Here is a 144179-nt window from a genome sequence, read left to right on the forward strand (position 1 = left end):
CAGCACATCCCCCCTTCTGTCCCCCACACAGCCGTAACTCTTTCAGAAGAACATCCACCCTGTTTTTATGAACTTCAGCAATATCTATATAAGCCTGGGTGTTTACCAGTGGCCAGTGTTAAGGCCAGAGCGCATTCAGAATAGAAACAGTTCTATGAGTAATACAAAGACCTTTAACTGGAGGCTGTGTGACTCCCTTGTTTCAGTACGTTGCTGTGTTCAAAAGGAGAGACAGAGCATATGCAAAGGGGTTTTATAGGCACCAATATCAGGCAGTTCACACCCCCTAATTAGTCAGTGGTTATTCAGAGCTGTCTCAGGGTGCTGAGGCAAGGTCTCAGGTGGAATTACCTAATAGCAAAGCTTGTTAGAGGTTTGCACGAGTAGGCATAAAGTTGGACTCCAGGAACTACTGTATTTCTTACAAAACACAGTATTCTAATATCAAAATAAAATTAAAAGTAGCAAATAAGGTAGCAGGCCGTGCAAAATGTTTTGGTCCAAACAATATATTGACAGTGATGTCTAATTTAAGTACATTAACAAACTGACCAAATTACCACTGAAAGCATTGAAATAAATAACAAAGAAGTAAGACTATAATTTTACTTTTTAGATAATTTGAGTACTAAATAATAAAATCATTGTTTAATAAATAAATAGTGAAATGTGTACTCTTTCATGTGTTTTTGTTCAACCTAGGTTGTATTTACTGCACACACACACACACACACACAAGAGGCAGAAAGAGGCAAAGTCCCCCGATTCCTTGTAATCTCTTTGTACCCACCATAGTGTGGCCCCTACTCAGCTTCAACATTCCTGTCACTCTGCAGCATAAAAGCTCATGAATAGCCCCACAAAGGAGGGCCTCTGACCTAACAAATTGGTTGGCTTTTTTGAGATTTTCTGAGTGTGTGTGTGTGAGGGTGGGTGTGGGTGTTTATAAGGGCTGATTTATGGTCTGGTTGAACAACTTCTGACTATGTTAGAGACACAGTGGAGGGCTGAGTGAAAATGCAGTTGTCATTGTTTTGGTATCGTTTAAATAAACAGGGTAATAAGGCCTTTTTGCACATCTTTTCTGAGGAGTTCTTATGTACAGTTAGCAAATCATGACATGAAGTGGGTTTAAACATTGGATTGCATGTCTTGAAAAACAGTCACACAGAGCCCCCCATAATCTGATGTAAGCAGGGTATTTGGAGGGAGATTCTGAAGGTATTTCAAAGTCTGAATAATTATTTATTAGCTGCTTTCACTCACAGAGAAATCAGTATAATTACTGTCATCTGTAGTTATAAAAAGGTAATCAGACTTAAATATGCAAAACTAAAGAAGTCAGTTGCTTCACCAGTTTGAGGTTAATATCACACATTTAGCATCATCCCTCATCTAGCAAACCTTACTGTGAAATAAAAGGATTTTATAATGGCCAGTTACCAGAAACTTCTTAAAGTCAAAGCTGTGAAGAAAGCGAAGTGCTATGTCTAACCATATCAATAACACTGGTTTATAGTGATGCAAGCCATCAGACAGGTCACTAGGTTAGGCATTATTAGGTATATTATTTCACTTATCACATCACTTAGTGATTCTGTTGCAATACACATTTAACTGAAAATGTTTAGATGCCTCGGAGTCATCATCTAGTCAGTCCAATTCATTTTTATTTATACAGCACCTTGATCTTTCTGAGTGAACTTTCTTAAAACATCAGCATATCTATTGGATCCCACTCCTACAAGGCTGCTTAAAGAGGTCTTAACATTAATCACTGGTCCAGACTTAAATATGATCTATGTTTATGATATGATCTATGATCTATGTTTATTTCAACATAGTCCTTCAAGATGGCAGCAATTAAACATCACTTACAAGCTAGAGCTTTTAAGCAATGCCATGCTAGAGCATGCTATAGGTATTAAAACTACTATGCTGCAGTGGTTTGTATCATATCTATCTAATAGACTCCAATTTGTGCATGTAAATGGAGAGTCCTCTTCACACACTGAGGTTAATTATGGAGTTCCACAGGGTTCAGTGCTAGGACCAATTCTGTTTACATTATACATGCTTCCCTTAGGCAGCATCATTAGAAGACATAGCATACATTTACACTGCTATGCAGATGACACCCAGCTCTATTTATCCTAACATATCCTTCAATGTGCATATTAAATAAATATGTAGGATTTGCGCAATCTCTCTGAAGTTAGAAAGAAACTGTCTCAAAAAAAACCCAAAAAAAACTAGTTTGCGCATTTAGTACATCTCGGCTGTAATTCATCATTATCAAGATGTCCTAAAAACTCCCTGAACAGCCTTCAGGCAAAATGCTGTCGTGAGAGTACTAACATGGACTAGCCAGCGAGAGCATATTTCTCCTATACTATATCCTATATATCTGAATCGAATTTAAAATCCTTCTCATTGCATACAAGGTCTTAAATGAAATGGTGGTGCGTACAGACATATGCAACCCTTTTATGCAGCACCCAACTCCTGTGCACCTTTTTGTGTTTTTAATGCGTTTTTGTTGCATCTTCCTGCAACACATGCCTGCAATGTCAGTCGTCAATCCTTTTTCTTATTTTGTATATATTTCGCTTGTTGTGTGTGTATCCATTTGGACTCTATATATTTCTGCTGTTTGCTATATGTTCCTGCTGGGCAGTATTTATATTTTATTCAAGCACAGTTGGTGTGGAGCACCTACAACTTAATTGTACATGTACAATGATAATAAGGGGCTATCCTATTCTATTCTATAATCAGGCCAAATCTTATTATTATTATAAAGTACCACAAGGGTACTTTTTTGCTGGGACCAATTCTCTTTCCATTATACGTGCTCCATCAGGCAGTATAATTAGAAGGTCTAAAGTGTCTAACCACATGATTACCCTGAATAGCATTATCTTGGCCTCCAATAACACTGAGATATCCTGAAGTCAGTCAGTCCTACATGTTTCAGAACTGTCAAAAATATCTCTGAAATTAGGATTATCCTGTCAGGGTGATGCTGAAAGACTAGTTCATGCATTAATTACTTCTAGCCTCAGCTACTGTAATTCAGTATTACCAGGTTGTCATAAAACTAACTGAAAAGTCTTCCGTTGATCCAAAATGCCGGCATAGCATTTTGGATTTGGCAATACTGAAAGGAACTAGAAAGAAAGCATATTTCTCCAATACTGGCTTCTCTTCATTGGCTCCTTGTTAAATCCTGAATCAAATTTAAAATCCTGCTCCTCACATACATGAATAGTCAAGCCCCATCTTATCTTAAAGGCCTCATAGTACCGTATTACCCCAATAAAGCACTTCTCAGACTGCTAGCTTACTAGCGTGGAGTGGAACCTTCTCCTTTCAGGCCCTCTGGAACACACTCCCAGTTTGGATTAGGGAGGCTGACACCCTCTTTACTTTTAAGATTACAGCGGTCCCTCGTTTATTGCAGGAGTTACGTTCTAAAACTAACCCGCGATAGGTGAAATCCGCGAAGTAGCCAATTGTATTTTTTACAATCATTACAGATGTTTTAAGGCTGTAAAACCCGTCACTACACACTTTATACACTTTTCTCAGACAGGCACGAACATTTTCACACTTTTCTCTCTTGTTTAAACTCTCAAAGTTCAAACCTTCATAGAAAAATAAGAATGAAACCAAAGATCAAACCCTGTTTTCAGGTCCAGAACATGGGAATTAATGAATCAATGGTATGAAAGTGGAGGAAGCAAGAAGAATGAGTTGAGTAACGTTTGACTTATCTGACTCTTTTGTTTCGCTTGATGCGCCTTATGGTCTGAAAAATACAGTAACTTCTACCTTCCTTTAGCATGTCCAGAAGTCCAAGTTTTCCATCTTCCTCTGCCTTTTGGGTGCTATTGCAGGTGCCTTTGATGGTGCAAAACGTTTCATCAACATTGTTGTGTTTTATGGGGAGAAAACTTACAAACATTCAGTACAGCACTTCAGAATCACACTGCTAGGATCGAAGATTTATGTAAATCCGTCAAGCAGAACGCGTTGTGTACTGTACAGGAGACGGAGATTGATTGACAATGGTCTACAGCCTGCATCCTGACAATGGTCAGGATGCAGAATACAATGCGCTGTAAAAAAAAAAAAAAAAAAAAAAAAAAAATGCAAAATTGCAAAAAAATCGGAACAGCGAGGCTGCGAAAAGTGAACTGCGTTATAGCGAGGGACCACTGTAAACCTAAAGCTTTATAGTTTCATAGTTAGGGCTGGTGATCAGATGACCCCGAATCTCGCTTGTTTTATAGTGTAATTTCTTTACGTTGTTGCATTAATGCAAGTTATCATATTGCTGATGACAGCAATGTAATAATCTTCAATGCAAAAAATTTCATTAAACAGCTGAGTAGGTAGTTGGGGAAGGTTTCGGGGGTTTAGAGGTGTACTGCAAATCCTGCTGGTGGCAGTGCCCCCCACTGCCAAGCACCATCTGAAGACTGGGGTGTGAACATGCATGAGGTTTGCGTGTAGCAGTGGCAAGAGCTGGTGTCAAATGGGGGCAGGAGGTTGCTCTATCGCCCATCTTTTGCTCAAAGAGGGATGGACCAATTTTATACATGTGTATGAGGCAGTGTGCTTGTGTGTGTGTTTAGTGTTGTACAGGGTGTGCATGTTGCCCAAGTGTAGGTAGAGCTTCATCAGAATGTTGTGAGGTGACAAAACACACACAAATGCACTAACACAGTCAAGGCTGTCGAGCAAATCGGGGCCCATGATTCAGATGGAACTCGTTAGAATGTCACAGATTTTGATCCCTGTGGGGTTATGGCATTATGTATGCAGAGCCATATTACGCTTATTTTGGCTGTCTGCAAGAGCTAGCCCCCTGCTGATCCCCATGCAGCCTAAAAAAGAGAGCTTGGGAGAATTTGGTTTTTTTTCTCATGATTTTCTTTTGTTATCTCCAGACATAAAGCGAGAGGGGCCAACACTGTTCATTTGACAACCTTAGTCAAAGTGATTTTCAAGTTTGTGGATGCCACAATTTGTTCACCCTGTCCTGAAAAAGTCAGATCTCTTCCTGGATGGTTTGACAGTAAAGTGGCTTTGAAATATTTGTAGCTCAGATAGCTGCGTATTAGAGAAAGTGAAGAGATTTCTCCACAAATTTGAAATGGGCCCATAGAGCCCAAATTATAAACAGAAGTTGTTGTTAATTAACAGGAAAAGTATGTTTACTTATGCATTTATGTATCTTTTCAATAATTATGGGTGGTATGGTGGTGCAGTGGTTGGCACTACTGTTCCACAAGGTGCCTGCCTGGCACCTGTGCCTGTATGGGTTCCCTCCAGGTCTCCCTATGGGAGCTCAGATAGTCTCCAGCCCTTCACAGTAGCATCACAGAACTTTTCCCCACACCAGTACTTTTTTCTGCATTTTTCAGAGTTAATTGGACAATCTAATGTAACAGAAGGATTATATTTAATACTTAAATGAAAATTATTGGCAAACAGACTATCAGACTGAAGTCTAGTATGGTTGCTGGTGTCTGCCAGCTGTACAGGCATTCATGTCCAGTGTACACTGAGTTCTCAGACACCTAGCACTTTGTGGACAAAGCTGTTTTCACCTTGTCTGAAATGTTCCTATGATCCAATTTTTTTCACACAATACACAGCATGTTTTACTTTGAATGCTGTCAATTATAGCACTGAATTTGTTTAGATTTTATTACACTTTTGGATTTATCACACTTGTTGAAAACAAGTTTTAAAATTTGGGGGGATTTTAAAACCCACCCTCCTTTGTTCTAAATAAGCTCTATTCACCAGCTGGGCCCACGTCCTCATTTTAGGTTTGACAGCATTTTAGTAGGTAAAGGTGAACGCTTGGACATGAATTGAGCTGCGGTTTGGGGAAGGCCTCGAAGGGGACTGGCGACGGCAGCCTGGCAGATCCCCATGCACTAATTAGGAGTGAAGAAGTTAAAGAATTGAGAACAAGGAGGGAGGGAGGGTGGGGCATGTAAATGAGAATGAACAGTTTGCAGAACTGGGGAGAGATAGATGACAACCGGAAGGAGCGTGTTTGGAAGCGTGGTCCCGCTCCTGAAATTCCGATACATAATCTCCAATAAATACTGAACATCTTCTTACTAACCATGTCTTATAAAAGAGCCTCACCATTTTTACAGAGTGTTATAGAAAATTTCTAAAGACAAAATAGATGCTAACTGGACTGGTACTTATGTAGCACTTTTCTTCTCCGTTTGAACAATTCACCCATTCACACATTGATATAAGTGCCTTTTTTAACCTAACATTCAAACAATCTTGGGGTTCAGTAGCCTACACAAGGGTATTATAGTCCTTTTCCACTAGTACTTACTTGGCATGGCTCTACTTGGTTTTTAGGGTTTTTCATTACATCGTAGTACCTGGTACCAGGTACTTTTTCAGTGCCTACTCGGCATATGTTAGGTGGTACTCCATTGTAATGAAATCACATTCAATTGCCTCGAGCTGCATTGAGTCAAGCCGAATAGGAGGAAAAGGCCTGTTAGATTGGTGGTGGACCTGCTGTAGCACCTGAGACACAAATGGCTTTACAACTGATGCAACATACGACTTTAACACAGTTAAATGTTTGTTTGGGTGTTTCTTTCTTTCTCTATGCAACTTATAACTACTTACTGTTGGTCTGCACTATAAAATTGGTATTAAATTCAAACTGGCATTAAAAAAGATTTTAAATCTGATGAAACTCACAGGCATTATGTGTACACCAGATGTCCCTGACAGGCTTCCAAAATGCTAGTCATGGCAGCAAGAAGTCTTGTGACGTAACTGTCAAGTCCTTTTTTTATATAACATTAAGAAAACTAAAACAGAGCAAGCACAAAATGGCTGCTGCAAAAATGGCTGCAGATGGGACCTGTGCAAAGTCTCTTCAAAGGGAGAAGTGAAGGAGGGGCGGGTGATGGCAAGAGCAGCCAGTCAGTGGATCAGTCACTCCAGGCCTGGCCTCTCGGTGGGGGGTTGTGCTTGGGGCGAGATCACAGGCCTGCTGCCTCCCTGATGCCTTCACAGGCACACAGCAACAGATAGGAAGCTGTTGGCACCAGGTTGCCTCACTTATTCACCCCAGCACTGCTTCAGCACAATCATCTTTTCTGTAACCCATGTCCTCATTTACTGAGCTTGACCTACATGTAGACCTGGTGTCTTCATCGTGTCAGCCAGTCTGAAAACCAAAGCAGGTTATGGTCTGGTTTGTTCTGTCCAAAAATGGATACATACGGAGTAGTTTTTGTGCTACTCATCGAGGTCATCGTTGATAGATAAAATAATATCTTAGCTTACTGTCACATCTACATTTTCTATAATTATGTGTATTGTGGCTCTGCGGGTCACGCTCAACAGTGGCACATAATAACTGGGGAAATGGGAGAAAACATGGTAATGTGGTATATCCTATGGTTCCAAATATACTTTTACATTAAGCTTTAAGCTTTTATATGAATTTATTTCATTGGTGACTAACCCAGTCACCAATTGCAGGGCAATGTAAAAAAGGCATCTTAAAAAATGAAAATCGTCAAAAAGTTCTTCAATCATTCATAATTTAATTCCAAAGGGCAATCTTTTGTATATTCTATAGGCAACCCTTTTTGTTTTAATTTCTTCAGTACTGCTTATGGATCATGAAAATCAGAAATTCAGTATCTCAATATGTTGATTTTAAGTAAATTAATAATTAATGTATTTTGTAGGAAAATATGTACAGCAGCATGGAGAAAGAAACGTTTGAGGCTAGTGTCAGATCAAGAGCCACTATGCCAAGATCCAAGAGTCTGGAACAAGAAATCCAAGTTGTTTTAAGTCCAGTATGAAGTTTCTAGAGTCTGTGATGATTTGTGGTGCTATGTCCTCTGCTGATTCTGGTGCTGGTTGGTCCACAGTGTTCTAATAAGTCAAACAGCAATGCAGCTGTCTATTTGGAGATCTTAGAATACTTATTTCGTAGAAAGGGAAATTGTTGGTAAACTGGTGCCAGGGTACAAAGAAGGGCCTCAACGCCTGTGATGAAATCACAGGAGCTCTGCTAGAGAAGACTGTGGCAGTTAGTGAAGATATTGTAATGATGAGTCGGGGATTAATCTGATTTTGTATTATGTGTTATAGCAGGCAGAGCGTGGACAAGGGACAGAGTGGGCAGGTTGTGAATAGGTAAGGGGGAGCTCTCGCTGCAGCAGCGGTGAGCAGTTTCAGAGGATAGCACTGTCAGATTGAGGGTGGCACATATAAACATTTGAGGGGGTCAAAGCTGGGGTCAGGGTTCGTGGATTCTACTTGGACCTTCTATTTACTCGGCAAGTCCAGCTATCACACAAGAGAGTAACATTATGGTGTCAGAATATGGAGTGCTGTCATCAGAGAACTGACGGGATAAGGTATAAGGCTTTACATTACAGGACTCGGAAAGGTAGGTGATAATGAAAGTGTGGGAAGTTTCCACACACAGAGTTAGCCCAGCAATTTCATCTGAAAAATTACTCATAGGGAAAAAAGTTAGGAAGAGAAGAAAAACAAAATCCAACCCAAACCTGTCCTGCTGAAACCAGCAGCACATCTCATGTGTGCTGAGTCAATTTTATGGTAAGATAACCACAAAAGACAACGAGTGACTATTTCTAAATGGTTAATACTAGAATTTGACAATACTGTAAAATGAAGCATTTAGAATCATTTTAACAGGACACTCTTTTCCCCTAATGTGGAATGACATAAGAAAAACGCTAATTGAATTCAACTTTCCTGCTAGATTAAGCAAATATGGGTTGTGGTAGCACTGTCTATTACAGCTCAGTAATAAAGTGGTAATAGTAGGGTAATAGGGCAGAAACAGCACATAATAAGTTATTACCATTCAAAGATCCAGCATGCAGCACGTAGCACCAAGCCACCTGCTTACATACTGAACATTAAAGCAACCACGACGATCTATGGTAGTTCTCTGAGCAACAATTTCACAGATACAGATTGTCCTTTGTACCATTATAATTTTTGTATAAAGTAAAATAATTAGTCCATCCAAAATAACATATACATTGGGATATTCAATGTCTATCATTAGAAATAAACAAATACAAAATTAATTGGGGGTGCGGGAGCTATACTCTTAGTACACCACACATCCAACCCCCTCACATAAACTGTTATAACTAGAGTGCTTATATATAACAGATACAGACAGACACACTCACATTCACACCCACGGGCAATTTAGAGTTACCAATTAACCTATCCCCACTAACTGCATGTCTTTGGACTGTGGGAGGAAGCCGGAGTACCCGGAGAGAACCCACACAAACACAGGAGAACATGCAAACTCCACTGTGCTGCCCTGCCAGAGTGAAAGCTATGGGAGATTTTAGACATGTTAGATTGTGTGAGTGGCGTGATGGTGTAGTGGTTAGTACTATTGGCTGAAATCAAGACGGTTTATGGTTTGAACCCTGGCTGGGTTTTCGTAGTCATTTTAATATATCATTACATTCCAAATAGTTTCTTTATGCTTCTTTCAAATCAAGTAATTTATCATATTGAATAGACATTTCCTCCCTCTAAACATGCATATACCCCCTCCCCCTTCATTTTCATTCCCTTTTTTCTCCAGACTCCCATTCATTCTGCTGTGACCCTGACTGTGGAAAGTGAGTCGGCTTGTATTAGTATCACCCTACACTCATCACTGTCCATCAATTAGGCTGACACCAGCAAGGGCCCAAAGAGAAACATCTGCAGCTGCTGTGCTCGGAGCTCACTGTGCCTCACAGAGCTTACTGTTTGTCTAAGCCAAGGAGTCAATGCTAGTTTGAAAATGGAAATACTGATGTAATTGGTCAATGGATGGTACCTTGATACTACATGAGGTGGAATGCTATGGCTAAAGTAACAAATACTACAACCAGTGGTTTTCTTAGTCTTGATTGGGATAGCATCTAGGTGTGCTATTTTTAAAATCATTACTAACATAGTAAATGACATCACAGAACAAACCAAGACTAATTTAATTACATGAAAGCAAAGAAATGTAAATGGAAGCCAGACAGTATTCCCCCAGAAAAGTTACTGCAGGTTAGGTATTAAAGTACATTAAAATTACTTTAGAAGGCTTTATCAGAAATGACTAATACGTGCTAATCATTATGCTAACTTATGCTTCCTGTCGGAAGTAAGGAGACATTAGCATAAAACAAAGCACCATTCTCCACACCATTAGACAACCACAAAGGCACTGCTACAAGGCAGGTAGCCATGGTTTTTGACAAAAACCTAACCCTACCAAGCATCCAACAGGAACTGGTATTCATCAGAGCAGGCAATATTTTTCTACATCATTCCTGATTTACTATCCATCCATCCTTTCTTCCTTTCTCTCTCGCTCATTTCCTTTGTTTGTCAGTATTCCGTCCATCTGCTCAACACATTCTATTCATTCATTAATACACTTTCACCTCTATCCTTAATCACCCAAACCTGCTCTTCATTCTTTCCAGCCTAAGCTCTTGGTCTAGCCAGTTGTGTGCTGTAACTTTTACAGGAAGGCAAGTAGAACCAATTGCTAAGACGACTGCCAAGCCTGTTCAACTTGCCTGTTTTATGGCCATGGTTAGAGCTCCTGTCCCCTCTCCATCGTGGTTTCTTGCTGTTGTATTAAAGGAATAATTAAGAACTTTTTCAAAGACCATCCTCTCTACGTCCCACATGATTCGGGGGGGGAAACTTTTCCGTTACGAAGCTAAATCACTGTAATTCATTTACCCTCTAATGCTAGCTGCATTTCTATACGAAGTGCAGGTCTAACTGATCTCAGAACAGTAACAGCTGAGCCAGTGGCAGCTTGCCTCGCATGCTGCTCTCCCATCAGTTTACAGTCACAATTCACATGTACAAACTACTAGAAACAAGCTGCTGGGCTCTCAGGAAATTGATAAACTGATTTAGTTTAAGAAATCAGTCACATTGGTCTTTGCAGTAGCCCTTTTTCACCAATCATAATGGAGGGCTCAGCAGTCCTGAGAGGTGGATTTGACTAAATGGTTTCATTAAATCCAGTTCAAGTTAACTTATATAGCATTTATACCCAAGTGGCCTCACGACCGCCTCTCTGTTTTGGTGGATAATGTAGCTCTTTTTAAGATATCAGTCTCCAGCTTGCACTGGGGCTGTTTGAAACAGAGTGTGAAGCAGTGGGAATGACAAATAGCATTTCCAAGTCTGAGGCCATGATTCTCAGCCAGAAAAGGGTGGCTGGAGCACTCCGGGAAGGGGATAAGTTGCTACCACAAGTCGAGGAACATTGTTCCTTTGGCCTCTTCCTCATCAAACCCAGAATTATCCATCGGATTGCAAAACAGAGAAGCATGATTTGTCACTACAGAGAACACATCTTCACTGCGCTAGAATCCAGTGGTGCCATGCTTTACACCACTGCATCCAGTGCTTTGCATTGCACTTGGTGATGTAAGGCTTAAATGCAGCTTTTTGGCAATGGAAACTCATTCCATGAAACCCTCTATGCACTGTTCTTGAGCTGATCTGAAGGCTGGAGCTCTAAAGCAATTGACTGTGCAGAAAGTTGGCAACCTGTGTGCATTATGCACCTCAGCATCTGCTCACACTGTGCTGTGGACATAGAAGTGATTGGAACACCAGAATTAAATTATTTGGATGGGTGAGTGTATACCTTTGGCTATGTAGTGATGTCCTTCAGCAAACACAGTAAACAAATATGTAAGGCAGCCTTTATTAATTTGCTCATGTATTAAAAAATGTCCTGTCTCAGAGCAACGCTGAAAAACTAGTTCATGCATTTATTACTTCCAGGCTGGACGACTGTAATTCATTATTATCAGGAAGTCCTAAAAACTCCCTGAAAAGCCTTCAGCTAATCCAAAATGCTGCAGCAAGAGTCCTGACAGGGACTAGAAAGAGAGCAGATTCCTCCTGTTTTGGCTTCCCTTCATTGGCTTCCTGTTAAATCCAGAATTGAATTCAAAATCCTGCTCCTCACATACAAGGTCTTAAATAATCAGGCCCATTGAACAAAATCACCTCATACCCATATGGAAAAGAAATAGAAAAAACTTATAAAAGACTTGCATCAGATGTGGCCTACTTCATATAGTGAACCATATAAGACGTATATGATTTACTCATGAAAGTGGCCGCTTTCATATATTGTTTTAGTAAGTATCCAAAACATACAAGTTTCAATGGATCTTATATCTGTTTTCACTCTTGTATGCTTTTTATACAAGTTTCACACAAGACAGATACAAACTTTATAAGATTTATATATATCTTTTCCATATGGGGAAGTCGACATTAAGTATGATGAGCTGGTTCTGATGTTTTATTAATAAGAAAAGTAAGAAACTGAGATTCTGCATCCAAGAAGAAGGCAGCAGCAGGGAGAATTTCACTGTTTCATCCAGGAGCTGAAGCTGCCGCTTTCATACGTATTTCAGGAGGGCAGTTTGGACTTTAGTTAGCAGAGGTGGGACCTCATCTAAAGAGGCAAAGAAATCATTTCAGAGAGCCGACTGGTCTGGAGTAGAGTAGCTGTGTGTCTGAGTTGAAATAGGATTATTTACCACTGCACCTGTTGAAAATGCAGTGACCTGATTCGTCAGATCTGTGTATTTGGATTCCAGCAATCAAAAATAAAGGGCAGGAAATTTGTTCAGTGAAATTACGCAGCTGAGTCAACAGCTGCATTAATAATAGGTAAGTCCAACACACAAAATATTTGAATAGATTTTACACGTCTAGTGTGTAAATGCCTTTTCAATGGTACACAGCAAGGATGAAATGATCCTTTTTTTTTCAGCCAAAAGCACCATCGCAATAATCTCTACAGAGGTGAAGTTATTGTTTAGAGCTAAAATTGTGCATTTCACAGAGAATCACTTGATACTACAGTGGTGTATGTTTGTGTGTATTTTACAGCAATGGTACACGAGCACAATGACCCTTATAGGAACATGGCTGACTGACCGTGTGGACCTGCAGCTCCATGTTTATCAGTTGAAGGTTCTCATTAGAATTGTCAAGGTGAGAATTACTTGCTATTATAAACTCAGCAAAAAAAGTAAGGAAATTTGTGTTTGGCTAATTTTTCCTTCATTGTAACACTGATTCAATAGATCTTATACTCTTAGCCTGTTTATTTTCCCTTAAATATTGCAACAGTGATAAGGAAAATGTATTTGTGGGTTAACGACAGAATTGAGCCTGTTGGTTGTGCCCATGAAAAAACTTCGACCCTGCTGCAGTGTTCGCTTGGTGTCTGATTCAAGCGTGCCCCATTTGACTTATCTGAATAGGGTACCTGCCATAGGGCATGGGTATCAAACTCCAGTCCTCCAGGGCTGGCGTCCTGAAACTTTTCCATGTGTCCCTGCTGCAACACACCTGAATAAAATTAGTAGGTCGTTAGCAAGACTCTATAGAACTTGATTGCATGCTGAGGTGGCAACCCCCAACCCCATTCAAGTAAATAAAAGTGAAGTAGCATGTTTGAAAAAACATACTTCTAAACGTATTTTTAGTTCACCATGTTCATTCATTCATGAGCTGCTGTAACATGAATCAAATGGCTGAATTGCCACCTCAGCGTGAAGTCAAGTTCTATAGAGTATCAATTAAGGGAGAATAAAAGAATATATATACATACATACACACACACGCACACACATACACACACACACACACACACACACACACATATATATATATATATATATATATATATATATATATATATTGTCAAGAAGCATTGTAACAACAAAGAAATAAAACAAATTTCTTGACTTTTTACGCTAAATATTTTGATGAAAGTAAAATGTTAAATATTTCTATTTCGATCTATTTTATCAGTTGTGTGCAAACATTAAAAATGCAAAATGCATTATTCTAACTAATTAAGTCTAAGGGTAAGTGGTTGCTTTTACAGTGGCTAAGGGGTAGAGAAGGTTATCTGTTAGTTAGTATAGGAATTGGTGATTTGAGCCCTCCAGTCTGCATTTCAAAGTGGGTGAACAATCAGTGTCTTGATATCATGTTCACATTTTTGCACCAGTTGTTATTTGTGTATAGGCAAACACTGCCTCCTCGTGATTTACCAATAAGAGCTCCTATCTGCCTGGAATGCTGTTGACCCCACTATGCTAACAGTTTTTTCAGAAACAGAGATTCAGCCAAGTTGCTGTAAATATTTTAGCACAGTCCCTCATGCCATGTTGTGTAGTTAAGTCCAGCGTTAGATAGTCCGGTTTATTCTCCAAGGAGCAAACGTTAAAAAAATGTTAAAAAACAAGATGGACAGCGTTTTACACAGGTTAGCCTTTAGCTTAGCAGTTAGCCCCGCTCTATGTCTCCTCCACTGTCGGGTGTTACTGGTGCGAAGCTCAGTTGCTTCCTGGAAGTAGCCGGCGTAGTATACCGAGCCTATGTAGAAGATCCAGAGTGGTCGCATCTACTACATCTATTGTTTAAGCAGACTTTAACGGTGCTATCATCAGCCAGTGCAGCTGCAGCTTAACAGGGCACCACTATCATCATCATATTAATAAGATGTACTGATGTTCACCTAAACTTTTGTTTACCTAATTTGAAGACCGACTCAAGACCAGATGATTTCATTAACACCTTAAGAGGCTAAGTGGATGAGTCAGGGACTCACCAACCCAATCTGCTGACATGCTTTTTTTATATTTCCTGTGAAGCCAGGAATATCTCTGCTAATCATTTTTCATTTTTCTGTTTGAGATAGAAAAAGTACCGTGACTTCCGCCTTCAAGGGGTACTGGACTCTACGCTAAACACTAAGATGTACGAAACTGTAAGAAACCGACTAACCTTGGAAGAAGCCACGGCATCGGTGAAAGAAGGAGGGATGCAAGGCATTTCAATGAAGGACAGCGATGAAGAAGATAACGATAACTAGATCAAAAGAGTTGAAATAATAATAATAATTTCAGTGTTTTTCAAAGGGTCAGGTATATTGCCTGACAGTCCACACCAGTCCTTCTATAGAATCAAAATAATTTGGCCTGTTCCCTCCATTGCTTGGTTTTAGTTTTTCTATTGCCAATACTTCCACAATTCTGTTAAATTTATGACATTTATTATTATGTTTATACTATTATGTATCTTTAAACACCTTCAAGTGTGTCAATAATCATCACTTAAAATCTTCAAAGCTAAATTTCCAAATAATTAAGGCTAGTACCTAAATTATCTTTTGCCTTAATTATTTAGTCTTTGTATTCTGTTCTTGTTTATACTTTGAGAAATACACAGTGTTGTCTCTGCACTTCTGCTGGAAAAACTCTCAAGTGATTTAGGCCATTATACTGTGATTTCAAGAAAAACAGTAAAACTAATACATGTGTCTGTCTATTCCAAAGTCTGCCTGCAAATGCAGGATGAACTTTGCACTGTCAAATTCACATTGTGTCTGATGGAAGTGTCGCAAGAAAATATGGATATTTATTTGTTGGTATTCACCTGGCCCAAAACAGCTAAATTAAAGCATTTAGAAGTTTTTTTTAATGTTTTCCACCAATATGGATGACAGTTTTCTTTCCATATGATATGACTTTGTTATACTGAAAAAGTAATTATCTTGTTTTGCTGCACCAGATGTGAAAGTGATTTAAATTGTCTTCCTTTGTAATGGTTCAGCATCATTTCTCAGCTAAAAAATCAAATTAACGTTTTTTTACATTATGTGATGTTATAGGATGTGACAGTGACGGTTTGTCTTTTGCAGGCTCTAAAACATGCTTTGTAATTGCCAACAGCAAATGTGAGACAAAAAAGAAATTCAGCACATTATCAACAGTAAGACTGGTGGTCACATAGAATCATTTTACACCAACAAAAAATATACATTTGAATACATCTTTAGAAACCCTATCGCTAGTGTCATGTGATAGGATCTGTGTCAAATTTTCAGGGTGTAACAAGTGTTAGAGGTTCAACATTACAAGTGTTTGGTTCAGTGTATGAATCAAATGATTCCTGTCTAGTAATCTAAATCTAAATGTCATGTGGTGTATGGAAGGGGAGAATGTGAATTCGGAGGACAGGGTTCAAAAATGGACCTTTATTTAAAGCTGACAGATGAAAAACAAAGTCAAAAAATAATAGTGGCAAGTGGCAGTAAACAATGTCTACAATGTCTAACACATAGAGAACAAACCCTACAAAAACACAAAAATGGGGGTTCAAATATACACAGAGGTAAATGGAGAAATAGAAAACAGCAGGGAACACAGATGGAACTAATCAGGGAAAACAAGACGAAAGAAGTAGGAAAACCCAAATAATTCAAACTAAGAAGGCCCGAGAATATAAACACAAACAGAAAACCTAACAAGATTTCAAGAACAAAGCAGTAAACGCTGAATGGAGACTGGAAGGTGTTCTCCAACTACAGGGGTGGAATCACACTCCTTACTTTCCCTGGGAGTGTGGACTGGAGAGAAGAGTTTGTCTGTTAGTCGAATTTTGGATACAAGAGGATCAGTGCGGTGTTTGTGGTTTTCATGGAACACTGAACCAGCTCTTTATTCTCTCAAGGACAATTGAGGGTGGGTGGGAATTTGCCCAACTAGCCTACATGAGATTTGTGGACCTAGAGAAGTAATTTGTCCACATCCCTCGGCGTATCCTGGAGTATGTGGTGTCTGGTCCATTGCTATGACCTGTTTTATCCCTCTATAATCATTGCACAAGCTTTGTTTGCATTGCCGGCAATAAGTCGGACTCATTCCTGGTGCGTATTGGACTCCACCAGGGCTACCCTTTGTCACTGACTCACTTTGTAGTTTTTATGGACAGGTTTTCTAGGCATAGCCATGTGGCAGAAAGCTTCCACTTTTGTGGCCTGAGACTCTCATCTCACCTTTTTGCAGATGATGTGGTTCTTGTTGGCTTCATCAGCCAAGTGTGAGTCATTGGGAATGAGAATCAGGACCTCCAACTCTAAGGCCATGGTCTCAGCTGGAAAAGGGTGGGGTCCCTACTCAAATTCAGGGACGAGTTACAACCCTAAATGGAGGAGTTTAAGTATCTTGGGGTCTTGTTGACATGTGACTGAAGAAGGGAGCTTGACAGACAGATAGTAGGCCGGAGCTGCAGTAATGCAGACGCTGCAGTAATGCAGACGCTGCATCAGACCGTTGTGGTGAAGAGAGAGCTGACCTCTTGATTTATCAGTCAATCTGCGTCGCATGCTATCTACGTGCTCAGACTGGTGAACCAAAATTGAGGAGCTCATTTATGTTAATGTACTTATACTCCTAAACTAAAAGTTATTATGGATTTGGCTTTCCACCAATTGACAGAGCTAGCTACTTTCTGTTTTCTTTTATTGCTAAACTTGGTGCCTAAATAACAGTGAAATAAAAAAAAAAATTGCATGTAGCAAAATATCAAGATGTCAAATTTAAGCAATATGCTATTATTATGTTATTATGTATTTGCCCTGCACAAAAATGGCTTATACGTCACAGATGCAGCAAACAGAGAGCTGGTAGAGAGCTTGTACTGTTAGAGTATAATTGTACTTTTTGGTTTTGTTTATTTATTTTTGGGGGTAAATCGATAAAATAAAAAAAAAGTATGGGGTTATGGATGGTCCCTGAACATTAACAAGAAAGTACATGAAACAAAATATGGAGTGCATAATCAGTTCAACATATGTAGTTGGACTTAAATGAGGCACACCTAAATGTTATCAATCTGTCAGTGCACCCAGATTTTTTGCATGACTTGAAATTGTGGCCACAAAATAATGTGAAGGAATAATGTGTTAAATATCTGTATGTATGTGTTTTGTGCAGTAGAACTGGAAGACAACCCTTTGTGAGTTCCAGGGTCATCACAATACACACAATCACTTTTTTTCCCTTTACAAAGTAAATGATGCACTGCCAGTAATTTAAGTATTTGGTTAAACAGCCTACAGATAAATATGTGAGCAGCACAAGCTGTGTGCATTAGTTTGAACATCAACCTTGCATCTCTGGCTTTTCCTAACTTTGTTTGGTTTATGCATATAGTACAGCAATACACTTGTAGTTTGATTTTTAATTACACTTCTAGAGCAATTTTTTTCAACATTTTTCACATTTTAAATTTTAGAGCAAATCTTTTTTTAGTCGACTATATGTTTAAATAATACCGTTTATTTGCCATTTGTTGTTTGTTCTTGATAAACCAAGTTTCCTATATGTCCCCAAGGCTCTATTGCAGGATCTATGAGGGAATTAATCGTCATTTTTATAATGGACGACAAGAAATGGAGTTTCCTACAACTTTGCTTTTCTCAGTTGTGTTCTTTACCTTGAGTTATGTGTCATACTGTATGTAAGAATTGCATGGACCTGGTATTTATTTCCCAAAGTGTTTTTGCTCCATGTGTGATGTTACTGGGGGGTTCACCTTCTGCCTTCTTGAAAAATCCACTGAGGCCAAGAAGATTTAAATAAAAGTCATTGGAAAGTGTAGGAAGAAGTTTACAGCTCATTTATTTTTGTCTTCAATGTGAATTCACATTGTGAACTGTAAGAATGTGACCCAGGAGGGGGGGAAAGAAGAAACAAAGTGAAAGAAATAACAACAACAAAATACATATTTGTTAATCTGTGCCCATGACCTCCTGACTTGCTCCACAGCAGCATTTTCTTAAGACACAGAGTCTTAGATTAATTCTGTGGATTAAAGTCATCTTGAGCGTTTATAGTACCACCCTGAAGGAGATTTAGCTGCATTGACCAAAATCAAATCCAGAGCTGAAGATGAACGCTATGACTGAATTCGAGGAGATTAGATATAATATCATTCCAAATTAAAAGAGGACAGGATATCTCTTAATTAATCTATAGACGGGAAGGGACTGGGGGGGGGGGGTGATGTGGGGGTGAAATCCTTCTTAGAATATGAGGAAAACAAGGTTTTTGGTAAGAACAAGGTCCATCTAATCCCTGGGTGATCCAAATGCTCACTGTGATGACTTCATCACTAGTCTGTCTATATTCAGTTTGTTTAAAGGATTTGGACGAGTGCAGAAATAAATAACTTCATAATATTAGCACTTACAGGATCATGTGATAACTATATGGAAATTAAATGTATTTCTGCCCAAATAAATTAAAATTTATTTGGGCAATCCATTAACCTCCTAGGACCTGGTGTCCACATATGCGGACATCACATTTTGGGTTATTTAAACCAAAATAATAAATTTTGCTCTACAAGGGCCTGATATCCACTTACGAGGACATTATACTGCTACTGTTCTATTGAAATTTTAAACGAATATCCTCATACGTGGCTCTCATTTTTCTTAGAAACAAAAATCAGGTAAAAAACCCCCAAAAAAATCTGGTAATTCTTTGTTTTTACATTCATCAGGTCCCAATATGCCAAAATATCAAAGAGAAATTAAAAATGCATGCCGTGGAAGAGTTCGGGTCTTAGGAGGTTAAATCAAATTAGTTTATTATTTTTTAAAGTAACACTTTACAACAATTGTTATCGCGTGGGGCTTTATTTTGTAAATTAAAGACCAAAGTTATTATAGTTACCTAAAACTAAACTAAAACAGGACGTAAAAAAGTACAAATGCACAAAATGTAAATAAAAGTTAGAATTTTGAAAGACTGAAATGATTTTGTGAACTTGGAAAGGAAAACAATTTAAAATAAATTAATATAGGAAATAGCTTTAGTTGTAGTTTTTGTTAGTTTGGTAAATGCATTTCAAAAAGTTGTGTTAGTGCATTTTTTTAAAAAATATTGTCTCATATATGATCCATACAATAATAATCAAAAGACTAAACAAAAGCTACATATTTTTAAACAACTGACACTGAAACGAAACTGAATTAAGAACAAAGAGTCAAAGCTTAATGTAACTTTGTTTACATTAGCTTATCTCTGATTTTTGCTGTTATATGTAGAATATGTAAAAGTGCTTTGAGTGGCCAAACTAGTCCCGTCCATTCCAGAAATTTCTTGGAGACAAATGTTAAATAATTTCAATATAAATATATCTTTTGCATATGAACAGACAGTGTATGAAATAAGCCGTGTGCTTAAACATCTAAAATCTGTGTGATTGAAATGTGTTTTTTTTAATATCAACTGAAACTAATTCTGACTCTGTGAAGTCTGGACTGGGTTTTATGTGGAACTTTCACTATAAGAACACGAAAATATCTGTTGGGTATGTGTATGCCACCTCACATCAGAGGAACTTCAATTAATGAATCAATGCCTACACTTTAGACTGAAGACATTTCCATTGGTGAGGGCAGATTCAATGGTGTAATGTTAAACAATGCTAGCATTTTCATACATTCTGAGTAACAAAGGGATTTTTAGTTATATTCTTCATTATAGTGTGTGTCCAAGAAAGCTTTCTATTCCTTAAAATATCAAACACGGAATATACTCCAGCGGTCGTTGTTTTGGTAAATACTATTTTAAAGGCTATCATCGCAATAAAAATGAAAAGGAACTATTTGAGTGGAGGAAATGCATGCTCTTTACCTCCACAAAGACTATTCCCTCACATCCTATATAGTAAAAGTAATCAAGAGCAAAGACACAAAGCAGCCTACCTATTTTAACATCCCATCTGCAGTGTGGGTGAGTTGCCTTAGAATCATTCATTTAATTTCCCCATGAATATCTAGACACGATTGGACAGTTCTGTGTGAGAAATGACACCAGGACAGATTAATGGGCCTGGAGATTTATGCTGGCACGATCTGAGCTGCTTTGGCTTTTAAGCTCCAATCAAGTGTGGAAATGGAAAATGATAAGTGTATCAAAATAAAAAGAACCTCCAACTGACCATCACAGTGAGAACTAGCCCCGAATCTTAGTGCTGACAGGCTGCCGCTGTGCTGTGGGGAGTTCTGCAGTAATATGGATGTGAGACCAAGGCATTGCAACACACTGAGCCCATCAAGCCATCGCTGACATGATATATGTGGATAATGACAACAGGAAAATGAAAAACGAAGACAGAAAGCAGCCCACGTGTAGACATTCAAGCTGCCAAATAAATTAGTTTGTGATTTGTTGTGAAGAGGCCTTTCATTTACAAAGCTTTTCATATCGTCCTTAAAGGTAAACAATATCCAAACAGAGTAAGCCTGCTGCCCGGGAGACAAGGTTATTTTTGTATGACTGCTTTGCGTGCCAGAAGTGTCAAAATTGCCTGCCATTTGCGAGGGCAGGTAGATGTCAGATCCTTTTAATAAAAGCAGCCCCTAAAGCCTCTTATGTTTCCCTCCCCATGCACCAAAACCTTCTTATCATGGCCTTAAGAGGGTACAACAGCCCACTGATTAATTTTAGATCTTTTCTGTGAAAAGAGTAGCTTACAGTTTAAAGTAATCTCACACAATGTTCAGACAAGACATCAGAGCAGATTTTGTTATTCTTTGGCAGTGAATAATACGCAGGACTGTTTGTCCTGTTTCACCATCAAATACAGTAAAGCCCATATGCAGATCAACAGTATTACATTATTACAGAGGGGAATCTGTCTATCGAACATTTTGTACCCCTACCAACTTCCTCTGAAGACAGAAAATAGTTGCATTAAAAAGAAACAAGAATGAAATTTGGGTTGTTTTGTTTTTGTTTACGTCTTCTTACCTGGATTAACTGGGCTTGCCACAGCGCATCTCTGAATGCTGTGGCCAAGAAGGACTCCTTTCCAACAAATCGCATTTTACATATGTTGTTGATAGAGACACAAGTTGTAGGTGTTCGTGTGCAGTGGAGGGACATTTAAATTTGTGTCTGCACCCTCAGACTCAAGAGATGAAGGTTTATACCTTCTTTGGTTCTCCTCACTAACGAAGCAAAAGTGCAAAAACAGGAAACGCCACTGGCATCTTAATAAAATCAAAATAAAACCTCTAGCCTCATTTCCTGAATGAGGGCTCTAATGCTCAAAAACAAGCTTAAAAAAGCCTATTTATTCATAGATTCAGGGTCACCTGGTCCAGCCCTAACTATATGCTTTAGCAAAAAGGAAAGTTTGAAGCCTAATCTTAAAAGTAGAGATAGTTTCTGTCTTCTGAATCCAAACTGGAAGCTGGTTCCACAGAAGAGGGGCCTGAAAACTGAAGGCTCTGCCTCCCATTCTACTTTTAAATACTCTAGGAACAACAAGTAGGCCTGCAGAGCGAGAGCGAAGTGCTCTAATAGGGTGATATGGTACTACAAGGTCATTAAGATAAGATGGGGCCTGATTATTTAAGACCTTGTATGTGAGGAGCAGGATTTTGAGGGGAAGCCAAAACAGGAGAAATCTGCTCTCTCTTTCTAGTCCCTGTCAGGACTCTTGCTGCAGCATTTTGGATTAACTGAAGGCTTTTCATGGAGTTTTTAGTTTTGAGACAGGATATTAAATTTTTATTGATATTTTATAAATCCAATGAGTCCTACATATTTTCTTGTTTTGCACATTGAAAAACATATCCTGTTCAAAAATGATTCCCAACACTGTTACTGGAGGCCAAGGTAATGACATCAAATGTAAGTAAATGGTTGTTTCTAAGATTTTAGGGCTGAATACAATAGCCTCATTTTTACCTGAAGCATGACACCCTGTGGAATGTGTGTGTGCTCCCCATTTTCATTAACAAATTACAGTCTGCTAGATAGAGAAGATTCAAACCACGCAAATGCAGGACCTTTAATACTGACAGCATGCTCTAATCTCTGTAATAGAATAGAATAGAATAGCCCTTTATTGTCACTGTATGGTCAACAGTATCAAACACTGCACTGAGGCCATGCAGGACTTCTTATGTCCAGGGCCATAACTAAGGTAATTTGTCACTAATGTTGTTTCATGAACTGAAATCAGGCCCCATCTTATCCTAATGACCTTGTAGTACCATATCATCGCACTTCGCTCTCGCTCTGCAGGCCTACTTGTTGTTCCTAGAGTATTTAAAAGTAGAATGGGAGGCAGAGCCTTCAGTTTTCAGGCCCCTCTTCTGTGGAACCAGCTTCCAGTTTGGATTCAGGAGACAGAAACTATCTCTACTTTTAAGATTAGGCTTAAAACTTTCCTTTTTGCTAAAGCATATAGTTAGGGCTGGACCAGGTGACCCTGAATCCTCCCTTAGTTATGCTGCAATAGACGTAGGCTGCCGGGGATTCCCATGATGCACTGAGTTTTTCCTTTCCAGTCACCTTTCTCACTCACTATGTATTAATAGACCTCTCTGCACTGAATCATATCTGTTATTAACCTCTGTCTCTCTTCCACAGCATGTCTTTTATCCTGTCTTCCTTCTCTCACATCAACCAATCACAGCAGATGGCCCCGCCCCTCCCTGAGCCTGGTTCTGCCGGAGGTTTCTTCCTGTTAAAAGGGAGTTTTTCCTTCCCACTGTCGCCAAAGTGCTTGCTCATAGGGGGTCATATGATTGTTGGGTTTTTCTCTGTATCTATGAAGCGCCTTGAGGCGACTTTTGTTGTGATTTGTCGCTATATAAATAAAATTGAATTGAATTGAATTGAAACCTGACTACGCCAATGTGGTATTTTATCTCTTTGTCTAAATCTTAACGATAACGAGTTTCATTCACTATTGTTTATAAAGCTGTGAATCCTCCTGTTTGACAATCTTGAAACAGCATTCTCTCATACATTCTACATCATGTATTGAATGACAATCTATTCTGCCAATAGTAATCTGTGACAGTCACATAGCATAGAATAAAGTGCTGTATGACTGTATGTTTCAATCTGGCTTGTGGTCTAAATTGTTTTGAATAGTCATAAGACTAAAAACATCAAAATGCACATTTACATCAAATATTCGACAATTTCATTACAGCTATTGCACTTCTGGGACTCTAAAACTGCCTAGGTCATTCTTGCCAGCAAGCTTTGAAGTAATGACAGATTTGAATGACCCTGGACAAGCATGTGTCATCTACATATTCTCTGCCATATTTTATTAGGCACTGATTCTTTAACCAGTCATTTCTTTGTGGCCACTGGAACAAACTTCTGTAGAATTCATTTCAGAGTTCAAAACCTCCAACTGCTGGTTTTCTTCTACATCCCTCATGACTGCCCAATGAGACCTAAGTGCAAGATGCCAAATACTGTACACTAACACAAACATCCATTAGGATTGTATAATATGCAGCAAAATAAATGATGAAGAACCACTTCGATTCCTCATTGTTGCACAATAAATTAGTCACAATCATAAACATTGAACTCAATGCCCTGTGGCAGGGAAATTATCAAATGACCAAACACTCCCTTTTTTATTCAGTGGCAATGTTTGTAAGTGTGTGTGCGAGAGAGAGAGAGAGAGAGAGAGAGGAACATTTTATGAATGTCATATTTCTACAATATCATTTTTATGACCGGTAAATTGTAAAAGTAGAGGTTCAATCACTGTTCATTTTGTCAAGCACCTGTTTTACTATATAATTGTAAGATTAAAGTGAAAAAAAGAAAGAAAGCATTTACGTATACACATGTGAATGTGTGCATGGTGACAAAGACAAGGCAGTGTGACAGGCCACAGGGCAGCTAGGGGCTGAGGGGGTGGTGTTCAGGAGCCTCGGTAAAGATTTGACAGGCTGGAAAAAACCCTCCGCAGCACATCAGGATGGAAACTCATGCTGACAAAAAAGACTTGCGCAGGAATCAAGCCAAACAGTCAGTTCTGCTATTCCCAGCACAAACATGCCACATTGCCTTGACACACTAGGCTTTCCTCTTTGTTGGCATCTGCTGCTAAAAACTTTTTTCCTTCTTTTAGAACAGAGGGAGGAAGGAAGCAAACACAGAGTACTGGACATAAAGTCAGCACACATAGCAGCAATAAGTTTAATACCCAAAAGTGTGATTTGATACCAGCTTTGTGTGTTTCTGAGAAGCCTGATTGAGCCATTGTTCTCATTTGATTGAATGTTAGTCTCAGTAATGCTAACAAAATCACCCCAAACCAATCCCTGTACTGGAGAGTCTATTTACAAATGATGTGTGATATTTTACTGTTACATAATTTATCATTTATCAAATTAGTCATAGTCTTACATGTCATGGCACCAGTCTGTTGCAACAATGCAAGTGGACAGCTGCGCTGTTGACACACATGAACAATTAATGGTGCTGAGTACACCGCTGATACTATTTGGAAGGAGACCTGTGATCACCGAGGAGCTACAACGACGGGTGCAGCACAGAGCTTAAAGGAGGAAATATAACCATCTGTCCTGCTGTCATCATGGGCAATACGAGTTTCTTTGGCAATAAGACGGAAAGGTTTGGTCCCAGTGGGAATACCATATCATGTGTTTCACTTGTTGAACTAATATTTCCACCACAGTGTAACAGTACCAGAAGCTGTTCAACTCAATTCAAATTTATTTATTTAGCACCAAATCACAACTGGAGTTACCTCAATGAGCTTTGATGTTGTAAGGTAAAGCCAAAAGTTGTTCCCAGTGGCAATAACAAAGTTGGAGGAATCGCACTATTTGTAAGCAAAAGTGGTGGACATGTTACTTTAAAGTAGATATTGAAGTAGAATTAGAAATAGAATTTTATTCCCGTTATTGTCACTGAAACAGCACTTCTTCAATGAAATTAGGAGTGCTGCTCCACCATCTGGTGGATACAAGAGACACAATCACACACAACATTCACACAAATGTAAACTGATATAATATATAATAAGTAACATGAAAAAATGAGCATCTCTTAAAATGGATACTGTACAGTGTACGATAGTGTTGAGATGGATAAAAGTGGCTCAAAACTCTAAGTCTGGATGAATGACCTGCCTGATGGTGGCAACTGGAAGGGATTATGGCCGGGGTGTGATGAGTCCTTTATAATGTTTGTGTCTCTGTGAGGTGGGCAACATTATCCAATTTGAGCAGTGAGTAGCCAAATTACATTTCAGCAGAACACATGACAATGTCAGGGAGCACTGTGTGTGAGTTGTGGACTCAGGGAACAGACCGATGGACAGGAGAGGGGGAGGGAGTGAGGGACAAGAGAGGATGAGAGACACATGCACTGAGACACACCCACAAAGACGTGACTGGGAAAACAGGCAACTAAAACTGGAGACAAGAGACTTCACAGGAGATGCTGGGGAGGACAGACAGAGGCAAGACCCAGACAACCAGGACACGAAAGGAAAAAGACTAAATGAACAAGTACCTAAGAACTAGAAACACAAACCATGAAACAAAGAGCCACAAGAAAATTAAACTACAGCGGTCCCTCGGTATAAAGCGGTGCACCTTTCATGGCCTCGCTGTTTCGCAAATTTCTTTTGTGTGCAATTTTGCAATTTTCATTCGATAATACTGGACTTTCTACGAAGGTTTGAACTTTTAGAGAGTTTAAACCATAGAGAAAAGTGCGGAAATGTTCGAGCCTGTCGGAGAAAAGTCTATAAAGTGTGTAGTTAGAGGTTTTGCAGCCATAAAACATCTATAATAATAGTAAAAAAAAAAAAAAAGTTGGCTACTTTGCGGATTTCACCTATCGCGGGTTATTTTTAGAATGTAACTACCGCCATAAACGAGGGACCGCTGTGTACCAAACCGAGACAATAAAACAGATCACCACAAAGTCCATAAACCAAAACACTGGGTCACAGGTACGCTAACAGAGAAGATGTAGTGTCTTTTTTTCTACCTCTGTTTATCATGCATACCACACGATCTGGGATTACATTTTGATGCTCTAGATTTATGAGCAGTAAAAGGCTATTAGCATCTTAGAAGGGTGTCTCTTTTTGGCAGTGAACACAGTTGCTGCTGGGTCTTTTGTGATGGCAGTGGTGTTGAGGTATTGAGTCCAGGAAAAATTTGAAAACCAATTGAAATGTGAACTCAGGAACTCCACACAAACACATAAGTTCAGGATTCAGGTTCCACCGGAAACCTTATTTTGTCTGATCATTTCCTAATAATGTTCAAATTTACAGTAATGGATTACACAGCAGTGGGGAATACATCTCACTGCAGTAGTCTTTCAGAAAGTGCTGTAACTAAACTTGTGCCAACACAGTACAGAGCACTTACCTAAAGTATATTAACGAGATGATCAAATTCTGTGGTAGTAGAGTTACATCCTCACTGCATTTGACTCTGAATACTGTGGCTCCTCTGAAAAAGAAAGAATCAAATCAGAAATACTTGACTCCCTGGCATGACATTAAGATAACCAGTAAGCTGGAGAAGAAATGGCATCTCACTAATTAAAATCTAATATTAATTTAGCCTGGAAAAATAGTTTTTTGCTCTATTAAAAAGCCCCCCATAAAGCTAGAACAGCTTACTATTTATCACTAATTGAAGAAAATAAAAACAACACTCTTAGTTTCTCTTAGAGCTCTGTTTAGCCAAGCATTCCTTTAACCTTAACCAGTAATGATTTCATGATTTTCTTCACAAATAAGATTTTAACCATTAGAGAAAGAAATTATTCATAACCATCTCTTAGATACAACAATAAGTTCAGCCAGTTTGAATACCATTGAAATTTTAAGGCCTTTAAGACCATATTCCTTTAAGACTGCTCAAAAAGTCCTCCCATTAATTAATGCTTCAACCTTGGATATGATCAACCTGTCTCTATTATTGGGCTACGTCAGTAGTATGGGCCATCAAGGGGCTACGATGTTCATAGAGTTGCCAAGTATTAGTACAACATCAACATACAACAGCATATACTCATTCAAAGTGCTATTTCCTTTTTATTTCTTTGTGTACATGCAGCTTATACTTGCCTGTGAGTCCTGAACATGTTTACGGGGCAACTGGTTTCTTCTTTTCATGTCTGTGTTCTATATAATTGTTTAAAATATTAAATATCTCTACAAAAAAAGATAACAAATCAGACATTTCATACATACACCTAAATAATTTCTGACCTGATGAAAGGAGGCTGGAGGTGCCCTGCTCTTGACCAGCTTCTGGTCACCCATCTTCTGCTGTTCTCTCCCTGATCTCTCCCTGCTCATTTTCAACAGCTGGCAGACTTACACTTTTGGGCAAAAACTGCTGAATTCCTGCTTGAGACTGACCCTTTCTTTTTAGGTTCATGTTCTCAATACCAATAATTTAGTAAATATTAACATACAAAATGCAAATTACAAAACAAGTGCATGAATCAGCATTAAATTTATTATCAAAATGCTAAGGTTCTTTCCTAAAAACAAGTCAGGCCTTAATTAACTGTTTAACTAATGTTTGCTTTGCTTTTTAAACCAGTTAAGCACCAAGGGGCTTTCTGAGCTTCTTCAAAAATGACATAAAATGAATGGAGTATTTCTCTGAAATTACAAACTCTGTATACCAAGATTGCTTATAAATCTTGCTATCAAAATAAAGCTAACACTTTTGAGATTTCATCAGAGGTGATTTTAATTTTATTTGTTTTTTTTGGATACCACTTTGAAAATATTGTAGCAGGTTAAGGGGAGGAGCCACTATCCCAAGAACTCATGGAACTTTTCATCTGACATTCACGTGTTAAGTTAGTGTTGTAACAGCTATTCCAGTTATCTTGTGTTAATCTATCATTGTTATTGTTAATGTACAGCATTATTGCAGCTGTTTGTTCTGTATCGAGTGTGGCCAGAAACAGCCACCATGACTGAGACTGCTGTACCAGTTAATGACCTCTGACCACTGCTGTGTTTGGAGGTGGTGTTAATAAAAGTTTCAATACCTGTAGTTGAGCAGTGTATGGAACCCAGGAACTGCAGGTCAAAATAGAGATCTCTGTCTCGTTCTTTGCTTAAGCTCGCCACATTGGTGTCAGAAGTAGGATGGAGTGTCCTGCCACATCTTGAGTCACATACTGGAGAAAGAGATTCAAGAACAGGAACAAGTGATTGAATAGAATATTCGTTGTCTGGACAACTTGAGACTGGAACAAAGGAAAGTAAGGGTTAGCAAGGGTTAGCAAGGGTTAGCCGTTAACCCAGCTACGGTGGCTGCAGTCCAGGACTGGCCGACACCTTTGAACGTCAAAGAGCTTCGGAGCTTCCTAGCCTAGCATTATACTACCGCCAGTTCATCAAAGGGTTTGCCACCATTGCCAGCCCCCTCCACTCCCTGACCAATAAGGGCCAGCCCTTCAACTGGATGACTAAAGGAGGCTTTCACAAAAGCCCCAGTTCTGGCCTACCCTGATACTCTGGAGTGCCATTGTTGCCACGGATACCAACAATGTCGGGGTTGGGGCTGTCCTGTGTCATTCAGGGTGGAGATGGAGAACGTGTCGTGGCTTATTTCACTGGGTCAAGCTAAGAAAATCCACTGAGTTACTCAGCGCAAGTTGCTTGCTGTAGTACTAGCAGTACAGCGTTTCCACCCATATTTGCATGTCTGCCACTTCCTCCTCCGGGACCATGCATCCCTAACCTGGCTTTTAAACTTCAAGTACCCAGGAGGCCAGGTGGCCTGCTGGTTGGAAGTACACCAAGGATATAATTTTGAGATCCAGCTTCGAGGAGCATTCAGCATTGCTAAGCTGCCAGCTCTCCACATGTCCCTGTGAAGCAGTTGAGTGTCGCTTATGCTGACAACAGGAGGAACGAGGCCAAGCAGCACCAAGTGTAGCTGCTGTTCAGACTATCTCCAGTGAAGAAGGGTGGTTCCCTCTTCACGCAGCAGCCTGAGCCTGAGTTTGCTGGTGGGCAAGATGTGGACTACCTCAGGAGGCTCAGCAAGTGTCTACAAGTGGTCCACGATTACACTCACCAGGCCCAGGACTATGCAGGATTATGGCAGAAAGTCATAGGCCCACCTTCTTGCGGTCACCTTATCCCCTGGCACAGAGGCCAGGGGATAAGGTGACCGCAAGAAGGGTGTGTCCCCCAAGCTTTGCAGTCACTGTCAAGAGCCTGGGGAAGTCATGACACAGTTATCTGAGGTAAATGGTAAATGGCCTGTATTTATATAGCGCTTTACTAGTCCCTAAGGACCCCAAAGCGCTTTACATGTCCAGTCATCCACCCATTCACACACTGGTGATGGCAGCTACATTGTAGCCACAGCCACCCTGGGGCGAACTGACAGAGGCGAGGCTGCCGGACACTGGCGCCACCAGGCCCTCTGACCACCACCAGTAGGCAACGGGTGAAGTGTCTTGCCCAAGGACACAACGACCGAGACTGTCCAAGCCGGGGCTCGAACCGGCAACCTTCCGATTACAAGGCGAACGCCCAACTCTTGAGCCACGATCGCCCACAGGTGGTGTACTGGGTAAGCATGCTCGGCCGGGGGTGCATGGTAGTGTTGCATCACGACAGACTCGCACCATATCACCCACTCGCGTCACCTGCTGTTGGAGAAGGGGGTGCCAGCTGTACTCCATGTCCTAATCAGAATGACTCTCCCCTTGCTGGCCTCAATCGACCTGCTCGCCTAAGGTGGACTCCTGGACATTTGAAAGACTTTCTGTGGGTGATAGGGTTGTCGGGGACTGACAAACCCCTTCAGGTGGGGTCTAGGTAGCGGGCTAAGGGGAGGAGCCACTAGCCCAAAGACTCATGGGAGTGTTCATTCATCTGACATTCACGTGTTAAGTTACAGATTATTGTCCATAATGGCTTTTTTTCCTCCACCCACTGAACAGCTAACAATAATGCTAACGTTTCCGCTGTGTACACTGAGAGTCCATTATTGAGCCTGTTTCCTGCTTTTATCTGAAAATCTGGAACAGTGGATGCCACACCCACTTGATTGACTATCTAAATATCTATATAGATATAGATTTATATGAAATCATAAAAATCATTAATATAATCCTGTACTGTATGAGAACTTTAAATAAATCCCTTACCTTTATTTATCCTGTGTAAAAACACATGGTCTACTTTTGCAGTGGGACTACTTGCTATTAATTTGACCTATTTGGTTTTCTATTGCTTTCCAGTTTCGTGTCCATCCAAAAGTCTTTGACTCCATTTTTTCTTTCTGCCAACAAGGTTTAATTGTTTCCTGTGTGGGGTGATCCTGTCCCTCCCTTGCAATTTCACCCAGTATTTAATGTGAGTTGTTCTCTTCTGATATCAAGAGGGATTTCTCCCATTTCCACCTGAAGAGAATCTGTTGGGGTTGATTTTGTTACACCTGTACAGAGTCTTAAAGCTTGGTTCTGAATGCAGTCTGATTTTTTTGCACTTGTCTCTGCTACTGTATTATATACTATGCTTTCATAATCTAACAGTGATCTAATTAAACCAGTATACATAGCTCTCAGTGACAACCTATCTGCTCCCCAGTCTGTTCCTACAAAACATCTCATTATATTTTAAACCTTTTTACATTTAGTTATTATATTTTGAATGTATACTGCCCAAGCATCTCTCTCATCAAACCACACACCAAGAAATCTGAACTGCTGAACTCTTTCTAATTCTTGACCATACACCTTTAGTGTCACTTCAGCACCAGTTCTGTTGCTTGTAGCAGTCATACTTAGTCTTATCCACACAGAACTTAAATCCCCATCTATGAGACCATTCTTCAACTTTTATTATAGCTCCCTGCAATTTTTTAACAATAAATTTTAAATTCCTTCCTCTAGTCCACATTGCACATCATCTGCAAAAAGTGAGTACCCTGTTCCACCTTCTATATTTTTATACACATCTTTAACCATAAGTGAAAATAATAAGGGCTCACTATACTCCCCTGTGGTGTTCCATTTTCAACCGTATAACTCCATAGAATGTCTATTTAAAAGAAAATCCTTCAGCCATCTGAAAATCCAACAATGTGCGTTTTTTCAACTGAATTAATCCTTTCACGCATAGTGGTCACTACAGTGGACAGCTATTAAAAGGCTGTTGTCTTGTAATTGTGTCAGTGTTGATGGTATACTTGCACATAAGCCACTACACTGGACAGTGATGTGTCACTCCACACCCAAGTCAAAACGTATGTTGTCAACCTAAGTGGACATGTAAAAAACTATTTGAAAATTACATGTTTAAAAAAATGAAGTTCAAAAATCTTTTTCCATGCCTAAAGATGAATAAAAATACTTAGAAAAAAATCCTGTTTGAGGTTGTCATAATTCATGCATGAAAGGGTTAATAAACCATCTCTCCACGTAAAGTCATATGCATTTTCAATATCAACAAATACTACTACTATGTTTTCTTTATTTCCTGTGGTTTTCTAATTTCATTTTCTAAAAATAAAACTGGATCCATGGTACTTCTTCCTCTCCTAAACCCACTTTGATACCATGATATGCATCCTTTACTTTCTATGTAGTACATCAATCTATCATGAATCATTTTATCCGTTATTTTGCATATGTTAGAAGTCAATGCTGTTGGTCTATAATTACCAATAGCATTCACATCCCCCACTCATCCTCCACAATGACAACATTTATCTTGTACATTGTCCCCACATTCCTCATACCTATGTTTATCCCCCACACCTAGGACTGCAGCTTTTTGCCCATATCTCTGACATTTGTAGCATCTAAGAAGGGGAGGGTTATAGTTTAACTTTTTCTGGAAGAGTAGGATCTTGAAAATCCAACATCACTGACAAGCCATCAACTCTTTCCCCATTGATTGTTCTTAATAGTTTTTAACTCGATTCACTTCCAAATCTTGAATAGTCTGTTTTAGTTTTTCAAGTTATTGTTATTACTCGTCTTGTTTTTTATTTTCTCCCACAAACCTCCTTTCTACCACAGCCTTTTTCAATGTGCATTACTTTGTTTTCCTTACTCCTTCGTCTTAGGGGATATCCAACAAGCAAGAATCCTAAGAGATGGGAACACTATATGTTCTCATCCTCCTTCCTAAACTTCAATATTATTTTGAATTCGTCTCTGACAATCCTCTTCCGAACTACCGAAGTCCCTTCTTCTGAACTGATTTCTTTTGTTGCCTTTTTGCATTTTGGTGTCCAGCCAAACTTTCATCGTCTCCCCACTTCCTACCTCACCCTCATCCGTCAAGTCCTCTATAGCCACATCATTCTCATCTTCTACCTGAGTCGCAGTTCCAATCCAGTCACAATCCAGCTTATGCCAATTGGTCAGAAGGTTCCACTGAAAAATCTCTACTCTAAACAGTTGTTGGTTGAGTCAAATTTAACCTGGGGCCAGTGCCCCTGTGGCCCCACCCCTAGAACCGCCACTGGGCTACATGACACAGGAATTTAATCTGGCAGTAATTAAACCACTACTTAAAAAGCCATCAGCTATCCATCCATCCATCCATCTTCATCCGCTTTATCCGAGGCCGGGTCGCGGGGGCAGCAGCCTAAGCAAAGAGGCCCGGACCTCCCTCTCCCCAGCCACCTCCTCCAGCTTATCCGGGGAACACCAAGGCGTTCCCAGGCCTGCCGAGAGATATAATCTCTCCAGCGTGTCCTGGGTCTGCCCCGGGGCCTCCTCCCGGTGGGGCATGCCTGGAACACCTCACCCAGGAGGCGCCCAGGGGGCATCCTTGTCAGATGCCCGAACCACCTCAGCTGGCTCCTTTCGATGTGGAGCAGCAGCGGCTCTACTCTGAGCCCCTCCCGGATGGCCGAACTTCTCACCCTATCTCTAAGGGAGAGGCCAGCCACCCTCCGGAGGAAGCTCATTTCCGCCGCTTGTATCCGTGATCTCGTTCTTTCTGTCACTACCCACAGCTCGTGGCCATAGGTGAGGGTAGGGACGTAGATCGACCGGTAAATTGAGAGCTTCGCTTTTACACTCAGCTCCCTCTTCACCACGACAGACCGGTGCAGCGTCTGCATTACTGCAGCTGCAGCCCCAATCCGTCTGTCGATCTCCGGCTCCCTTCTCCCATCACTCGCGAACAAGACCCCGAGATACTTGAACTCCTCCACTTGGGGCAGGAACTCATCCCCGACCCGGAGTGGGCACTCCACCCTTTTCCGGCAGAGAACCATGGCCTCAGATTTGGAGGTGCTGATCCTCATTCCCGCTGCTTCACACTCGGCTGCGAACCGTTCCAGTGCGAGCTGGAGGCCCTCACCCGATGAAGCCAACAGAACCACATCATCCGCAAAAAGCAGAGATGAGATTCTGAGGCCACCGAAGTGAAAGCCCTCCGCCACTTGGCTGCGCCTAGAAATCCTGTCCATAAAAATTATGAACAGAACCGGTGACAAAGGGCAGCCCTGGCGGAGCCCATCACCCACCGGGAACGAGTCTGACTTATTGCCGGCAATGCGAACCAAGCTCTTGCAACGGTTGTATAGGGATCGAATGGCCCGTAGCGATGGGCCAGACACCCCATACTCCCGCAACACCTCCCACAGGACACCCCGAGGGACACGGTCTAATGCCTTCTCCAAGTCCACAAAACACATGTAGACTGGTTGGGCAAACTCCCATGCACCCTCAAGTATCCTCGAGAGGATAAAGAGCTGGTCCAGTGTTCCGCGACCAGGACGAAAACCGCATTGTTCCTCCTGTATCCGAGGTTCGACTAGCGGACAAACTCTCCTTTCCAGCACCCTGGCATAGACTTTCCCAGGGAGGCTGAGGAGTGTGATCCCCCTGTAGTTGGAACACACCCTCCGGTCCCCCTTCTTAAAGATGGGGACCACCACCATCAGCTATTTTAGCTAATTATAGGCCAAGCTCCAATATTCCTTTTATCTCAAAAATTGTTGAAAGAGTAGTTAAGTAGTTAAAACAGCTAACTGTTCAGCTGCAGAGGAATGGCTTATTTGAAGCATTTGAGTCAAGTTTCAGAGCTCATCAAAGTACACAAAAAGCATTAATGAAGGTTACAAAGGATCGCCTCTCACAGTGGACTCATCTCTGTGCTTGTTCTGCAAGAATTCAGTGCAGCGTTCGATACTGTCGACCATTAGATTTTATTACAGCATTTACAGCATGTTGTAGGTATTAAAGATAGCCCTGCAGTGGTTTAAATCTTATCTAGCAGACTCCAATTTGTTCATGTAAATGGAGAGGAGTCTTCACACAGTGAGGATAATTATGGAGTTCCACAGGGTTCAGTGCTAGGACCAATTCTGTTTACATTTTACATGCTTCTCCTAGGCAGTATCATCAGAAGACATAGCATACATTTTCACTGCTATGCTGATGACACCCAGCTCTATCTGTCCATGAAGCCAGATAACACACACCAATTAGTTAAACTGCAGGAATGTCTTAAAGACATAAAGACCTGGATGGCCTCTAATTTTCTTCCTCTAAAAAAAAAAAAAGCCCCAAAAATCATAGAAATATGGTATCTGTGGTATCTGGCTCTTTTCCACAGTGTGTCATTTGCTCTGTTTTCCTCCCCTCAAGCCCAACAGGTTGCAGCAGAACTGGTTGCCCCTCCCTGAGCCTGGTTTCTTTCTGTTAAAAGGGAGATTTTTCTTCACACTGTTGCCAAGTGCTTGCTCATAGGGGATTGTCTGACTGTTTAAGCAGCTGAAATCTTTACCATACTATATAAAGCACCTTGAGGCAGCTGTTGTTGTGAACTGGTACTATATAATAGTGATGTGTGATACCACTGATTTCCTTTCCGATCCGATACCAAGTAATATTCAGGGTGGTATCGACGATACTGATCCGATACCGATACTTTGTACAAAAGCTTATTTTATTTATTGTATCTCAAATTATAGCGTCATAATGATTACAAGACATCAGATTACTTGTTCTTATCACTTAATAATGCAGAGTTCATCATACAGAAATAAAAAAACTGAAGTTGTGCTATTTGAACACCTTGCCTGCCTGCAGCACTAAAGGACTCCGTGAGAGACGTCTGTCTCGCCCTAGCAGCACCTGTCCCTGTCCTCCTCTTCAGTTCGCCTCAACATACGCTCGTCATATTCTGTGATATGATTTACTCTGAGGTGTTTGACAAGGTTAGTGATGTTGCCACAACCATACATGCCAACCCTCCCGATTTTTCCGGGAAAATCCCGAATTTCAGTGCCCCTCCCGAAAATCTCCCGGAGCCACCATTCTCCCGAATTTCTCCCGATTGTCCACCCGGACAACAAAATTGAAAAACCATATCGCAGAATTCATAGCACGGCCCAGCCAATTCCAGTTTCCAACAATGGTGGCAGCGACTTAGTTTTAATATTACTCTTATTTCTCTTTCTGGGTCGCAAAAAGACTTTTAACATATTTTCAGGCGAGAATGTAGCTGTGTAAACTTCAAATATCTGAGCCGACCGACACATCGTCTTCAAACCCCCGCGGTCTTTCGCTACTCGGGTTAAACATGAGATATAAGTCTCTTTGATAACTTAAAAATGTTCTTGTTTGGCTTTTTCAGTGTTTTATTTGTTCGTGAGTAAATCAGTTTGGCTGAGATTAAATGTATTAGATTAAATTAAATTAAATGTAACTTTATTAATCCCTCGGGAGGGTTCCTCCGGGGTTTTCACACAGCTGAATAAACGTCAAACAGAAAACTGATTAAACAGAAGTGTGAGACGGCCGAGAGCTTAAGTCAGCGCCCGGTTATATTTTAGATAGCAAGGAGCAGACGGCAGTTTCACTCCACCGAGGGAGCTCCCTAATTCTGAGGTCTCAAGGTTGGCATGTATGGCCACAACATCTCACTTTTTTTGCCATATGTATCGCAAACCATGTCTCAGCTGTTTGTGGAAGTAAAATACGTCCGCACAATTACGCTCAGCCATTGTTGTGAGTGCGCACGCCAAGGGGCTGTGAGACATTTATACAGCCGTATTTCGCACATGACTATGAAAGGCGGAAGAGGAAGTAGTTCCTTTGAATGTAGAAAATCCAAATGTTATAGTTTCTTTCCACTGTGTTCCTGTTAATGATAAACTACAAATTTACCCTAAACTACTAAAATATCGATATTTTAAAGTGAGAATCGATTCTATAACATAAGTGATTGGTATCGGAGGAATCGATATTTCAGGATCGATCCGCACATCACTACTATATAAAATAAAAATTAATTGAATTGAACCGGTCAAGACAATAGGTCACTTTTCCCTTAGTCTGATGATGTTGGAGATTTATTCCTGTAAAAAAGGTTAGGATGGATTTTTAATTTCACTGTGCCATGTGGTCAGATGAAATTCAATTCTATATAAACAAAACTGAATTACATAGGATGCTTTTTTCCAATTGTATCTTCAAGTAATTTTATTTTAACATTGTTCCCTATTTGAAGCTAACTCAAAAGGTTAAATATTTAATTGAAATCATCTGTAACACTGAAATGAGCACTCTCTGTGGGTGAATTACATTTCTAGTCTCACGTTCTCATTTTATTTCCTCAGCTTTAACGTCATTGAAAGTTGTCACCGTGGGTGAAAGTGTGAGGACAACTGTCTGTGATTTCCTGCACAGAGATGTGTGAGGCTGCAGTTGGGTAGATTATCAGTGTGTTATGTCTTCAGGAGTTGATTGCAATGGAAGCCTGTTGTACTTGCCAAGGAGCATATGCACTGTATTGTGTTTAATTAAAAATATTAAGTAGGCAGAACTCAGTTTTTATCAATTTGTTATTAGAACTCAATTTAAGTAACTTACCAGTACTTTTTATGCAAAAATGCTGATCAACTCAATTTATTTGAGTTTTTTTTACTTAGAAAGGCTAAGTAAGCTGGAAATGTTGCTTCTCAGTGCGGAAGGATGAAACGATGTGTTTTGAAAATGCCCCGTCACTACCGTCCTCCTCCCTCCTACGGATCAGTCCGCATGTTCATGGTGCATATGTTATGGAATATGTTGAGCAAACCTGGAAAAGCGTCAGCTCAAGATATTATTGTTGTCATTGCTGTGGATCTTTACCTGATACACTGACTTGGTGAGTAAATGTTTACTCTTATTCAAACTGATTTTGTGGCTTCTCTTAGTTTAGCACCAGGTTTATAATCTTGCTAGCTAGTTAGTGTTAGCCTAGCGTTGCTGCTGCCGCTGGGCTCATGTTACTTAAAAATTAACACCACAGTACGGTGGCCCCTAGAGACAAAGCACGTACAAACTCCAAAACACTTGCAAACTCCAAAACACATGCAAACTCCAAAACACTTGCAAAATCCAAAATACATGCAAATTCCAAAACACTTGCAAAATCCAAAACACTTGCAAAATCCAAAACACTTGCAAACTCCAAAACACATGCAAATTCCAAAACACTTGCAAAATCCAAAACACTTGCAAAATCCAAAACACTTGCAAACTCCAAAACACATGCAAATTCCAAAACACTTGCAAACTCCAAAACACTTGCAAACTCCAAAACACTTGCAAAATCCAAAACACTTGCAAACTCCAAAACACATGCAAATTCCAAAACACTTGCAAACTCCAAAACACTTGCAAACTCCAAAACACATGCAAAATCCAAAACACTTGCAAACTCCAAAACACTTGCAAAATCCAAAACACTTGCAAACTCCAAAACACTTGCAAAATCCAAAATACATGCAAATTCCAAAACACAACGGAAGTGCTCCAGGACGCTAGGGGCAGTGTTGAGCTCGATTTGCAAAATAAACGGCAAGTTTGTCTGTATGGGACGGTCTAGTCTCCGTCTCGCTTCCCAGGTTGCCTAGCAACCATGATACTAACCGCTGGAAACGTGTCATACAACTTTGTTTGACAGAAATGAAGGAGAACATATTTTGTTAATTTGTTTGTTTGTTTCTACAAGAGCTTTGTGTGATTTGATAAGTATCTGAGGCTGAGACCACAGGACAGTAAAACATGATTTTTGGGCTTCATTTCTGTACTGAACAGTCATTTAAGTTAGTTAGTAAATAACAATTAGCTAATGTTGTTCATGAGACTAAAGTCATATCACTTTGGTAATGTAAATATAATATGGCCAATATTATAGTTATTATATTAATCATTATTAGCTATTACAGCAGTGAACATGAACTCTGTGTCAAATACTGAGCCTCAGTACAGATTCAAGTTGCAGTTATTTATATGTCTTATCACCTTAAATCTTCACTCAAAGACAAGTGTCTTTGACAGTGTATATATAGGTGTATCATATATAAGAGACAAATGTTGTTCCTTCAGTATGTTAGCATTACTAAATTTGGCTCATTGCTTACATATATTTATAAAAAGAAAATGTACAAGCTGTGATAACTGTTTCTGATAAAATGAAGAGTAGGCTGATATATTGAATATTCCTTTATTGGGGGAGAAAATCAGACCATGTCATAACTGCTTTAAGTCACACAGAATAGATATCAGAGCCTTAAACAGGCTGACTTCTGCTAAATGGGTCAAACTGGGCAGAAAGTCTACAAACACATAACATCGTTATAAAATATGATGTAACACTATAGATCAACTTAGCTCAGAATATATAAAGCATATAAACAATTACAGCAATATGATGCAACAAACACAGCAGCTACTGATCCAAAATACTCAAAGCTTCATAGAACTGAAACAAACATTTATTTTTAGCTCCATTCTGCTGCTGATACATACTTTAGGTTTCTGAACATTAACCTTGTTGCTGCCTTTCATAGTGTGTAACTTGAAGGCCCTGAGTACTTTCTCCCACACTGAAAACACTGGATGATAACATTATTTGAACATTACCTAATAAGACTGATTCAGGACAGACAGTGATGTTAAACTTTCCTAGCAGTCCTTCACAAACAGGGAACAGTCTGTCTATTCTCTCCATCTGTCAGCTGCTGCTGGCTCTTCCTCCTCCTCTCCCTCACACACTGCTGAGTTTGTCCTGGTGGATCATCAGGGCTGCAAAGCCTCACAGATGATGTGCAGCAGTGGCTCCCTCAGTCTGTCCTCACTCTGGACACTTGCAGTCGTCACACATGGAAATCAAATGTGTGAGAAGCTGCAGGATTCAAACACAAGTGTAACTTATAAACACATGTTCATACTTTTATTCCACAATCAGAGAGAAAGAAACAGAGAGAGAGTGCAGGACAGACAGACAGGTGACAGTCTCAGGTGTATACACTGCTACACAACAGCACAAAAGAAGGAGGATTTAGTGTTTGTGTTATTACGAAACAAAAAGAGTTCCCAGATGGTCCAGTGGACACATGTGTGACTGCTGTGATTAAAGCATCTTTCTTTCAGCTTAACGAGTGAACCGTCAGCTCGTTCAAACACACGTTAAAGTCCGTTTGGCTCGACACCACCGAGCAGAGGCAGCAATATAACATAGCTAACATTAACAGTGCAGTGAATCCTGCTTGTGCCGTGATATTCAGGACTGCAAACCGAGCAGCATCACTGACTTTCAGCTTGTTGTGTTTGTGGATATATGACTGACTTTAATTATCCACAAAATCATCACATTCTCTGTAAGATTAAAGTCAACTATTGAACGGCGTATATTTTGAAGTAAAGGCTTTAAAACCAAGTTAGTACAAACATCACTAATGTCACATAACTTTCCCGACATGTGGCCAACAGTAAAGTTTTAATGTTCTTCATTATAAAAACATTTGCGCATAAATAAATGACATAATATTCAGTACTTACTTCTGAAAGTTTACTCTTCGGCGGCTCCGCTTCCGCCGTTTTTTTCGGCAAAATTATCCACACCACCGCCGCGCTATGAAATCTGGGATATGTTGGGCCCATCCTTAAAATTCAGGGAAATTAAGGACGCATTTGAGGGCCGCATTTCGAGCAGCCTTTTAATCGGGACAGCCTTCAGCGCGCCACTGTGACGTAATCGGCCTTAAAATGCGGCCTTTAAGGCTGCAGACCCTGAATTGGGATACAGCCCAAATCCGGTCATTGGTACTTCCTGGCTTGTGTAGTTACTAGGTAACAAAAGCTCAACACTGCCCCTAGCGTCCTGGAGCACTTCCGTTGTGTTTTGGAATTTGCAAGTGTTTTGGGGTTGGCAAGTGTTTTGTATTTTGCAAGTGTTTTGCAAGTGTTTTGGATTTTGCAAGTGTTTTGGATTTTGCAGGTGTTTTGGAGTTTGCAAGTGTTTTGGAGTTTGTACGTGCTTTGTCTCTATAGGGGCCACCGTACCACAGCCTTAAAAACCTTACATAAAACTATGTCGGTGAAACTTTCTGTTGATTGTTTGAAATAAAAAAGTGAGATAAGAGCCCAGACAAAATTTTTCGGGAGGTGCAGCCGTTAGGGGTGGGGTGGGGTGTGGCGGGTATTTTCAATCCATAGCCATAACTAACTAACTAACTCACTAATTATATATATCATCTCTAACCTTAGTAGCAAAAGACCGCAGGAGGGTTGAAAACGATATGCCAGGAGTTAGCTGTGCTCGCCCGCTCTATTGAGCCTTGTCCTCCCGGTCAGCTATTGCGCTGGTGGATAACAGAGCTCTCCGAAAACGTCGAATCACTTTTGCAAATATGTGATGTCTTGATAAATCGAGCAGATACTTGAACTTTACACAGCTACATTCTCGCCTGAAAATATCTTAAAAGTTTATTTGGTGACCCAGAAAGGGTAGTCTGGGGAAAAGGAGGATCGCATTTGTCGGCTGCGGTTGTCGGAGCCTGTGCGGCAATGGCGGAGGAACGCAGCTAAAAAACCTTTAAATATTACATTTTCTGGGTCACAAAATAAACTTTTAAGATATTTTCAGGCGAGAATGTAGCTGTGTAAAGTTCAAGTATCTGCTCGATTTATCAAGACATCACATATTTGCAAAAATGCTCCGACGTTTTTGAAGACGTCTATTTTTTTCATGCTTTGTGGCAGCTTTTGAACACCTGTGGCATCTATTAATGTCAAATCTAGCATTTCTTTAACAACATAAGCAAACTGCTTTTATATTTAACCACTTTTCTGTTTAATTACAATTTAAATAATAATATTAACAATAGTATTTTTTTTGTTAAAACGTGTTTAAAAACAAGTTTTGTTGTGAAAGCTATAATCCAGATTAGTAGCCTGTTAAATGGTTAAAGTCTAGGTTGGCCTTATACTTGAGAATAAAGTAATACAGCTTGTCCTTCTAAAGAATTAAGTTATATTCCACAGTTGAATCATAAGAAACATTATGTTACATATAAACACTGCCATATGTTAGATCTGGTCATTTTGCTTATAAGAAACTTTATATATTGGAAGTTAACTTTTAACAAGCATGTAATGATTATATTTAAATTAGGTGGTCTTTTTTAAACACATGTCTCTTTAGGCCTAAACTGACAGTGCCAATACCACACATTCAGACACAGTAGTAGATGGTGTTTTTAATACTATATGTGTTAGTCTAATTTGGTTGTATGGGGTCTACATGGACCTTCTGTGTTGTAAGTTACAATGATTGCACAGCCATTAAGGATCAAATCAGTTTCAGTTTTTTCTGTTTTTTCTCCCTCTGCTTGCTTCTTACTGTCTTTGAGGCTCGGGACCAGCACTCCTGTTGTTGGACAGAAAGACATCAACTCAGTGGTAAGTATTTTGGTTTTCCAATATATTAGCAATTTTCAGTGACATTTATATTAATCAGGCTGAACTTTCATCATACTTTAGATCAGCCTGTTTTACTTGTTGTTTTATTTGTGCTTTGGTTTGGGGAAGTTGTTTCTTTACTGATCTTTTCCTGTCTTCTGTTATTAGACTTGAGATATGACTGCACGATGCTGTTGCTGGTGACTCCAGTTAATTCTACAAGACATGCTGTGTAAGTAAACAAACAACAGTTTGTCTGCATTTCTTGAAAGATCACATCCCCCAAACTTAGTTTAGAGGGTCTACACTGTAAATAGTGAAGTCTGCAAGTTTTCTAACAGCAAAATTTGTTTTGTGCCCAAATCATTTTGCACATCATTAGAATGAAAGTTATTGGCCATGTTTGCATAGCCCTTTTTAAAATGATGCTTTCATGACATTATTGTGGGACATTGAATGTCACCTCTCCGGTGGGGAGGGAGCCTGAGATTGTCTAAATTGGAGTCTGTTTTATACCAAATGCAGAAAATTTTTTTAAGAAAGCAATTAAGTTCATGTTCCAAAAAAATATGATTGTTTGCTTGCAGGACACCAGGAGAGATGAGTCCTCTGTCACAGATGGTGTGGTCAGTGAAGGTCACCTGCAGGTTCAAGCTTATTGCATCTGCAACCCACATCCACTGCCACTGTACTTCAGGGAAGTTAAAGACTTTCTTCTGCACTTACATTTGTATCACCTAAATCCATGACAGTCATTCAGGCAGTAATGCCTGGACTGGAAACAAGCCATCCTTAAAATATTACAACATTCCAGCTCATGTGTTGGAATGCAAAACAAATGTGTTGTTTAAATCAGAGACTGCACTTGTGACAGAACAACAAATATTTTATTTTGATTATATAAGTAAGTACAAAACAAACTTGTGGTCGGCCTAAACTTATTTTCAGAATAATTAGATCTGAGACTTTGTTTCATTGTAAGATTATAACAGTGATGCAATATAATTGTTTGTTGTTCAGCAGAACAGTGTCCAGTATGTTGGCTGTTATACTTTGTTGTGTTTGAAAATAAAAGTTGGGCTCATTTTAACATCATTACAAAAAGTGTTGTTAATTATTTTTAATCATATTCAGGTTACCACAAATTGTTTTTTCATTTAGTTGACCTTGAAATGTTTGTCAGTAGGTAAACAATTAGTACTGTACAGTCAGAAATATCAAGTTATTCTTAATACTGCAGACTTGCAATGAATAAGTTGTCCTAACAGTCATCTTAAGTAAGCTTTACTTAGTTTTTTTGAGGCAACGAGTTTACATAGTTTTTTTTAGTTCTGTGAACTAATTAGATTTTACAGTGTGGAGAGATTTAATGTTTTGAGGTAATTGAGACAGTAATGTCCCTCCGTCCCTCTGATGTACTGCTGTGCATTCTGAATGTCTACATACAGACCCTGTGATGGTCAACTGAGTATTGAAGGCAAAAAAAGGACTATCATTAGCAGATCATTTTGGACATGAATGAAGAAAAATACAGATTTTTCTTTTTTCTTTTTTTTTTTTTAAAGGCAAAAATAAAATTGTAAAAATGAACTCAGACTGAGGCACTTACTATTTTTTTATGGACAGGAGCCTCAATTTATTGAAGTGTTTCATCTATTGTCCAAGATGATTTTTATAAGTTAATGGTGGAAAAACAATAAGGGTACATTGATATTATCTCAAACTGCTGAAAATGAACATTTACACTTTTGACAAACATCTATCCCCTCAACACCACAGTTACATATTCCCAACCTTAAAAAGATTATTTTAGATGTCCAAATGAGCAGGATCTTGGTTAGGATTCCCTGGGTCCAAACCACAGAAAAGCCAATAGTGGTTTGGATGACTGATGAGAAATGAAAAAAAAATAATGAAATCAAAATCACTCAAACTTTAGTGTTTCATCTGAATTTCTTTAGCCCTGACCAGAAAGTGAAAACAGAAAGCATCCAGACTAAAGCTCTGTCATTGCAAGGTGTTGTTTCTGAGTGGGCTGGGATTGCTCAGGGCTGATATCAAAACAATGCTTGTTTCAGTACATGTAATTTGTGATCTATAAAAATAAAATAGTTAGAGCTACACTGTAAAAAAAGTCAGTAAAATATACAGCAAAACACCGTCAAATTCCAACGGTAATGGAGCGTAAAACCAAAAACTTCCTTTTACTGTATTAAATAGATTGAATAACCGTTAATTGTGAGACTGGATAAAACTTTGTTTTTTACTGTAATAAAATGTTGAAATTATAAATATTTTCTGTGAAAACAAATAAATATGCATACATTTTACAATTACATATTGTAATGTTGAAAATGTCTGAAAAACTTAGATTTTACGGTATTATTTGAGTAAAACTACATCTTTTGGGGTTGTGCACATTGGAATTCACAGTATAAAGCTGTAGATTTTTAAGCAAACAAAAACATTCATTTTTACAGAAGCAAGATGTTAAAAAATAGGGTCCACCGTAATAATACAACCAGTAAATACCATTAAAAAAAAAAGCAAATATCAGCAGTGAAAGACAATAAAACAGATAGTATTTTTTTATTTTAGAATTCAGATACTGATATACAGATTAAAAGTTAGGCCTGCAGTATATCATTGTTAACCTTCTGATAAAAAAATCAACAGCAAAAGAAGATGTTAAAAATAAAGTTCATGGTTGTGAATAAAATTGATTTCAATAATCTTTTTTAATTATTATTTTAAAACAACTTTATGTTGTTGTGTTTCACGCCATATTATCAGACCACCTTAAGTGGGTCCGCCTTAAATTTTGAGTTTGTGTGATCGCTGTTGATTGGTAGCTAAACTGCTGGTAAACTGTGTACAGACGTTTTACGTTCGAATTGCAGAGAAAAAAAAATCTGGTAGCAACATTGTGCAGTATGAGCGAACCATTTCACCAAAAAAAGGGGAAGCAAGGCAAGATGTGGCTGCAGCGGTCTGCAGACGTGACTTCTGATCAAATTCGAACCTCCTCCTAAAGAAACAAAGAGCGACGTTACATTGCGGGATGACGTCACCTGAAAATGACCAATAGCGCCGCGCGCTGCTGAGCTGTGTGCCAGCCGCTCTTTTTTTCATGCAGGAGACTCAAGTTGGCTTCGCTAACGGACACAGTTTTGAACTCGTATATTAGCGCCATTTATTGCTGCTTGGACCACAGCATCTTCGGAATTTGTAGACATCCTGGCAGCTTACAATTAGTTCGAGGTGAGGTGAGTACATGCAACTTCAAGTTATCTCTGTTATAAAAATCCACCAGCCCAGCGTTTATAGATAATTTTAGCAGTTCGTTTTTTATGAGTGAGGTTGTGAATTTAGTTAGCATTTGTGAGTTGAGTTAGCATTACTGTCTTGAGGGAAGCATTGCTCTGGATTAGTTTCTGTGTTTGGCGTGCTTAATTCGCTAGGGAGGAATTACCAAAGTACATGGAGTTATGTTAACCTGTAATTTCTGTGGTAAGGTAGTTCAGTCATCAGGGGGCTACGTGCTTCATTGTAAACTGCATCGGAATGAGCCACGTTGTTTCTTTTGGTGTATTGAAGCAGGCTGCAAGCAGACATACACCAGGTATGGCGCGTTTAAGGCTCATTTTTACCGAAGACACTCTGCCCCCACCCATGTCACTGGTGTGGCGGTGGTTTCTTCGTTTACATGTGCAATGGCGATGTGTGAACGTCAGTGTCAGAACTCTAAAGAGTTAATAGCTCATCTGAAGAGCCATATTGTGAAAGGACACGTGGTCACTTGTCCAGTAAGAGGATGCACAAATACCTTTAGAGTTAAATCATCTTTTACTGCTCACATGTCACGTAAACACAGAGTTTTCAGACAGCAGCATTGGTGATTTATATAGAGAGTCTGCATGTCAATCATCATCTGTTCCAACCACATCAGATGACTTTGTACCCTTGATTTCCGAGCCTGCTGCACAGTCTATTACAGATGAAGATAACATGGAAATGCCCCCTGAATTCTGTGATCTTTTTCTGAGAAACGTTTCACTATTCTACTTAAAATTGCAGGGTCAGTTTCTACTGCCTGCTTCAACCATACAGAACATTGTGGAGGAAATGCAGAACATACATGAGTTGGGACAGACATACAGTTTGGGTAAACTTGCATCACTGTTCAAAGATGACACATCATTATCAGAGGAGGACATCAACAAAGTCTGCGAGTCTGTCAAAAGCTATGATCTTTTTTCTGCATGTCATACCGGGCCATTGAGGACAGTGCACTCCAGAGCTCAGACCTTTAAAAAAGCCTTCAACTATGTGGAACCAAAGAAAATATTTTTAGGGAGAGATGAAAACAGAAAAGATAGGTTTGCCTATTATGTGCCTTTAAGAGAGACTTTGAGATGTCTGCTAGAGTCTGATCTGTGGCAGAAATCAGAAGAGCCCTCTACTGAGCCTCCTGCTGATGTTCTGTGTGGCATAAGTGATAGTAAGCTGTTTAAATCAAATGGTTTTTTTTGGTCAAAACCCATCATGTCTCAAGCTAGTACTCTACCAGGATGCCTTTGAAGTCGTTAACCCTTTAGGCTCTGCAAGGACAAAACACAAGGTATTAGCTGTATATGCATCAGTGGCAAACTTGCCACTTCATGTACGCTCAGACACAGATCGCATGTCTCTTGTCTTACTGTGCAGGGAGAAAGATTTTAAAGAGTTTGGTCATGCTAATGTGTTCTCTGAATTACTGGCAGACTTGAAAGAATTGGAGGACAGTGGGATTGTTGCATCAGATGAAACTAGAGTCAAAGGAACTTTGTTTTGCATTGCTGGTGATAATCTGGGTTCTCACTGTATTGGTGGCTTCACTGAAAACTTTAGTTCTTCAAAGTACTTCTGCAGGTACTGCCTGATAACGAAATCTGAATTTCAGGGTGCTGACCCAAATCTGTGTGGACCAGAACGTACCAAAGAGAACTACAACTCTGCTGTTGATCGCCTCCAGATTGACAATACACCAGACGTCGAAGGAGTGAAGTTCAGGTCAGTGTTCAATTCACTGAAATACTTCAACGTTTGTATGCCAGGCTTGCCACCATGTCTAGGTCATGATATCTTTGAGGGAGTTTTGGCTTATGATGTGGCACTGTATCTGAAATACTTCATAAAGAAAAAAGCATGGTTCACTTACTCCACTGTGAACCGACGCATCAAACAGTTTAGTTATCATGCCTCTGATGCTTCTACAAAGCCATCTGAGGTCAGTCCTCAAGCAGCTAAACTCTCAGGACAGGCTGTACAGAACTGGAACTCCCTCCGATTGCTGCCTCTCATAGTTGGTGACATAGTGACAGACCCCACAGATGATGTGTGGAACTTAACTCTGCAGCTGAAAGATATTGTAGACATGGTGTGTGCTCAGAAAATTTCAGTGGCTCAGGTAGCATATCTTGATATTCTTATTCAAGGATATTTAGAGTCAAGAAAAGCTCTGTTCCCAGAATGCAACCTGAGACCAAAACACCATTTTCTACGCCATTACCCAGCACTGATTCTGAAATTTGGCCCACTGATAAGATTATGGACAATGCACTTTGAAAGTAAGCACAGTTATTTCAAGAGGTGTGCCAGAAATCTGAAAAATTTCAAAAACCTCTGCCATACACTCTCTGAAAGACATCAGATGTTTCAAGCCTATCTTGCAGCAGGGTCATTGTGTCAATCTGTCTTGAAAGTCAAAGATGGTTCTCCATTTTACTCACTGCTGTACAGTAAAGCCATTCAAGAAGCAGTTCAAATGTTTGACTTTACTGAAACCAATACAAAGGTCACAGTAGAAATGATGTACAAGGGAACACAGTACAAGAAAGGACACTTCCTTGTCACAGTTTGGTGAAGTAGTTCTCATTTTGATTAAGAATGACAGTGTTTATTTTCTGGTGTCGGTGCACGTGACAGAATACCATTCTCAGTATCATCTGCACTCAGTGAGAAAGGAAAAAGAAAAGATGCAGTGTGTGAACATCATTGACTTAATTGATTTCTATCCATTAACATCTTACATGAAGTATGGGTACCAAATGTTTCCATTGAAACACTGTGTGCTGCCACAATAATGGTGCTGTTAGTTTGGTACTTACGAAACACTGTATAAAAGTGTAGTATCAAGCAAGATCAGCTTCATATTTTAAGACCAAAGGTACCACTTGGTGTAAATTGACCTTTATTTACATTCTTTTATCAGACATCTCGGAAATGGGGGACAGCATAAGGAGTTCCATTACTAAGGTGCTGCCGGACCTGTCTGCCTCAATCCTTGAAATTGTACTGGAGGCACTACAATCATTAGGAGTGGAGACATCTGAGGACTTGCAGTTCATCAGTGAGACTGATCTGAACTCTGTCCTGAGACCAGTTCAGGCAAGAAAACTGCTGGCTGCCTGGAAACAAACCAGTAAGTATTATGATTTCATTGCACAATAGCCATGAAGGGCTTTCTGTTTTTTCTATTATGCTTTGGCCAAGGTCCAAAAAGTACAATTAATCTATTGTTTGTGATATTGTTTTACAGCACCAAATATGGAAATTTCAAGCCAGGCCAGCATATCGTCTCTATCTTCTTGCTCCTCATTTTCTGCCTCCCCCTCACCCAGTCCAATATATTCTCTAGACTGGGTAGATAACTTTAGAATTCCAAGTGAAGATTTTCCAGAAGACTTGATCCAGTGTCTTCAGAGAGAGAAAAGACCAAAGCCTCGATTGCGGAGGGAGATGATCCGCATCATTGTGAAGGAGATGATGAAAGCCTGTGCCTCTCCAAGTAGAAGAGCCTCGACTGAAATTGCAAAAAAACTGGTTGCGATGTATCCCAAGTCACTGCAGGATGTCATAGAGGGGGATGTGGTAGGACAGGGGTACCACTCTTTGGTAAAACAGATTCAGGTACGAATTGAAAATGTGAAGAGGTCTACTTCACCAGTGTTACAGAAGCGCAAACAGGGAGGATCAGATGACACCGATGAAGTGACACCTGAAAAGCGAGCATCTGTTCAAGACACATATGGCTGCATAAAGTGGGACATGAAGTTTTTGCCAGTCAGTGAGACACTGGAAACCCAGCAGGAGAAGAAGGAACGTATGAAGATTCTCAGTGAACAGACAAGCTTCAGTCATGAAGAAGTAAAAACTCTGATGAAATGCACCTACTCTCAGCGCAAAGCAATAAACAGCGGAGCAGACATGCAAACCCTCAAAGAAGAGTAGCCTTTTTTGTTTCAGGCGATTGGAATGACAGTCCATTTTGAAGAACTTACTGGGGTACCGCTGAAAGAGACTTTCCTCACCAGTCTGGAAAAGAAGGGAAAACGGCTTCTGGACTTTCTGAAAACCACTTGTGCAGACAAGAGCAAGCGTGTCTTGGAGGCTGTCATAAAGCTTCGAATGCAGAGGGGACAGCTGAAGGGCTGCTCAGAAGACGTGAAAGATATGATGCTCCTCCTCCTCTCCTATTTCGATGAAAAAGAGGAGACCCTCTTCCACTATGTTGATGAAACATGTCTGGCAAAAGAAGTCCAAGTGGAAAGCCTGCCTGTGACACCATGTATCATTGTTTGTGGTGAGTTGAAAATCAGTACAGTGTGCACAGAAGTGCACAGAACCTAAGCTAATGCAAGGATACGCTATATTAAATGTCTGCACTTTCACTATTTTAAGACACATTTGAATGGTAAAGGGGGTTTTACAGTTAATTCTTTTACACTTGTATTTTATTCCAAGGATCCTCCTGCTTTGCATCGAGACTGTTCATGCTCAGCATTGACCACAAAGTTGTAAATGACCAAATAACTGACTTCATCTCTGCAATCTGTCTGATGCTTGGTAGCTACTACTGCCTGAACATCCACTATTCCCTGGAACTTGGCTCCACACTTAAATTTCTTCAGAGGTAATTCTTTTACTTTTTTCCCTTGCCTTTCCCTTTCTTTTTCTTTTTTTTTCTTTTTTCTTCATTGTATAGTGTTTTATTATGGATTATTGTGTTTATCAAGGTGTTTCTTCAACATTAACCCAGAGAAGGGAACAAAAGTTGAAAAAACTAAGAAGAAGACACTGCATGTGAACCCAAGAGTACTCACCCTCATCGCCGATCTCTGATCACGAGTGGCGAGAGACCGTTTAAAGACATTTTGAACAGATCGGTACAGTCAGCTTAACTGTACCTTGACTGGGAACTACTGTGTTGTTTATGTTTTCAGTTATCCCAGCTGATATTGAGGACTGTGCTCTTACCTGATTTCTGTTATCACAGGCATGCTTTTCAGATGTTTTGACCATATATCTTTAAACAATCCCTCTAACTAGGGATTGTTACTGAGAACTGTACTTTTGAGGTTTCAGAGATGTTCTATATTCTATACAACAGAGTTTAAACTATTTGAATTTTGTATTGCCCTAATTAGCAAACAAGTTAAGTGTTGCACTGAACTGTTAACATTGAAATTTAAACAGCACTGTCTGTTACAAACATTACTTGACTTTAACTGTTATTATAGCATTTTGTAGCTGTACGTTTCTGCAAAAGTGATGTCACAAGCTTATGTGCTTGTTCAAATTCATGTTTTCCTGACAATGGTTAATATACATTTGTTAGTTGACTTTAAGTGTAGAGCTTAAGCAGTTTTGGCTTTCTTCTTTTCATAATGCCAGGAGAAGCTTTAGATGCTTGTTTTGCCTTTATTTGTTTAAAGCAATATATTTGACTAGCAGCAAGTGTGTGGAGGTCAAAATATGTTCAAGACAATAAAAATGTCAGTGAAGGACATCTGAAATTTTGTTGCAGTGGTTTTCTGATGCATGTGTTTTAAGGTTTAAGGGTGGTGGCACAGCTAAGACCCAAGAGTCTCTTTCAAGGTTAGTAAAGTAAACAGATTCAAGAAGATATTTTACACATTTCTTTGTTGTCTGTCTCTAAATCTTATTTTGTCTTTATTATGATTAAAAAGGTTTGTTTTGTTCCTGCCCTTTTCAGACACTGAATTTGAGCAGAAACCATAAGGATACTCAAAGGACCTGTGACTCTCAGGAAATGGTGAGATTTCAGGTCCTAATCTTTTTTTTCCATTAAATTCATTTTCCTTTTTCCCTTTACAATATTGCTGTTTTGTTTTTGTAAACAGCATCAAATGAGAGGGACAGATGAAACAGTTTCAAGACAATGGCAGCAAAAACATGCTGAAGATTGAAACAAACCTTGGCTGGAAATATTTGGTATGTGTTTTACCGTAAATCAAATTGTTGAAAAACATTCAGCTACACTGCAACACAGGGAAACTTGATTTGCACTTATTTTGTTACTTTAATTTCTTGTCTCATTATTTTTGTCAGTTATTATTGTTTATGGTGTATGCCCTTCTTGTTTTCTTTCTGAATGCAGAAGGTATCTAGCCAGTCCACAATGAAAGCTTCGTTGCACCCCATGAGTCTTCTGGCAGAAATGATGGCGCCTGTATTCTTTGGTTTCCCTAAACATCACACCCTGCCTGTTTATACGAGGCTCTTCAATTAAGTCTGCACCCAAAGATTCAATGAGAGGTAAGCAGTGGTATTATTCAAGTTTTGCTAAAGAAAGATGGACAGGAGACACTAATCTTAATCAGCCGAGCTCAGGTTCATGTCCAGGTGAGCAGTTTCATACGCTATAAAATGTAGATTGAATGATAGGTCTCATCACCATGCATTCAGCCATTAACTTCAAGTTCTATGATAAATCAATAGGAAACTTAAATACGTTTTCCAACAAATTATGATTGTGATTAGGGCTGCGTTGTCTATGTATCACTTTTACATAAGTAGATTTAAAGGATAACTATTGCCAAAACGCAACCTGGGCTGTTTTTTTTTTTTTTTTGTTTGTTTTTTACTGTATCAATTTTGATGCGCTCAAATTTATGCCCCGGCCCGCTAGTATTCCCATTCACTGGCTATTGACCACAAAACAAAATCACGGTCAATCTCAAAAACGGCTCGTTTGTCATAATTATGCTTTTAGATATGTTTGTCTCGTTTACAGTTTAAAAAAAAAAAAAAAAAACAGCCCAGGTTGCATTTTGACAATAGCTATCCTTTAAGAACTGTATATTTTACACTTAAGAAATCATTTATCATTAGATCTGTTTTTGGCAGCACGTTTTGTTCATTTCTGTGCATTTTGCTCAAGCACTGATCAAACTTTGTCCATTTTTTTGCTGCAGAGGGGATCCTGCCAGTACAAAGTGAACTCCTGATGGACATTGAAGTACTCCTGCAGAGCTTGTATCTTCGACACCACGCGCATTAGAAACTCCACTGAGTCCTTTCCTTCACCAAGGCAGGACCCAGTGACTCATTACTGTTGATAGGTCAGGGGCAGGTAATATTTTGTTTCATGTTTATTCATTCCTCCATGGATTACCAGCCATATATATGGACACATGCTGTATTCTCAAGATCTATGCTGTTTTGTAGGAATAGAGAAAATGATATGTTTAGTCTGTTTTCAAATGGTATGTCAAATTTTCTCATTGTTTATCAGTAATATTCTCTACCTTGGTTGTATATGAGCATCTTTAGATTTTTCTATATTTAGCGGTTGCAAATGTAAAATGTACGGTAAACCATTTATGTTCCTCATATTGTACTGTATTTTTAGCGGTAAAAAACCGGCAGCTGTGGTTGCCAGGAATTTACCGTAAAATGTATCTGGTCAAAATAAAATGCTGTAATTTGTTATACAATTTCACTGTGTTTTTTACTGTCAAAGGTTTTAATAAGGTTTAACATATTTCTGTTATTTTTACAGTTATTTACAATAATAGGGTCTATCCTATTACTGTTAAATTAACAACAAATTACTGTAAATATTATTATATTATAACTTTTTTTTTTTACTGCAAATATCCGTAAAAAGCTATGGAAAGTTGCATTTTTTTTTACATTAAATTGCTGTATAATTGACAAATATATTTGTTTTTTTTATCATGATTTTGGTAAAACAATACGTTGTCTACCTTAAAAATTAGGGTTACAAAACCAGTATACCGTATTGTCTTTTACAGATTCCACATTTTTTACACGGTATATTCCTGGCAACCACAGCTGCCGGTATTTTACCGTAAATTTGACAGTTTTTTTTTTACAGTGTAGATCAGGTGACCCTGAATCATCCCTTAGTGCATCATGGGACAATCCCAGCAGTCTAGACCACAGCATAACTGAGTATTTCTTTTTCACCCACCTTTTTTACTCACCATCTGTTTATACGTTAACCATTAGTTATAAATCTTTGGCTCTCTTCCACAGTACGCCTTCATCTTGTCTTCCTCCCCTGACCTCCCCTGACAACTGGCCACTAGCTGAGCCTGGTTCTGCCAGAGGTTTTTTCCTTCCCACTGTTGCCAAAGAGCTCAAATGGGGTCATATGATTTTGGCGGTTTTCTCTGTTTTGATTGTGTTATTTTAGGGTTTTTACCTTACAAAATAAAACACCTTGAGGGAATTGTTGTTTTGATTTGACACTATATAAATAAAATTGAATTGAATTCATATTCAGCATTCTTTGACAATATATCCACAATCCACCTCCTCTGCACATGTCCAAACCATCTCGACTTTGCTTTTGTCTTTTTCTCCAAAATGCTCAACCTGATCTGTCCCTCCGATGTAGTTATGTCTATCTTGCTAAATGGTATATGCACTGGTTCTTATACAGCGCCTTTCAGTGCCTTATTCGACCAGCCACTTTTTATAATGTCACTGCTTTCTATCAGTCTATCTTAATGAAATGTTGTAAGTTCTACAATCTAATACTACTAATCAGTCGAAAAATATTTTTTTAATTTGTACAATTTAGTCAAGTAATAAACAGACCATGCCGGAGTTTTATCATTCAACTGCTAATATTAGCAATACTGACTGATGGTACTATAAATATGTGTTCATGTGTGGATTTGCACATGCACCTTTAAGACAGCTGCTATTCTAGCTTTGAATCAGAGGGTTTGAGACATTGGTGAAACGGCTCTGGATTATTTTGTTTGCAAAGCAAAGGAATGTCTTTCTGATTTGTATTAATACACGACAGCTCTATTGTTGCTTAGTGCATTATTCATTACTGGGTTTTTTGTTTTGTTTTGTCATTTTACAACTTTAAGTTGTAATAACTTCGCTAACATAATGATGAAGTTATAACCGTAAGCTAGCTAAGGTTTTAGTCAAAAGCAAGGCAATACTTCTCATTGCTGTTCCTGGTGAAAAATGCATATGTCAAGTTCAGACACTTTTTTTCTTCTGCTTCTTTCTCCAGTTCAAGCCCTAACATTAATGATTTTCGTCAGTTCTAAAGTGGTGGTTTGCTTTCTAAAAAAATGTTCCTATATTTTCTTTTTTAAGCCACAAATACCTCCTTTAGGCAACAGATCATCCTGGTTAGGCTTAGAAATGATGTGTTTTGGGCTAAAATACACCTTTAAAAAATACAGTGCTTTCACAGAAAGTGTGCAGAGCATACCTTTTCTCATCCCCTATTCTGGCTGTAATGCCATGGGATTTAAAAACTTGTGACGTTTTTTAGGTGACACCAAGAATTCTCTGTCACTGCTTTTACAAAATAAAGTCTTTTCATTTGTTTATTTGTCTAGCTCAGGGGTAGGGGTACACTGTAAAAGAAGTTGTAGAATTTACGGTGAATTACTGGCAGCTGTGGTTGCCAGAATTTCACCGGGAAAAATAAACTGTAAATGTAGAACACAAAACGGTATACTATTTTGGTAACCATAAATTTCACAGTAAATAATAATTATTTTATTTACAGTAAATGACTATGAATTAAAAAATAAATTGTAAAATTGTTTATGGGTAATTCATGTGAAAACAACAGACATTCTGTTAACCTGATTACAGTCTTACTTCATTAAATATAGTGAAACTGTATAAAATAATACGGTATCATAGTAAAAAGTTGAATATTACGGTAAATTACTGGCAGCTGTGATTGCCAGAATTTCACCGTGGAAAATATAGTGATAATATAGAATACATAACGGTATGCTACGTTGATAAATGTAAAATTCACAATAAAGAATCATAAACCTGTTCATGGTAACTCATGTAAAAACAACAGACGTTCCTTTAAGCTGATTACAGTTTTGCATTGTTAAATATAGTGAAACTGTATAAAATAAATATTAAAAAGTTCAATATTACGGTAAAATACTTGCAGCTGTGGTTGCCAGAATTTCACCGTGAAAATATAGTGATAATGCAGAATACATAACGGTATACTTTGTTGAGAAATATAAACACAGTGAACTTTGGTTTTTGCACAATAATTACATTGAAATAAAAAAACTAATATAATGTAAACCTGTTAAAATACAATTTTAATAAGCTTGTTTACCGTCTCCTATTGACAAAGCACAGAAGAGCTGTATAATACAAAACATGTTTTTTTTATTCAAAAGTTCATATTTACAGTAAATTATTGGCAGCTGTTGCAGCCAGAATGTCGTCTAAAAAATTAAGCTCCAACAAATGAGGCAATAAACATAATAGGGCTAACTGGCATAAAATTTACATTCTATGACTTTTTGTTATAATTTGCTAAAAACATTAATAAAAACCAGTAGAGACAATGATTAAATTAAACAGTTAATATTAAATAATCAAATTAATGACTAAAAAGGTGTCACGGTCCTGGGTCGGTGACCCAGTGTTTTGAGTTTCTTGTGTCTGAGTTTTTGCATTATGATCTTAGTTCTCTTTGTTGCCCCAGTTTATTCTTTAGTCTAGTGTCTTAGTTTGGCTTTCTTGTATTCTCTTTAGTTTTCTGAGTATTTAGTTAGACGCCCTCTGTGTCTCCCTGTTATTGTTCTATGTTTCTTAGTTGCTCTGTCTCCGCTAGTCAAGTCTGCATCTATGTTACATTTCCTGTTTTACTTTGAAGGTCTGTGTCCTACGTGAATGTATTGAGTTTCGCTTCCCTTGGGTCTCGTTATGTCTGATTTCTCCCAGCTGTGCTCCCCTTCTGTGTCTCATTCCCCTCGTTATTTCCCAGTATATTTAAGCCCTGTGTTTCTCTGTGTCAGTGTCGTGATCTCCCTCATGCTGTGTGTGATTCTCCGTGTGTTTCCTGGTGAGCTTTATATTTAGTTTTTCCCGGTTTAGTTTTCTGTAACTTGTGATCTGTTTTTCCAGCAATAAAGCTGTGCTTTTGGAGTTTATCCCCGTGTCCCCGTGAGTTTGCGTTTGGGTCCAATTCCTGCCTGCCGCACAGCCGAATCATGACAAAAGGCACTGATGTAATTAATATCAAACTCAATACAACCAAAAACAAATAAGTACATAATAAACAGTCAAAATTTAAAACACTTGATATTTGCAGTGGATGACAAAGTTTCTTTTTATCCAGACTTGATAGTAGAGGGCTTTCAGAACAGTCTCTGATGGTGTCTGAGGAACTGGAACAGGTTTTGGATCCAATGTGTTTGAGGACTTGCATGTTGTTTTTCAGATGCTCGGTGTAGACTAGCGTTCTTTCCTTGCAGTCTGAAAGCAAATACAAAGCACAATAAAGCAAACTGCCCATTTCAAAAGCAAATATACAATCTTACATTTAATAGAGCTGACACAATTAATCGTATAATGATTTACAATTGTGATGCATTGCAATGCCGAGATAAAGCATTCTTAATCCATTCAGAAGAAACTAATCGATTATTAAATACAGTCAGGATCAAAAGTTTAAGACCACTTGAAAAATGGCAAAAAATTATCTTTTGCATGGTTGGATCTTAACAAGGTTCCAACAACATGCAACAAGCAGAAATGGGAGGTAGACAACATTTAACTTACATTTAACAAACTTAAACTGGGGCAGGCTGTTTTATAGCTGATCTAAAGTTTAGGACCACATGCCTTTAAAAGGCCAAATCTGTGCAAATATGTGGATTCATTGTCATTTTCTGTCAGGTAGTCGCACTGTCATGATGTTCTGATGGCAAAAGCAAAAAAACTTTCCTTTTTGAACGTGGTCGAACTGCATAAGCACGGTCTCTCACAGCGTGAGAATTTGGAATTTCTTAAATGATCCTGGGGGTTATGGAACAAAAAAGTCAAGTGGAAGACCCAAAAAAATCCTCAACCCAAATTAAGGCCATTAGTGGTGCCGACTGCAGCAAACGGCATCTGCGACTGAAGGGCTTCAAAAACAAATTCGCTGATGAGAAAAAAATGTAAACTTGATGATCCTGATGGTTTCCAACGTTACTGGCAGGACTAGCAGATCCCACCTGAGATGCTGTCTACGCGTCACATTGGAGAGAGCGCCATAATGGTCCGGTGCTTTTTCTTTCAGTGGAACAATGGAGCTTCAGGAGGTGCAGGGGCGTCAAACGGCTGCTGGCTATGTCCAGATGATGCAGAGAGCATCCCTCATGACTGAGGGCCCTCGTCTGTGTGGTAACGACTGGGTTTTTCAACAGGACAACGCTACAGTACACAATGCTGCAGGACAAAGGACTTCTTCCAGGAGAATAACATCACTCTTTTGGACCATCCTGCGTTTTTCCCTGATCTAAATCCAACTGAGAAAGGACAACAGTTCCCGACAGTAGACGCCCTTCGTGTGGCCAGCTTCACCACTTGGAGAAATGTTCCCACTCACCTCATGGAAACGCTTGCATGAAGTGATCAACAATAACAGCGAACCTATTCATTACTGAGTTCAAGTTTGGAACTTTGATTTCTGTTTTGGGGTTTACCCATGTTTTTTGGAGGTGTGGTCCTAAAATGTTGATCAGCTGTAAAACAGCCTGTTTCAGTTTAAGCTTTTTTTTTTAATAAATTACATGCCGTACTCCGATTTCTTCTCTTTGCCTGTTGAAGCTCTACTTGGAACCTTGTTAAGATGATTTTTTTTGCCATTTTTTAAATGGTCTTAAACTTTTGATCAGGACTGTACAACTTAAAAATAACAGCAATTTGTTTTCTTCAGCCACATACATCACAGTGGACCAACAATGCAGTCTGTGTTCAGACAGGTTTTGAGCAATAAAAAAAGTAGCTTATATGTAACCTGCTTTATTTGTTGATGAAAACAAACAAACTGAAATGAATTTAGCGTGATGCATTGGGATATTGTATTGTATTGTTGACATGAAAATTGCAATTGAATTGAAATGCAAGTAGGGCTGGGTACCAAAACACGATACCCGATATATATAACACGATATAGTACTGACTGAAAACATTCACAAGGCAGTGGCGTGTCTAGAAAATTTTTGTTGGGGGGGCCAGGTAGGGGCACAGATTTGGAGAAGGGTGGCAGATGTAATGTTAAAAAAAAATTCTACCAACCGTTAACCATAATTCAATAACCCTATAAACATAATAACCGAATGCGCTTTTAACTCTTATTAGAATGAGATTTTAACCACTACGGTGCAAAGTTTTTAGATACTGCGTTGATAAAGTACAAGAGATACAATCAGTGCTTTGTCAGTGTTTACTCAGCACTCAAGGAGAGCAGTATTTTTACTGACATGTAGTGCACATATGTTTTGGACAAAAACATTTTTGAATATTAAAATACGAACATTTTTAACATACAATTGGCAAATTAGCCAATGCAAAACTTTATCTGCCTATTAAAAAAAGAAGATAATCTTCTCACAAACTGGTGTTTGATTTTGAAACAGGAAAAAAGTGGGGAAACAAATGAAAAGATTAACATTTGAATGAAACCTGAAAGCAAGTAAATACTTTCTATGCTGCGTTATGATAAACTTTGGTAATACTGATGTATAAAGAACAACACTGGCTGATGATGAAATACAGTCAGCTGGCATGGTGACACTGCCAGTATTAACCCTTTCAGGCTCAAATTAAACTTTTTGTTGCTAATGCACAACCAAGTCCTGCAGTGGTACTTCTGAGTAAAACAAACTCATAAAATATGTATGTAGAGTAATCGGGTTGTTAGTTTTTAACTGTTGCAAATCAGCAACGCCTGCCTTGAGAGGGTTAACCTGCAGGGCTGGACTGGGACAAAAAAAATCGGCCCGGGCATTTTGACTAGAGACCGGCCCACCAAGTATTAAAGCCATAAAGCCTTTGAATGAAAACAGACGCTGTTGTGACAGTGATGTACAGTCTTGTTGGTATATGTATGATTTCTATACATTTTACGTCAGATAAAAACTTTGTTCGCAAGATTCAGATAATTATTTAATTAAAGCTAGATATTTTAAATGAGAATAAGAAAGACAAGTATTTCTTTGTGCCCCCCTCTCCCTGTTAATGCCCTACCTGGCCCCCTGGCAAAACTTTGCTAGACCCGCCCCTGCACAGCTATCAGCTGTCAGCTACATAGAAAAGGATCTGGTTTCAATCCAGTTTCATGATTGAAGTAGCAACAGGAGAAGGAGGGGGAGAGAATGACAGAAGAAGAGGCAGCTGTGCAGTGTAAACACACAGAATAAATCCAGCTTTGTGTCTTTTTCCATTCTGGCTAAAGTACGGGACAAACTGCGTCCCTACTCCGCTCAATACGAAACGTGTAATATTTTCTGTGAATGAGGGACCATTCCATTTTTTAAGGAGCGGTTGGCAACTCTACTAACTAACCTTATGAATAAAATAAAGTTCACTATCAGTAACATCATAGCACCCGCCCAGCTGTATATAAACTCCGTCATGCTAGCTAGTACGCAGTACGAGTTATTGTAACTAATGGTAAAAAGTCAGCACAGCGAAAATAAACTACACCTAAACCTAAACTTGGTTTATATCTGACCCAGACAGACTGCAGGTCATAACTTCTTACCTGAAGTTCAGTTCACCTGACACTCGGACTGGCGGCCACCTCGGGTCTCTCCTCCTCCTGCCTCCCCTTCCCTCATCCACCTGCTGACCTCTGTGGAAGCTTCGCCATAGCCACCACCAAACAACTGAGTTATTCTTCAGGCATCTTTTTCACTGTGAGGGCCTTGCGATGGATACACCAGTGAGTCCATTGTATTTCCAGTGCGAACTGGTGAATTGACACAACTATTCCGGCGACCTGTCATGGCTTTAGCACCATCCATGTAGACCCCAACACACCTTTTCCAATCCAGCCCATTGTCTTGAACAAATGCTTTCAAGAGCTGGAAAATGTGTTCAGCTGTAGTTCTGGTCTGACGTGACTCACAGAACAAAAAGTGCTCTTGAGCTGTACACAGTAAAAAACAGAGTGTCAATTTTACACTTAGAGAGTTGATTTTAACTCTGTTTCAGATAACACTTGGTCCCACTCAAAATGAGAGTAAAATTTACTCTATGGCCAGTGTTAACCTTTTAGTGTTAATTCTACTCAGTTTAGTGTCAAAAATAACAAAATGTGTAAAAATATTTAACACTGAGGGTTATTCACACTGTTTAGAGTAATATGATTTCACTTTATAGAGTTATTTTTTAGTCAAAATTAACTCTAATGTGTAAAAATATTTCATTTTTATTATTTTTTCATATTTATCATATGATGCTATATATCTAAATGGCTGTGATCTATCCTATATTATGAAAATAACTACAAACATACAGGTTACAGTAACAGCATTTATTATGCATCTCATTTCAGTGTAATTTAACGTAACAAAATCTTACAAATGACAGTAGCATACGGTACTATGATGCTCACCAGAGAAAGCAATATGGGACCACAAAGAGAGCGTAGTCATTCACTCCATATGACAATTGTATGTCAAAAGGCCTGGGATAATGCAGGTTGTCAACATGAAAGACAACTAAATCTTGCTTTGTCCTACTTTGTTGATGTTTATATCTAATGTAAACAAGCAAACTGGAAATATTTGAAACATCTGTATCTCATCGAGCTGAAGCGAAAAATAGCAACTACTTTTAATGCACTCGATCGGTGTGTTTTTAACATCATCTGCCATGGCTCCTATTCACCATAATTTAGAATAGAATAGAATCAATTCAACTTCTTTGTCATTGCACATGTCACAAGTACAAGGCATCGAAATGCAGACACTGTGTTGTTGGAAGGTCAGCTTTGTCATGATGCATGTTAACTGTTTGTCTAATAGTAGATAGCTGTTTGCCGACACAATTCAATTCAATTTTGTTTATATAGCGCCAAATCACAACAGCAGTCGCCTCAAGGCGCTTTATATTGTACAGTAGATCGTACAATAATACATACAGAGAAAAACCCAACAATCATATGATGTGGGGTTATGAAGCTTCTTGTGCTTTGACTATGGGTGTAGCACAAAACTAAATTGCTGACATCGACTCCTTTAGTTCCTTTCATTGTCTCAGAAAAAAGTCAACTGGTTTGTCTTTCAGCACTGTGTGCTTGGTTGGAAGATACTGTCTGACATGTGATGGTTTCATACAGTGATTACTGAGAACATCAACCCATATTACACACTGAAACCCGGGCTCATCCTCGCTCCCCCTCCAAAAGAACCCAAAGTTGATGTAACTCATTGTTTTGCATCGTTTGCTGCGGTCAGGTGCCATAGAAGTTTCACTGCTACTGCTAAAGTCGCTGCTAGCACTTGTGCTGAGTTCGCTTTAGTTGGCTTCAGTTTCTGCTGTGCTGGTCAAAATATTCACTGTGCTTCTCATTCTGATTCTTCCCGTTTGGAGCCAGGATTGCATCGCTTTTTAACCATCATTTTCATTTCTCTGCTTGCCATCAGTCATCATCAGTTTGTCAACCCTTCTAGGTAACAGTTGGCTGGCGTGGAAAGCTTGTAGTCTATTGACTATAGCTGAGAGGTGGGGTATCATGTCAGACCCAGGATTGTCATGGTCCTGGGTTTTGTACCCAGTGTTTTTGGTTTTGGTTGATTTAACAGTCTGAGGTTGAGGTGGCCCCATGTATAGTCTTGTGTCTCTCTCCATGTTTATTCGCCTGTCCCCCAGTCATGTCTCTGTGTGTTTCTCTTGCTCCCTGTTGCCTGTATTTAGTCAGTCTGCGTCTCAGTCTGTGTTTCGCATACTTCCTGTTATACTTCTATACTTGTGTGCAGCGTGTTCAGTTTTGTTAGATTACGTTCAGCTGTGTTCCCACCTGTGGATCGTTGCTTAATTTGCCCTTGTGTGTGTTTATGTGTCATCTCCCCTCTGTTTGTTGTTGTGATCTCCCTCAGTGCTGTGTATTGCCTCCCACTTGCCTCACACTGCTGTTTGACATGGATGTGGTTGCCAGTGGAGTGTAATATAATATAATGTAAGAAAAAGTGATTCCACTCCAGAGCTGAAACATTAATCTTAGTGAAGCAAAAAGAAATGGAAGTATGTGTTTATAGTCTGGTTCTTTTTTTCAGTACATAATGAAATAAAAATATGGCTTAATATTTTAGCTCGTTGTTCTGAGGAGCATTCCCCACCAGAACAAGACAGCAACACCTGCTCAATACTGCAGCAGCATTGGCTAGTCATGCCCAGAGCCACAGAGTTAAAAGGTATTGCACAATTACTCAAAGGCTGAGTCATTTCATGTCACAACAGGATACCCACCTGATGTACTACATGATTTACTTAAGGAGACTGTACCTGTGTTTAGATGCTGAGTTTAGATCTTGATACAGAAAGTCTTTCTCTCTAAACAGAATCATCAAACATTCCCCATAAAAGACAGGATAAATAAACTATACTGCTAGCCTTTCCGCTGTTGCTGAGATGTTGTTACAGTTGTCTCACCTACCCACACAGATGAGAGCATTGGTCACTTAGACAGTCTGATTGCTGAGCACACACATAGATTTACCAGTGTTTTTCCAGAAGGGAGGTTGATTCCAAAACACTTTTTTTGGTTTATTTTAAGGAGCATTATCGTCTGCTCACCGAAGCATTTGGTCCACTTGTGTCTTTATGGGCAATGAGGTTTGAAGCTAAGCACCATTTCTTTAAGAAGATGGTAAGACAGACTAGCTGCTTCCATGACATTTTAAAGTCTTTGGCAAAAAAAGACTCTCCATGGTTTAAATTTCAAAAAACCTGCTGCTGCTATCTCTTCATTGAAGATGTCAAGAGTACCACGAGAGGTTGTAAATTAAAACGGACAAGCATTTCTATCACAGAAATTTCCTGAAGAGTAACATAGTTCAACTGACAAACAAGGCTGAATTTCAGGGCATCAGTTACAGTTTCAGCATGCTCTTGGTATATGGCTCTACTGATGGCTTGCCTGACTTTGCAGAAATACTGCAAATCATCGTTTGTTTAGACCAGGGGTCGGCAACCTGCGGCTCCGGAGCCGCATGCGGCTCTTTAGTCTTTACACTGCGGCTCCGTGGTTTGAGAAAATAAATTGTAAAAGTATTTAGCTGAAGTGTATTTTATTTGTGTTAGTTCTTTTTTAACTTGTACTTCTAAATTGGAAGATTATCATGATCTTGAAATATAAAAATAAAATGATATTTTATTATTTTTTGTCGCTCAAAATAAGAGCCACACTCGCGGAAGCTGGTATACCCGCCGAAACGCTGTGCATTTATTGAGACAGCAACCACAGGTAGGCCAAGTATGGAGAAATGTAAGAAAAGAAAAATATCTGAAGAAAATACAACATTTAATGATGCCTGGGCAGATTTATTTGCGTTTACTTCTGACGAGAGCGGCCTACCAGTATGCCTAATTTGTGGATTGTCGATCTTTGGATCCACATACGTATTTGAGCAGCTATTTCCCACCATGAACTATGTTAAAAACAAACACCGCTCACGCCTCACAGATGACAGCTTACAGTCCTGCATAAAGATGAAAGTGACTTCGTACAGCCCCGGTCTGCAGACGCTGTGTGCAGAGGTTCAGGAGCAAAAGTCCAATTGTAAAACATATCACGGCAGACCCGACGGTGTTTGCATGAACATGGTTTTCAGCTTCTCTTTATTGACCACTTTTCACACACGGTTGCTGTACACATGCAGCTGGCTTTAGCTTTCCAGCACAGAGCCTGACACATAACACAACAGCAGAGAGAGCACAGACTTTAAGGTGGCGAGGCGTGATTGCGGATGACGCTCAGGTGCATCCACCTCTTCTGCAGAGGCACTGCAGGCCAATACGGATGACGGCTCAGTTTTTGTTTGCTACATGGAGAATTTAAGTTCAGCTTTTTAATTCATTTAAAAGAGACCTTCAACTGGATGTCTTTCTTTTTTGTAATTTTTTAAGATTTCAAAATGTGTTCATTACATTAATAAAATTTCATTTTCTTTGTAGCACTTCATGGATTTAATAAGCAACACTTTATAGTTGTTTATACAAAGCATAAAGGTAAAAAACAATATATACAGTGTTATGTTCATTTTAGATGTCAAAAAGTATTTGCGGCTCCCAGTGTTTTCTTTTCCATGGAAACCGGGTCCAAACGGCTCTTTGGGTCTTAAAGGTTGCTGACCCCTGGTTTAGACAGTTTATTGTTTGCCAGACGGAATCCCCAACAATGTAGAGGAACTTTTAGCAGCTGCACAGATGACCAATTCTTCACATTCATTTCAACAGATGAGGTTAAGGACGAAGGCACAATCGAACCATTTGAAACAGAACCTTTTATTACTGTCACGCTGACACCTGTGAACAAAGATATTGTTATACTGTGTCCTCTTCTCCATTGCCACTAGATCTCTTTCCAGCATGCAAAGGCTGTGTATCTCAAGCACATGCAAATTCCAGCTTTCCTTATATGGTTGTCACTCTTTGTGCTCAAAAACATGGTTCCTTAGACACATAGTCTCTTGTTTTTATTTGACCGCTAAGTGCACAAAAGATGCTTTAGTGTTGAAATAAAATTATTCTTTTCAGAGCACCAAAGCACTGAGATGAGATGTGAAACTTAACTGCAGTCTAAGAAATGTGAGGAACTACTTGAAGGTTGCCATGATTTTAATTTAATGACACTGTTTAAAATGCTTTAAAATGCAGGTTACCCAATAGAGGAATGCATTTATAGAGTAGTGATATTAATTTCCCAATAACTCAAATGGTATATTGGGGGAACAAAAAAATGGGGGGGGGGGGGTCAAGCTTTCTAAATAAGTAAAACAAAAAAACAACAACAAAGAATTCTCATTCTATCTTTTAAATTAAATGGAGGACAACTGCAGTGATCACTGGGTGGTTTCTATGGTTGCTCTAGTGTAGTGCCATTTCTGTTCAATTCCACCTACTCAGTTCTCCATGCAAATGACTGATTTCCAGCAAGAATACTGGGTTCACTGAACCCTTTTCTCACACACAGCAGCTTGCCTTTAAATGAAGTCCCACTGCCCAAACAAAGAGATTTTCAGAATTTTCAGACACTAAAAACTATTTTTTACTAGTGATGTTAACATACCTTTCACACAAACTAACTTCATTTCATCTATTATTAGTTTTGGGAAGTTGTCATTCTAAAACATATTTGAGTATGTTAACTAAGGCACCTGGTCTGTAACTAAGGTTTCATTATCTTATAAAGGGTATGTTAGAACATTTTCCTCTTAAATCTGACAATATGACACTGAAAGTTCCTTTGTACAGAGTGCTGGGTTTGAATGCTCCCCTGTTTTGTTTTGTTTTTTTATTTTTTTGTTTTTTTTGTTTTTATTTTTTGTTTGGTTTTTTTTGGAGGGGGGCAGATTGGAATGACAACAGTTATTGGTGGTTGGGGGGGTTGCCTGCTATAACTGTGAAATGTCAAAATAAACAGCTCTATGGCACATTGAATGCTGTGTGATTTAAGTAACATTTACATAGTTTACATATGTTACATATAAATTATATTACTGTCTATAGTCAAGTAGACTAAAATGGTAAAAATATATTTAACAGTACAGAATAAGTTTTAAGTCATATTTTAATGGAAACAATATTTCTGTCTATGAATAAAATAAAATGAATGTAATTTGAAACATAAATTATAATCAAAAGACAACTAAATAAAATGTCTTTAATATTTTTTCATAATTGTTAAGTGTAGGGGTAAGTACCTGAAATTCTAAAACTAAAATCTTGTTTTTATCATTATTTAACTACCAAAGATGGTGGAAAGTCTCAACTGGCATCGCTCCAAAGAGTCCACCCACCACTTTTATCTCACTCTGATCTTGTTCTTAGGTCTGGCATAGTAACTAAAAATTTAATAATATTCCCTGAAAACCTTTTGTCTGGTAATTTTTAAGCAACATTTAAATTTACAACAATGGATTATACAGCAGTGGGGAATATGTTTCCGCACAGTAAAAGTCTTTGTGAAAGTTCTGTAACTAAATTAAATGATACAAGTCCTCTACAGTTATCTTCTTCAACGCCATGTGCCAACACAGTGCAGAGCTGGCACCTAAATTCTACTATCACAGATATTAATCATGCATATGACTCTGGATGCTGTGGGTCCTCTGCAAAAGAAAGCCTCAAGTCAAAAGTACATGACTCCCTGTTATAACTTATAATATTCTAGGAATCCTAAGCCAGGTACAAAGCGGTGCTCTGCCTGTATTGTGACTTTGACTGAGAACATTGCCGGGCGGCGGAAAGGAATACTTCAAGAACCTCCTTAATCCCACATCTTCCAAGGAGGAAGCAGAGTCTGGGGACGAGGGGGACCAATCACCTATCTCTGGGGGAGATGTCACTGAGGCAGTTATTCTGTGGAGTGTTATGGTGGCAGAGCCCCTGGGTGGATGAGGTCCTCCCTGAGTTCTTGAAGGCTCTGAATGTTGTAGGACTGTCTTGGTTGTCACAGCTCAGGTGACAGATCGGGGGCGGTACCTTGGATTGGTGGTTCCCATCTTTAAGAAGGGGAACCGGAGGGTGTGTTCCAACTAGAGGGGATCACAAGTCTATGTCAGGATGCTGGAATGGAGAGTCCATCCGTTAGTCCAATCTCGGTACAGGAGATGTGGGGGTTTTTTCCTAGCCGTGGAACACTGGACCAGCTCTTTATCCTCTCAAGGATACTTGAGGGTGCATTTGGAGTTTGAACAATCAGTTTACATGTGTTTTGTGGACTTGGAGAGGTCATTCGTCCGTGTCCTTTGGCGTGTCCTGTAGGAGGTTCTTCGGGAGTATGGGGTGTAAGGCCCATTGCTATGGGCCGTTCGATCCTTATACAACCGATGCAAGAGCTTGGTCCGCATAGCTGGCAATAAATGGGACTCTGATGAACTCTGCCAAGGCTGCCCTTTATCACAGATTCTCCTTTCACTTCAGTGGTCTCAGAATTTCATCTCTGCTTTTTGCAAATGATGAGGTTCTGTTGGCTTCATAAGGAGATGGCCTCCAGCTAGCAGTGGAACAGTTTGCAGTGTGAAGCAGTAGGAATGAGAATTAACATCTCCAAGTCTGAGGCTGTGGTCCTCAGCCCGGACAAGTTCCTGACCCAAGTGGAGGGGTTTAAGTATCTCTGGGTCTTGTTCACAAGTGATGGGAGAAGGGTGCGGGAGATCAACAGACAGATTGGTGCTGCATCTGCAGTGATGCGGACGCTGTACCAGTCCGTCGTGGTAAAGAGACAGCTAGGTGTAAAAGCGAAGTGTCTGGGTGCCTCCTGGTGTTCTGGACATGTCCTACTGGGAGGAGGCTCAAGGCCGACCCAAGACATGCTGGAGAGATTCTGTCTTTCGGCTGGCCTGGGAACACCTTGATGTTCCCCCTGACAAGCTGGGGGAGACCAGGGAGAGGGAGGTCTGGACTACTTTGCTTAGGCTCCTACCCCTGCGACTCGGCCCCAGATAAGTGGAAGAGGATGGATGGATGGATGGATGGATGGATGGATGGACCGACATGTTCTGATCTATCCATACATCCGTCCATCCAGATTCCGTTCTGATCTCTGTAATAAAATATGAGTTGACAGTACTGAATGCTGCACTGGTATCTGGCAATGCGATAAGTGTTTACTAATATACCATCTACATATACTGTTACACGGTGTGTTGAAAACTGACCTTTATTTTGTAGCTATTTGTTTACATTAAAGTCATAATTACACAATCACAATAATTAATTCAATTCAGTTTTATTAATATAGCACAAAACACAACAACAGTTGCTTCAAGGAGGCTTTATACTGTAAGGTAGAGACCCTAGAATAGTACAGAAAAGACCCCCTTTGAGCAAGCACTTGGTGACAGTGGGAAGGAAAAACTACCTTTTAACAGGAAGAAACCTCCAGCTGAACCAGTCTCAGGGAGGGGCGGGGCCATCTGCTGTGGCCGGTTGGGGGTGAATGATGGAAGACAGGATAAAAGACACACTGTGGAAGCAAGCCTGATGTTAATAACTAATAATTATATGTTTATTCCTGAACCCTTTTTAAGATCAATTATGACAGAATATACACTGAAAATGTCAGCACTTGTGTTACTTCAACACTGCAAATCAGCGTACTAGTAAAGAAATTCATGTGCATATAATTGTACTGAAATCGATCAATCATAAGAGCATCAGTCACTGAAGAATTTGTGCAGCATGATTTATGGTCCTGCACATTTGCAGGACCATAAATCATGCTGCACATACACACACAGACATACACATTTGTATGTCTGCATTTACACTGAAAAATAATGTGCATAAATATAGATGGTTACAATTACCCCAGGAATTGTGGAGGGATGAAGACAGGAAAAACAGTTAAAAATCCCAACACTGTGATGTTAAGCTTTGCCACATCCAGCCCTTGCATACCTTCCGGCAAGAAGCAAGAGTCCCTTAAATCAATGCCTGAGCTCACTGTGGTTAGAAGTGAATGGGTGAGGTTGGTTACAGCAATAGGATCAGTGTATCAGTGAACCAGAAATGGTACCTCAATTTAGAGTATTCTACCTTATGAGTAGCATAGAAACAACAAGTAATAATCCTTCCATGTGAGGTGGACTTGTAAAATTAAACAGAATAATACAAATGTTCCTATCCTAACAATAGCTTCCCTGTTAACAACCTTAAAAAGCATCCCTACCATATGCCTTACAGCATTAAGTTCCTTGAGGTTGGGACTTAGCACTATATAAATAAAACTGGACTGAATTGAATTGAATGTCCTGGGGTAAATATAGCATGAAGTGTGTGGTGACTGAGGTAAATTATTATCTTCTACACCCAATTATCATTTATCATCAACCTTAATTATCATTGATTAAAAAGAAATACACAAAACACAAAACCTAAATTTAATTAGCAAAATTACAATTTTATCATTGTCTTTTATAAAACTTTCATTAAACAACTACTACAAAATAAAGCAGCCCTCCCTGAGTATTTAGTGTTCTAAAGAAATAGAGACATATTTCAGATAAAAACTTAGCGCAACATTTTATCACACATATTTCAGCATAGCGACTAGAAATGTTTTGCAATAAGCACATGGGTTTTTGGCATTCAGACTTTCTATAATGGGTTATAAAAAGTGGTCAACATCAGCCACTAATATCTTATGGAAGCCATTAACATAAAACAAATTCTGTTAAATGTTATTTATATCACAACAACAATTGCCTCAAGGTGCTTCATATTCTAAGGTACAGACACGACAATAATAAAAATACGTGAGTATTGATGTTGTGACTCTGTTTGAAGGTTTAAAAGCCTCAGTGAAAACACAAAACAGCAGATTCTTTAGAAGATGGCAAATACAAAATACATTTCAACCTAATGATACTGTGTTTTCTGTACAACATAAATGCTCTCTTAATTCAAAATTAACTGTATCGTCCAGTGTAAAAGTCTTGATTTAAGTGTCCGGATCAGTTTTTGCAATTCTTTAAACGAAGGCCTGCTCACACTTACAAACAGAGGACAAATCCTATAAGTTGTGCTTCGTTTAGAGATGCAAGATTTGATGATGCTGTAATGAGTCGATGTCAGTTTGATGAATAAAAATAGCTTTCTGTTTTTATGAGAATGAAAGCGTCTGAAATGAAGCTAAACTGATCGAGTATCAGTTCATGCTTGAAAAAAAGTGCCACTGGTTTGTTAATAATAAGCAATGCAAATTTGCTAACATTAGTTAAGTATTACTTTAGAATTTGCACTGTTATTATAGTTACCAGAGGCTGTATGCTGCCTGAGGATGTCACCATAAAAACATGGAATTTCGATATATCACATCCATGTGTTTAACGTTCCTGAACAGCGCTTCGTGATGCGACTTCATTACCTAAAACTACTTTTTGACTCAAATGTCAGGAGACTAGAACAAGAATACCAAGTGACACAAAATTACATTATAGAGTAAATATATTTGTAAGTGTTGCACAGAATAAATGCAGAATAAATTCTAGCCTAAATAGGGTTTTTTTGGCGCTCTCAAAGACGCACGCCAGTTACCAAAAGGTGTGTTGTAACTTTTCGAAGAAGTTATATACAAATTATACTCTACTACTTTTCTAAATACCTTGAGGGTATTAAGTGTTACCGGTGATTTCCCATTCATATGACAATCATGTCACATTTTAGGCTCGGAAATAACATTATTATCTTAAACGTTTCACTTTCTTCTTCTTGTGTAAGTTTAAAGGTTCTGCCAAGTTAAATAAATACATTATAGCATCGTCATCATACGCACTGAGCAAACGCTGTGATAAATAAAAGACTATTCATTTCGTCCATATTGCACACTCTTTTGATCCTCCGCGTGTTTTATGAACTCCCCTCTCTCCCACTCAGTTGTTGGGAGTCCCTCAGGTAAATTGGCCTGCAAACACATAAATTCAACACAGCCCTTGTAGCGGATAGATGAGACTCTGCTGCCCATTGTAACTCCCACACAACACCGTGGATTCCAGCAAACTTCTTGTACGCCTCTTTAGAGAAAAGGCCTCTCTTTTCATTTGTCCGTGTATACCCCTGACCAAGCTAAGTCTTTTCTTTTTCCTCTCTCCGTCTTTAATCCGTCCCTCTATTTCAGGAAGAAAAAAACACAAAACCAGTTCACGCAGTGCTTTAGTAGCTAAAAGTAAAAGAGCTTGTGTTCTCCCCACCACCCCCCCACGCAGCGCTGAGCCCTGAATCGCTCTGGAAAATTGCTTCTTTTGAATAGGGGGAAGGAGGAACAACGTTTAATAGGATCCAAAGGGAGTCTGTGCTCTTAAACAGGTGGAAATTGGACGTCCTCGAATTTATACAAATAGTAAGTTTATAAGCCGGCGAGGAAAAAGACGGATCCCATCTCCGAGGATTAGCAGCTCTCTCCGAGAAAAAAAAAGATTACTGTGTTGTTAACCAAATGAAAGCAGGAGACTCACTCAGCTCCTCCAAAGCGCGATTAATGATGAAAACACAATTGTGCAGCAGTTTTACTGATGGAATGGTTTCATATTTACGTGCCATCCCCTCTATAGATTTGTCTCCCTGTCACCCAGTTAGGTGCTTGGGTGCCCGATTATGTCAAGAGACAGTGATCTGCACTGATGAGGGGCGGGCGCTGCCAAGGTCTGACAGAGAGCAGTCGGCTGGTTTCTCCACTCCCATCTGAACAATAAGAAGGTAAAGTACAACACAGACGTAACTTTGGCTTAACTCGGTGTCCAGGAGCTCCGGCTACAACATTTCTTGCCCTCTGTTTCCTCCTCCTCTTCTTCTTCTTCTCCTTAACGAGCCCTGTAATGTCTGTTAATTTTGTGTGTGCTAGTTAATGAGCATTAATCCATCACCCCTGGATGCTATTGTTGCGAGGCGGGGGCCATTTGAATGCAAATGCGTGACACTGTGACAGCAAGGTGCTTATTAAACTGATGTGTCCGCCTGTCTTTTCTGCTGGGAGCTCAGGGGAGTGAAAAGACGCGGGGCAGCTGGACTATACACGGAGTTGCTCACACCAAGTTCTGTTCGGCTGCAAAGCGAAACTACTACAGCGGCAACAATATGGCAAGTTCAGCCTCTTTAGACACGGTGGTGTCCTGCGGGAGGACTGCGCCGTCCGCGGCTCCCAAAACGCTGGCTTTCTCCATCGACTGGATCATGTCCAAGAGCTCGGAGCCGAAAGGGAACGCGGAGGAACGTTCAGAGGGGAAAAAACTGCTAGGGCTCTGCTCCCCAATCCCCTGCATGATCCCGCTACAGCCCTTCAGCTACGACCTCCAAGCCAAGGCGCTGATGAGCTATTCGGAGCTGTGGAGAGCCAGTTTTAGGGGAACTTTGTGCGGCTCGCCAGCTGCTCCGTGCAAAGGAAACTGCGGGTTGTGCGGCAAAGCGGATCCGAGCCTGAAGCAGCAGCTGCTGACGTCAGGGAGCAGGGTGGTAAAACCTCAGGTCCTGAACCAGGCCGTGCCCAGCAGTGGCTCGCTCTACTATTTCAATTACCTGGACTCTGCGTACCAGCAGTCGGAGCTGCTGGCCGGCCACTGGCTCTCCAGCCCGCAGGCCCAGGCCTCTCTGTCGGCGCACCACAGACTTTTGTTGCTGGAGAATGCCAAACTGACCGGTGTGGGCACCGACAAGCTGCCCACACCTCAATACCCACACAAGGAACATCTGCCAGGGCAGCTGGACCAGATAGTGAAGGAGAGCCACGGCCTGACAGCTGAGAAAAGCGGCATAAAGACACACAGCAAACTCAGCGGCAGTGGCAGTGCGGACGGAAAACCCAAAAATTTCACCTGCGAAGTGTGTGGAAAGGTACAGTTTTAATGCATTTTTGTACATTGTTATTATATTATATATTGTATATTCTATATTTTATATAAAACATGAACAAATGCGCCAACATCTACACGCCTATATAAACTATATGAACTTTTGAGGCCGATGTTAGTTTTTTTTCTTCCTTTTTTCTGACGCTTGTTTTAAAAATGCTGGCGTTGTCTTTTTAGAATAATGTTTACTCATATTTTGTATGCCTTTGTGTCGTCTGCAGGTTTTTAATGCGCATTACAATCTTACCAGACACATGCCGGTGCACACGGGGGCCCGGCCCTTCGTATGTAAGGTGTGCGGTAAAGGATTCCGGCAGGCCAGCACGCTGTGCAGACACAAGATCATCCACACGCAGGTGAGACACTGTTTCACTGTGACCTTTCCAGCTTTTTGACTTGACTTTGTTTGAATTATTTTCTCTCATTTTGACCTGTAAGGAAAAGCCTCACAAATGCAACCAGTGTGGAAAAGCGTTCAACAGAAGTTCGACGCTCAACACTCACGTCCGGATCCACGCAGGGTATAAACCATTTGTGTGCGAGTTCTGCGGGAAAGGCTTCCACCAGAAAGGTAAATACTGGGCGCTGGTGTCCTCTTTAATCAGCTGTATTATATTACTGACTGGAAATTGTATCCTGATGTGATGTTTCCTATTTTCAACACTGCGGTGATTCAGAGTGTTTATGTGCAAACGAACAAAAAGCTTTCTCTTCAGCTCGTGTTATTATTCCACGAATTTATTTCATGAAATCTGCTGCCGTGCAGCCTAGTCATTATTTTGCTGGGTTGAGCAGTCAGCTTTTAGAAATCCACAACTCGGTGGAGAACTTCCTCAATAAGAGGAGACGTGATTGAAATACTTGCTACACTGGCTGATGGACTCTGTGCTTTAATTGTGCTGGATGCTGTTTAACATCTCGCGCACATTGTTTAGGATCGAATAAAATAATCATTTATTGTCATATACAACGAAATTGTGGGTTCTCAACTTGACCACTGATAAAAATATAAATACGAAAAAATGCCATTTTATTTTATTTTATTGTTTTCGTTAAGCTTGAGATTTGGAGCATAAATGCACTAATAATTTTATAGCATTATGCACGAAGATTCCGATTATTTTGCCCGCTCAATATTGCGGAAGTTCGCAGCCGAGCAGAGCTCTTTATGCAGACTCGCTGGAGTTAGTGTGGCGAAATCGGCGCTCATCCTCAACATTTGGCATCTGCGCTGCCGAAATAAATAACAGCTGCGGTAAAAGCAGAAAAAGCTTATATTTGAAGTAGTCAAAGGGGAAATAACTGTGGGCTCACCGATGAGCACGAATCGGTGGGTGGAAATGAGACTTGTCACTTTACACGGACTAATTCTACCTTCGAGACTGTCGCATTTTCCCCGGGTCATTAGTCAGACCCCGGCAAAGTTGGAAACCGGCCTCCTTTAGTTGCGGCTGCGCTTGATTTTGACAAAGTTTGACAACTTTTTGACTTCGGCACACAAAAAGCCGATTAATGAAGGCTGTGGGGTGGAGAAGGCTCCAGCTGAACTGCTGGTGGAAAAAGAAAAATCGCAGTTGTAAAACACGTTCCCTCTCTGCTTTGCTTTTTTTTTTTTTTTTTTTTTTTAAATGTGTAGATGTTTCGCAGAAAATTACATTCAAATTTTGTTCAAGCGGTTTTATTTTTCAGATTCTCCTGATTAAATTATTTTCTTTGGCCAGATTGGAGTGAAATGTTTAGCTGTGTAATTTCAGGATAAATTCAATTAACTCAGACCAGGCGGATTTTTTAAAATTAATCCAAGTTCCCCTGAAGCTGACTCTCCTCAGCTCCGAAGGGCTCATCAGCGCATCAGCTCTCTGATATTAGAAGCCGTGAAATCTACAATATTTCTGAGGTATTGAGTGCATTTTTATCCCCTTTTTCTATTTCCTAATACTGGTTTTAGGCCGTTTTATACTAGAGGAAGGAAAGCTGGTTATGGTCAGACGACTGGTTTTCACACAGACAGATGCACTTTTTTCGTTTGACCTGGAGTTGTTTCTATTGACACTCACACATCAGCGAGACATGAAAGTTTGATTTCGTGCTGCGAAAAGGCCACGGGTTAAATAAGCAGATGTTAAAAGGGTGGCAAAAATTCTAATGTCACACCTTTCCCCCTTTGAATCCTTTTTTTAACTCCTTCTCAGAAGAATTGTGAAGACAAAGTGAGAAGACTGTGATAAAAATGACATTGTGTTTTAATTCATATACTCTTATTTCGCAGGAAACTACAAGAACCACAAGCTGACGCACAGCGGGGAGAAACAGTACAAGTGCTCCATCTGCAATAAGGCCTTCCACCAGATCTACAATCTGACCTTCCACATGCACACACACAACGACAAGAAGCCCTTCACCTGCGCCACTTGTGGCAAAGGCTTCTGCCGCAACTTCGACCTGAAGAAGCACATCAGGAAGCTGCATGACAATGGCTTCTCGGCGGCTTCAGAAGCCTCCAGAGAGCTGCAGAGCTGAGCCATTGCTCTTTCCTGCTATGACTTTTTAGCGGGCAGTTTTTAAGGTCTGACAAGGAAGTGAGGGAGTTCAAAAAACTGGACCCGAATCTTTGAAAAGAAATGAGGTAATCGGCTCCCGTCAGTGTCTCAGCAGGAATGCTGCAGCGAACAAAAAACAGACAACATCCGCCCAACACTGTCGGGATGTTTTGGGTCCACATAGAATTTCTTTCTGCATTTCCACAGACTGAAAGAGAAATCCCCTGTCTCCACGATGGAACTGTAAATAACGATAATAATAATCATAATAATAATAACGTGAATCATCTGGGGAATGCATTGCCATGTTGTTTATTTCATTGAAAAACTGTTCCTGTGAATAAATAAGTTAAATTATATTGAAACTGAATGTCTGAGCCATGTTTGCATTTTGAAGGTATTTGAAAATAAAACAATTATATGATCAAAGTTTATTCTGAAACACTTTGTAAGGTGCAAATATCACATTTAGACAACACACACGTGCCCGCAAGAAAAAGCACGCAAATGAAAACAGAGAAGGCCGCGAGACATAAACAACCAAAGTGTGTGATATTCAAAGACGAAGTAACTAAAACAAACGGCATTTGGAAATATAGTGGAAAAACTGCACAACCTAAAAAATAAAAACAGCGAAAAAGTCTGTTTTTTTTAAACTCATTTGCTTTTTATCTTTCATTAATTCTATTTGTTACATTTTCCAGCAAATGCAAACTGGGAGGCACGCGTGCACGAGCGCAGACGGTACTGGTATTTTGGAGCGCGGGTACTGTGTGCTCTGCGGCCACTTTTATTCAACATTTACTGACACACACGATCTTAATAATACTGCATTTACACTTGACTCTGGCTTAATGGCACAAATGATCAGATATAACACGAGGCTCTTGAAAGCGAATTACATTAAGCAGCTAAACAGCCTCGGGAGAAGGAGCGGTGGGGGTGGGGGCCACGCCGTCATCCGGAGCCGCTCATCAGAACAGGAGATAATGGAGCACTCGGGCCGCAGCTCCTTATCTGGGCCTCCGCGTTAATAGAGCTCAAGTTATTCTCCGCACGGCTTCTGGAACAATATTATCCCTGCACACATTCTGTCAAGAGGCCGATCCGTGCTCCCAAATGGCGCTCATTTCATTAACAGCCAATTAGCGCTCACCCGGGTCGGCCAGGCCCTCAGAAGCTTGGCAGGGCTAATATTAGCAGATGAATGCCCCGCTCACCTTTTTCATCAGTGTGCACCAGACATCTGCAGGAAAATCAAGCCAGTCCGCTCAAACAGACTGTATAAAGGGCTCTGTGCTGATGTGTGCGGCTCCGATAACACAAACACGTAAACCAGATGATCTTTTAGTTATTATAGGAATTATTAGGAAATAACTAAATATCTCCACAATTTTGAGGTCTTCAGTCGATGCACGTGAACAGAACGACGCCACGCTGTTGCTGAATTTTCCATCAAATCGCGAATACTTATCCTGTCAGAGGAATAAAGTCGATGTTTTTGTAATCATGTGGCATTTGTGCGTCACGCGCCACCTCTCAAACAAAGGGAACACTGCTCAAATAATAACTTGTCACTTTATTTCCTGTTTCACGAGTGGGAGAAAGGTGTTTTGTGTCCCACTCGCAGATCCAATACTTGAAAGATGACCTCGGTGCGCGCCTTCTCCATGCGTGCACGAGCATCCGGCAAACGGAATACTGTTACATCAGGCAGAGTGATAGGATCTGTGTGAGAGGCAGGTTGTGTCTTTTACCAACGCAATGCGTGTGGTCACACACGCGCGCGCACTGACACACACCGGGTCTACAGGCTGTAGGACTGAACAACGTCTGCTCAGTAAATAACCTAAAGGCAGGTTGGCCTTTTCTCCGCACTTTTTCTTTTTTCTCCAGCATCTGAGCAACCGCCTCAACATCCACAAACACGTTAACTGACTGGTGCGCGGGAGCTTTAATTAAGGCGCGCCCACGCGCAGCAGATTAAAGGGTTTTTTTTCCTTTCTGGGGTGGAGCGCTAATCAGTTGTCAACAACATGAGGACATTTTTCTTTTTGCTCTCTCCACCACCGGGGGATCGCTGGGGGATTCAGGCAATTTACGGACTACAAAGGAGCTCGTCTGAGACAGGAAGAGAAGAAAAGCAAGAGGCGGACTTTTTGTCTGTCCCAGTGAACTGATTGTAAATGGGAGATTAGCGGGGAAGCTTCGCCAGTCCAGCAAGTGCCCGATCGAGGAGGAAGGAGAGAAAAAGACCAATTAAGTCTACCAAATGTTAACTTACACCAGTTTCCCCCCAGTTTAGCCCACATGAAATTCCAATTAAAGCGTCCCGGTAGCAGCTTTTTTCTTTCAAAGAAGGCGGAGGGGTTAGAGTGCTTGTGTCACTCTAGCCAGGGGACAACGTTCCCACAATATCTGAGACAGGAGCTTGTTAAAGTAATACAAGGGCAATATGCAATGTTATCCCCAGTACAAGGTTGTGATTCCTTGGAGAAGCAAAACCGCTAAATACCACGACTAACACCACCACAACAACTAACGGATGATGGTGATGGAAATGAAAACACAGTCAAACAAGATTTAATCTAACAGCTGACTGTGTGTGTGTACTCTTCATTCAGCATTTGAATGAATAACGTTTTAATCAACTTGTTTTTATCATGCCTATGTAACCTAAGTCAGCTAGATTTATAGTTTTATATATTGTGAGCATTAAATTGAATTCACAAAGGAGAGTGCAGAAAACACATTTTCACAGCCAGTCAAAACCACCCTACAGTGCATGTTTGTTGTGCCAGATATTCAGTAAGACTAACAGTAAAGGAAATAAACAAGAAAAACAAGATAACTATAAAAGGAGATTAGACATCAAAATGCTATATCAGAAGTAGTTATGCCCTGTTATGGCCATCTCTCCCTTAGCCTGCTTCTGCTGGGCTGTTCTTCCTGTTAAATGGGAGTTTTTCTTTCCCACTGTTGCCAAGTGCTTGCTCGTTGCATTTGATTTATACTATAAGCATCTTCACCTTAAAATATAAAGCACAGTGAAGCGGCTGTTGTGATTTGGTGCTATATAAACGTTGCATTTGCTTTTCCACAAGCACATTCAAAGTTTATACTAAGTTTGTGCTTAGAAAGGCTGGGACCGCTTTGTGGCGTTGTTAAGATGCCTTGCCACCCCACCCCTCGTTAGTGAACCACTAGCCCTTTGAGACCATGAGCCTCCATTGTAAAGTACTGAGGGTTAATGAGCACTGGTTTCTCTTCAGTCTGTAGCTGTGCAATCAAAGGAAACAGAGATACTGAAATGAGATGTTTAAAAACAACATTATTGTACATTTCTCATAAAGGAGCTAGTCTAACATTATGTTTTCGGAAGAAAATGCTCTGATTTGGTTAAAAAAAATACCAGAAATGCCGAACTTGCTTGTCCAAAGACCAAAAAGTACAAGATGATGGATAGAAATGAGCCACTCAAGATGCAGTGAACAGGCACAGCATTCACTCACACCTCATTTAGATTCTTTTACAAAGTCATCCCAGAACCTTCCTCCACCAAAACCTCATCAGAATGTCTTAAGGACAGTAGTGAGGAGCCTGTCCCTTGGATATGCCTGCTCATCTGCTTTGGCCTGTCAAGGGCATGGCAGGCTGAGAGGATGTGTTTTGTGGCTGGGAGGGAATCGTGGGCTGCTGGGAACTGAGCAGTGAGGGAGCTCTCATCACTGATTTGTTGTCAGACTCCATTCTCTGACCTCCATCCGTCTGTCCATCCATGCAGCTATCTAGTCTGCAGCTCAGAAGCTGCGGGGGGAACCTGTAGTGGACGAGGGTGGTGAAGCTTCAGGTTTCTCTTAGTCAGTGACTGAATTTAGTTATTTTTATTGTTTGACCAATTTTAGGACAAAACACACACACAACATCAAGTATTCACTGCTTTAATGCCACATTTGTTTCTTCAAAGTATAAAATCAAGGCAATTGCTTACAGGGCATAACTTTTAGATTGTGCTGCGTACTTTTGTTATGTTGTGTTTAATCAAACCACTTTCATTTTCTCAAAACATGACGAACAGTAAGAATTAGCTTGTTTTGTAATCCATTAACAATGAATTATTATGTTTTTAAACATTCCGATTTCAAAGTCTGAATGATTTGGCGCTATATAAATAAAACATATTACTAAATAGATGTGACTAAAACATTATGAAAAAGCAACCTTGGCATGAACAAAAGATAACTTTTCAACTACTTTGGTAAAGATATTTCCAAATCACTGTGATTAGTTTGAGTTTAGTGTTGAACGTTCCCAGATTAATTCACTACTTCCCGCTAAAGTGAGTGAGCTGCAGAATTGTGATGCATTTTTTTTCACCCACACACAGCAGCTGGACGTGGGTCTTTTTCCTATTCATGAATTTGTATGTTAGGTCATGTTCAAACAGCTGGCTATGATAGCCAAAGTGAAACAACACAGTAACCTTAAATGGCCAAGTAAGGCTAGTTTCAAAAGTGAACAAGTCTCCAGCTTTACAGCAGAACTGAACATAGAGCCCACATTTTTTGGATTTTGACTACTTTTCTTTTTCACCGTCACTGCAACGTGGTGATTTTTTAAAATATAATTTACCAGATTAAACTGTATTAAGCCTAAATTCTGCATTTTTAAGTGTAATTGCAGTGTTATCATGTTCTGTGTTTGATTGGACATAAAGATGTCTCATTCAGACTTTTTTACTACACTCGAGTACTTTCTATCTAGCATTCACACTAAATGACCTGACACACAGAACACGGATCAAACCAGCAACCTTCTGATTACTGGGTTTCCTACAGACACCCCACCCGTGTTCCAATTCAAAAGATCACGTTTGTTTGTAGGATTTTTTGTAGAATGGGAGCTTGATTTATGAATGTCATGTGAGTGCATGATGTCATCATGGATCACAATATCTGAGGACGGTTTCCACCACCTGTTTGACTCAATGCCACGAAGAATTGAAGTATGCAAAAGGAGCTCCTATATTGTTCTAGCAAAGCTTACCTATTAAGACAATCAGGGAGTGTTTATTACAATAAAAAGTACAAACATGACAGCTTCTATTTAGCATGAAAAAAATGGCTGGGGCAGACATTCTGGTATTTGGGTGCTGTAGAGAGTTCACTACAGCAGAGAGATAGATATTGGACTCTGCAACAAAGTCAAACACTGATACTATGTTACTGTAAAAAAAACTAAAACTAAAGATGTCTATAAAATAGTGAAGACAAGATAACAAAAAAAACCTGCACTCTTTGTCCAGCGAATTATGAGCCAATTAATTGAATGAGTCATTTTCTCCATCATGCACTGGTGTTACTGAGCAGTGTGCCATCGTTGGGAAAGATCAGTTGATTTAGGGATGTCCGGTGTCTCAGCTAATCCTTTTGAGCTGACCTACTTGCTGACCTGCTAGAAAATGTCCAGTCCTCCTTTATTTCAGGCTACCATGTTAATGATGAACTACTCTTCTAGCAACATTTAACGATCCCGTGAAATGAATTAAACAGTTCATGTTCATACAGACGCACAAACTCACATCTAGTCTAGAGCAGTTGCAGTCTTGCTTCGTTCTTGTGGAGTGTCCTAGAAGAAAAACGATATTTCTTGTGTTTGCTTACTGTTTAGCATTTTGCTACACAAAGCCTCTCTTCTAAATTAGCAAATGCTCATTGAAGTCAATCTATTTATCAAGGATTACTGACCTTACTGGGCCACACTTCTTAATCTCTGAGTTCAGGTGTTTTTACTTCCATTGCCACAGCTGAAAAGTATAAAACCTTGCAATTACTCAAACATTTGTTAAAAAAGGGACATTTTAAAGAGCTATCTGATTTTGAGAGTGGTTCCATAATGTATAAGTGACCAGACTATGATTCAACTACACTATTTATGTATTCAATCAGTAATTTGAAAAGTAAACTATATTACTTCACTACAGCTAAAATTCAGTGAGCTCTTTTAAATGACCTATTCGTTCACAAATGCTTGTCAAGGCAGACTGCATGGCTAGATGCTTGATTTTATACAACAACTCAAAAACTATGAGGTGTCACCCAACAGAAGGGTACTTGTTATTTTCATATTTCCATTCTAAAACCACACGAGTTGCACTGCGGTGACCCTTCCCTCGAAAGGGTACAGGTAAAGTCATCCCAGCAAAACATCACCACTGAATCTATCACTGTCAATAATTCAGGGATGCAACATTATTATTTATAAAGTCCAGTTTCTCTCATGAAGGTTCTTACATGGAGTTTTCCATACGTACAGGAACACACTAGTTCCTGCACTGATTAAAAATGAGAACATCAGAGGAGGAGCTCAGGTTGAGCAGTTTGGAAACAAAGTTAAAAAGTCAAGACTGAGATGATCTGAACATGTGCAGAGGACGGTTAGTGGGTACACTGGACACAGGATGCTGAATATAGAGCTGCCAGGCAGGAGGAAAAGAATATTCATGGATAAAGTAAAGAAGACGTGATGGGTTGCAGCACCTGGTACCACGATCACATGCCTGAAAAAACATAAAGACAAAGATGACACTGGAGATGTGGCGTGCTCTGACTGAATCCTCGCAGCTAAGAGGGAGACCAGTGGGAGACAGGAAAACCACAACCCCACAGGGCCTCCTACTGGTATGAACGTGGCAACTGCAAACGCTGCATCCAGCTTTGCACAGTTGGTGTGGAGCACCCACAATTTAGTTCTACATGTAACATGACTATAAAGGACTATTCTATTCTATTTACAGGACATTTTATTCACAAAAATAAAAAAAAATTGAAATGAAAAATAATCAAGATTATTCACTAAAAATATTATTATTAAACTAACACACATTAGTGGGCTTCACAGAGTACATACAGAAGGTTGCTGTGACGAGGAGGGTGCCAGGGATGGGTGAGGTGGAGGCGTCCACTAAAGGGAACAAAGAAGATATCTAAAACACAGAGTGATTACCCACGTAGCCTTTCTTAAGCAAGAACTCAGTAGTGTGGGGTTTTTATTTTACTAGCATGTGCCAAAAGAATCCTTCACTTTGTTCTTTGACTTTTTTCTTAAAGTCTAAATGTGCACACATGTATACGACACACTTATACCTTCTATAAAATGCCTTGTGTAGATGAGTTGTTCAGCTGTGTTATCGTATCTTGTGATACAACATATAGCCTCTTTTTTTCTTTTAACCAGCTGCAGCTTTCTGCACCATGTTTTCAGCCACACAGCACACTGTGTTTATGTGCTAAAAGAAAAATCGTGCCTCCTACACCATCCTTATTGACATTTCAGCTTTTTTCTCAAAGTGGTACTTCAACTTTAATCTTGAAATTTCAACTTTAATCTAAAAAAGATCAATAATATATTTTTCCTTAATGTGGCACTAATAGTAGATTAGCCTGTAATAAAGGACTTTGTTAAGAATCAAACTTGACACATTGGTGCTGTGTGCCAAGACTGAATCAATATCAACAAAAAGTCCACGTAAACAAATGCAAAATTCATACGTGTTCTTTCGACAGTCTGTTTAATCCGTAAATCAAAATGAATAGCACTGTAGATTCTGACTTTACCCGGCGACAGCGAAAGACACCTGTGAAAAAACAATCAATACAGTGACTGAAGTGGAATTCAGCAAGCACAGCCCCCCTACTGTACTCCTCAAAGAGCAATAATGCAGCTCTAGTATATTCAAGTCTAGCAGGGGAAGAATTTTCACATTAGCTCCTGAAGGCTAGTTCTGTTCCAGTGCATAAGATTTGGAAAGTAAAAATAGCTTTTACTTTTGGAAGGGGCTAAGAGACTTAAGACATGTTTGAAATGAGGGGCTCTCAAAGAAGACATTCTACACTTGAGCCCACAGAGACAATAGGGAGGAACCATAAAGGCTTTATTTAATGTAAAGCAACATAACAAAAGCCAAGGCCTTTATGAAAGACAACATGCCTGAGCTTTTAACTGTTCTGATACAAGGAGGACTTACAAACTCAGGCACGGTGCAGCAGCCACACTGAAATGTGAACTCTCAATTCAGAAACTGAGTGTCGAATGAAACAAAAATCAACTGTCTGACAATAAATTTTCAAATTGTCATTTGCAATTTAAATTGCATCAACAGTTGATACAAATTAGTAAACTGTGCAGGCTTGAGATCCAAACAAATGTAACCAACCAAGGTGTGAAATAACAGTCTGCAAAAAACACAACACGCCAAAATATTTTCCCTGCTCCATTCTTTTCCTCTGCTTCACTTGCCCCTGCTAAATTCCCAGCATATTGCCGAATGCAATGCACCCTGCAATTACCCATTATCCAATCAAATGGAGTCAACACTTAACCATTTCCACAGCTCTGGGTCCAGCCACTTATCTGTCAGGGTTCTCAGTAGGCTTCAATAGCTGAACAGCATTGCATAATCTTATGGCTTCAAATTCATGCTACCCCAGCAGGGACAGAGGAGAGTTGGCTTTCTGTCTGAGGGGTCGTTGTTGTCAGTCACTGGCGGGGTGATTTCAGTTCTGGTCAGTAACAGCAACAGCCCAGCACGCCAAGTACCTTGTCCATTACAATACACAACGCAGGGCTAATCATCTGAAAGCCCTCCAGATAGTGCTTTTTAAGCCCCTCTTAGATACACATCGTCTCTTTTGTTACGCTGTGAAGCTGTCATTTATGATTGTAGACACAACACTAAAACCTCCCCTTTTGTTCTTAAATTCTGTCCTTGGCCTCTCTCCACCCTGTCCTGCTCCTTCATTAAACTGACACAATACTACCCATCCCAACCCCAACCAACTCATACAGTAGGAGATTTTACCAGTGCAAGACTTTATTTTGCAGATCAGCACAGAAATACGCACAAATGTTTTTAAAAAAAGCTAAACTTAAAAAGCTACAATATTTAATATCTCTTTTTTAAGAAATCATAGGATTAAGATGATCAGTCAAACTGACTGACAGGCTGACTGCTGAAAGACCGCTGAGAGTTTTTCATGCCTGTGATCTTTCACAGCTTTGATACTGGCTCCCTCTAGTGGTTTCAAGACACCACCGCAAGAAAAGAATGCAAAATAGGATATTTTATCTCCACAACACTGGAGTCTGGCAAAATGTTTATTCTCTTTAAAATCCTATGTCGAAACATTTGTTGAACAGCCATGAAGACAAATAGCAACAACAATAATAAAACAATGTAATGTGTAATGAACACAGACTGCGGAACATTTATTGGTTTCTCTCCCACCATTTCAGTGGGGTCTTTTCTTCTTTGAACATAAATGTTCACTTCAGCCTTTACTGCTTCTCTTAACTGTACATGGGATCAAACATAACCAAGACTGAAGCTGCTGTCATTGGAAGTGTGCTGCTCTCCAAAGTTTTCTCCTTGGCTTTGGTTGGAGGTGGCGTTCTTCCATATTCTTTCTCCACTCCTGCACTACTCAGTGAACAACAACAAAAGTCCTTTCACATTGGTCAGGTCACTGTCCCTTTCTCTTCAGACAGTACAGAGGTCATCAGATGATGCAGTTCAGGCTTCATACAAATGAACAAAGTTTACTGCAGCGAGGCTTTCTTTGTTTTATATGGCTCAACAAAACCTAAAACCCCAACTGGAGAAAATGGTTTTAACGACAGTGGTTATCAACTTCCTCTGTTAAGCCGGGGTTTGTGCTTCAGGCTCTGTACGTACTCACATAAACATGAGTATTTTGTGGGTTATGTGCGTCCTCTTCCACATGACTGGTATGGTTGTGGACTACTCCAGTCAGACACATTGTCAGCTGATGATAAAAAAAAGTGTGCACAATAAACATTTTTATTCTGGTGATTTTTTCAGTGCTGCTGTTAAGGTGACTGTTGCACATTAGAGATCTCAAACTTTAAACAGGATCAATTTAAACATTAAATGTTACTGTGCCACTGCCCAATGTAGGAGGTGTGGAAATCGCTTTAGTTAGCAGAGTTAGCAAAGTAGTTAGCAAACTAAAATTAATTTTACTGATTAAAGTTTTCTAGTAGCTTAGATTCCAGCAGTTTAAAGATTATTTAGCAACAGATTAGAATCATGTACAACATTTATACATTTTCTTCATCATGAAATTAGTACATGCATATTTAAAACATGCTGAAAATAAAAGAATCAGTAAAAACCAATTCCCTTGTTTATTCCCTTATATTTACATTTTCTGTTCTCGGTTTCATTCTGGTTTGTGTTATTCCATGATTCCCTGTTTATTCCTGCCTCCTCTTTGTTTCCTTGTCTGACTTAAGGCCCCAGTGTACCTGCTGCAATGGCTGCTTTGCTTGCTGCTGCAACCTTGTTTCACAGTCACTTGTATTTTTACACAAATCACAGGAAGCTGCTGCAGTATTCTCCTGAATAATAAGTGTTGCCACAAAAACAGTACCACACTTTTGCAAATTTCAAACAGTTCCACCGTCTCCCTCTGTACATCTGCATGTCTCTGAGTTTCTATACTGAAATATCATTAAAATTGCGATTCAAAACTGCCACAATCGAACACTTGTGTTTTGAACCCAGCTTCAGCTGGCCATGGCACAACACGCCAGGTTACAAAAAGAATCAAGAGTTACACGATCTGTTGAAGCACCACAAGACTGTTGTGCGTCAAAGAACAACCTGACTGTTCTTTCTAGTATAGTGCGTTTCCCAAATGCAATTTTAGTCTGAGTACCTTTAAGGGCTTTTGCTATCACTGCTATGCAGTTGATATTTTAAGCTGCTGATCCTGAATATGAAGTTGGTTGGCTGCCAATTTAAAGAAGATAAAACACAAGTTCTTGTCTATGCCCTGACTACGGAAGAGGATTAGGGCCACTGGAAGAAAAAAAAAGAAAGAATTCTGACTTTAATCTCAGAATTCTGACTTTTTTCTCAGAATTCTGACTTTAATCTCAGAATTCTGACTTTTTCTCAGAATTCTGACTTTAATCTCAGAATTCTGACTTTTTCTCAGAATTCTGACTTTTTTCTCAGAATTCTGACTTTAATCTCAGAATTCTGACTTTTTCTCAGAATTCTGACTTTTTTCTCAGAATTCTGACTTTAATCTAAGAATTCTGACTTTAATCTCAGAATTCTGACTTTATTCTCAGAATTCTGACTTTAATCTCAGAATTCTGACTTTTTTCTCAGAATTCTGACTTTAATCTCAGAATTCTGACTTTAATCTCAGAATTTTGAGGTGGGCACCTGCAGGCTTCCAGCTTCAGTGACAGTGATGTGTCCAGTTTGGCAGGTGGAGAACTAATTCACTAAATATGGTGGATATAAGTGATTTTTTTGCGTGGCCGAGGGGTCCCCGAAGATGCTATTTTATTAATGGAAGAGCAGAAGGTGAGTAACAAAAAGAGAAATAGTTTGGTGTGTCCTATTTTTTACAGGAAAACAGTTACGGTAGTTACGGTTAGCGGTTAGCATGCTTGTTAGCTTATAATGTTATATAGGAATGAACGTGTTTCACGATGTTACAGTATACTAGGTGAATTGACGTTTTAACTGTTGTTGATTGCAGGATCATCCCAGATGGGTTCGTTGCATTTTATTTTATTGTTCTACTATTTCAGAGTTTTTCAAGGCAGTTAAGCGGAGCTGTGTTACAGATGCTAGCCGCCTGCCAATATCACTGATATATTTGATGTGTACAAGTAAGTTACACTTAGTACAGCGGAGGGGAGAAACTGTAATGAATGTTTATGCGGATATTTCACTCAGAAAAATGGGTGGCGTTCATACACAGCCACCGACACAGCCCCGGTTGTTGTTCTGACGGTGGCCGACTGACGATCCCCTCACAACATGTTAGCTAACACAAACTAATGTAGTGCATGTAACTGTGTGTATACGTTAGTGGTACAGTGTCGGAAGAAATGAGCAAACTGTTAACTGTTTATAATGTCAGAATGACATCATCATCACACAGTGTAATGTATGTCAGCTCAAGAAGGAAATCATATCTTATACTCTGAGCTGCCCAGTGCACTTAACGCCTACGTGTGGAAATGGTAGGCTACACTACAGTTCACTACCGGTAAAAAAAAATAAACTTAATACAATATTTGATTTTTTTTTTTATAGAACAATAAAATAAAAAGTGCTGGCTGAGGAGCGCTGCCGCGTTGAACTTTGACCTCGGAGTGACGTGACGTTTGTTCGCACAACCAATAGAAGTGCAGAAAGTCGCAAACCAGGCATATTGTTCGCATAAACACAAAAATAAATAACGAAATAATCCCGATATTGTGCCAAAGACTGATTTATAATGTTACTTTGTGTTCTATGTGTAATACCTTTGCTTAAATGACTAAATGGACTGTGTATTTATGACTCTGCGTTATAGTCCTGCATACATAAGTAACATTCATATGTACAGATAAAAATGTACAGAGATATGTACACAAGCGTGTACACAAAAGTCTACTGCTGATCGAGCTGCTCAGTGGTCGTACAGTCTCATGCAGAGAGCGTGGAGGTGTTGTCCGTTGCCATTCCACCACTCCAGCAGACCACAACATAAAAGACAGCAGACGCCACCACAGTGTCGTAGAACATCCTTAGAAGACGTACTACCTAAATGTTGCAGAAAATGACTGTCTTTTCTTTCTTCTTGTGTGCAGATTGACTGTGACGTCATAGCACTGATGGATGACGCAACTTTGGCAAACTACATTCCCTCGTACGGAGACCGAATTGCCCTCTTCAATTTCTGCAAAAGCAAGCAACCACTGTCAAAAAGAAAACTAGGACTTCTGCAAAAAGTTCACCTCTCAAAGTGAGAGGTGTCACAGTGGCTGACATGTCAGATTTGGATGACTTAATAAGACTGTATTTCAGACTTTCTTTCAGTAACAAAGCACATAGTCATCAGACAATTATAAGTGTTCGAACTCTAAAGAGAATTTGTAAAAGACTTGGGCTTTTTAGAAGGAAGAATCAATCAAACTTGGAGGAAGTGCTAGCCTTTGTCCAACAAGAGATCATGACAAATGGACAGATGCAAGGTTGGCTACATCTTCGTGCAATTCAACATGGATTTGTGGTGTCACAAGATACTGTAAGATGCATAATCAAATTGGTTGACCCTCAAGGTGTGGAACTGAGACGAGCTCGACGGTTGAGAAGACGACAGTACAGCTGCAGAGGGCCAAATGCTCTCTGGCACATGGATGGCTATGACAAGTTGAAACCATATGGTATTGCTATCAGTGGCTGCATAGATGGTCGCTATGTTTTATGGATGGAGGCTTATACCACAAACAATGACCCTAAATTGATTGCAAGTTATTTTCTGAAAACAGTTTCATGCATCAGTGGATGTCCAGAGAGGTTACGTGCTGACCGAGGTACAGAAAATGGTTGTGTCGAACAAATGCAGATGTTTTTACGGAGAAACCACACAGACAGTTTTGCAGGTGAGAAAAGTGTCCTTTACGGAAGAAGTACGGCTAAAGTGTCAGTATGACGTATGGTGATTCAAAACAACAATACAAATGTACTGTGTACAGTAACATTTTATTGGAAAAAGTTTACAAGAAACCTGTTCTTGCCAATGCCAATAACATGGCTAAAACTCATAACCATATAAGCTGCCCTGTAACAAGAAAGACTCAACTTTTAAAACAAACTTATAGATCTCATACAGTCTTGTTATGCATCAGTATACATCAGTGACTTACTGTAAAGATCATGAACACTGGCTATTGTGGTACCACATATTCCTTCAGTGTCATCTATGGCAGCGGTCCCCAACCCCCGGGCCTCGGACCGGTACCGGTCCGTGAGTCGTTTGGTACCGGGCCGCGAGAGTTGAGGCTCAGGTGTGAAATGTATAGTTTTCAGGGTTTTTATCGGTTTTCAGCGTTATTTTGTTATCGTTTTTATCGTTTACTCGGTTTTCCTGGGTCTTTTCACGTGTGTTATGAATAAATTTTCTTTTTTCCGGTACCGGTACTAGTTTTATTTTGTTGTATTTATCCCCGACACCTTAAAGGCCGGTCCGTGAAAATATTGTCGGGCATAAACCAGTCCGTGGCGCAAAAAAGGTTGGAGACCGCTGATCTATGGTATAGAAATAAAAACAAGTGTGAATGGTTGAGAACATACATGCATACAAATAAAAATGCATAATTTCTGGCAGTAACAAGACATTTTTTCAGGTGTTAAGATTAATACTATATCTGAGAACATGACAATTTGGCATTACAAAAGGATGCCAGAATAATCACGGCACTTGACCACTGCACTGAACTGTACAGTGTTTATTTATGATCTCAGTAATCAATAACCGTCTTCAAAACAGACTGAATCCTTTAAGCAGCTTGAATCAATTTGATGGATGAATAACAGGTATGCTTAGAAACAATATGACATTAAGAAAATACTGGAATTTTAAAAAATATTTTCACCAACTTTAAATGGAACCTTTGTAATCAACAACAAATGCCAAACTTTGATACTTTAACCTACTTTAACTAAAAATTGCATATACTGTAAAGCAAAATATTTTCAGACATGACAAATGCTAAAGTATAAAATTGTACTTATTCCTTTTACAATACAGTGTTGCATAACAGCATTACTTTTACGTTATAACTATGTTCAGTTTTAGCCCTGACCTAATAAGAAAATACCATCTGAATGAATTAGTCTTACTACTAATTACTTACAAAAGTATTTGACTGTGCTGAGCTCTCACACCACACATGGTGCATTAAAGAACGTTTAAGAGCAGTTTAATTATAGTTTATAGATCTTTAGTATTCTTTCTTCATGCTTTTGCTGAAGGTTTCTGTCTTACAGCTGGAAAGCTTGGATTTGGTGAAGACAGCTCTGGATATGGTAGTAAACAGTGTACCCATTAGTTTTGTTTTGTGACTGTATCATGTAAAACTCAAAGTGATAAAAGAAAATGAAATATTAGCCAAAACTGAACTTCTAACAGAGATGAAAAACTTCTCTCTAATTAAAAAAGTATTTTGTATAAGTTCAAAATACATAAAAATACATATTCCTAACATCTCTTTACAGTTATGCTCTAGGGTGCATGAGCAGTTCAAATGTAGCGCAGTGCTGTAGAGAGTCTAAACAATGTCCATCACCCAGACATTACTTTCAAGAACTGCATTAAATTCAGAACGAAAATCTGGGAAGTTTTCATAGCTGTTAGCTAGCTGCAGAACATTCCCACATGTGTGTCCGACTGGTCTTCTTGTAAACTCTGTCATATCTTGAAATTCCACATAAATACTGTTTGTTACTATAAGATCAGATCCGGTGCAGAAACGCATACATTTCTGAAGTTTAATGTTATCCAGCTCTCTGATGAATCTTTTGAGATGATTTTTCACTTCTTTTTGTTGTGGAGTCAAATCCACAGCAAATTTCAGCAGCTGGCACACTTTTTTTGAAGTTGGTTGCAGTTCAGAGAATAACTTGGTCAGTCCCTCTGGACTGAGGGAGATATGGGGGTCGATGATCTCCCTCCAGCAGTCAATAACAAACATTGGTTTTTGGACAAGCTCTTTGTGCGCTATTTCATCACGGATTGTAGGAAGAGTCTCAGCAGTGATTCTTTTTCTACAGCCATAACTGTCAAGAACTTCCACAAGATCATCAAAGTCAACTTCAGAGAAATCTTTTACTGCTTCCATCAAAACATCACATTCTTGGCTGCTGACACTATAAACACCACTGAAAAGCACTTGTTCCAGGAAAGGGATTGCAAGTTTATTTAGAAAATACTGACATTCTTGGTAACCTTTCAAGAGTTTTCGCCCAACTGCCTTCCATTTTTCAGCAGGAAAATCATGGCGAATGAATGGCACTTTAACGGTTGCACCTAGGGTGCATCGCTCATAAAATTCATGCCAGAAGCATGTGAGTACATCTCTTAGTATTCATGATCCAGTGCCTGGTTCTTCAGTGTTGTCTGGAAGTACACACTTCACATTCAGTGTTTTTCTCAAAATCTCCTCATCAGAGAAAGCAGTAATCATGTCATGTAAAGTGTCAGTATGACGTATGGTGATTGTTATTACGTTCTCTGAATTAGGTGGACTGAGGGGGACAAGAAAACCCTCATAGACTGATGTGTCTTCTGTATCTTCTTCAGCGTCAAAAATTGGACCAAAAGTAATTTCTGGATCATCTAAAATTTCTGAACCAGCGATGACTTCATCAAAATTACCCCTGACTTCCCCCACTTGCAATGGATTAATATCACTGAAACTTCTCCTTTGGACTTTCTTTTCTGGTTTTCATTTTCTCATGAAGTTTTTGCAGAAGTCCTAGTTTTCTTTTTGACAGTGGTTGCTTGCTTTTGCAGAAATTGAAGAGGGCAATTCGGTCTCCGTACGAGGGAATGTAGTTTGCCAAAGTTGCGTCATCCATCAGTGCTATGACGTCACAGTCAATCTGCACACAAGAAGAAAGAAAAGACAGTCATTTTCTGCAACATTTACACTGCAAAGCAATATTACGGTTAAGCCTCTTAGGTCACCGCTAATGCCAGTAGGAGAGTACTGACTGTAGTTATCAGAAAAGCTATCTATTTTATGCAGGGTGAAACACAATAATGAAAGAAGCAAACTAAGGCACAGCCTTTCAGTAAATAATAAATCCTCTTCTGTATTTAAAAAAAAGCAGGACTTGATTGGTTGTGATGTAGGTAGTACCTGTGGTACATAGCCGATTATTAGAGATAGGTTGATCATGTTTAAGATCGAAGAATTAATCAATGGCAGGACTTCTTTGAGCAGTTTTGTAGGAATGGGGTCTAAAAGACACGTTGATGGTTTGGAGGAAGTAATTATTGAAGTTAACTCAGAAAGATCAATTGGAGAAAAAGAGTCTAACTTAACATCAATGGTACTAAGAGTAGCTGTAGATAATATTACATCTGTGGGATGATTACTGGTAATTTTTTCTCTAATGATAAAAATTTTATTTGTGAAGAAGTTCATGAAGTCATTACTAGTTAACGTTAAAGGGATGGTTGGCTCAACAGAGCTCTGACTGTTTGTCAGCCTGGCTACAGTGCTGAAGAGAAACCTGGGGTTGTTCTTATTTTCTTCAATCAGTGATGAATAGTAAGATGTTCTGGCTTTGCGGAGGGCTTTCTTATAAAGCAGCAAACTATTTCTCCAGGCTAAATGATGATCCTCTAAATTTGTGACACGCCATTTCCTCTCCAGATTACGAGTCATCTGCTTTAGGGTACGTGTTTGAGAATTATACCACGGAGTCAGGTACTTCTGATTAGAGACCTTAGTTTTCACTGGAGCTACAGTATCCAGAGTCGTACGTAGTGAGGAGGTGAAATTATTAACAAGATAATCGACCTCTGTTGGGGTAGCGTTCAGATAGCTGCTCTGCTCTGTGTTGGTACAGGGCATTGAAGATGATAACAGTGGGTGGATTATATTCTTAAACTTAGTTACAGCGCTTTCAGAAAGACATCTACTTTGATAAAATCTACTCTCCACCGCTGTGTAATCAATTATTGTAAATGTAAATGTTATCAGGAAATGATCAGACAGGAGAGGGTTTTCAGGAAACACTGTTAAATGTTCAGTTTCTATGCCATATGTTAAAACAAGATCTAGAGTGTGATTAAAGTGGTGGGTGGGTTCTTTTACATTTTGAGAGAAGCCAATTGAGTCTAATAACAGACTAAATGCCATGTTGAGGCTGTCATTTTTAGCATCTACATGGATGTTAAAATCACCCACAATAATTATTTTATTTGAGCTCAGAACTAAATTAGATATAAAGTCTGAGAAATCAGACAGAAACTCTGTGTAAGGCCCAGGTGGACGATAGATGATAACAAGTAAGACTGGTTTCTGAGTTTCACAGCTGGGGTGGACAATGTTAAGCATCAGGCTTTCAAATGAATTAAAAGTCTGTCTTGGTCTTTCATTAATTAATAGGCTGGTGTGAAAAATTGCTGCCACACCGCCCCCTCGGCCTGTGCTTCGAGGTTTCTGGTAGTTAGAATGACTCGGGGGTGTTGATTCATTTAAACTAACATAATCATCCTGCTGCAACCAGGTTTCTGTAAGGCAGAGTAAATCAATTTGTTGATCAATTATCCCAGCCAACATGTATATATGGGCCCCACCTGGTTTTTGCTCGGGCTGGATGGGTACCATGTGGGCATGGGCTCAAACTGGGCTTTTTGTATGGGGCCTACTTGGGTTCTTCACATTAAACCCATATGGTCAATCCCAAGTGAGCACTTTTAGTAGGTCCTAGCTGGGTCAAACATGGGAAACACTTAACTTGGTCCAAAATGGGAAACACATGTAGGACCCACTTGGGTTTTCCACCTGGGATAGACATGGGCAAACACAGTCATTTAAGGATAGGCTGTTGTTATGTGCCCCAGGTGGGGCAAAGTTAGGTAATCAATATATGTTTTAGTATCGATGACACAGGTGGGGCCCACCTGGTCAAACTAAATGGGTCGCACATGGGCAAATGCAAGTCAGACCCTGAAAACATGTCTATATGGGCCCCAGGTGGGGCAAAGTGAGGTAATCAATATATTTTTTAGCACTGATGACACACGTGGGGCCCACCTGGTCAAACTATATGGGTCGCACATGGGCAAATGCAAGTCAGACCCTGAAAACATGTCTATGTGGGCCCCAGGTGGGGCCAAGGTTTGGTAGTCAATATATTTTTTAGCACTGATGACACACGTGGGGCCCACCTGGTCAAACTACATGGGTCGCACATGGGCAAATGCAAGTCAGACCCTGAAAACATGTCTATGTGGTCCCCATATGGGTTATGTTAAGTTAATATGGGCATATATTTTATGTGGGCTCAAGATTGTTTAGTATATATGGGACCCACTTGGGTTTCTCACATGAAAGCCATATGGGCAAAACCAAGTGGAAACATATAGTAGGTCCTGGCTGGGTCAAACATGGGAAACACTTCACTTGTTTCAAAATGGGAAACACACGTAGGACCCACTTGGGTTTTTCACCTAGGTTAGACATGGGCAAACACAGTCATTTAAAGAAAAGCGTTTGCTGTGTGCCCCAGGTGGGGCAAAGTTAGGTAATCAGTATATATTTTTTAGCACTGATGACACAGGTGGGGCCTACCTGGCCAAACTATATGGGTCACATATGGGCAAATGCAAGTCAGACCCTGAAAACATGTCTATGTGGGCCCCAGGTGGGGCAAAGGTGTGGTAGTCAATATATTTTTTAGCACTGATGACACACGTGGGGCCCACCTGGTCAAACTACATGGGTCGCACATGTGCAAATGCAAGTCAGACCCTGAAAACATATCTATGTGGTCCCCATATGGGTTATGTTAAGTTAATATGGGCATATATTTTACGTGGGCTCAAGATTGTGTAGTATATATGGGACCCACTTGGGTTTCTCACATGAAAGCCATATGGGCAAAACCAAGTGGAAACATATAGTAGGTCCTGGCTGGGTCAAACATGGGAAACACTTCACTTGTTTCAAAATGGGAAACACACGTAGGACCCACTTGGGTTTTTCACCTAGGTTAGACATGGGCAAACACAGTCATTTAAAGAAAAGAGTTTGCTGTGTGCCCCAGGTGGGGCAAAGTTAGGTAATCAGTATATATTTCTTAGTACTGATGACACAGGTGGGGCTTACCTGGCCAAACTACATGGGTCACACATGGGCAAATGCAAGTCATACCCTGAAAACATGTCTATGTGGGCCCCATATGGGTTATGTTAAGTTAATATGGGCATATATTTTATGTGGGCTCAAGATTGTTTAGTATATATGGGACCCACTTAGGTTTCTCACATTAAAGCCATATGGGCAAAACCAAGTGGAAACATATAGTAGGTCCTGGCTGGGTCAAACATGGGAAGCACTTCACTTGTTTCAAAATGGGAAACACACGTAGGACCCACTTGGGTTTTTCACATGGGTTAGATATGTGCAAACACAGTCATTTAAAGAAAAGGTGTTGTTGTGTGCCCCAGGTGGGGCAAAGTGAGGTAATCAATATATTTTTTAGCACTGATGACACACGTGGGGCCCACCTGGTCAAACTATATGGGTCACACATGGGCAAATGCAAGTCAGACCCTGAAAACATGTCTATATGGGCCCCATATGGGTTATGTTAAGTTAATATGGGCATATATTTTACGTGGGCTCAAGATTGTTTAGTATATATGGGACACACTTGGGTTTCTAACTTCAAATCCATATGGGTGGGCATCCAATGTAGGTCCTAGTTGGGTCAGTGATGGTAAATGTGTACATTGGTTCAAAATGGTAGCACATGCTTATGTGAGGATTCTTCTTCTGTGAAGAGCCTGAGAAAGTGTTATTTGAATAAAGGAGGATTTATTCCAAACAAGCCCATCACAGATTGCACACAACCCAGGGAGTTCTGAAAGTGAAATTGTAAAACGAATCTCAAAAGAACGTATGAACATAACTCTCTTTTATAACCTGCAGACGGCACCCATGGGGTACCATTCTCTAACAAATCACTCTAACTTTAACATATTTGGCACAACCTCAGTCTATCACTTTTGCTACCCTTACGTACAGTCAGATGTTCTTTACCCTTCATTTTTGACCCTCTCAGTATTTAGCCTTGGCTAGCAAATGTACTCAAAGTCCACATTGAGACCTCAAGATGTTATGTGTTATCAGACACTACAACCCAGCTGTCAAGTGAGACTATAGGAACTTTGGTGTTTTTGAACATTCAATGTTACTCAAAACACTCTGCACACTATTCCAAATAACTGGTTTGAAACTGGTTACTTTTTAATTTTAGATTTCATTTTAAGTACTTAATGTGAACTTTCAGCGCTCTGCATGGTAGGCTGCATGGTGAGGCTCAGATAAGATAAAATAAGGACTTCATGATTCTTCTTAGGTAAATTCACTTGTCACAGCAGCAATAATAAGTGCTTAAAACAGACACAAGAGTAGAAAAAAAGAAAAGCAAAAAATACAAATAAAAAACCTAAGATAAAAGTGAATTACACAGACAAAATCCAGATTTGGCATTTGCAAATTAAGGATTACTGGTTGTTCAAACAATTAAGACTATTTACTTGAGCAAACATGCAGTTGAGGATTTTTAGTAGATCAGACACACTCTACTGTATTAGAGAAAAGACAGTTAGCTACATGGAAGATGGAAGTTTTGGTTAATCAGATCCAGTAAAGCTCCTGAAGTATATTACCGATCTGTTAAAATGTTACTCTTCAAACTTGTGCCCTCAAATGATATAATCAGAAATAATTTATATTTTCTTTGAACTAGTGGAAAGGAGAGGGAATGGGGTCTTTCAAGCAGTCACACTTCAACTGTGTAACTCCCTTGTCCTTATGGTGTATTGACACTATTGAAACTTTTCAAAAGCAGTCTAATGTTAGAAGAGCTTTTAGGTAAACTGTTATTCTTCTTCTTATCATTATTATATTTTTATTAATTATATTTTTATTATGGTGTTGATTTGGGTGACAATTTTTGATAAATATTATATATTAATTTTTTTAAACATATTAACCATCCCTATGCTTAAAAAACTTTTAAAAATAAAATTGTTCTTTTAAACTTGTGCATTGTTTGACTTTTAAAATTTTTGTATCAGGTGTAAAACGACTTTTTAAATAAAGTTGTTTTTAATGTGAGCAGCTCCTATTGGCTTGTTTAAAAAGAGGGAGGAGCAGATTGCACCGCCTAGCGTCTAGTCTTCGCGGTCTTTCGTCAGTTGCCGCCTTTTCTCTCCCTGGTGTTTGAGAACGTGGAGGACAAAAGGATACCAAAGAATCGAAAACTATGACAAAGGTAAATACTTAAAGTTTGATACGTTTTCATCAATGGTTATTTTAGTAACTTTCTATAGTCGTCCTAAACGGTATAAGGGGGAGAAGCATAACATCTTTAGCTAGCAGGTAGAACTGGGTTAATTTACTGTAATGTCTTTGGCTTCATAATTTAAAGTTAATTACTAAACTCTTACTGCCTATATTCTACTCAATAAAGTTCATCTTATCTTATTCTGTTTTCATTGCACCATTCTCTCTATACAGTTTTTGAATTTACACACTATAACGTACACGGCAGTTTTTTTTCTGTGCTTCTGCAACTGTTTCTTAGGTTTTCCTATAAGGTTTTTGTAATTAATTAAAAAAATCTATATTATTTTTTTGGCTTTAGTGGATTCCCGCTCAACTAACTCGGCCATTATGCACTACCCAGTAAACAAAATGGCTGAACAGTATCTTAAATGTCTGAACATGAGCTAGTCATACCATGTTACGTAATATTCATGTGCAGTGTAGCAGGCTCACCTTATAGGGGTGTAAAACATGAGGCGTATGAGGTGATTGTTTAATTACAGGAGTAGATGCCTGCAGCTGAAACGGTTTTCTGATCTGAACGTGAACCTACTGGTCGTAAACTACTACGTTTACGGTAATGTTACCAGATATGCGTTGTACTATAGGAAAATGGTGGTGGATCAGTGTGCAAAAAGCCCCCAAAAGAAACACACAGCTTCTTTAGCTCAAACACTGTCTGATCTCTTAGATACTGAGCTGTTCCATCTAGTTATTGGTTACTGAGAAATGTTAGGTCATTAATTTATTAAGAGAGTGCAGCTGTTCAGATCAGATGGTGAAGTAGGAAAATGCAGAACATGTTACTATAGCTGAATGCTGTGTAAAATACTAGTAATAAATCTAACTCCCATTTATGGCTTTTACTACTGTGGGGCTAAATAAAAAATTACAGACATAATGAAATCTGCTACAATTACAAAGCTTAAGTTTAAAACAATTATTATATATTAAGCATTTTTTTGCTCCTTTTTAAAATTCTTTTTGCTAATAATGGACTCAATTTTATTATCAAGTTCAAAGACCTATTAAACTTTTAAACCATTAAATCCAGGTAATTAGATGCCCGTAAATGTACGAGACCCTCTTTATGGCTAGTATCCCCAAATATTTAATAATCCTTTCGAAAAGTACACAAATTTTGTTCTTTTCAATTAAATAGTGCATGTTTAATGTATTCTTGAGCAGGTAAAAATTCCACTAAATTAGTTTTTGCATATTTTTAAGTATAATCAAATTTTTATAGTTTGCGAGTACTTTTAATTTGGAGATTTTGCCACTTGATTTGAAGTTTGGATAGTGCTTTATAGTAATTTGTAAATGTTTTTAACTCATCTGGCTTCTTAATAATTTAATAAAAAATTAACAAGCCATGTAATAATTTGAAAACCACTAGGGACCACTTATTACTATGTCACCAATTTTTTACTTAAAGGAATTTAGGATTTATGTCTGTCAAGTCATTTGTTCTGGCATAAGTCACCATTTTGACATATCTTCCTGTGACTTTAAAGTCTGTCAGCTAGTTAGATACATTTTTGCACTGCTAGTGTTTGCTGCTTGAATTAGTCAGTTTATCATATAAACACATGCAGTGTCTTTCAAACTTTTAATTACACTGTTCATTTTGTGCATTAGTAAGAGAATCTTTTATATTGAATTATCCTGGGAAAAAACAAAAATGTTTGTATTTTCTCATGCACTTTCTTTCATTTCCTTATCACGTTTAGATTCTTCAAGATCACAAATACCATCTTTGACATGTAAGTAACTTTCATATTATTTGTATTACTTATTATTATTATTATTTTTGAAAAGTGATGGTCTTTGGGGCATCCTTTTTTTTTTACTGGTATTCAGTGTATATATATATATTTATATATATATATATATATATATATATATATATATATACACACACACATACACAGGGAGTGCAGAATTATTAGGCAAGTTGTATTTTTGAGGAATAATGTTATTATTGAACAACAACCATGTTCTCAATGAACCCAAAAAACTCATTAATATCAAAGCTGAATGTTTTTGGAAGTAGTTTTTAGTTTGTTTTTAGTTTTAGCTATTTTAGGGGGATATCTGTGTGTGCAGGTGACTATTACTGTGCATAATTATTAGGCAACTTAACAAAAAACAAATATATACCCATTTCAATTATTTATTTTTACCAGTGAAACCAATATAACATCTCCACATTCACAAATATACATTTCTGACATTCAAAGACAAAACAAAAACAAATCAGCGACCAATATAGCCACCTTTCTTTGCAAGGACACTCAAAAGCCTGCCATCCATGGATTCTGTCAGTGTTTTGATCTGTTCACCATCAACATTGCGTGCAGCAGCAACCACAGCCTCCCAGACACTGTTCAGAGAGGTGTACTGTTTTCCCTCCTTGTAAATCTCACATTTGATGATGGACCACAGGTTCTCAATGGGGTTCAGATCAGGTGAACAAGGAGGCCATGTCATTAGTTTTTCTTCTTTCATACCCTTTCTTGCCAGCCACGCTGTGGAGTAGTTGGACGCGTGTGATGGAGCATTGTCCTGCATGAAAATCATGTTTTTCTTGAAGGATGCAGACTTCTTCCTGTACCACTGCTTGAAGAAGGTGTCTTCCAGAAACTGGCAGTAGGACTGGGAGTTGAGCTTGACTCCATCCTCAACCCGAAAAGGCCCCACAAGCTCATCTTTGATGATACCAGCCCAAACCAGTACTCCACCTCCACCTTGCTGGCGTCTGAGTCGGACTGGAGCTCTCTGCCCTTTACCAATCCAGCCACGGGCCCATCCATCTGGCCCATCAAGACTCACTCTCATTTCATCAGTCCATAAAACCTTAGAAAAATCAGTCTTGAGATATTTCTTGGCCCAGTCTTGACGTTTCAGCTTGTGTGTCTTGTTCAGTGGTGGTCGTCTTTCAGCCTTTCTTACCTTGGCCATGTCTCTGAGTATTGCACACCTTGTGCTTTTGGGCACTCCAGTGATGTTGCAGCTCTGAAATATGGCCAAACTGGTGGCAAGTGGCATCTTGGCAGCTGCACGCTTGACTTTTCTCAGTTCGTGGGCAGTTATTTTGCGCCTTGGTTTTTCCACACGCTTCTTGCGACCCTGTTGACTATTTTGAATGAAACGCTTGATTGTTCGATGATCACGCTTCAGAAGCTTTGCAATTTTGAGACTGCTGCATCCCTCTGCAAGATATCTCACTATTTTTGACTTTTCTGAGCCTGTCAAGTCCTTCTTTTGACCCATTTTGCCAAAGGAAAGGACGTTGCCTAATAATTATGCACACCTGATATAGGGTGTTGATGTCATTAGACCACACCCCTTCTCATTACAGAGATGCACATCACCTAATATGCTTAATTGGTAGTAGGCTTTCGAGCCTATACAGCTTGGAGTAAGACAACATGCATGAAGAGGATGATGTGGACAAAATACTCATTTGCCTAATAATTCTGCACTCCCTGTGTATATATATATATATATTTAGGCACAGGAGGCAATGATCAATTTTAAAATTTAACATTTATTTAAATTTCCATCTTTTATGCTAACAATAATGCCAACAGTGTTCTCTTCACTTGTCCCACAACTCTGACAGTTTTGGTCCTCTGCTCTCCTCACAATTGGCTGATTTCCATCTGAGCTGCTACTGTCAACTGCATTAAACTGATTTTACATTGCCTTGTTATTCTAATCTTTATCTGCGTTTTGGACTCCAAACATTCACACCTGCTGTTAGTAACCAGAGCTCACAAGAGTGTAAGGCGTGTAGTTCAATAAAGTGATCGATGTGTTCACTAGCTGATTTCAATTAACCGGTAACTTATCAAATCCATATTTTATAGGAAGTACATTACTGATAAAAGTGGTAATAAACACGGCAACCAATAAAAATTTTAATTTCCTGTTATAAAAAAAAATACTGCTGTGAGCTCAGTTTTCTAACACCAGGTGTGAACATCTACAGTCTTTAAGCGCTGGTAAAGATTTAAAAATAAAAGCATTCAATAACATAACATTAAACACTAAATTAGTTTGATGGTGTTGACTGCAGCAGCTCAATGTTAATCAGCTGATGGTGATGGAAGAAGATGAGCGTTTTTCATCATGGTTGTTAGTGATGTGTTGGTCAAAACGAAACGGCTCTTAGAGCCGACTCTTTGAAGTGAACGACACAAGCGTGTTTTTTTTTTTCTCTCACCCTCTCTCTCGCACTTTTTTTCCGCTTCACTCCGCACGCGAGCCTTGTGCTTTGCGCTGGGAAGTGGGGGGAGGGGCGGTAGTTACACACGCAGTAGCATAGTAACAGAGCGGGAGGGAGAGAGAGAGAAAGAAAGCCAGGCACATTAGAAAGGTATAGTAATCATCCACAACTATTTTCAGTTGCGTATGATAAAGGATTCAGAAAGTTTATTCATGCAGGCCCATATGACAGAGAATGTGCATCTTCCTTTTGTTTTCATATTATAATTTATATTTAATTGTGTTGTGGTTTGCAGTGTTTTGTGTTGTTTCATTTTAAATTTGTTTAAAAGGAAAAAGCTGAAAATTTAAATAGTTAAAAGTTGAACTGTGAATAATTGATTTTTGTATTATATGATTTATTTATTACATTTTATGTGGAGAGAATAAATAAAAGTATATTTACGGTGCCCGCTAGAGACAAAGCACATACAAACCCCAAAACACGTAAAAATTCCAAAACACGTACAAACTCCAAAGCACGTACAAAACACAACAGAAGTGCTCCAGGATGCTAGGCACAGTGTTGAGCTTTTGTAGCTAGTGGCTACACAAGCCAGGAAGTACCAACGACCGGATTTGGTGTGTGGTAGTAACAGGTAAATGAACATTTTTTGGAATTTTTTATGAATATATATGAGTGCTTGTGTATAAATACACAAACAATACACATATGATTTCAATTGTGTAAATTAAGTGATCTGGATAGCTCTGTTTTGGAAGTTCAGTTAACGCTAGAAATGGGTTTTGGAGTTTGTACATGCTTTGTCTCTAGGGGCCACCATATATATTTATATATAAACATATATAAATAAAACCACGTTTCTTTTTTTACATTAGTAATTCCTTCTGTGCATAATTTTATATTGTTGTTAATAATAAATTAATTAAAGCAACAAAACAACCCGAAGAGCCGGTTGGGAGCCGAAAGAGCCGGTTCTCTAAAAAGAAACATCACTAGTTGTGTAATATGCTGGTATTGATATGATCAAAAATGAACTGAGTTGTTTCGTATTCTATAGAAATTGTACATCTAATTAATAACAAGGCTTTCTGCTGATGTTATTAATTAAAATTTATTGTTTTATTTTTAAGCAACAACTTTTTAGCATGCAGTCAGTCCATGCTGTACAGGACAGATTTGTAAACTGTGCATACAAAAATAGACTATTTTACAAAATTGCTCTTTCAACAAATGTAAATCACAGCAGATTTTTTTGTTGTAGGTGCACTGTCACAACTAGAAATGTGGGGGGAAGTCCTCAAAATTGAAGGCAGAACAGGAAAATACATGGAAATAACAATTTTCCTTTAAGCACATCAGTAAAGGTCGATCCGGATACTTGATAACTGTTGGTATAGGTATGACATGAATTTGAATCTCCATTATCACAGGTTTTAATTGGGAGGCAACATGCAGATATACAGGAGGACTATAAACAGCAATTCCTATTGCATACAACTCTTTTAGAAAATATCAACAACACTGTTAATTTATCACTTGCTGGTCTACAGACTTTACAGTGTGGATGGATGGAAAATCCATCTGGCTCCACTCTGGCTGAAGTGGTGCTACAAACAACTCTGCGCTCGGCTTTCCTGGCTGTGTGTGGATTTATACTTACACATCCAAATTTTGACCCTATTTTTCTTCCTTTCAGCTGATTGGTCAATTTCATGTCAATCACCAATTAAACAATCCAATCAGAGAACATCTCCAGAACTTGATTCTGTTCATCTGGACGTAGCATTTTCAGTGGGAAAAATGCTGCAAGCGCTACGTCCAGATGAACAGAATCAACTTCTGGAGATTTACTTACCTGGATGATTGAGCATGCATCAAGACAATCAGAGAACAGATAGGTTTGGCTGTTGGAGGGCTGCTTTACGGAGCTTCAGGTCCTGCAAGAATAAATTCCCTTTTACATACCAGACCAGCATTTTTCTTCATTAGCACAAAGGAAAACAGTCTGTGCGTGTCAGAGTTCAGTGGTTTTTGTGTCACAGGGCTTATAATATGTGTAAAAATCTGGCCAGGGACCATCACATCACACTGCTACCATATTTTTCTGTTGCTATCATGTTTCTTTTCTGAGATGTTGTTACTTTTATGACAGATGTAACGAGAAATCTTCCAGAAAGTTAAATTTTTTATTCTAATCAAATATTTGATTCTGATAACAGATAAAGATTTTTTTTTACTTTTGTTCTGCTATTTCATAGTTTATACAAATTTTGGCCAATTCCTATTTATTTTAACCCTTTAGCCCCCAAAAAGTCGCCAGCGACAGGTTTTTTCCAAACCTGTCTCGTCAAACCTGAGCTCTGCCAGGGGCCCAACATGCCTGGACTTTTAGAAGAAAAGAGATGTCCGAAAATAAACCACAGGGTCAAATACTTGATTTTGTTCAGTGTTTTAGAGTTATTAATTTGAATTGACTAATTTAAATATTTTATTCATGTACATTTTGATTGCCTTTTTCAGTAAAAATGGCAAAATTTCAATTTCTTTTTTTTTTTTCTGTTATTAATCCTTGATTACATTCATAAGTATACAGTAGAGGAAAAAACCTACCAGACCTACCAGTTATCCTGCGTAACATTATGGGGGATGAAGGGTTAAGGAACCGCAATTAATTTTTTTTTAGTTTAGCTTGTGTTTACTACCATATTTTTTTTTAATCACCACACAGTAAACATTAAGTAATATGTAAAGCGTCCATTTATCCTCCATTCCGGTCCATTATCTTAAGCTTAGGCTGCTGCCCCTCGACCCAATCCGGTACTAAGTAGAGAGGCCCAGACTTCGCTCTCTCCAGGCACTTGGCCCAGCTCTTCCGGGGGAATCCCAAGGCATTCCCAGGCCAGCCGAAAAACATAGTCCCTCCAGCATATCCTGGGTGTTCTGGGTCTCTTCCTGGTGGGACGTGCCCAAAACACCTCACCAGGGAGGCATCCTAACCAGATGCCAGTATCTAATCTGTCCTTTTTGTATGTTCCCCTCAGGTTGCCATGGTAGCAGATACAGGGGAAACAAGTGTAGACGATGCCACAAGAAGGATGATGAAATTCCTCATATCACCTGAGCTGGCTGTGGAGTACAACATGCTGGGCTGACATGGGAAAAAAAGTTCAGAGATTTGCGTCTTTTTAATGTTGTGTATGGTAAGTTAGTTTCACTTGAGACATTTGAACTTTAGAAAACTAAACTTTTTTAATAAAGTGTTTGAAAGTGTAACTGAGATTGGTTATCATGCAATTTTTATATATTTTTTGAGGCAATAAAGTGAAATAAACATTGTTCTTTGCAAATCATCACCAAATGAAGTAAGCTAAGATTAACTTTACTTTGGCTTTCCCATTTTTCTTCTTCTTCATTTGCAGAGGCACTGAAGAATTATTTAACATCAAAAGTCAACTTGCAAGAAGCAGAGAAGGCTCTATCCAAGTGGTTCACTGGAGCTAAAGACAGAGGAGGACCGAGGGCTGCAAGGGTACAAAATAGACTTACGGCTCTGTAAAAAAACCAAAAAAGAAACCCTGCTGATTCAAGATAAGCTTTTGAGTTTTCCATCTGACTTTTTCCCCATGTTGCTACAGTTCCAAATATCTAAGGAATTTTGCTGTAGTTTGACATTTCTAGTTTTTAAACGTTTACGCACTTTGGAATACAGTTACGTAAAATCACAGTTGTTGGACAAAATAAATGTGAAAAATGTTGTTTTGTGTACCCTCGTGATTTTTGAAATGGTTTTATTTACAAACTAGATTTTGTTTGCGGTCAGCTTTAATATATTTGGTGTCTTTGTGTCACAGAACCCGTATTAGCCGTCTGAAAAATTGATTTTGTGACTGTTTTACTACATGGGGCCCACTCAGTGCCAGAACTTCGTCAATTCAAACTAGAAGTAAGATGCAAATACAGAACCCACTGCTAATGCCATTCCAACTTTTTAGCTCATGTTTTCCTCATGTTGTACCCACTAAGAACTTGAAAAATGGGGCCTAGGTGGGTTTCAGTGTACTTTGCCCAGTTGGGGTCCATCTAGTTCCCAGATTTTACCAATATAACACCGAGATGGGCTTATAAAATGGGGCCATTACGGAGCCCGCGGAGAATCCCACTTAAAACCCACTTTTTAGCCTATGTGGTGCCCACATGGTACCCACAAAACAACTTGAAAGGTGGGGCCCGGGTGGGTTTCTGTGTACTTTGCCCAGTTGGGGTCCATCTAGTTCCCAGATTTTACCAATATAACACCGAGATGGGCTTATAAAATGGGGTCATTACGGAGCCCGCGGACAATCCCACTTAAAACTCACTTTTTAGCCTTTGTGGTGCCCACATGGTACCCACAAAAAACTTGAAAGATGGGGCCCAGGTGGGTTTCTGTGTACTTTGCCCAGTTGGGGTCCATTTAATTCCCAGATTTTACCAATATAACACCGAGATGGGCTTATAAAATGGGGCCATTACGGAGCCCGCGGAGAATCCCACTTAAAACCCACTTTTTAGCCTATGTGGTGCCCACATGGTACCCACAAAACAACTTGAAAGGTGGGGCCCGGGTGGGTTTCTGTGTACTTTGCCCAGTTGGGGTCCATCTAGTTCCCAGATTTTACCAATATAACACCGAGATGGGCTTATAAAATGGGGCCATTACGGAGCCCGCGGAGAATCCCACTTAAAACCCACTTTTTAGCCTATGTGGTGCCCACATGGTACCCACAAAACAACTTGAAAGGTGGGGCCCGGGTGGGTTTCTGTGTACTTTGCCCAGTTGGGGTCCATCTAGTTCCCAGATTTTACCAATATAACACCGAGATGGGCTTATAAAATGGGGCCATTATGGAACCCGCGGACAATCCCACTTAAAACTCACTTTTTAGCCTTTGTGGTGCCCACATGGTACCCACAAAAAACTTGAAAGATGGGGCCCAGGTGGGTTTCTGTGTACTTTTCCCAGTTGGGGCCCATTTAGTTCCCAGATTTTCCTAACATAACACCTATATGGGCATTTAATATGGGGCCATTACAGAACCCGCGGACAATCCTATATGGGGCCCATTTTTCAGCCCATTTCCAAACCATATGGGCCCCACATATAAATGTTGGCTGGGATTAAGTCATGTACTAACAGAGACTTGGAGGAGAGAGACCTAATATTTAATAATCCACATTTCACTGTTTTACTCTTTGGTTCAGATGTGGATACTGTATTGTTCTTTCTTTGTAATTGTTTATGTTTAAGTTGTTTGTTGCTGGTTTTTAGTTTGTTTTTTGTCTTTTTGGAAGCTGACACAGTCTCTATGGAGATGGGTTTTTGGGGGGGTAGCAGGAGGAGAGAAGCTGCAGAGAGGCGTGTAAGACTGCAACTCTGCTTCCTGGTCCCAACTCTGGATAGTCATATTTTGGGGGGTTTAATAAATTTGTCCATATTTCTAGAAATGAGAGCTGCTCCATCCAAAGTGGGATGGATGCCGTCTCTCCTAACAAGACCAGGTTTCCTCCAGAAGGTTTGCCAATTATCTATGAAGCCCACATCGTTTCTGGGACACCACTCAGACAGCCAGCAATTTAAGGAGAACATGCGGCTAAACATGTCACTCCTGGTCTGATTGGGGAGGGGACCAGAGAAAACTACAGAGTCCGACATCGTTTTAGCAAAGTTGCACATCGATTCAATATTGATTTTAGTGACCTCCGATTGGCGTAACCGGGTGTCATTACTGCCGACGTGAATTATGATTTTACTGAATTTACGTTTACCCTTAGCCAGCAGTTTTAAATTTCCTTCAATGTCGCCTGCTCTGGCCCCTGGAAGACAATTGACTATGGTTGCCGGTGTCTCTAGCTTCACATGTCTGAGAACAGAATCACCAATTACCAGAGTTTGACCCCCGGCGGGTGTGTCACCGAGTGGGGAAAAACGGTTAGACACATGAACGGGTTGGTGGTGTACCTGGGGCTTCTGTTTAGGACTATGCTTCCTCCTCACCGTGACCCAGCCGCCCTCTTTCCCCAGCTGCTTGGGGTCTGCCGGGGAACAGCTAGCGGGGCCTACGCTATCTTCGGCTGCACCAGCTACAGGGGCCTGGCTAGCTACGGGTGAATGAAGGGTGCGAAGCCGAGTCTCCAATTCAGTAATCCTGGCCTCCAGAGCTGCAAATATGCTACATTTGTTACAGATATCATTACTGCTAAAGGAGGCCGAGGAGTAACTAAACATCTGACACAATGAGCAAGAAAGTGCAGGAGGGACAGGTGAAGTAGCCATGGTGCTAACGAGTCGGCTACGAGCTAAGCTAAGCTAGCGAAACAGTACAGAGACAGTGAGTGAATACTTTGGCTATAAATTAGGTAGTGAGTACACAGAAAGTGTGCTTCGGATGAAGCACGTGAAGATTATACTATGAAAGAAGAATGTATTTAAAAGTTGTTAATTAAATTGCTAAGCAAATAAGCTACTCAGAAACACCACTGTGTTTGAGCAGGAACAGGAAGTGATACTCTACCGCAGAGCGAGCGAACACCAAGTGACAGCGCAGTGAAGTCAGAATTCTTTTTTTTTTTTTCCAGTGGCCCTAATCCTCTTCCGTACCCTGACACATGTACAGTGTTGGGAAGGTTACTTTTAAAATGTATTCCATTACAGAATACATGCCCCAAAATGTATTCTGTAACGTATTCCGTTACGTTACTCAATGACAGTAACGTATTCTGAATACTTTGGATTACTTAATATATTATCATGCTTTTTACAACTACGTGAATGTAGTATTGCTGTGATTTATTACTGTTACTGAAGGTCAGCGGCTCCGAACTGTAGTAAAGGGACCTCTGGCTGATACGTCAGGTCCCTGTCGGCTCGTAGCCGAAAACTAGCTTTACTTTGTTGTCTGGGTCAACTTTGCTAGCGAGAGACAGAGAGAGGCGTTGAAAGGCTGCTCCAACGGAACTTATTGTTTTCGGAGGAAAACACGAACACAGCGTACAGTCGAGTCTTAATAGCTTACTTACAACTGGGCTCGTCAGGCTCTCTTTTTGGCTGCAGTGGTTATTATTATATTTACATGCTTCCAGCTGCCGTTTTCTGCTCGATGACTGCTGGTACTTTTCCACTCTCCTTTTTCTCTCTCCTCTTGCTCACAGACACATAACGTGTATGGCGGTCCATTCTCCTTGCAGCACGGACTACACTGCCCATGAGGCTACATTCTTTAGAGCTATGCTTGTAGCATTCTGCCTGTTAGCTTAGCACAACAACAACAAAAAGGCGCTCTCTCACCCAGGAAACACACAGTCACAGAGAGAGAGAGAGAGAGCGGCGCCCTGTAACCATGGCAACCGTAACGCTGCCGCCTGGAACAACAGAACGAAGCTGTCAAACAAACCCAAACAGTCCTGACCCGCGACAATATGAAACAGGGAAGTACCGCCGTGTAATCCATTTATTTCAACAAAGTAACTGTATTCTGAATACCACCTTTTTAAATGGTAACTGTAACGGAATACAGTTACACATATTTTGTATTTTAAATACGTAACGGCGGTACATGTATTCCGTTACTCCCCAACACTGCACATGTATGCACCTGATGTAATGAAGGCCATTGGTCCATTTTTGTCTGTCAGGAACCTTGGGGTAACTCTTGACTCTGCATTCACTTTGGAATGCTGCTACAAGCCTTCTGAGCAGCTACTTCTTTTATTTCTCAGGTTGTAAATTGGATCAACTTTTCCTTGCTGGCCTACCTGTGGGAAAACTTTTCCACAGATACTACAGATGTTCAAAAGCAGTCACAAAGCATTAAAATAAATGCAGGGGTCTAAGAGTATATAATATCTAAAAGTCACATGTGTGTGCATGTGCTGGGTTCATTTTGCCCATGCTGCCGGAGGAGAGGCTGGAGAACTTGGTGCTAGAGCAATTTGTGGAGGGGCTGCCTGGGGACACGGTGCACTGACCCATGTCTGTAGAGGCAGCTGTGACCCTTGCAGAGGATTATCTGGCAGCCAGGGCTGATTGGACAAAGAGAGCCATCCATCCAGCCAGAGGTGCAGGCTGCCCAAGCCTGTCCCGGGCAGGGCCCAGTGCCACTAGATTACTATCAAGTTCTCTCCCCTCTGCTCTCCTAGGGATTAGAAGCGTCGGGTGCCGGTCATGATGTATGCTGTGTGGCACACATCACCTCAGTTTGTATGACAGAGAAGACCGTTACAACACATTTTGGGTATGTTAAGTGCAAGGTGTAGTAATATGGCATCAACACCAACATTCCTTCCCAGAAATCCTCCAAGGGGAGAGTGGTCACTGCACAGCAACAATGCTGGTTGTCCCATCAAAAAGTAGCACTGGGGAGGAGAGAGGCCGCTTCTCAAGGTATAGCATAGCATCTTCACCCGGCTAGAAAAGAACAAAAAAGAGCAAATTCTTCAAGATTTTAAATTAAAGCGCTGCTGTGCATCCAAACAGCTTAAGGCACAAAAAGCGATATCAAGAGTTTACAATGCTCCAACTGATTTACATAAATGTGAAATTTTTAAAATTGTATCAATTCTGAGCATGAATTTTCTCTATTTTTCAGCCTTTTCATTTTGTCTATTTGTGCTTTTTTCTTCTTTTTTTTAACATCTTTTTTTTTTTTTTTTTTTTTTTTTTACCTCTGTTACAGATTCTAGTTTTTGAAGGCCTTTTTAAAAATCCATTTTTACTGCTTCTTCATGTATCCCAACTGCAATGTGCTTTTGTTCTGCACTGCCTCACTGGAGTCGTTTTTGAATGACAAGTAAGAAAATTAATTAAGGAGTAATTTAATCCCTGCTGAATTGAACTTTGAAGCCACTCTTATTAAGTATGAAAAAGCAAAATAATAATAATACAAGTAAATGGAGTACAGTCACTGGTATTGCTTACAGCTGTTCTCACCTTGAGGATATGAAGTTGAGCCTCACTGACACTTACCAGCCGCTTTGGTGGTGTAGTTGGTGAAGGAAAAAGAAATGGGAGTGCAGTGAAGAGAGTGACAGTAAAATCCACTGTGGAGAGAGAATTGTCTCTTAATGAAGTAATCTGAACATATCTGATACTTGGATTTAATGTATGAAAGGGCCACTTACCTCCACGTACATCCAAGGGGAGAGGAGGTTATAGAACTGCACCTTCGAACAAAACTCTGCCCATCTACCCTTCATTTGATATATGTATTTGCAGTTGGAGCCACCAACGATGCGACGCAGTTCATCCATTGCCTATGACAAAATTGTGCTCAGTCAAGAACTAACTAAACCTATCCAGAGAAAGCAAGGAATTTAACTGAAAGTAGTTGAACTTACATTTCGAATATCTTTGAAGAACAGGTATGCTTCAAATATTTTTGTGGGCCTGTCTTCTTCCCTTGTAACATCTGCATCAATAAAAGCTCGTTTGGCCTCAAACTCCAGGTCCAAAATTTGAGCAACGTCACTTTGGTTGGTTTTTGAATTGGGTTTCCTGTACATGTTGCTCAAGGTTTTGTAATGTCTTGCCTGCATCTTCAGGCTGTCATGGTCTGCTAGGGAAAGCAAAGAGCAATTGCAAGACATGGTGTAACTAGACTTCACAAAATCCAGATTTTTCTAATCAGTCATTTCTAGTAAGGTTGTATGGTTGTTTTTAAGTTACCGTTTTCAATATAATATTTATGAGAATTGATGTTTAGGTTAAATATGTTTGTGTAATGAACTGACCCTATATGTCCTGGTCATTTCCCTTTGTGTCATTTTCGTATAATGATCATGGATTTATGTTAATTGTTAGTTTGAACAGAATCAAATATTAAAACGAAAGTTTAAGATGCCCGTGAATAAAACTGTGGTGAAAATAAGGTAAAGGTTGTTTACTGTGTATATCGTTCACATCAGTGTGGACAGTGATTATGACCAACTTGAGTTAATGCCAAACCACTATGATTTATGGAATAAACACTTAGAACGGGGTTCATTGCTGCAGCCATATTTTGGAAAGAGCTGTAAGAGGAGCCACAGTCAGACTGAGAGGTAGATAAGGGTGATGGTGGACTTGCCAACAACATCATCTGGAGGTGCAGTTGAAGGACCTATATCAGCCCTGGGTGCAGAGCATGATGCTGACTTGGATAATAGTGGCAAATCCAGGGTAGTATTGTTTGACGTAGTTGGTACAGTGGAGGGTAGCTGCAATTTGGATTCTTTCTCTGAGGAAAAAACAGAAGATGAACAGAATTTAATAACAGGAAATAGCTAGAAAGTTAAGGAAAATATTCATCACTGTGTAAATCTTGTAAGACACTGAACAGAAAACTGAGGGCAGGTGGTCTCTTTGAAGTTTTATATGTCCAAACGTCATTAGTATAGCAGACCAAAGTACACACCTGCATTTGAGTTGTCCTTGCTGAGGTCAACATTGCTCTCAAGAAGTATGGTATAGTCACTTGAACCACTTGCTTCGCCACTTAGGTCACCTTCAGTCCCATTGTCTGTGTCGTCTTAGCCGAAAAGAGTCTTCCTGGGCCTGCCTCGTTGTGGCATGGAGCCCTGCCTCTTCCTTGGAGACTTCATATTTTGGAGTCGTTTGTACAGTTTGGTGTAGATCAGGGGTGGGCAATTCCAGGCCTCGAGGGCCGGTGTCCTGCAGGTTTTAGATCTCACCTTGGGTCAACACACCTGAATCACATGATTAGTTTGTTACCAGGCCTTTGGAGAACTGCAGGACATGTTGAGGAGCTAATTTAGCCATTTAAATCAGGACACATCTAAAACCTGCAGGGACACCGGCCCTCGAGGCCTGGAGTTGCCCACCCCTGGTGTAGATGGTCAGCTGTGGTAAAATAATATATATTTGTACATCCTTTTATTATCTCACTCGATTTTAGATATTGTAGTGGGTAAAGAATGACTTACGTATGGCATGTGTGTGTTGGCATCACGTAACATGGGGTAATAGTCGACAATCTTCTGTGACATTGCTCTCATTTCGAGTTTGGAGGGTATCTTACTTCTTTCCCCATGGGACTAGCACAAAGCATTGCAACCATGCTGGTGACTGTGTTCCTTACAAGTCTACAAAAGAGCTCCTTCGACATCTTACAGTCCTTTTCCTTTCCACTGTGGAGCAATGCAAAGTACTGACTGCGCACATATATATATATATATATATATATATATATATATATATATATGTAAGACAGAGAGAGAGAGAACAGTAAAATAAAAATTGTTGGCTGAGGAGCGTTGTACTGCTGCTGCGTTGAACTTTGACCTCAGAGTGACATGACGTTTGTTCACACAGCCAATGGATATGCAGAAAGTCGCAAATCAGGCATATTGCTCACATAAACACAAAAATAGATAAATAAATAATGAGATAATCCTGATGTTGTGCCAAAGAGTGATTTCCAATGTTAATTTGTGTTCTATATGTAATACCTTTGCTTAAATGACTGGATGGACTGTGTCTCTGCGTTATTGTAGAATAGAATAGAATAGAATAGAAGAGAATAGAATAGAAGAGAATAGAATAGAAGAGAATATAATAGAATAAACCTTTATTATCCCACAAATGAGAAATTTGGGTGTTACACAGCTGTTATTGCAAGAGGAATGTAAAATAAAGAAGGAAGACACAAAGTAGTCCTACATACATAAGCAACCAAAATTTGTATGTACAAATAAAAATGTACAGAGATATGTACACAAAAGTCTACTGCTGATCAAGGTGCTCTGTGCTCGTACAGTCTTATGCAGAGCGCGTGGAGGTGTGGTGAATGATGGATGTTAGCTCAGACAACATCCTCTCCTCCCCAGTCTGCTCAGTAGACTTTAGCGGACTGTTCCAGGACAGAGTTGGCCCTCTTGACCAGTTTGTTAAGTTTCCCTCTGTCCCTCTCTGCCATTCCACCACTCCAGCAGACCACAGCATAAAAGACAGCAGACGCCACCTCAGTGTCGTAGAACATCCTTAGAAGACGCACTACCCACATTATAACCAATCAAGTCCTGCCTTTTTTTAAATACAGAAGAGGATTTACTATTTACTGAAAGGCTGTGCCTTACTTTGCTTCTTTCATTATTGTGTTTCACCTTGCATAAAATAGATAGCTTTTCTGATAACTGCAGTCAGTACTCTCCTACTGGCATTAGCGGTGACCTAAGAGGCTTAACCTTAATATTGCTTTGCAGTTTAAATGTTGCAGAAAATGACTGTCGTTTCTTTCTTCTTGTGTGCAGATTGACTTTGATGTCATAGCGCTGATGGATGACGCAACTTTGGCAAACTACATTCCCTCCTAAGGAGACCAAATTGCCCTCTTCAATTTCTGCAAAAGCAAGCAACCACTGTCAAAAAGAAAACTAGGACTTGTGCAAAAACTTCATGAGAAAATGAAAACCAAAACACAAAGTCCAAAGTAGAACGCTTCGCATGCAGATGCAGGAATAAGACAGACAAAGAAGCAAAAAGCAACACGAAACATTGAGATAGGATGGATACAGCATGATGGAAAAATAGCCAAACAGGTGAGAGTTGTGGAGAGCAGGGAAATTATTTCATTGTTATCTTTTATTTCATTTATATCTTTTATTAAGCTGTTAGTAGAGGTTCTTGTTTATAACATTTATGGTACTGATTGATCAAAGCAAGTGATTAGTATAGAAAGAAAATGAAAATAATTTAATAAGTTGGTAATGTTTAAACATGTATTTCTCTTGTTACGGCAACTTGTTGAGATATGACTCAGTATGCAAATTAGCTGGAGTGAATGGTGACGAAGAAGCTTCCTGTGTGTGTGTGTGTGACTGAGGCTTTAAGGGGAGGAAGCATAGCAGAAAAGAGGAGTGCAGATTTGCATAGGAAATTTACAGTTTAGTGATGATATGTTGTTGTAAGGGGGTTATGTCTTATGCTGAATCTAAGTATGTTAAAGTGCATAAAGGGGGTGATTGTTGTGTGCAAATTGTGTGGTTTTAACAAAGTTTTCGGTGTATTGAGGAGGTGAAATTTTGTGAGTTGACCTGATTCTGTCAGTTAGGTTCGGGTTGTTTTTGTTTTTGTTTTAATAGAGGGAGTTTTATTGAAAATGGACATGTCTAGAATTGGGCCCATTATTTTTGTAACAGTGCACTTAGAGAAAACCTGTCAGGTGATTTTGTTTTGTGTTTTTATGAGCTAATAATCAGCTCTCTTTTTCTCATTTTGGTTCTAAGCAGGCCTGCAACAGTGAATAACAGCGCTGACAAATTCTCGGGAGAGCAAATTTAAGGTGGGCTTTCCAGATTACAACTGGCTGAGGAGAAAGCTACCGGAGGGGGACCTGATCAGGTCGTAAGTCCCTGTCTAAAAGGATTGTAGTGATTCAATCCAGTCCAAAAGCATAAAGAACTATTTTCCTATGGAAAATAAAACAAATGAATGAGCTCATTTTGCTGAGGGTGGAGAATCTGATCACTTGCGCGGGAGGCTCCACTATTAGCAAAAAATATGGTGTGAATGCGTGTGAGTGAATGTGGGTGACTGGATGAAGGTGGGGATGAATAAATGTGGACAAACAATTTGCCAGAAAGAGAGAGAGAGAGTATATATTTTGCTTTGCTTTTGCCATAAGCAGGAGGAGTGGAAGGCTTAATTCTGGGGTTGCTGATGTTTGCTTTGAGAAAATTTCTGTTTTATTGAGTGGGGTTAGATTATGGTATTATAGTATATTGTTGGGAGAATGTCAAATGCTAAAGGGGAAACATTTTTTGATATAACTCGTGTTACCATTAACTGAAGAAACACATGACTGATAACTGTTCTGTTTTAAGTTTATTTTTATGACATAGATTGCATCATGAGTGGGGAAAACTGAGCATTTTTAGTTTTGACACATGAGATGTGTCAAAAAAAGGGGGGAAAGGTTTAATTTGAAATGGGTTTTAGGATCATTTTATGACTTTTTGGTTTTTTGATTATTTAGATATGGTAAAACTGAAGCAGAGATTGTTATTTTTATGTTAAGGTTAAAGGATTAAAGTGAACTGAATCCTGTTTAGAAGATACGATGCCAGTGTTTTTAAAGCTGTGTACAAATCTTAGAGGGAAATTGTGGGACACGTTGACAAAAAGATATGCTTTGGGGAAAACTAGTGAGGGTTGTAGGAGTAGAAAAGGTTTGATTTCTTTTTGATTTCTAGAAGAAGTGGTTATAATGTAGGCTTACACATACAGATAGTACATAGATTTATTTTTAGGATAAAGGGGAGAGCTTATACGTAGAAATGATTTTTTATATATTGCGATTGTGCTAATTAACAGAGTTGATGCCCAGCGTATTGAAGGTTGTAAGCTTCACTGAGCGCGATGTCTCAGTTGATATATTGAGGGTGACTGGAGCATGGAAGGCCGCACATGCTTACAAACACATAGAATCCATAAACCTGTCAGGCCAGAGGCCTCAAATTAATTTAGCGTTTAACTGAACTTGAGCTGGCCCTGTAACAAGTGACAGAAAAGAGGAACTGAATAGGAGTTTCTTGCTTTAAAGAAGGACCAAAGGAAGGAAAGCATATATTTTGGTTAAGTCTGATAAACTAGAATTAGAAGGTATTGTTACATTAAAATGAGCAAAATGAAATAAAAAGCCTATACCAAAAAACAGGTTATAACATAGGAAATGTGAGTGTTAAAATGAAGTTAGTGTTAACACACAGGAGTTGTTTCAGGGCAGCACTTAGCAATGATAAAATGTATGCATGAGTAATTGCTTATATGTTTAAACTTAATTGATTAAAGTGGTTGTTTTCTTTTGGATCTTTTAGTAGAATAGGCGCTTATAATGATTTTCTTGTGGAAGGTGACTTTAGATCAGAGTGGAGGAACTTGCAGCAGCGACAGTTTGTGTACAGGATGTTGATGATCAGATAAGGCGACAGGAAACGTATGCAGGGACGTGAAAGCAGAGCTTTAAGAGTTTTAAATGATGAGTAACGCTGAAGAATTTATATAAATACAAGTCAATGAGTCAAGAACATAATTAGGATCATGCTTTTAATTAAGGAGTCCCAAACATGATGAGTTAGGGAGGTGCAGGAGAAGGTGTTTTGTTTCCTTTGCAGAAGATCTCGGCGACCACAGGGTGTGAGGATGATGGAGGCCTGAGGCCTGATAGACCGCAAGAGAGGGACCCATTCCAATCTCACGCATGGAGTGTTCTCGAGGGGGAGCTGGTGTTTATTACGGGACCACTTAGATGACATGAGGTTGTTATCTGATTTGCTGAGCCAGAGGACGGCTAGAGAGGGTCAGAGCAATGTCACAAGTAAAGTGTGGTGACCCTCTGAAGAGGGTCACCAAGAGAGGGAGTGTGGAGAGCAGGGAAATTATTTCATTGTTATCTTTTATTTCATTTATATCTTTTATTAAGCTGTTAGTAGAGGTTCTTGTTTATAACATTTATTCAACATAGTACATATAGTTTCAGTTAGGTTGTTACACATAAGGATGAGCCTCTGTTCTGGTGAAAGGTCAGAAGTGCAACCGGTGAGATGAGAGAGCATATAAGGACGACACATACGCACACACACACTCAGTTAGAGAGAATCATATATAGGTGAGAGGTTAGCCATGTCTGCTTGTAACTGTGAAATTGTCTCTGCTAAAAGAGGAACAGTTTCTTGTTATCTCTGCAAAAAGAGGAACAGTGTCTTGCAGGATGAGTGTCTTGTGATGAGAACTGGAAGTCAAAAGGTTGACAGGAGACATCTGCTATGAAGATAGAAGACAATGTTCTTTTTAAACTGTGTTAAAAGTCATTGTGGTTTTGATGTGACCTATGTATGAAGTGTATCTGTGACGCATGAGGGGGCGTCAGTAAGTTCAAACCCTGATGGTATAAAAATCTGTTTATGTTTTGAGTAGTCAGAGATCAGCCCTGTCTGCGAACGGAACTGGTCTTCCCACGCGTGTATTCATTAAAATCAATTGTTTGACCAAGTTCTGGACCAGTGGTTGTTTGTACTCTCCTTCCTCAATATTTGAACCTTAACAGAGTGAAGCAGGGAGGTGGCACTAGAAAAATTCAAATGACCACTGATGGTGGATTAAAAGATATTCTTCAGGAAGGAAAGAAAAATTTTTTTTCCTGGTGGCATATCTCCTAAAGGATCTGAAACAGATTTTGAGTTTGAGGTTTGGGACTTCAAACAGAACCACCTTACTGATGACACCCACCAGTCTATAGGCAATATGTATGAGGCAGCGAGGCTGACAATGTTACGCTTCTACGTTGCAACAAAACCAAAAGATCCTGAAGAACATTCCAGTGAGACATCTGATGTGGTGTTTGTCTCAGAAAGCAGTGGCAGTGATATTAATCCATTGCAAGTGGGGGGAGTCAGGGGTAATTTTGATGAAGTCATTCCTGGTTCAGAAATTTCAGATGATCCAGAAATGACCTTTCGTCCAATTTTTGACGCTGAAGAAGATACAGAAGACACATCAGTCTATGAGGGTTTTCTTGTCCCCCTCAGTCCACCTAATTCAGAGAACGTAATAACAATCACCATACGTCATACTGACACTTTACATGACATGATTACTGCTTTCTCTGATGCAGAGATTTTGAGAAAAACACTGAATGTGAAGCGTGTACTTCCAGACAACACTGAAGAACCAGGCACTGGATCAGGAATACTAAGAGATGTACTCACATGCTTCTGGCATGCATTTTATGAGCGATGCACCCTTGGTACAACAGTTAAAGTGCCATTCATTTGCCATGATTTTCCTGCTGAAAAATGGAAGGCAGTTGGGCGAAAACTCTTGAAAGGTTACCAAGAATGCCAGTATTTTCTAAATAAACTTGCAATCCCTTTCCTGGAACAAGTGCTTTTCAGTGGTGTTTACAGTGATCTTAAAGCACACTTTCTACAGTTTGTCAGCAGCCAAGAATGTGATGTTTTGATGGAAGCAGTAAAAGATTTCTCTGAAGTTGACTTGGATGATCTTGTGGAAGTTCTTGACAGCTATGGCTGTAGAAAAAGAATCACTGCTGAGACTCTTCCTACAATCCGTGATGAAATAGCGCACAAAGAGCTTGTCCAAAAAACCAATGTTTGTTATTGACTGCTGGAGGGAGATCATCGACCCCCATATCTCCCTCAGTCCAGAGGCACTGACAAAGTTATTCTCTGAACTGCAACCAACTTCAAAAAAAGTGTGCCAGCTGCTGAAATTTGCTGTGGATTTGACTCCACAACAAAAGGAAGTGAAAAATCATCTCAAAAGATTCATCAGAGAGCTGGATAACATTAAACTTCAGAAATGTATGTGTTTCTGCACCGGATCTGATCTTATAGTAACAAACAGTATTTATGTGGAATTTCAAGATATGACAGAGTTTACAAGAAGACCAGTCGGACACACATGTGGGAATGTTCTGCAGCTAGCTAACAGCTATGAAAACTTCCCAGATTTTCGTTCTGAATTTAATGCAGTTCTTGAAAGTAATGTCTGGGTGATGGACATTGTTTAGACTCTCTACAGCACTGCGCTACATTTTAACTGTTCATGCACACTAGAGCAGAACTGTAAAGCGATGTTAGGAATATGTATTTTTATGTATTTTGAACTTATACAAAATACTTCTATTTTACTTGGAGAGGTTTCTCATCTCTGTTAGAAGTCTAGTTTTGGCTGCAAATATTTAAGTTTCTTTTCTCATTTTGACTTTACTTGATACAGTCACAAAACAAAACTAACGGGTACACTGTTTACTAGAGATGGACCGATCCGATATTACCTATCGGTATCGGTCCGATACTGACCTAAATTACTGGATCGGATATTGGAGAGAAATAAAAAATGTAGTTCCATCCGAAGTATCACAAAATCACCTCACAAAACACCCTACTTGGCGTAACCCAGCTCGGCGCATCGCATTATGTGTCACGTGATAGAGCGGCTGTTGGCGGTCTGTTGGAGCATTTGGAGCCTCACTACATGCTTCCTAACCGCGGCATTTCATCTCGGCGAAAACTATCCCAGATAAGTAAAGCAAGTGTGTAAGTTCATCCCTGAATGTTTGCATAGTATTTCCTTGTTGGTGGTCACCTGATTAAATGTATAGAAATCCATTATTGTATATAGTAACTAATAAGTCTAATATACACCCTAGTAAGCTATAGTACTTTTTCCTTTGGGAAGGTACCATCTGTTCAGTCTGCAATTCTGTTGAAGAAAGATGTTGAATCTATTTAAATATTGTAGAAAAATAATTGATTTCTGTGCATTTGTTTTACATTGCATTAAATTAAAGTTGATTACATCAATTAAGGGCAGGGGGTGGTTCCCTAATTTTTGCTGGGAGTTGGCAACCCTATTAGTAAGGTTGGTTGGTTAAAATACCAGATTAGGGAGGATGGTGTAGGTTTAAATTTATTAAATTAATCAGTGTTGCTGAACTATAAAATGTTTTGGGTGGAGTGTATTTTTTGCATACAGGTATAGCAGAATAGCTTCAGTGTCTTGTTTTTTTAAACTTGAGTATGAACTTATACAAAATACAGCAAGATATTTATAAAAAACAGTTTTATTGATTACAAAATACGCTGTATCGGATTCATATCGGTATCGGCAGATATCCAAATTTATGATATCGGAATCGGTATCGGACATTAAAAAGTGGTATCGTGCCATCTCTACTGTTTACTACCATACCCAGAGCTGTCTTCACCAAATCCAAGTTTTCCAGCTGTAAGACAGAAACCTTTAGCAAAAGCTTGAAGAAAGAATACTAAAGATCTATAAAATATAATTAAACTGCTCTTTTAAACTTTCTTTAATGCACCATGTGTGGTGTGAGAGTTCAGCACAGTCAAATACTTTTGTAAGTAATTAATAGTAAGACTAATTCGTTCAGATGTTATTTTGTTATTAGGGTCAGGGCTAAAACTGAACATTGTTATAACGTAAAAGGAATGCTGTTGTTCAACACTGTATTGTAAAAGGAATACATACAATTTTATACTTTAGCAATTGTCATGTCTAAAAATATTTTGCTTTACACTATATACAATTTTTAGTTAAGGTAGGTTAAGGTATCAAAGTTTGGTATTTGCTGTTGATTACAAAGGTTCTATTACGGGTGGGCGGTATAAACAGTATACGGTAGAAACGATATAAATTTGGCCAACGGTAGAGATTTTGACTATACCGCTCTACCGCGATAGCGCATGTTGATGGTGTCATCAAGCTGTGCCTGTTTTGGTCGTAAGCATTGCAGCGGCTGCAAACAACATCATCTGCAAATTATGCCGGGCGACAGTAATAACAAAAAGGTGAAGCACTTTTGGAATATGGGGTTTGGTCCCACCTTCGCTGTTGTGATTGGTGTGGGGGTAGGGACAGGCTTGGGGCATCGGGGGATTCCCCAGGAGCGTCTTCCTTGGAGGGCTCAACCCGGGGTTGCGGTCATGGCCTGTTAAGGGCTCTGTTGGCTCTCAGGTGACGGTTTCCTCGTGGCTGCGTGCAGCGGGGCTAGGGGATGGTCTGTGCTGACGGACGTGGGTTACTGACCTGGTAGCCTGGCTGCCCCTGGGTGGGTCCGGGACGGGCGTGGGGTTCCGGGGGTGCTCTGTCTCTGGGTTGGGGCCCTGGCTGGGCCTTGGGGCCTTGGGTCCTGGTTGGTGTGTCGCCAGGGTTGTGGGTGGGTGGGTGTGTGGGGGCTCAGCCCTTGGGCAGGGTGCTGCCAGTGCATCGAGCCACCTGGAGGGCTCTTCAGCTGGTGGGGGAGGCTGTTACATCTTGCAGGAGGTCTCCTCTCTTCAGGAACTCACTCTGCAGGTGGGGGAGATATAGGAGAGGTGGAGGAAGAACTCAGCCTGGGTGTCTATTGTCTTGTGTAGTCTGGAAGATGAGTGGACGACGGGGTGGGTGCAGTTTTCTCTGTGATGGGGTCAGGTGGGCTGTCCCGGTCTCTGTGGGGCTGGGCGGCGCTGCTGAACTGGGCCCCTGGTCCGGATGGGCCTGGGCCCCCTTGCCCTGGTGGGTTGCAGAGTATGGGGGTGCCTACTGGGGTCAGTGGGGGAGCTGGCCCCAGGGAGGGGCCACTTGCTTCCCTCCCCATCTCCAGCTGCCTCCCTCTTCCCGCTCCACCACAATCACCCACACATGCAGGGCCTTGGCGTAAAGGTGTGTCACCAGGGTGCAGGGGAGGCATCCCCCCCTCTGTCCCCTTCTGGCTGCATGAGCCTCAATTTTATCTCACAACTTAGACATTCACATTACTCACACTCTCATAACACATACATATAGGACCTTGGGGGTCGGCACGCTACACGGCATCCAGATGACCATCAGGGTGTACAACCTCACCCCTGGCGCCGTTGCCCACCTCTCAATTTTAAATACACGTATACATTGAGGGCTATCAGGAGGGGCTATGCGCTTACCTGCTGCTCTCTGGCAGGTAGCTCCATGCCCTCCTGGGTTTTAAATGCACCTTAGAACACACATGCATCAACACTACATATGAGCGGGCGGAGGGAGGTTTGGAGTCTTCACACACCCATTCTCTGTTGCTTGTTGGGGCGGGGGGGCTGGGAGGAGGAGTTGGCCGTCCGATTGGGGTCCAGGAATGTTGGGCCTCCCAGCTGCTGCGGAGTCGGGGCGGTCTGCTTCTCTCCACCCCAAGGAAGAGGGTAACACTACCTGGGTCTGGGTGCAGTTTCCCCCTCCAGGGGCAAGGGGGCCTAGACCTGGGGTATAGAGTATGCTTGGGGAGTGTGATTGTGTGTATAGTGTCTATTTATGTCTGTCTCCACGTTGAGTGAGTGCTAAGTAATTGCATATGAGAGCATGAGGGTGGGAATGGATGTTTGTATCTGTGTGTGCATGTTTGTTTGTTTCTATATGTCAGGTCGGGTATCAGACACCACCTCTCTAGGGACATCTGAGGTCCTCCAAGGTATGGAGGCCTATCTCCCCCCACCACTCCCCCTGCCAGTGGCAGACGCCCTCAGACATCGGTGCATTGGTGGTTCTTTGTGTCCGGGGATGGGCGTCCAGGTACGCACCGGCTCACTCCTGGTGGCTGCTTGTCGGGGCCTGGAGCCTGGGGCTCGCTCGGGCCACTTCGGGGGTGGGGTGCCCTCGGCCTCTCGGCCTGGGGCTCGGTCACTCTAGCACAGCTGGCTGCCGGCGGAGCTCACGGGCACGTCACTGCAACCCCCCCTGGCTTCTGCTCCATGGCTGCTGAGTGACCCCTCATCTGGGGCTCTCCTCAGCTTTTTCTGGGATAGTGGCACGGCAGCCCCTCCGTTGGTCTTCCTTGGTCTCTTGTGCTCTGGGGGCCTCTGGATGTCTGGAGTTTTGATCTCCTCCATACCTGCTTCATGCCCTGGAGGATGGGGCTATGGCTCCTTTTAAAAACAAGCGCGTTCATGCTCACATGTGTACACACGGGTGCTCACACACACAAACTACACCCTTTTTGACTTCTACCTCAAAGCACACTGTGCGTTGTCGATCCTACGTGCTGCACAATAATATTCAATATTTAGTATTTACTGTTACTATTCACATAGATCATCGCGATGATGTTATTTATTATATTGCTCTCTTTTTTTTGCTTGTTTTCTCTTTTTTCTTTCTCAACAAGTGATCCAGGTGATTGATATGTATGTGTATTTTTTGTCTGTTTGTTTTGTTGGTTTTTGTTTTTTGCTCTTTATCACCGTTCCTCTTCCCCGCTGTTTTTCTTTCCCTCTTTCTTTCTTTCTTTCTTTCTCCCTTTTCTTTTCCCCAGTCAAGTCTGTCCCGTGTTTAGCAAGTGAAAATGAAATAAACAATAAAAGCAAAGGTGAATTAAATAGACCAATACGTCCAGGCTGGGATGGTCCATTTGGTAAAGTAAATCCGTTGGGCATCTTTCTTTGCCTTTATACAATGATGGCAAAAGAACCAAAAGGGACAGGCGAGAAAAATAAAAATAAAAAATGAATATGGGGAAAGCCAAAAACTGCGCTTCCTCCGCTTCTGTACCATTGATTCATTCATGCTGAATTCTCTTGCAGCTGCTCTATTCCCATGTTGTTGCAGTATATTAATGACTGAACTCGTATTGTGGATGGATTATCTCAGTTGTTCTCCTGACTGAAGTTTGGTCCGTTTACCGCATCCTGCCATGCAATTGCATTTGTCCCTAACCATCGGAAACCCTCACATTAACTTTTATCCAGTGGAAAAAAGTTTGCGTTAATCCTTCAGCTTCACTGTGCTAATGTTATGCTAACGTAGCTGTTTTGCTAGCGATCACGTAGGACATCATTATATACCAGCTAGCCCAACTTCAGTAACCCTACAAACGTCACTGCTGTTTAGTTTTCTGTCTTCATTTATGTTGGAAGTGATAGCAGAGCTGTACGTTTGAATTTTTTCAGAAATCTCTCAGTCAGAACATGCTATATAATGTTTAGGTGGAAGCTAGCGAGCTAACTTCCTGCTATCTTCTAACTCCGTTGAATTTAATAAATTCTGTTTTCATGGATGCCTGGATGTTAAACTTAATTGTCACACCCGGTAAAGCAGCAACGCTGATCATTTTATTAAAGATGAAAGAATTTAGACAGTTTTTAACTCTCCGTGATGCTGCAGTGTTCCTTTGACTTTGGGACCTGAAGCAGACGGAGTTTTGGACCCGGATTATTCCGCAAGGCTCCTGACTATGGCAACAATAATGCTCCGGCAATCCATCAAGCGGCGCGGCTTCATAGCTTACCAAAGTCGTACTACAACATTTTTGACAAATTCTTGAGCGCCGTGTACCACATAAAATCGGTTCAAGGGTCAGTCAGCACAACCAGAATTCATACATAAGGCGCACTGTCAATTTTTGAGAAAATTAAAGGATTTTAAGTGTGCCTTATAGTGTTTAAAATACGTTATACAGAAGAAAAGAATATATCGCAATATATATCGTTACCGCACATGCTTCAAATTATACCGTAATATGGATTTTAGGCCATATCGCCCAGCCCTAGGTTCTATTTAAAGTTAGTGAAAACATTTTAAAAAGTTTGCAAAGAAAAGCGTCTGGACTTCTTTAAGTTACTTGAAGACGTTTCACCTCTCATCCGAGAAGCTTCTTCAGTTCTAAGGTCAAATGGTGGAGAGTCCCAGATATAAACCTAGTGGGAGTATCCCCCCACAGAGGGACAAAAGGGCCACCTGATGATCCTCTAATCGCCTGAGCCAAGGTGTGAAACTGGGTGTGGGTCCCAATCAGCCAGAGTTTCGGGTGTGTTCATTGTGAAACCTGGCCCCACCTTATCATGCGAATTCCTGAGGTCAGATGGCCCAGGATGTGAGTGGGCGTTAAGACGTCTGGGAAGGGATCTCAAAACTGGATTATAGATGGCAGAGAGTTGGTGTCGTAAACCCCCGCCTCTGTTCAAAGATGGTCGCTCACAGTGGACATAGATGGCTTCTTTCACTCCTCTTTCAAACCATCTGTCCTCTCTGTCCAAAATGTGAACATTGGCATCCTCGAAAGAGTGTCCTTTATCCTTAAGATGCAGATGGACTGCTGAGTCTTGTCCTGTGGAGGTGGCTCTTCTGTGTTGTGCCATGCGCTTGTGAAGTGGCTGTTTGGTCTCTCCAATGTAGAGGTCTGGGCATTCCTCGCTGCACTGTACAGCAAACACCACATTGTTAAGTCTGTGTTTTCGCGTTTTGTCTTTCGGGTGAACCAGTTTTTGTCTGAGCGTGTTGCTGGGTCTGAAATGCACCGGGATGTCATGCTTGGAGAAAACTCTCCTAAGTTTTTCTGATACACCGGCTACATAGGGGATGACAATGTTGTTGCGTCTGTCCTTCTTATCCTCCCTCGCTGGTGTCTGATCTTCTTTTCTGTGCCTCTTTGCTGACTTTAAGAACGGCCATTTAGGATAGCCGCACGTTTTGAGTGCTTCCTTTACATGTGTGTGTTCCTTCTTTTTTCCTTCAGGCTTAGAGGGAACATGTTCTGCCCGGTGGTGTAGGGTCCTAATTACTCCAAGTCTTCAAGTCCACGATGTTCTGTCTGTCTTCTGTCTTCATCAGGAGATTGACTGTCCTTTAAGCTTCTTCTCAGGGTGGGGACAGAATGAGAGGTCAAGCTGTAAAATTTTTAAGCCAAAGGCTGGCCTGGTTGTCGTCCCAATTCTGTTAATCTATCCTTTTGCCGCTGTACTCATGTTTTGAGGTTGAGAAGAATCCACCTGTACTGACACACTAAAACATGTAATTAATATAATTTTTATTACTTTTTCTTAAGACATTCAGTCTCTAATTCCTCTGTTCTCATGTTGCAACGTCTCTCACCAGCTCACAAGCTATAACCAGACTTGCTTTTTGACGCACACACACACACACTCTCTTCTCTCAGACTTCCTCTTTTTACGCACTCTGCTATGAACCTACATAGTGTTATTATTACTTATTTATTATTTTGTACGAATCACACAGAATCACTCAAATCCAGTACTCACAACATTCACACACTTAGAATCACTCAAAATGCGCTTTCCTAAGAGTATTTTATCAAACATGCTTTTTAGAATCAGAAAAAGGAAGTAGACAACACCCAGTTAAGTGCGTATGTCCTCTTAAAAGAGAAGAGAAATAAACACATATGGGACAATTCTCCCCAAATTAGACAGAATGTGACCATAAATGCCCTTTTCTAAGTCATGTTCTTCTCCACACACAACTCTTGGCCTCCAGGGCATAAAACTTTGGACTTATAACCGTGATATAAGTCCTCACAGCGCACCAAGCACGGAGAAAATCCAGCCTCAGTGCTTCAAAATCCTCACAAGATTCAAAAACTGTTTCTGTCATTTATCTGCCCAAGAACTCCAGCAAATGGACCTCTATGGGTCCAGTAATCTTCAGCACATGTATATCACTGCAGCCAGCATTAACTTATCACATGGACCGCGGCCGATCCATCAATATCAACACAATTGTGTATCCCCATGTACACTTCACTTGTGTCACAGCACATCAAGTAATATCTTCAGAATTACTTCAACATGGTAAACATTGATTTTCCTTTAAAATCAATTTACCATTAGAACTCAAAATCACAACTGACTCGATTCTCTGAAATCCTGAGTCACTTAGACACCTTGCCCAGTTCAAGATGCCCTTCTCATGGACTTCCACGTCCGGAATTACTCTTTTTACTCACAAATAAGTGTCTCCCAAAATGATCCTGTCGATCATTAGCTATTCCTGAGGCCACAACTCTCAGTAGCGCCACCTGAGTAAGGTCGTCTGGCCACCTAGTAAACGTCTTTACTAGGGAGGGAATTCTTCAATTCCGTGACTATAACACTTATTAAAACCATAAACTGACCAACAACTCTTATATTCTCTTATTCTTTAAACACACATTGGTCTCTTTTCTCTCTTATTTCTTTAAAATATAATCTCATGTTACTTTTATCTCAGTACTGTCTTTTTCTCAAAGTTTCATTATGCTTACTTCAAAGCTTCTCATTACTTCAAAGTTTCTCATTACTTCAAAGCTTCTTTATTCTCAAGAATTTAGTTTTACCACTACTGAGCCAATTTAATAGTTAAGATCATCTACTCAGCGAACAGATAATTTAGAATTCAGCCAATCTGCACAAATTTGCTTTTTGAACAGGTTTGTGCCTACCTTTAAATCTCTTTAGACCGGTCTTCTGTTTGCCTCATATCAGATCCAACCTTCGGCCACATTTGTTCTCTCTGTCACACAAAGAACCGGGCGGAAACACCAAATATTAAACCCCGATTCTTTTGTCCCCATGATAGAACAGAGAAAACTGACTCATAGTGTGTTAAAACATTTATATTTCTTTTTATTCAATCATCTTCCGGAAGAGAGAGACCCCTGCACAGCCCAAACGCCAGTTGCAGGATCTCTAACATTTTTAGCTCCACATATGTCTTATATGGTGTTATTTCTGTACTTTGCACGTCACACAGTTTCATTACAAGCGAAACTCCTTCTATTCAGTTCCTCTTTTCTGTCTGATTTATTAATATGCCGGTGCACTAAAACTTCCTGTGCAGCTTGCAATAACTTCCCCTTTCTAAGGTCTGTTGCCAGGGCAACCTGTCTGAACTTAGTTTCACTCTGTTTGGAGCTCATAGTTCTGCAAAAACCTGCAGTCAGCCTGTGACCTTGTCTCAAAGCTGGCCTTCTTTTATACATAAAACAATCTAATGAGCAGATACGCATTAAAAATATCTCTCTATTTCTTAACACTTCTCAGTAAAGTGAAACACCTTTTTAAGAGTAATCTCATCTAAAAGCATTGTCAGTCTCTGTCGGATCCGCTCCTCTTGAGATTTTAGCATGTCAATGGTAAAATTTGTTTGCATCACCCGTTCATTAAGCAGCTGGTGCTGTGCCTTCTGGAGGATTTTTGTTGCCCGGAAGCCTTTAATTGAAGAGCTCATTTGCAGACTTTTAGGAGTAATCCGGTTTTGTCGGCATCTGAGGCTGAATCGCAAGTGGTTCCTGTAGTCCGCCATCTTACGTGCTGTTTGCTCATACTGACGTACAAGCTTTAGGCCGTCCTTGCCAAAGTGGGTTAAAACATCTTGATGCATTCTCAATCATCCAGGAAAGTAAATCTCCAAAAGTTGATTCTGTTCATCCGGACGTAGCGTATCTTACAATACCATCTTACAATGCTGTGATTGCAGCCATTCCCCAACTCTCTATGAATGGGACTCATGGCCATTGATCAGTGGGTTTTGGTCAGTGGCTGTTGATCAATGGTCATGAGAATTTGCATAATTAAGATTAAGGAACTGACCTCCCAGCCCATTGTTCCTTCAGTGGGCTGGTTTCAGTCATTATGCAAATGTACTGTTTATAAGATTGAAACCTGCAGTCAGCTGAGACTGAAGACGTCACTTGGATGATGACGAAACGTTTCTCCCACAAAACGCTACGTCCAGATGAACAGAATCAACTTTTGGAGACTTGATATATTAACAGTGATACATGTTTATAGAAAAGTTCTGTTGTCAAGACCTAGAAATGTTAATGCTACTATGGTTTGCTGAAACATATCACAGATAACCTGGGCACCTAGCATATCATATGCTGGTGCCTGGGTTTCCAGCCATGAATATTAAGAATAAAGGTGGATACAGAAAACAATGAACAGGGAGCTGGTCAGTTTATATTTTATATACTATGCACATGTCTAGTAACAAAACACAGAAATTTATATTGCAATTCACTGGTAGGCAGGTTTACACCATTTATGATTCAATCAAAAATATAACATTTGTAAATGCAGTTTAATGTATGGCCTTTTAAAAGGATTGACATGTGTTTCATAACTGATTGATAATACAATATTCACAATATTCAGCTTTTTCAAGGAACAGATAAACATTTCTGTTTATTGGTAGTGTGAATGTAGAAAAACAATCAAACTTGGGGGAAGAAGATACCAACCAAACTGTATTTTTTTACTATGATCAACATAAAATAATACTAGTTGGTGCTGACCTCCTATTAGCACTCTGAATTTAAATTGCAACAGTAATAAACAGCAATATTCAAACAGAATGACGTGAAAAATGGCATGTTTGTTCACACCTAAAAGATGTCTTTCATTTAATGCAGTGCAGAAATACCTGCATATAGGGTACCTGTAAGACATGGCACCCACTATCAAATCACGTTGTCAAGATGAACAGAAATATTTTTTTGTACATTTACACACTGAAATTTCTTAAATCTCCTGGGGCCGTTTTTTTTGGCAAAATTATCCACACCCACTGCCGCGCTATGAATTCTGGGATATGTTCGGCCACGAAGGATAATCTGGCCCATACTTCAAATCTGGGAAATGAAGGACGCATTTGTCGGCCGCATTTGGAGCAGCCTTCAAGTTGGGACAGCCTTCGTTGCGTCACTGTGACGTAATTGGCATTAAAATGCAGCCTTCAAGGCTGCAGACCCCGAATTGGGATATAGCCCTAGAAACATTAACATAGGGCACAGACTGTCAAAGTAAAAGAGGAAGTAAGGAGAAGACGCACACAGACGAGACCAGGAATAACAGATATGAAAACATAACAGAGACATGAGACACAAGAGCATAGGGAAGGCACCGTAACAGAAATGAGAACGATAATTACAATACCAACAGATATCCATAATCCAGAAAGTATAACTTAACTCAAAAACCTAAGCTCTGGATCACTAAACCCAGGACCATGACAGCGCCATGAAGAGTGGGACGGATGCTGGGGCAGGAGTGCTGGAGGTGTAGTCGGCCTGGACACCCGAGGAGGGAGTGTCCACTGATAGAGGTGGAACGGGTGTTGTACATCGCCCGGTCTCTGGTGCAGGTGCTGTTTCAGGTCATCTCCTGAGTCGGCATGCCGAAAGAGATACTGACTGACCTGGGCACATCGTTTATGTCTCGCACACTAAAAGAACTGTATGAATTATTAGGCATTAAATCGGTTTGGACCAGCGTCTACCACCATCATATTGATGGGCTGGCAGAGCTGCTGAAGAAGACTTTAAAGTCCATGATTCGTAAGTTCATTCAAGAGGATGAACGCAATTGGGATTGTCTCTGTTGTTTGTGGTGCGTGCGGTGTCCCAGGCCTCCACAGGATTCTCCCTTTGAGTTGCTGCTCGATAGGAAGCCGCAAGGGGCGCTCGACCTTTTAAAGAAAACTGGGAGAAAGTTCAGACCCCCGTGAAAAATGCTACAAATTATTTAGAAGGAACTGGCCAAAATCCTGAGAATGGGAGTAATAGAAGAGTCGCACAGCGCATGGTATAGCCCCATCGTTCTGATCATGTAAAGTCTATCTGGTTCTGTGTAGACTATTGCAAAGTGAATGAGGTATCATGCTTTGATGCTTACCCCCATGCATTGGAGTCTTTGAGCTCCTGGACAATTGTGGAAAGCACTGCCCCCCAAGCCCACTGCACCACCACTCTACCACCAGAGACCACACCCCTGCCACACACCTTGAGGCCGGGACTGCATCCGGAAAAACCCCAGATTATTTTGAGTTACTACAACCACAACAGACAAGACCAGGGAACGGGGAAAAATAGGCACCTGGGGGAGCCTAAGGTGTTCTAAGAGAGAGGTGAAGTCCTGACACATGACCCGACACATAGACAAAGCACTGAGCTAGTGACCACACCTTCACCACATACCCCCACCGCCTGACTGAGGCCGGGCTACATTTAAACATGAACGACGTGCCCTGATCAGTCAGTATCTCTTTCGGCATGCCGACTTGGGAGATGATGTGAAACAGTACCTGCACCACACTTTTAGCAGAAATGGTGTGCAGTGCCACTGCTTCTGGGTATCATGTTGCATAATCCACCGGAAGGAATACATAGCGATAGCTGCATGCACTCCAGTGAAATGGCCCACTGGGGTCTATGCCAATGCGCTCAAATGAGACCTCCATTAAAGGCAGTGGGCACAAAGTCGTTTTTGGGATGGCTGGCTGCATAACCAGCAGACATTCCGGGCAGGACGTGCACCATTGGTGCACATTCACTTCGATTCTTGGCCAATAAAATCGGCCATTATTCACTAAAGAGTTTTCTCATATCCCATATGCCCTGCCATGGGGTTATAATGAGCTGCCTGGAAAATCAATTACCGGTTGCTTTTAGACACCCCAACTGGGTGTGTTCCTCTGTGCCAGTGTCACGACTCACTTGATAAAGCCTATCATTCATTCGGCTTGGTTTTGCAGCCTGTCCAGCTGCTCCTTATGTACCGCCGCCTCCTGTAGAAGTTTTCCTTTTAAGATTCCAGCAAATCTCCCATTCACTTGCATTCTCACAGATCTACTGTGGTTCTTCAACTTGACTCTTCTATCTCTTCTCTTTTGTTTTGAAATCTCATGTTGCTCTACTTCCTGAGGCGATTGAGGCGTGCAGGACTTGAGAGCTCAGTCCTCGTCTCCTAGATGTGCGGTGGAGAGTGTTCTGTGCTCTGGCATGAGTACAAACAGTAAAAAATCCAGATAATGCAAGAAGTAAGAAATAGCACAATATATATAATATATACATAAATATATTATATATAAAAAAATTAATTCCCCACTCGCCCCTGCAGGCGGTCAATCCTTCAAGCTCGGGTCCTCTACCAGAGGCCTGGGAGCTTGAGGGTCCTGCGCAGTATCTTAGCTGTTCCTAGGACTGTGCTCTTCTGGACAGAGATCTCCGATGTTGTTTCCAGGTTATACTCGGCACAGATGTTCCTGTATACTATGCCGGCCACTTGGTTAAGGCGTTCCATGTATGCCTTGCCTGCTAGCATCTTGCACCCTGCTGTTATGTGCTGGATTGTCTCTGGAGCATCTTTACACAGCCTGCACCTGGGGTCTTGCCTGGTGTGATAGACCCCAGCCTCAATGGATCTTGTGCTTAGTGCTTGTTCCTGTGCTGCCATGATTAGTGCTTCCGTGCTGTCTTTCAGTCCAGCTTTGTCCAGCCACTGGTAGGATTTCTGGATATCAGCCACTATCTGCCAGCGGTACATACCGTGCAGGGGCCTGTCCTTCCATGATGGTTCCTCGCCTTCCTCCACTTTCTTGGGTTTCTGCTGCCTGAGGTATTCACTGAGCACGCTGTCAGTTGGGGCCATCTTTGTGATGTATTCGTGGATGTTCCTTGTCTCATCCTGGACTGTGGTTCTGACACTCACCAGTCCCCGGCCCCCTTCCTTCCGCTTAGCGTACAGCCTCAGGGTGCTGGACTTGGGGTGAAACCCTCCATGCATGGTAAGGAGCTTTCTTGTCTTGATGTCAGTGGCTTCTATCTCCTCCTTTGGCCAGCCTATTACCCCAGCAGGGTACCTGATCATGGGCAGCGCATAGGTGTTGATAGCCCGGATCTTGTTCTTACCGTTCAGCTGACTCCTCAGGACTTGCCTGACCCTCTGCAGGTACTTGGTGGTTGCAGCTTTCCTAGCGGCCTCTTCATGGTTCCCATTCACCTGCAGGATCCCCAGGTACTTGTAACTGTCCTCGATGTCTGCAATGTTGCCTTCTGGTAGTTTGATCCCCTCTGTTCTGGCTACCTTCCCTCTCTTTGTTATCATCCGACTACACTTCTCCAGCCCGAACGACATTCCAATGTCATTGCTATATATCCTGGTGGTGTGGATCAGTGAATCGATGTCTCGTTCACTCTTGGCATACAGCTTGATGTCATCCATGTACAGGAGGTGGCTGACAACGGCTCCATTCCGTAGTCGTTATCCGTAGCCAGTCTTGTCAGTTATCTCACTGAGGGGGTTAAGGCCTATGCAGAACAGCAGTGGGGACAGAGCATCTCCTTGGTAGATCCCGCACTTGATGGTGACTTGTGCTATGGGCTTGAGGTTGGCCTCCAGTGTTGTCCGCCACATCCCCATTGAGTTCCTGATGAAGACTCTCAGGGTCCTGTTAATCTTATATAGGTCTAGGCATTCCAGGATCCAGGTGTGGGGCATTGAGTCATAGGCCTTCTTGTAATCAATCCAGGCAGTGCACAGGTTGGTCAGTCTGGTCCTGCAGTCTCGGCTGACTGCTTGGTCTGCCAGTAGCTGGTGTTTTGCGCCTCTGGTATTCTTGCCCATCCCTTTCTTTGCCCCGCTCACGTATTGACCCATGTGCCTGTTCATCTTAGCCGCTATGATGCCTGACAGGAGCTTCCACGTGGTGCTGAGGCAGGTTATTGGTCGGTAGTTGGAGGGGACCGGTCCCTTCTGGGGGTCCTTGAGGATCAGGACTGTCCGGCCTTCAGTTAGCCATTCCGGGTGTCTCTCGTCAACTAGCAGCTGGTTCATTTGTGCTGCCAGGCGCTCGTGGAGTGCAGTCAGCTTCTTCAGCCAGTAGGCGTGAACCATGTCAGGGCCTGGTGCTGTCCAACTCTTCATACTGGAGACCCTTTTTTGGATATCTGCCACTGTGATGGTTACTGGACCCTGTTCGGGGAGGTCGCTGTGGTCTGCCCTCAGATCCACTAGCCACTGAGCATTGCCGTTATGGGTTGCGTCCTTCTCCCATATGCTCTTCCAGTATTGTTCCGTCTCCAGCCTTGGTGGTGCTGTTCTCATATTGTTCCCCTGCCACTGAGAGTACACCTTGGCTGGTTCCGTGGAGAACAGCTGGTTTATTCTCCTGCCTTCTATCTCTCTGATGTACGTCCACAAGCGGCTGGCCAAGGCTGTGAGTCATTGCTTGGCAGTTTCCAAGGCCTCAGGTATGGACAGCTTCCTGTACTTCTTAGGCACCTTCCTCATCGCGCCTTTCTGCAACTCCGATTGTTGGCTAACCTCCCTCCGTGCTACCTTGATCTTAGCCTCTAGCCTCCTTCTCCATGGAGGGTACTGCCCCTTGTGGCTGTTCAACTTGTAGCCAAGCATCTCACTGATCACTGCTACCGTATTGTAGATCAGCTTGTTAGTGTCGGTAATCGTGGCTGTAGGTATCATCCGCAGTGCTGCATTGACATCATCTAGCAGACCTTCTGAGGGTACTTCACGTAATCTTGGTAACCGGCTAAGGGGGGTCCAGGTTTCAAGCTTGGCCATGATCCTATCTTGATCCTATCTTTTCAGGTCAGTTCCTCTTGCGTTTACGTCACACACACATATATATATATATATATGTATATATATATATATATATATATATATATATATATATATATATATATATACATATATTAGGGGTGCAACGATACACAAAATTCACGGTTCGGTTCGGTTCGATACAAAAAAAAATGTTCATGCCTTTTTAATTTGAAATTTAAAATTATAAATATATATTTTAACTCAAAAGTACAGTTTTTAAATTTAATGTTGCAGAAACAAAAAAGTAATAAAAAAAATAAATATATCTCAGGGCTCGCAAAATTTCAATATCCCTGGTAGCCCTTCGGGCAGGGACTCTTCAGTTTTTGGTAGCCCAAAATAAATTTAAGTAGCCCGAATAAAAAAGAGAGCAATTTTTTGATTGATGTTTTGTTTCCTGTTTTGTTTCCTTTACAATATTATACTTTAATGTATAATATTGTAAAGGAAACAAAACAGGAAACAAAAAATTGTTGAAAAACAAATTACAACATTGTATAAAAATTACAATCATCAACTCAAATACTTGGTTCTAATTGAACAGAAATTTCTATGAACTTGTAAGAACTGTGTAGAACATGAATCAGTCTGTGTCATATCCCGAATTTGAAATTTCCACTGAAGTCACGGGTAAGAGGCAAGTGGAACCAAGATCTAGGCCATTTGCTTTTTGAAGTTTGCAAAGACTGCTAAATTTTGCCAGTGGTAGTTCACTCTTTGCAACATAGTACGCTGTTTTAAACTGATTTTCAGGTTTATTTTTAGTATGTTATTTGCAATTGGTGTTTGTTCTGGGAAAGATATTGCAGACTGAGCAATAATGCATTTCTTGCATTTCTCATGGGTTCTAATGGGGGGCCTTTCTTAAAATGACTGGTGCAAGTAACAAAGGCGCTTGTCAACTCAGAAATCGAGGGAAAACTAACAACACACCCGGCAGAACATTATATTATTTACACGGGTGCATATAAGTGGTCCGCATGTGCGCATTCGCTGTCAAAATAAAAGACGCGCACCAGATAAGAAGTTGCAATGCGCATTTGCGTCCATATAAAAGTCAATGTTTTTGTCCGCTAGAGTGGGATTTTCACAGCACATTCTGCACCACCTCTCTGTGCGTTCATCATTTGTTTGAAGCCAGCTCACATCCTGCAACCACTTTTCCGAGAATACGTGCTTCTTTTGTGGTTCGGACTCCTTCTGACATTTCTTTGGAGGTGGAGGAAAACCAAAGTAATTGCTTAAAGGAGTTTCTTCGACATCTTTAAGAGTTCTAAACAAATGTCTGTCCTCCTCCAGAAAATCTTATGTACGCAAACACGCGTTGCAACTTCTTATCTTGTGTGCGTTTTTTATTTTGACAGCGAATGCGCACCTGCGGACCACTTATGTGCACCCCTGGTTATTTAGCTTGTCATATTGCAGCCACAGAAATTCTTTTGTCCATGAAACCATAAAGCTGCACTTTCTTTTTGCCTTATAGTCTGATTTGTCATAACTTTTCCGTTTTGTGGTGAGCTTTTCTTTGGCTGTCACTTCTTCACGCTGACCTGTCTTATTTGGCTCAGCAGAACTAAAATATATATCCTGCTGCTTTTACACAGGCACTCACATAACGCTCAGCGATTCTCTGCGCGATCAACCTCTCACATGTTTAAGCTTGCTGCGGGAGATTTCACTTGTCATGTTTGCATAGTAAGCTAACGATTGATAAGAGGAATTGGTGCGCAAATTATCGTCACTCACCAATCAGTACTGTCGCTCTCTATACACAGTTCGCGCGATTGCAAAGTGAAAGCAAAAAACAAGCGCAAATTCAAACGCGATTTCAATATGTCACATATTGACAGTGGCTCACCGATGCCAATGACATAATTACCCAGCTACATTTCCGAAAGAATGCAAAAGCATTGACATATATTTTTCCTTCCTACGATAGCCCGATGGGCAGGGCAGAGATAGATTTTGGTAGCCCGACTGGAAAAATCGCTAGCCCCGGGATGTCGGGCTAGCGATTTTGCAAGTCCTGTATCTGATTGAGGAATCACTCATCTTTGGAAAAGAGTTTATTACAGCGAAATGGCTCTTTCCAAAATAAAAGCGATACTATACGCTTCTTCTGGGCTATATTCTCAGCAGCATATTAAACATATCAGGTCCCCATAAGGAGAATCCTGTGCTAACGGCTGTCTAAATGACTCGGGTAAAGTTTGTAGCATGCGTGCTTGTTGTTTTTGTCTGCTTCCACTTGTCTTTGCACTAGGATGCTGTTGGAGTAAATGTGCAGTCATATTCGTTGTGTTCTCACTAGTGCTGTCAGCGTAAATCTCGTTGAAATGACGTTAACGCCACAACATGGCAAATCTCCGTTAACGAGCTACCGCGGATCGCCCCGTGCGTGGGGCTGGACGGCCAACACGTTAACGAGCTAACTGCGCTAACGCACTAGTTCCCACCAATGTAATTGAGCATTGCGTGGCACATCCAACATACTGTTTTACTTTTGTCCATGACGCGCTTACCTTCAAGGTCATACGTCACATGAAAACCAAAATAGTTCCAAACGCCACATCTGAATGAGGGTGGGGGAGGTTCAAATTGCCATGTTGCAAGGAGAGCTTAACTTCTGTCTCGCTAGCTTGTGCTGCGCTCAGTGAATCTGCGTTCGACTACTCCGCCTAGGCTGCACTGTCAAGCGCAGATCCACTGAGCGCTCAACACAGACAGCATCGTCAGAAGAAAAGTTGATAAAATAAATAAAAATTTTTGTATTGTTCGATACATATGCGTACTGAACCGAAAGCACTGTATCGAACGGTTCAATATCGATACGAGTATCGCTGCACCCCTAATATATATATATATATATATATATATATATATATATAAGTCAGTTATTGATAAATATCTTCTGTCTTATCTTATCTGATAAGAAAGAAGAGCATGTGCAAAAAGGGTGTAGCCTTTGGAGTATATAGTGTGTTAAGTGGATGAGTTGTACAGGGAGATGGCAACAGGCAGGAATGATTTCCTGTGTCGTTCAGTGGTGCTTCTCAGTCTCTCACTGAACGTGCTCCTGTGACTGACCAGCATGTCATGGAGTGGGTGGGAGGAATTATCCAACATTGTCATTGGGGTGTCCAAATTCCTGGGCTGCATCCTCCCGAGGACGCATTTGTAGACCGATTACGTCACAGTGACGCGCCGAAGGCTGTCCAAATTCGTAGACTCCTCCGAATGCAGCCGACAAATGCGTCCTTCATTTCCCCAAATTTGAAGGATGGGTCGGGTGTGTCCTTCGTGGCCCAGCCAATTCCAGTTTCCGGCAATGGCGGCCGCTGCTAAGTTTTAAAATTACTCTTATTAATCTTTCTGGGTCACAAAATAAACATATTTAAACATATATAAACATATAAACTTTTAACATATTTTCAGGCGAGAATGTGGGTGTGTAAACTTCAAATATCTGCTTGGTTTATCAAGATATCGCATATTTGCAAAAGTGCTTCGAGGTTTTCGAAGACGTCTGTTACCCACCAGCTCGATAGCTAGCCGAGAGCTCGAGGGTCACTATAGCCGCCGAGAACGGCACAACTCCCGGCACATCATTTTCAGATCACCGCGGACTTTCGCTACTCAGGTTAAACGTAATATGTGAGTCACTTAGACAACCTAAAAATGTTATTTGTTTGGCTTTTTTCAGTGTTTTATTTGTTCGTGAGTAAATCGGTTTGGCTGAGATTAAAGTTATTAGGTTAGAGTAGATAGTAGTTAGAGTAGTGGTGGGGGCACACTCTCTGCCTGAGATGTTCCGAGAGAGGTGGAGTCTAAGAGCTTCACATTATGTACAAAATTGGTTCCAGGGCATAAAAAATGTTGTGCATGACTCATTGGTTGATCCACACAATATTAATGAAAAACTTTGTTAAAGCAATGAATAAGAGAGGTGAAGCCTTCCTGTACATGTAACAAATGTTTTCAGTCAGTAATAAGAAAATAAAGGAAGGTATTTTTGTTGGTCCGCAGATCTGATGGAGACAGAGAAAAGTCATTTAGACAGCATTCTACATGTACAGCATGTACTGCTTTCAAGAATATTGTCAAATAATATTCTATGGAATTACAAGGGACCAAATTATGCTGGGCAAGTTGAAAGCATACGAACATACAAGTTGATGAACTGGAACATATCACTAAAGATGACTTTTCTTCACTCTCACTAATTGTCCCCAGCCAATCTGGGCAACAACAGTGACAACCCTGGAGAAACCAAGCTAGAGAAACACAACTAGAGGAAGTGGAGCCTGTCAGTGTTAGGAGACTTTGTTGGACAATTACTGCATATTTTACAATCGATTTTTAAAAACATTAGTTCCACTTTTCTCAGAAACTAGGCCTGATAGAACATGACACTTTCTCTAACACAATTAATACATTTACACAATTTGTGTAGTTTGTGTCTGTGTACACCTGTGTGCACACCTGTGTGGATCAGCACGCTTGTATTCAAAAGGTTTCTCCATGTAAGGATCTGCTAGAGGGTGTGGAGAATTATAACCCCGTCCCCCAGGGCATGAAGCAGGCATGGAGGAGATCCAGGCCCCAGACATCCAGAGGCCCCCACAGTGCGAGAGCCCAAGGAGGACCATTGGAGGGGCAACCATGCCACCCTCCTGGGAAAATCTGAGGAGAGCTCCAGACAAGGGGTCACCCAGCAGCCACGGAGCAGAAGCCAGAGGGGGCTGCAGTGACGTGCCCACGGGCTTTGCCGGCAGCCAGGTGCACCAGAGTGGACTGACAGGCCCTGTCAAGAAGCCACCGGCAGGGAGCCGGTATATACCTGAACGCCCAGCCCCGGACAACAAGAACCACCAATACGTCTGAGGGCATCAGCCACTGGCAGGGAGTGTGGTGAAGGGAGATAAGGATCCATAACTTGGGGAGCCTGAGATGTTCATGCATTCCCACCCTCATGCACACGTATACAAATACTCAACCAACGTGGAGACAGACACAAATAGAAACTGTACAGACAATCACACTCCCCAAACAAATTCTATACCCCAGGTCCAGGTACCCTCGCCCCCAGAGGGGGAAACCAAACCTAGACCCAGGAGGTGTTAACCTTTTCTCTGTGGTGGAAACAAGCAGATCGCCCCAGCTCAGCAGCAGCAGGGAGGCTCCGCACACCAGACCCCAATGGGACAGCCAACGCCTCCTCCCAGCCCCTCCGCCCCAATGGCTAACAGAAAATGGGGGTGTAAGAAGACCTCAAACCTCCCTCCGCCCGCTCATATGTAGTGTTGCTGCATGCTGTTCTAAAGTGCATTTGAAACACGCGAAGGCATGGTGCTTCCTGCCAGAGAGCAGCAGGTGTCAGCACGGGCCCTTCTGAGAACCCTCAGTGTCTACATGCATTTATTCACTGTGGCTCTCAGACGAGGCAGACGCATCTCTCACCCTCTCCTTCCCCTTATCTTCCCTGCTTGCTGCTTCTTTGTCCTTGTCTGGTCTTGTCTGACTCTAACCCTGAGAGAGCCTCTCATTCTCGCTCTTGTTCTCTAAAACCTAAAGAAGAACCAGGGATTTGATCCGCTGGTCCCTTAATGCAATTGACACTCTCTTCTCGACGACAAGCCTGGGGTCGGGAGAACCCCATTGTCCTGGAGGGAAGTTCCCTGCTGGATACACGATGAACGGGTGGCAGAAGTAGCACGTCGTGTGCCTGGTGGGACTGTCTATTGAGGACATTGAAGACATCTACCTTTTTGGAACCATGATAACGGGGTTCTTGCTGATCAGAGCTGGCTCAGCCCTGGCTTATCGAAAATTGAAGAAAGCGGTGACTACTGTTCAAACCCCCACAAAGCTGGCCGCTATGATTGAAACTGTGGAAAGAGCTGTGAGTAGACTGTTCTTACTGAACGCAATATGGGAAAGATCTTGGAGGAGCTCGCAACGGATGATACAACAGGAGACCAGTGATGGACATTAAGAATGACTGTAAAATTGATGCAGTTTGTTCGTCCCAAAACAACATTTACAACATCTCTTCCGGCTATCCCCCACCCAGACGGCACCGACTGGACAACGGTTGAAGGTTGACGTCGAGGAGAACAACAATTTATCCTAGAGATACGAGAACAACCTGACTCTCTGCCCTATTCCTCAAGGTAGCCTGCATAGGCTGCGGACTGTTGATTTTAGCCTAAGAGGCAAAAGGACACTCTCTAAGGCTGAACACAAGACACACATCCCCACACACACACACACATATACTGATACTGATACGCCCTCACCACTACCCTCCCCCACCTGAATCCAATGCCTCCCACTGGAATATTTGCCCATGTTGCTTGTCTGTGCTTTCTTTATGTGCTAGCTGGGGTCAGCTCCCCTGCTGACCCCAGTAGGCACCCCCGCTTTCTGGAACACACCAAGGCCAGGGGGCCCGCAGCAGCAGCCCCCTGACCGAGTTTAAAAAACTCTGTGCTTTTCCTTGACATTTTGCCGTGATGTTTCAAAGAGCCGGAAAAGTAAATAGGCGGCAGACAGAAACGAAGCAGGTTGAATCATCTTACGTTTCACGCATGCGCAAAACAGGAACATAAGCGTTTCAGGTGTCTCAGTGTGGAAAAACAACTGTTCGGAAATGATTGAAAACACTAGTGTGCACGCAGAACGTTTTTAGACGAAAACACCGTTTTCAAATTTATCCAGATTAGTGTAGAAGTAGCCTATGTGGTAGTGGCAAGTAAAGTGACAAAAGGAGTATGGAATGGCCACACTAAGTGGTCTTAGTTACAAGTGTGAAAACTCAAGCTCCTTTTCCACAGGGCATTTCTGTAAAGGTCGGAGGTATGAGCCACTCCATCACCACGCCTTTTACTTCATCAAGTAAGTGTTGTCAAACTGTATAACACTGCATAACTAAAGGAATACATGCGTCCTCTACTGTGAAGGTCCTAGTTGAGTTTTCCTTCCCACTTTTCTATAGTAACAGAAAAACGCCATCAGTATTAAAAGGTTGCGCCCATTATTGAATTTTCAGGAAAGAAAATTTAAAAAAATCTTTTTGTCTTTTTTCTGGTGACCATGCTTTTTTTAAAAAGCCAACAACCCAGAAACATAAGGGGGGGGGGGGTTGTTTTGTTTTTTTGGTAGATGATTTTTAGCATTGTTATTGAGCTTCTGTTTTTTTATATCTTTTGAAGTGTCTGTTCATCTGAAATACTGCAGTACACAGCAGTGATGTAAAGCAAAGTCATATTAGGAAGGGTCAGCAAGAGAACGGAACACGGGTTTCTGCATGGGAAGGAGACTTTGTTAAAACAAAAGTACGTGTGTTCCTCTTATTGTTTCATCATTCAACATATCATCTGTTTTGTGCAGTTTGAAAAAACAGTTTCACATATTCATTCAGAACACAAAACCACAAGAGTTTATTTCTAAGAGGTACAGGATATCATCGAAAAACATCCTCATGTCAAAGAAAAGAATAAGTGTGTGTGTGTGTGTGTGTGTGTGTGTGTGTGTGTGTGTGTGAGAGAGAGAGAGAGAGAGAGAGAGAGAGAGAGAGAGAGAGAGGGAACATTGTAACCAGAGCAGGAAAACTGAGCCTGCTCTTTGCTTGTAGGCCACAGAATCACCATAAAGCTAGTTCTAGAAGGAAACAACTAAAAGAACTTCTGTCTGCAAGCACAGATCTTTAACAGGGATCCAGGATTCAGTCAAATATGTCAAATGTCAAAGAGTATGCCTAAATCAGATGAAGTTTGAGCCCTACATTATTACTTGGTCTTAACGAATCATGCATGGCAATATCCAAGTTTTTTTGCTTATAAATTTACCAGGTTAAAGTTAATTTTATTTTGTTTGTGGAATATTACCCCCTGCTCTGTTTTATTGTTGTTTATTTTTAATAACAGTCATGACGGGTCTATACCTTACGAGATTAAGTGCCTTGAGGCGATTGTTGTCATGATGTAGAGCTATATAAATTGAATTGAATTGAACCACTTTCAGTATATGAATCACAGCTGCCTTGTGTAGTTATATTGGGACTGAGCATGTGCAGCTCCCAACATGAGGACAGGACACCAATACTACTTTTACAGCATGAACTTTTCACTCTCTTGGGGTCATAGTACACTTACTGCATCTAACAATGCAAGCACCTCTTAGGAGTTTTCTTACACTTGATAATGGAGATACCCGATGGCACTCTAAGATCTTTTAAATACTCTTTATATTGTACATTGTGTATATAGTTTTATTATTTTTGACACATTGTGTTTAATAGAGGAGCAGGTGCAAGTATCTGCATCTATCTTCACTGTTAGACACTACTTGGGATTTTATTTTCGTGTTTTTTTGTGTGGTTTGTGGTGCCTTTGTTTAGGCATTTAGTCCCATTCTTTCGAGACAACATGCAAGATTTAAAATCTTTTCATTTATCAGTTGTTTGTCCTAGATATGATCTCATTCTTGATTGGGTGTTGTGGGTCATGTGACTGTTCACAGGCAATTTAAGATGGCGCTGCTTAGTGTTTCACTGTCTGATGAAGAGCAGGTGTGCTTTGAACATCAATTCGTTTTCCTTCCAGTGTTTCAGCTCTGCACCGCCCCATAGGATGAGGATGTGTGGGGATTCGTTTTTGTTCTCTATTAAATTGAATATTGTAATTTTGTACTGAAAGCCAGAGAGGTTAGAAAACCTGAATCAACATGTCAACAAGAAAACAGAAGAAAGTCAAAGTTGGAGGTTAAGTTTACAATTCATTTTTACACTGGTGTTTGTTTGTTTTTTTAAACTTGACTAAATTTGCTAAAAACAAAGAGTGTTTACTTTGAACACATTTAAGCTGCTGCTAAAAGCAAATGAACATGAGTGATAAGGCCCGGCATTGTCCTTCTTCTGACACAGCTACAATGTTTAATTGTTGCTGTGTGTGTCCACCCTCCACAAACTCGTTTATGTGGCAACACACACACACACACACACACACACTCATTTAGTTGTACAAATCATGGTCCATGGTTATCAACACTTGGTCAGGTTATCTGTTATTGTTCTGTGTACATGAGTGCTTGACAGGTTAAACCTAACTGTTGTAGCTCAGCCATTAGCCATAACTAGTGATGTGCGGATCGATCCTGAAATATCGATTCCTCCGATACCAATCATTTATGTTCTAGAATCGATTCTCACATTAAAATATCGATATTTTAGTAATTTAGGGTAAATTTGTAGTTTATCATTAACAGGAATACAGTGGAAAGAAACTATAACATTCGGATTGCCTACATTCAAAGGAACTACTTCCTCTTCCGCCTTTCATAGTCATGTGCGAAATACGGCTGTATAAATGTCTCGCAGCCCCTTGGCGTGCGCACTCACAACAATGGCTGAGCGTAATTGTGCGGACGTATTTTACCTCCACAAACAGCTGAGACATGGTTTGCGATACATATGGCAAAAAAGTGAGATGTTGTGGCCATACTTGCCAACCTTGAGACCTCAGAATTAGGGAGCTCCACGAGTGAAACTGCCGTCTGCTCCTTGCTATCTAAAATATAACTG

General features: G+C 40.4%; 3 protein-coding genes, 2 long non-coding RNA genes and 3 pseudogenes across 10 annotated transcripts in view; 5 read left to right on the forward strand and 3 right to left on the reverse strand.

The window, feature by feature from the left end:
- Window positions 1-18575, forward strand: part of LOC146386331 (calcium-dependent secretion activator 1-like) — a 331088-nt gene extending 312513 nt beyond the window's left edge. For all 3 annotated transcript variants that reach the window (XM_084927304.1, XM_084927306.1, XM_084927305.1), the window contains 2 exons: window positions 13006-13110; window positions 14831-18575. In XM_084927304.1, coding sequence (XP_084783430.1) covers window positions 13006-13110; window positions 14831-15004 — 279 coding nt within the window. In that variant the 3' untranslated portion in view covers window positions 15005-18575. The remainder of the gene's footprint in view (window positions 1-13005; window positions 13111-14830) is intronic.
- An 18991-nt stretch (window positions 18576-37566) lies between these two features.
- Window positions 37567-42733, forward strand: LOC146386334 (uncharacterized). The gene is made up of 3 exons (XR_014800170.1): window positions 37567-37917; window positions 42452-42500; window positions 42669-42733. It is a non-coding gene; the product is annotated as an uncharacterized LOC146386334 (long non-coding RNA).
- Window positions 42734-45776: 3043 nt separating this feature from the next.
- LOC146386335 (uncharacterized) lies at window positions 45777-53348 on the forward strand (annotated as a pseudogene). Its single transcript, XR_014800197.1, has 8 exons — window positions 45777-47552; window positions 48754-48963; window positions 49081-50124; window positions 50286-51419; window positions 51538-51597; window positions 51686-51776; window positions 51943-52100; window positions 52760-53348. The product of XR_014800197.1 is annotated as an uncharacterized LOC146386335 (transcript).
- Window positions 53349-71287: 17939 nt separating this feature from the next.
- Window positions 71288-76146, forward strand: fezf2 (FEZ family zinc finger 2). 2 transcript variants are annotated; one of them, XM_084927309.1, is made up of 5 exons: window positions 71288-72029; window positions 72312-73160; window positions 73399-73533; window positions 73616-73748; window positions 75447-76146. In XM_084927309.1, the coding sequence occupies exons 2-5, from the start codon at window positions 72408-72410 to the stop codon at window positions 75695-75697; spliced, it is 1272 nt and encodes a 423-aa protein (XP_084783435.1). In that variant the 5' UTR covers window positions 71288-72029; window positions 72312-72407; the 3' UTR covers window positions 75698-76146. The 2 variants fall into 2 exon arrangements, with proteins under 2 accessions (XP_084783435.1, XP_084783434.1); XM_084927308.1 differs by having other exon boundaries at window positions 71288-71673; window positions 71906-73160.
- A 13157-nt stretch (window positions 76147-89303) lies between these two features.
- Window positions 89304-93933, reverse strand: LOC146386337 (uncharacterized; annotated as a pseudogene).
- Window positions 93934-110030: 16097 nt separating this feature from the next.
- On the reverse strand, window positions 110031-111481 carry LOC146386338 (uncharacterized). Its single transcript, XR_014800198.1, has 4 exons — window positions 111272-111481; window positions 111056-111187; window positions 110901-110974; window positions 110031-110342 (listed from the first exon to the last, which is right to left on the reverse strand). It is a non-coding gene; the product is annotated as an uncharacterized LOC146386338 (long non-coding RNA).
- Window positions 111482-117783: 6302 nt separating this feature from the next.
- On the forward strand, window positions 117784-119490 carry LOC146386339 (uncharacterized; annotated as a pseudogene).
- A 22520-nt stretch (window positions 119491-142010) lies between these two features.
- LOC146386340 (receptor-type tyrosine-protein phosphatase gamma-like) overlaps window positions 142011-144179 on the reverse strand; it is a 362095-nt gene continuing 359926 nt past the window's right edge. For both annotated transcript variants that reach the window (XM_084927312.1, XM_084927311.1), the window contains exon 13: window positions 142011-144179. This exon is cut by the window's right edge and continues 6798 nt beyond it. The gene's annotated coding sequence lies outside the window, so the exon portion shown is untranslated.

The sequence above is a fragment of the Perissodus microlepis genome, chromosome 5 (genome assembly GCF_051167445.1).
Source record: "Perissodus microlepis isolate ML-2025 ecotype Zambia chromosome 5, ASM5116744v1, whole genome shotgun sequence".
Classification (NCBI taxonomy): Eukaryota; Metazoa; Chordata; class Actinopteri; order Cichliformes; family Cichlidae; genus Perissodus; species Perissodus microlepis.

Coding starts and splice junctions, on each gene's coding strand:
- fezf2 (XM_084927309.1), top strand. CDS start 72,408: ATGGCAAGTTCAGCCTCTTTAGACACGGTGGTGTCCTGCGGGAGGACT. Junction 73,161..73,398: donor CCTGCGAAGTGTGTGGAAAG/GTACAGTTTTAA, acceptor TGTCGTCTGCAG/GTTTTTAATGCGCATTACAA. Junction 73,534..73,615: donor ACAAGATCATCCACACGCAG/GTGAGACACTGT, acceptor TTGACCTGTAAG/GAAAAGCCTCACAAATGCAA.